Consider the following 131,769-nt stretch of genomic DNA (forward strand, 5'->3'; position numbering starts at 1 on the left):
CCCTGCACTAAACAGAGGTCTTTACTGCAGAATAAAACATGGTTAAATGTAGCAGGCTGGGGTCAAGGTTTCAATCGTGGAGGAGAGGGCTTCAGGAGCTAATGAAAGCGGGATCCTGAGCTCTGACTGCCAGCCACGCTCAGTAATCTATTCAACTCGTGTACAAAATTATTGTGGTGGCTTGCAAAAATTGTCATTCCTCTTTGTAGTCTATTATTGGATAGATAGATGGATAGATGGATAGATGGATGGATAGATGGATGGATGGATGGATGGATGGATAGATGGATGGATAGATAGATGGATAGATGGATAGATGGATGGATGGATGGATGGATGGATGGATAGATGGATAGATAGATAGATAGATAGAAAGATAGATCTCTCTTCCACCACCAATAATGTGTGTGTGTGTGTGTTCACTACTCACTGCTGTGTGTGTGTGCACTTGGGAGGGTTCAATGCAGAGCACAAATTCCTAGTAGGGGACACCATACCTTTCTAAATGAGTAATAATAATAAATAACCAACTGCAACACCAACTTCATATTAGAGAAATTCAAAAAAATATTTAAGAAATTAATTTTGCAAACTGTGTATATAAATAACATATATAAACATGAATTTAAAGTCATTTAAAGTATAAACACATTATTGACTTCTGACTTATGTTTTTATGATGGCAGTTTTAATTTTATTGTATTATCAAAGTCACTGTCCAAAATGGTGTGGTTATATAATTTGATAAACACAAGGCAGAGCGCTTCTCTTTTCTGATTAAAACCGTTGGCAGTATTATTGGATGAGCATTGAGGTCACAATCAGGCCCAAACACAATCTACACAGAAAAGTGTAGATTTCCACCAAATTGGGACAAATGTCTGTCAACCAAAAGTTGTTTTACAAACTTCCAATCCAAAACAAATCCAACAGGTCACCTCCTGAAATCAGAACGGAAATGTGCGAATCTAGCATGATTGTGGTTCAATTAATCTATTGTACTTCTAGGTCAGAATTTGACATGATTGCTTGTGAAAACTTTTTCCTTTTGTTTTCCTCTGTAAGTGACAGCAAAGCTAGGCAACTGATGGATCATTGCTTGATGTGCTGCTCTATCCAAACCCCTTTCAATATGTGATTCTCAAAATAATCTGTGGGCGATTATCTGAAAAACCTTGTGTGTAATATAATGTTGTCATCTGAGGCATAATACACAACAAGCTGTTCTCAGGCCACCATTTCAAATGCACCTACATGGGTACGACGGGAAAAAAGCCAAAGGGCGTGGGACGCTCAGATCCAGTGGATATTTCCTGGCTGTGACAGCGCTAACTCTTTGTTTCGTGTAGTATAAGATGGGTGAGACGAGCTTGGGGAATCTGGGTTGTGCGAAAACTATGTTTTGTTGACCTTCACTGGCCGTCATCAATGAATAGTAAGAAAAAGGGGACGACCGAGATGAGAGAGAGTGTTGTCGGGCATTGTTGGGAGAGTAAACAGTGCCCAGAGCCTGGGAAAGGGCTGGGATTTGTGCCACGGCATTTCTGAGTCATACGGTCAGCTTATCGTGTTTGTTTCGTGTTTCTACCTGATGTGTTTGCATTAGCATTCCTGCACTGAAGCAGCCACAGCTTGCATGTTCCCAGCTCCCATCCGATCGGATCCATCCTGTCCACATTTAATTAAACGCCATATGTTTTCTTGGGTTTCTCCTCGTCTTTTCTGGCGGAGGATGAGAAAAAAAGAGAAAACAAGCTGCTAGATCCATTAGCGGGTCAAGCAACAGTCATTGTTCATTGCTTCCTATATGCTTCTAATTTCAAGTGCTTTGTGGAACAATAGCGTTCGCGGTTCTGTCAGGTGTTTGCGGACGCCACGAAAACCAAAACAAAGCACATGTGGGGCTGGAAACAAAACACGGTTGGACACTTTCTAAACCACAACATCGGGTTTGATCCTGATTTTTGAGTAGAATCAGAACTGACAGATGTCTTAAATGTGCAACACTGTGGTTTGCGAAATATGAAAACACATGTTTGGAAAGTCGAAAGCAGATGATGAGGATTGTATGACGCTGAGCAGATGAGAAAATGGATGAGGTTAAGTGTGGAAGTGGAAATTATAACAAATATTTTGAGTAGTTACACATTTGGAGGCATTTTGAGCTGACACATTGAGTTTTGGTGCTCATGTGGGAAATCCGGGTTCGAATCAGTTGTTCTGAGGAGGCGCTCATACAGTTCAGACAGTTCAGGGATTGCAGTGCATCAGAGATAAAAAACAATATAAATACTGTTCAGTTTCTTGCACAGACCGATCGTACATCAGTGTATAGTCACGAGCCGCAAGGTTTAATTTGGTTTTGTTTGTGTATGTTTTTTTTTTTACATTTTATTGTGTTTTAGCCGTGATTCCCAATTACTTACATCATAAGAGTGATAGACTGCAAAGGTTTGAGTTGAATCTCAGTTTGCATTCTACTGAAGAAACAAAGTCACTACGTCTCGGATGTCCTGGGGGTAAGCAGATAAACATCAAATTTTCATTTTTGGGTGAACTATCCCTTTAATTTTTAGTTTGTGGTGTATGTTTGACATGGCAAATATTTTAATAATTTTCAAATTTGAAATCTTCTTGAGCTGACACATTGTGCTTTTGTGCTAATATGGGGAATGCAGGTTTGAATCGGGCTAACGTTTTTGTTAATATTTAGTTTTCACAATTTTAATACTTTTTGCTAGCATAAAAAAAAAAATGTGTTACTGACCCAGTCAGCTTATTTTTTCATATTCATCTAGGTACAATTCTTGTTTTGTTTGTGGTTTACCTTTGACATGGCAAATATCTGAATATTTTTTTTACATTCGAAGGCATTTTAAATAGACACATTGAGCTTTGGTGCTCATATGGAAAATTCAGGTTCGAATCAGGCTCACATTTCCAGTCATGTTCCCCATCCTGTAATTTTCTATCCTCTCTTTGTTTTCCAATTCAAAAAGCCAAAAATAAAATAAACATTTATGCAAAAAGCATTTATATAAAATACAATGATATACAAAAACATTTATTTTAAATATATTTTAATAAAAAAATAAAGCTTTTAAATGTCATTTATTCATAAGCCCTCAAACTCAACAGGCCAAATCCTTTTCAATTTGCTGAACACCAGCATGTTTGTTTTAAATCATAGCTGAACGAGCTCCACTGACAGGCCGCCCAGTCGCCTCTACCTGACCCCTGCGGGGGGCAATAGCCCTCCGTACACCCACCCCTCGCCGAGCAGAGCAGAACGGAAAACCCGAACCAATGGTGCACAAAAGCCTCATCTCACACCCTCACAATAGCCCGATCCAGCACTCCGCTAATGACTCAGAACTGATAGGAAGCTAGTAGAAGCCTCTTAAGTCTGCTGCATTCACATCAGGGAAACATTAAGACATTCCTTTTTTGTTGCCTCCCAAGGACTTGCGCAGCCCTGGAAGGGCAATTATCACCCTGCCAATATTGTAAATCCATTCTGTCATTTTCAATGATATCTGCTTGTGTCAACTGTAAGGTCTAATAAAAGCTAATTGCACATAACAACCATGGATCAATACATCAGGCAGGGAAGGTGGCAAGACGTGCCCTCTTATGAGGCTTCAGGAGTTGGACGCAACATCCATTTGTGCATTATTTGGTTCCTTGTTAGCACTTCATGTTGATTGTATTGCAAATCTATTAAGGCACATATAAACTGCTTTTGAAAAGAGTTTATAAAATGGATATTTCCAGTACAGGATGTAAGCGAAATTGCAGTGTAAGGAAGCAACTGGCACTTCACGATATCATTTTGGTGTAAGTTAATATATTTCTATACTATAATTATATAATATAAGTTAATATATTTATGAATATTTAATATTAAGTTAATGTATATATTTATTTATTTATTTTTATTAATTAGATTATTTTATTTAAAACCAATCATAAGTTAAGTTCTGTGCTAAATTTTTTATTTTCATTTAACTGACTCTATTGATGTTTTGTTTATGGTTAACCTGTTTTAAAAATATTTTTTGATTAAAAAAATCAAAAATCTTGCGTTGAGTTGGAGTGTGCACAATGAAAGTGAAATGTATTATTTGTCTGAGTATACTGCATACAAAGTCAATGCAAAGACGCAAATTCACGCTGGGCGATGCGATTTGCTACGAACCAGCATTAGTTGCCTCCATCGCGTCTTTCACACAAATTGAAAATAAAGAAAGTTGAAAAAAACTCAAGCAGGAAATTTGCACGATGTAATGTCATGCAAGCCAACCAGCGAAGAGCTTATTCCGGTTGTAGGCCTATCAGAAAATGGAGGAGAGCATGTGTGATGTTTTCATTTGCCTGAGTGATGCAAAAAACATCCCGCGAGTAATCTAGAGCAAGTAAAGCAATTTCAAAAGTGAAGCGACAACTAGCAAAAACAATGCTTCATGCTAATTTTCCATTCGAGTTGAAATTTTTCAGCTTGCGCTGAAGACAGAATTGAGGCATATATTAATATGCTAATTAAATAGTGCCAATTTGTAAATGGTACTCACGGGTTCAATATAGCTACAAGACGTAAATATAGAGCGTTAACATGATATTAGTGTAAAAAATAACTTATGATAAATTACTAATAAATTTAGTAAACTTTATCGCAATGACAGCATAACACTGCAAACTATAGAACAACTGTAAAAATGATTTATTATTAATAATAATACAATCATTTTACTTTAATAAAATTATAAGCTTTATATTTCAGCTTTTAAATTTAAAATAAAAAAAACTGGCCCAATAGACTTCCATTGTATGCGATGAATACCATTTCATTTGGTTAATTTAATTGTATTAGCGACTCCATTCAACGCTGAACACAGTATTTATTATACTGTTATAATTTGGTCATCGCATCACAAAAAAAAGTAATTCCATTTTCTTACATGCTCCAGTCCAGGTTTTGTTTGATCCATTTAAGCCTCCATTTAGCTAAATATCCTCAAAAGTTCCCTAGTTAGTGACAGACCATTGTAGATGCGTCACATTTGTCTAGAGCGAAATAAAATTATGTTTAGTACATAATTGTATATATATATATTACAATACAATCTTGTACCGTATTAGTAAATTAAAACAAAAGTAAGCCGTAATCTCAATCTTGCCATCAAGGAATGATTGGTGTCTAACCTGCTGAAATGTTTGCTGACCTTTTCCTGAGGGACAAGAATTTGTGTAGCACTCAGACCCATTTAGTCATCCTCTTTTTGTCTGCTTCCTCTATCATCAAGGGTTGCTATTGTGTCGGCTCAGGTACCGACTAATGCAGAGCAAATACTTCTACCTAACCATTAACACAGGGCCACTGTTTGAACAGCGCGACAGACTGGAATGGCATTTATGGTGGTGGGCCATTTTGATAGGCAAGAATCTTCATCAATTAGCCCTCTACACTCTTCCCAGGGTAAATTGAGTGTGTGTGTGTGTGTGTGTTAGACAGAAAGAGATACAGTTTGCACTGCGTTTAATGGCACTCTAACTTGAGAGCCGATCATTAACCCATTAGAATAACATGTCTCCGGCTGGGAGGTTTTTTGGGACGGGAGAGTCCTGGGAGATTTGCATCACAGCGCTTACTGTAAACCTCTGAGACGCAGGGGAGATGTTGAGAGACATCATAATGTCTGGTGTTTGTCTCGGGGTAGAACCTTTTGCTCATTACGAGAGGTGTTAACAGCTGTAAGTTATGAATGGAAGTGTTTGTGCACTGCAGGGAAGTACAACATTTTGTTTCCTAATGGTTTCAAAAACAAGTTCAAGGACTATTCCGTGTTCAGGTTGACAACATTTGTGGCATAATGTTGATTACGACAAAAAAAAATAAATAAAATAAAATAAAAAAAATTATTTTATGTCTTGTGGCTACTGAAAAAGTACTTTTAATGTTTACAAAATAGCACTATTCACTTCCATTGTAAAAAGACCTCAAATTTGTAATGTAGATGTATTTAAAAAAAAAAATAATTTTAAATTTTAAAGAAAAATGGTGCAATGCACTCAATGCTATGTTTTACTGATTGATGTATATATCTACATATTAGGATAAACGTTAGCATTTTTTTAACTGTTATATTTGTTGTTAGCATGCTAACAAGCAAAATAATTAATGCGCTATTAAGTCTATTTTCAATTGTGGCTTTATTTCCTGTAATTGTGACTTTATTTCACTTCTATCTTATAAATTCAACAATATTTAATGTAATTGTAAATTTACTGTTACAATCTCATAATTCCTATACAATGTCTTTTGATTGCGACTTTAGCAACTTTATTTATTATAATTGTGACTATATTTCTTGTAATTGTGACATACTACCAATTAAATTAAATTCACTTCCACTCCAAATGTCTCCCTGTAACGTGGATTTTATTAAATGTTTTTTTAAAGAAAAGGAGACACATACAAGAAAGTACACATTTGGGAGTACACAAAAGTGCACTTTTTGAAAAGTACTGCCACAGTGACATTTTTTTTGAGAGTCTAATCACATACATTACCAGCAGATTAAATGATCTCAATCTCTTTTCAAACATAACGTGCTGTGGAATATGTACTTGTAAACAAAAAATAGTAATTTTCCAATTGGCTCTGACATAAACCTCAAATGCTTATTTAATGTAAAGCGTATCATGTTCTCAAGTATTCATTTTGAAGAGGCGCTGCCGCACTATTGACATCATGTCATTAAGGTCCATGAGATTGTATTTGTTTTGGCTCAAGAAGGCAAAGCATTGCATCGAAGATTGCTCTCATTTCTTCCTTCTCTCTACAACCTCATCTTCCTGTTTGGCAGCCGACCCATTCGTCTAGATCTGGAAGGGTTCCTGAATCAAACATGCGTCTTCAATTTGGGCCTGTGAAGAAAACAATCACACTTTCCCCTCCTTTAGATTCAGTTCCTGACAGCAGATTGAGATGTGGTCTCCACGAAGAAGTCTGGGTTTGACGGAAGTTTGGCCTGAGTGTTTCAGGGGTCCTGAATGTTAATTGGGCTTAAAGGGAGATGCTTGGCAGACTCTGGTAAACTGGTCCAAAACATTGTATATTTTAGGCTGGTGGGAACAGATTGAGGTAATGTGAGGTGGACCACCCATGTCCTTTCTTTCCAAGAGAGCTGCACTACCATTAATTAGAGCCATTCTCTGAGGTGGATTCTGTGGCCGGGACACCTGTGAACTCAGAAGTGGGCTTTTTGCACACACAAAACGGCCCCTGATTCATGTTTAGTGCACCAGTGCCCAATAAAAATCACTTCCAGCTCCTGCAGACACCCAGAAATCCTCCACATATGTTTCTCCACATCAGAAAAACTGTGCTGTTGACACGTTATGGAGGCGTGAATATTTTAAAGGGAAAGTTCTCGCAAAAGTGAAAACTTGTTGAAATTTTTACGCACCCTCAGGTCATCCAAGAAGCAGATGAGTTTCTACAGCTGAACAGATTTGGAGAAATTCAGCATTACATCACTTGCTCACAAATGGATGAAGTGAATGGGTGCCGTGAGAATGAGAGTCTGAACAACTGATAAAAACATCACAGTAATCCACGCCACTGCAGTCCATCAGTTAACATCTTGTGAAGTAAAAATCTACATGTTTGTAAAAACAAATCCAGAATTATTCAAAACCGTTGCTTCAGACTAGAATAAAAGTCCTTTATCCATAATACTTCTTTCTCCAGTGAAAAACTTGTATCGTCTGAATCAGGAGAGAAATATGCAAAACAAGTGAAAACAGTCCAAAACAGTTAAAAAGAAATATGTGGTGGACTTTGATGTGAGAGGACAATGGGAGATGGACTTTTTAACTAGGGGAAGTGTTATTATGGATTATGAACTCATATTTTGGACAGTTTAAAGTTTAAAGTAAAAACGTCTTAATAATGGTTTCTTACAAACATGCAGCTTTTCACTTCACAAGACGTTAATTGATTGACTGGAATTGTGTGGATTTCTTGTGTACTATTATGATGTTTTTATCAGCTGTTTAGACTCTCATTCTGACGGCACCCATTCACTGCAGAGGATCCACTGATGAGTGAGTGATGTAATGCTACATTACTGCAAATCTGTTCAAATGAGGAAACAAACTCATCTACATCTTCGATGGCCTGAGGGTGAGAAAATTTCCAGAAAATTAAATTGTTTTCCTTTAATTGTCTTTTGAAATGTATTAGTCTCTGTACTGTGTTGAAATAAATGTTGTTTTTCACAAAATCCAGGTTTCCAGGTCTTCGGTGGTAACACTGATGAAACATGAAATATTTTACTGGAATCCAACTAGATATAAATAGGGCTTCAATCTCTCTCTGCAGTGGTCTGGGGCCTTTACAGGGACTTTGAGGCGTTTTGCCTCATGTGGATACCAATAAATCTGTCACCCGCAGAGATTCGTCTGCCTCCCTCTGTGGGGAACAAATTGTGGCATTCGGGGAGGGCTGAGGGGGAGAAGTGACCTGTCAGAGCGCTTCATTTATCACAGGGACAAAACGCTCCCGATTCTTTCTGCTGACCACCAGGAACCTCCTGCTAAGCACATTCAGGAGATGCATGCTTCTGAATATTTGCACGGAATCAATACACCTATTTGCAAGTGACGTCAAGACCTGAGGGTAGAGGGAAGTAGGGGAATGAGACTATTAAATTTCAGATGTATTTTTCAGATTTAATTAATCATAATGAGAAGTTGGGCTTAATTTTAAAAACCCAACAAATTTATTGTAACGTTAATTACATAACCAGAAGATTTAAAACAAATATTCTTAAATGTGTACAAGTATGTATTTATGATACGATGTGTTCTTTCAGGAAAAACAGCAATGTTAAACTTTTGCTGTTTTGAAACTTAAATAATTAGAACGTATTTATTTTTTAATACTCATTTATTCATTTTGTAATAATGTGTAAAAAAAAAATATAGCACATAAAATCTTAGTTCAAAATAGCTTTTCTTTGGATTGAAGTATGCGAGTGATTAAAAATGTTGCGTGAAATCTTTTTTTTTTATACTGTGCAAAAGGTTGAGGTCTTTTTTTTTTTTATTATTTTAAAAGAAGTCTCTTTCGTTCACCAAGGTTGCATTTGTTAAAAAATACTGTAAAAGTGGAAATATTGTGAAATATTATTATTACAATCTAAGTTAACTGGTTTCTTTTTGAATATATTTAAAAATGTAATTTACTGGTGCATCTCAATAAATTAGAATGTCGAGGAAAAGTTCATTTATTTCAGTAATTCAACTCAAATTGTGAAACTCGTGTATTAAAAGAATTCTATGCACAGAGACTGAAGTAGTGTAGTTTAACTGTTTGGTTCTTTTAATTGTGATGATTTTGGCTCACATTTAACAAAAACATCTCAACAAATTAGAATACTTCATAAGACCAATAAAAAAAAATAGTGAATTGTTGGCATTCTGGAAAGTATGTTCATTTACTGTACATGTACTCAATACTTGGTAGGGGATCCTTTTTCTGTAATTACTGCCTCAATTCAGCGTGGCATGGAGGTGATCAGTTTGTGGCACTGCTGAGGTGGTATGGAAGCCCAGGTTTCTTTTACAGTTGCCCTTGAGCTCATCTGCATTGTTTGGTCTCTTGTTTCTCTTTTTCTTCTTGTTAATAGCCCATAGATTGTCTCTGGGGTTCAGGTCTGGTGAGTTTGCTGGCCAGTCAAGCACACCAACACCATGGTCATTTAACCAACTTTTGGTGCTTTTAGCAGTGTGGGCAGATGCCAAATCCTGCTGGAAGATGAAATCAGCATCTTTAATAAGCTGGTCAGCAGAAGGAAGCATGAAGTGCTCCAAAATTTCTTGGTAAATGGGTGCAGTGAAAAAAACAAAAACAAAAGAAAATAACACAATGGACCAACACCAGCAGATGACATTGCACCCCAAATCATCACAAATGGTGGAAACTTAACACTGGACTTCAAGCAACTTGGGCTTTGAGCTTCTCCAGCCTTCCTCCAGACTCTACTACCTTGGTTTCCAAATGAAATACAAAACTTGCTCTCATCTGAAAAGAGGACTTTGGACCACTGGGCAACAGTCAAATTCTTCTTCTCCTTAACCCAGGTCAGACACCTCTGACATTGTCTTTGGTTCAGAAGTGGCTTAACAAGAGGAATACAACAACTGTAGTCAAATTCCTTGACACGTCTGTATGCCTTGACCCCAGCCTCAGTCCATTCCTTCTGAAGTTCACTCAAATTCTTGAATCGATTTTGCTTGACAATCCTCATAAGGCTGCAGTTCTCTCGGTTGGTTGTGCATCTTTTTCTTCCACACTTTTTCCTTCCACTCAACTTTCTGTTAACATGCTTGGATACAGCACTCTGTGAACAGCCAGCTTCATTGGCAATTAATGTTTGTGGCTTACCCCCCTTGTGAAGGTGGTCAATGATTGTCTTCTGGACAACTGTCAGTTCTTCCCCATGATTGTGTAGCATAGTTAACCAAACTGAGAGACCATTTTGAAGGCTCGGAAAACCTTTACAGGTGTTTTGAGTTGATTAGCTGATTGGCATGTCACCATATTCTGATTTGTTGAGAAAGTGAATTGGTGGGTTTTTGTTAAATGTGAGCCTAAATCATCACAATTAAAAGAACCAAAGACTTAAACTACTTCAGTCTGTGTGCACCGAATTTATTTAATACAAAAGTTTCGCAATTTGAGCTGTATTACTGAAATAAATAGACTTTTCCAGGACATTCCAGTTTACTGAGATGCACCTGTATTCTTGTGATGCAAAGCTGAATTTTCAGCTTCATTACTCCAGTCTTCAGTGTCACAAGATCCTTCAGAAATCATTCTAATATGCTGATTTGCTGTTTTACTTCTAGTATCAATGTTGAAAACAGTTATGCTGCTTAATGTTTTTGTGGAAACATTAATAGAACAAATAGAAATCTTAAATGTCTTAACTGTCAAATCTTATCAATAAAATAAACATAAATACAGTACTGGCTTCAGACTTTTGAATGATTATTGGAAATAAAGTTGCAATTCCGACAAAAAAAAGGAAGTTGCAAATATGTCATAAAGTCAAAAGAAATAACGTTTTACTGAAATGGAAACGTACTAAATAACTTGCTAATTCCGTATTAGCGCGCCAACATTACACATTTTACCCTAGTAATGAATGTAGGTACTTCAGTCAGCAATAACACATCCGTTTTCTCGTCTTTATATGTATAAGGGCTATATTATGAAAAAAGCAGTAATGCAAAGTAATTTATCACTCATATATTTATACAGAATGATTCACTGAAATATGTTGAAACTTGCCAATCGCAAAGACAACCTACTGATATATAGAGCGTAGGAGGTCCCAAAAGCCACACCGCATATTTGTGCGCTATTGACTCGCATTCAAATCAGCCGTTCTGACACATAAGTATTGACCTGTTGGATTGGGTCAACATATTATACCTGATGAAATATTCAATCCCATTATTCACAGTCCTGTCAGACATACCTTATTATACATTCAGCTGAATAACAAAGTGGTAAAATGTGCATCAATGACAAATAAAGACACTAAAACCAGACTAAACAGAAACACGGTCTCATTGGCATGTGTGCTGGCCAGTTGCACTCCTTGCAAGATTTGATTGATTGGTCATCCACCAATGGCAGGCGTATAAACAAAATAAGAAAAAACTTGTTTGTCAGTGGCAGGAATCTAGGAAGATAGATCACGGTAATGGCCAATAATAAATGGATCATGCTTCTATGTTTTTAAAACCCCTGGCAGATGTATTGAATGGGAAACCTTGTGTGGGAGAAAATAGACCTTTATTGATCAGAAACAAGCAGAGCGGGGAAAAAAAGACATGAAAGGAAAGCAATCAGACGAAAGCTGCCAAGGCTTCCTCATGCAAGATGTATGCGGTGACGTCAACAATCTTTTTATCTGATGTAACCATCACATTGATTTAAATTTGATATGAAAAGACCTTACACAATCCACTGACATCAATGTCGGAATAATGCCCATGATTTTAAGCATCAACGTTCTTCTTCAATTCCCAAATAATCCCATTTGCTTTCCCAGAGAAGGGCTGCACGCAAACCCCGACCGATCTCAACCAAACCTTCTGGTTCTGGCCCAAACGAAACATCCAGAACTGGCTCGCGATGGTGTGGTCTCAAAATACTTTGTCTGTGGCCAGACAATTAAGGAGTTAGGTGTGGCAGAAGGGAAGAATGTGGAAATCGGATCTTTGCAGAGAGCACGGCCCCACACCCTGTAGTCTTGGCTTCCTGCGAATGCCACATGCACTTGTACGGACCGTAGTGTAGACACAAGGGTTGTCCTCTATTGTGTTCGGCTCCCTGCTGAGAGATCTAAGGAGACCGGGGCTGGCTCTTCCCCCTCCGTAACCCACGGGACACCAATGGGAACCTATCCATCAAAGCTGGTGACACTGGAAACTTGTTTTGGGAAGAGCTGCTGCTGCTGCTGCTTCTGCTTTCGGTTGCTCGTGTAGTTTGGGATATTGTACGCTGTGGAATGCTGTAATTTGGTTTGTGTGCTAAGTTTGTAAGAATGTAGTAAAACGACGCAGACACGGCCAATAACACTGGGCAAGATTTGGCTCCAAACAGGAAGAGGTACAGCCTGTTCGGCTTTACATGGCCCCCGAGGGTCACACCGATATCCTCCCCTTAAAATCTTTGAGTGCATACGCAAAGCTCCTGTGATCACACGATATGGCAGTGTTACAGATGCTTAGTGCCGAGCTTTAGGGATTTAAAAAAACAGTAAAACAAAGAAGAACGTCACAAATCTGATGTTCAGTTATGAACCTGATATTTCTTTATTTATTTGTAAAAAAAATTCAGTTAAACTTTTCACTCCAATTTTTATGTTGTCAATAATTATATCTAAAATAATTAAAAAATATTATAAATATCAAATGAAAAATGCTAATTCAAAGCATTTTCACTGATGGTCTCAGATTTTTGGACCTCATGGTATGTTTTATAACTGAGAATATCATAATAAAATAAAATATGTAAATAATGCATATATGTATATATATATATGTAAATTGAAAAAATAAATAAAATTTCTATAAATATTAAATTCAAAAAGCATATGCGAAGTGTTTTCTCTGGTGGTGTCAGACTTTTGGACCCCTTGTATTTCTTAAAATAAATAAACAAAAAAATGTATACAGTTCATTATTTAATTAATATACAAGTTTAGATTAATATGTATGTATGCTTATAATATAAATATATACAATGAATAAAATAAAATATTTACAGGATAATATAACATTTAAGAATGTACATATACACTAACACAAAGAAAAAGAGAAAATAAAATAGATTAAATTAATGTAATTTATATATTTAAATAATACATTAAAAAAGCAAATTCAGTGCATGTCTATTAATGATTCAAGATCTTTTGTCCCTTACTGTGTTTTATTTCTTAGAGTAACTAAAATATGTAAAAAATGAATTTTATAATATGAGAAATAAAATATATTAAATTAAATATTAATGTAGGATAATGTATAAGTATTTAAGTTTAAAATTTAAGTTTATATACATATTGCAATGAAAAAAAAATCTTTTAAATGAATATTAAATTGATTTACACGGGTAGTCTCAGATTTTTGGATTCCCTGTATTTTCATTTGAATATGTATGTGGTTATAATATAAATCAAAACATTGAGTAAAATAAATACAAAATGAACAGTAACATTTAAATTACACTTAATAATAACACTTGTGTGTTTTACAAAAAGAAAGAAAGAGAAAATAAAATTAATGTAATAAATATATTTAATTCATGCAATCTAAATATTACATAAAAAAAGCAAATTCACAGGTTTAAGACTTTTGGTCCCTCACTGTCTGTTTAATTCTGAGAATATCACAGATGAAATTCTTTATTGGATCCAAGTAACTTTTTGTGCAGCCAAATCTCACTCGAAATCAGGGCAGAAATTGGGAAAATAGATCTAGTGGGCAGAAATTGAATCATCCTTCAAAGGCTATGATATCATCTGACGTCCAAGAAATAGGCAGCGCAGTAATGGGCCCTTTACCTTGACTCTAGCAGACTCCTGAAGCACAGGTACACCGCTTAAAGTGCTTTCTTTCAGGTTCTCTCAGCCCCATCAAGGCTCTATAGTCTCCGGTCAAACCTCTTTTGATTGATGGGGACTATATAGCAGCATCCTGCTCTGAACCAGAATTTGTCCCCTTTGATCTAATATGCAGAGCTATATTAGAGCTCAAATTGTCTTGACTTCATTACAAAATGTTAAGGAATTATTTTTATTTTATTTGATGAGAATTTGTTTTTAAAGAATGACATATTTTCCTCTTTTGATTTGAATGAGGATTTTTGTTTCCAAAGTCACCTGGCTGCGACACCCTGGTTTTTCCAAGCGAGACAAACCCAGACAGACTATAATGGCCTACGTTAATGGAAACTGGAGCGGAAACTAAGGAGGTGGTGGGCCATGGGATTTCCTGACATGACTGTATCAATACGTTTAACATGTTCCTCTTCCATGTTTTACAATCAGACCGCAGGCCCCCTCTGGCCTGCCAAGCCCTTCCCACATAAAACAAGTCAGCATGTCTGCTCTCTGGAGCTTGGAAAGACATTGAAGAATCTTCTGAGAGTAAGATGCCATCGCAGTCTGGTCTCCCCACTGGACCCCACTGCTCAAACTGTTTGCATGATAACTGCACATTTTCATTCAATATGTATTTGACAGATTGTTTTTAATATTTAAATACAGATTCATTTGAATCAACATTAAAAGTCATATACTTTGTTTTTTGTTGTCATTTCTTACGAATAAATTACTATTATTGTTATTATAATAATAATTATTATTATATTTTTATTTGTAATAATAATAATGTGTAATGGCAAATTGTTTTAAATATAAATGAAAATTTTAACAACATCCACTACGACAACTACAACAATAATAATAATAATAATAATAATAATTTGTAGTAGTACAATAAATGTAAAATATAATAGAAATATATAATAAATAAATAAATAAATAATAAATCATTTATTTTTAAAATGAAGACAAAATAAAGGAATATTACTTAATGTTGATTCTATTATTATTATTATTATTATTATTATTACACTATTTTGTTTTTACATTATATGTAAATTCATTAAAAATAGAATATGTGGAATAATAATAATATAATTAATAATAATAATAGTAATGTGTAATAGCACAGTAATATTAAATATAATATAAATTAAAATATAAACAATTTATCTAAACAAATCAAGACAAATAATAAAGAAATATTACTTTCAATGTTGATATTATTATTATTATTAATAATAAATAAATATTTTTTTGAGAAATAATAAAGAGTTTGTTATTTTAATGTTGATTATTATTATTATTATTATTGTTATTATTATTATTAATAATAATAATACTACTAATAATAATAGTTTTAATATTATTGTTATTATTATATTTCCACTATGTAGATTTTTATGAAGAAGAATGTAATTTTTTTTTTTTTTACAATTAATAAAAAATAAATACAAAATAAATAAATAAAGGGACAATGTACACTCAGCTGGTCATTATATTTAAATATACTTTAAATCAAACAGTGAATCAAGTATACCAAATCCAGACTGCAATTTTTTAATACCGACCTGAACTGCAGAGAAACTTGTAAAATATAAGCCTTTCATTATATATTTGAACTGAAGTGTATTAATGTTGTAAATGAATACATCCTCTTTAAAGTGCCATGATATTTTTATATCACACACCGCTGCATTTCTAACTGCTTCTGTACTGTGATACTAAAATTCAGAGTGAGATTTTTTATTGTCAGCTCAAGTTGAGTTTTACGGGAAAAGGAGTTTGGAGCGAATTTAAACCGGTCTGTTTTCCTCAGGAAATATCTGCAGAGCAAACCAACAAGCCCAACAACTCTGTTCACCAGAGATATTTGAGCTTCCTTAGAGGAGATGTGCACCTTGTAAAAAAGGCTAACGTCGTGCAAACGTTTGAAAGTATATTTCTCCTTCGAAGTCGTTTGAATGCAAATTCTAAATTTAGATAATAACAATGAATCAGATGGATGATCAAGAACCTTCACGGATAATTTGCTTGGGAAAACACTGACACTCACAATAACAAAGGAGTGTATATTTTGCATGGTTTCGTCTATAGTTAGTTTATTACCTTCTCCTTCTGCAAAAATACAGAAGTGGAAATTAATCTGCACTGGTCGTGCTGTGGCTTGGAAAAAAGTGCATATGCCACAGTTTACAGAACCTGCATGGCTCCGCTCCATGCCTCCCCTCGTTTCCAAGAGGCTTCGTAAAAAAAGGCTGATGAGAAAGTCCAGATTCGGGCGTGTTGCCCGCACAGGGATTTGGGGATTACGTCTTGATTACCATGTTTCAAACATCATCTTGCGGTGGAGAGCGACATTAATCAGAAGTGAGGACTAACACGTTTAGAGACAACAAGACCGACGTGGCAGGAGCCGGATTCAAAATAAAGGCTTGAAATGGCAAAGGAGGCCCACATGGACTTATTTAACGTGGAGTGCTGAGGCAGATATTATTGTACGGTATATTTAGGGTATCGTGTTTCCCTCAAGCAAAGTATAAAGTATAGAAGAGTATAGAAATCGTTGCCTCAACAGGTGAAACGGCGGGTAAAAATCAAACGAGGCCAAAGCCGACTGGTTCTTCGTTTCTGTCAGCCGCAGGAAGAGATAGAAAGCCCAGGAACAGGCTTGATCGATGTCGTGGTGCGCAGAGAGGAAGAAACAACATGGACGGGTGCAGAGGGCTCGGCTATTTTTGCACCGTTGTACGGAAATGAGCCATAGTCCAGAGAGAGGAAGCAGATAGGCCAGAAAGTGTCGCGTAGCAACCAGAAGCAGGAAAGAAGCTCGTGTTTGTAGACATCTGTCGGCGTTACACTTGGGCGCAGAGCTCGATCACGACACATGCAAATACAGCGATACAAGTCAAGTTCAGTAACCACTGCTTCAGGAAGGCTATTTGATTCATATATATTTGAATGATGTTTAAATATTAGCGCTGTTAAATGATTAATCGCAATTAATCGCATCCAAAATAAAAGTTTTAATTTACATTATAAATGCGTGTGCACTGTGTAATAAATAAAATACACAGTTTATATTTTGAAAATATTTCCCTATACATTTGTATATAAGGTATTTTAATTGTTAAAAAATTGTATTTACAATTTTTGTATTTGTATTTACAGTATAAATGTAGAAAATATTTACATATATTTACATGTATATATTTATTTTCCTAGAATTTAATTTATATATAAATATATAAACGTTACATATTTTTCTTAAATATATACATGTATATGTGTCTATTTATATATAAATAATAAATATACACAGTACACACACATATATTATGTAAACAAATACTTCTATTTTGGATGCGATTAATCGCGGTTAATAAAATATTATTACATTTAAATAATATCTAGTTGTTATTTAAATGTATATTAACTTAAATTACCAATGTAATTACTTTTTTTATATTTATTTATTTATTAATTGCTAAAAAAAGTATTCCCACAATGTTGAAATTAATGTATTTTTTTTAATACATTTCAATTATAAAATATAACTTGTAATAATAATAATAATTAATCATTTTTATTTATAGTAACATTAACTTTAAAATCAATATCAGATTGTTTATTTAAATCTAGATTGAATTTATAATAATAAAAAAACAAAAACATCTTTAAAAAAGACATAGTGTCACACCTTCAAGAAGGCCATAGAGATCATTTGACCTTTTGACCTTTCTAAAGAACATTATAAGGAATATATGTTATTTATAAAGTAACGTGAACATTTTGAATTTATATTTATAATTAATTTTAATAGTAATAATAATAATAATATTAAACGATCTTTCATGCAAAACAAACATTGAGAATCGCTATACTGTAGTTAAAAACAAAAATCAAAGTCAAGCCACTGATCTCTCATATAAATTTTGGGTACAAGAGAATCACTATGTTCGACGTGCACAGGAGTCATGATTAATATGGCGTCGCCAAAAACTCTCCCTTTCCATAATTGGCTACAAATGATATATATCAGAATCATTTTCTACATAGGTGGCACTTAAATCTGCTTTACAACGATGAAGTAAATCTTTCGGCCTAAAAATACTGCCCTTTTTCATCTCTGCATCACGAAGCCTGTTCCGAGAGCCCCCCGTGTGGTCCCAGCTTAATCGTTTTCAGTTAATATCTCAGCTGGACGGCAGAGAAACCCCTAAACCCACGTCAATAAAGACAGAAAGCCATTGCCTCTGACTGGCCAAGTTTTAGGGTCAGACTTGGGATGGTTTCAACAACAACAGTGGCGCGTTAGTCGTCTTATCGAAAGGCTTTTTGTGAACCCAGAGCCACCTCGAGAGTTCCCCGCGGACTCCTTTATTTTCTGCCTGCAGCGTAAGTGGCGGCTGACCACAGTGTTTTGACGGGGCAGTCGGCTGCCCATCCTGTTCCCACATTTCCTAGACCACGGCGAGGAAGGCGCTTGTTCAACATGTTTCCCGCCTCAATACCTCCCACGTGTCGAGCGCTTTCAACGGCAGATGACATCACATGATTTAAGTGACTTGAGCTGCTGATTGCAAACAGACGCTGAAATGTCTCTTCTAAGGAAAGCCTATCCTCACGGTGGCTTGTAAAGCTATTTTAAATGTATAATAAACAGCTGACTCTATTATAAGTTCTTAGAGTCAAGACGGAAAGAAAACTGATCCTATATGTGTGTGCTTAAAGCTTGTTACTGTTCTCATGTGAAAGACTGATCAGTTTGTGTTAGTCTGAACAATAAAAAGTAAGCTGACTTGGTAATTATTAATCAAATGTAGAACAGGAAATTTTCTGTTACACGGTAATTATTATATTCATTATATTATTATTTCATGCATGTTATTCCAGATAATAATAATAAAAGAAAATGCTTCCAATCTGTATCTCTATATATAGTTAAAATGTTATTACAGTTAGAATAATAATGTGTGTGTTTATGTATCGTTATATAAATTATATTATGTCATAATTCATATAATTATATAAATCATATTTTATTATTAAAATTCTGTATACTATGAATATATGAATATATACTATGGTATTTTTATTATAATCCTATTAATATATAATAATATATATTTATTATAACTATTATACAAAAATATGTGATTTTATATATATATAATTGCTCTCTCCCTGAAGCAACTTTTTTTATAATGATTATAATATACATTATAATTATAGAACATATTTTTATTAATTATAGTTACAATAATAATTATGTGTGTGTGTGTGTGTGTAGATGTAATGTAGATTTACAATAATGTAAATCTATATGTTTATATAAATGATGTAACTATTATTATTATAACTTAAATCGTTTATTTATTGAAATTTACAAATTTGGGCCTCTCCATCTATATAAAAAAGTAGGTATACGATGTTGTATGCAATATTCACTATTTCTCTTCAGTATCCCCTCCAAAGGGCAGAATTAGAGTGGTTTGTCGTGATGAATGAGGGCCGTGTGTAGTGGGGGTTGATTGGATTGTTGCTGTGGAGCTGTAGAGATTAAACAGACACGAGCTGCAGTCCCACAATGAGACCTGACCTTCAGCGCATCATAATACATCTGTCTTGTCGCATCATTCACGATCCAGCTGTGCACTGAGGACTCTCACAGCGCATGCGTGGGCCGCTTCATGCCAACAGGCTCGTTAAGTGCGCTGCAGCTAGGGATAATGCAGCCCAATTGATTTGCTCGTCCATTTCTGCTTTTCTTCTGCGGCTAACATTATATCATTTGATTTCAATAAAGCTATTCATTACACTGACCTCTACGACCCGGTTCAGACAAGTTTGATTTATTTGGAGTGGGGAATCAAATAGTTCATAAATACTTTAGCACATTTACTGTAAGACAAATATGGTTATCGATTAGGCACCATTATTACAGTCCAAACCCCAGATGAGGCTGTTACAAACCGAAGCTGTTGAGGGGAGGGGAGAATATCAACTGAATATGTTGAACAACACGAATGAAGCACATGAGAAAGATAATTAAATAGAAATGAAACAAAGTTTATGTGAATTAACACATGGTTCATGGACTCCCTTATGAAAATAAACTATGGTGTTACTATAATAAAAGTGTGGTAACCATGTTTTTTTGGTCTATTGATTACCATTTTTATAACCACAATTTTATTAGAAATACCAACATTAGTAACCATGTTTTTTGTTTATTTATAGTAAAACCATGGTTAATCTTCCTATGGGCTTTTTGTAAAAATGGCTTAATTTACTTAAGAAAGTAACTTTAAAGGTATTATATTATATATTGTAAACATGGCTCATATCATCCCAGTTTCAGTTGAAATGCTTAATTCATTAATAAATAAATAAATAAATAAATAAATAAGTAAATAAATAAACTATTTTATATATAAGTAACATAACCCTTTTATATTATATCATAATATATTAGCCTATATTGTAAATATTGATCATATCATGCCAGTTGCAACAAAAACAAGTTACAATAAGACATTACAAAACATCCTAATGTGAATCAACACATGCAGACAACGTTCAAGGAATTTTTGCTGAAAAATAGTTTAAATTTTCTTAATGCATTATACTAGGCCTATATTCATTTATATTATTTTGTAAACATGGATCATATCATGCCAGTTTCAGCTGAAATGCTAAATAAATAAATAACCCTAATATTATATTATATTATATTATATTATATTATATTATATTATATTATATTATATTATATTATATTATATTATATTATATTATATTATATTATATTAAATTATATTCGGACTATAAGTCGCACCTGAGTATAAGTCGCATCAGTCAAAAAATACGTCATGATGAGGAAAAAAACATATATAAGTCGCTCTGGACTATAAGTTGCATTTATTTAGAACCAAGAACCAAGAGAAAACATTACCGTCTACAGCCACCAGAGGGTGCTCTATGTTTTCAGAGGTAGACTACAGGAGCACTGAGCAGCATAAGAGTGCCCTCTCGCGGCTCTAGACGGTAATGTTTTCTCTTGGTTCATTTCTCTGGGTTCATGTCAAATTAATTTTGATAAGTCGAACCTTACTATAAGTCGTAGGACCAGCCAAACTATTAAAAAAAGTGCGACTTATAGTCCGGAAAATATGGTATATAGTTATGTCGTGACGACATAGGGGGTCCATGGAAAGTGCCACAACCTGAACCCCGTCACCACACAGTAGCGCTGCAAATGTTGACAAGCAACCGCATGTCAGACAAATGCTATGCAAAGGGGAATCAAGTCTTCTGGAGAAGGGTGTTACAGAGACCATATCCTGCCCATAGGAAGGTATCATGTGGAGACACTGATATGGACTAACCCAGGCTTAGGGCAGTACTACATATGGAATGGGTCTCTCAGGCAGGTCCTACCTAGGAGTAGGGAGGAACTGCTACCAGCAGAGACTGACAGAGTGGTCTGTCAAAGGGAAGACACAGATTCACAGAAAGGGAAGCCTTACCATGGAAGAATACACATATGGGATCACTTTCAGGGAATCAAGACATATGGACACCTAGCCCTCTAAAGGGACTGACCACACAAGCAGGGCAAGCAACTCCACCCAGTCTGACTGCCGGGGGTGCTGGAGGATACTCAAACAGGGTTCGCCAACCGGGGAACTTACTGGATGAGTAAAAGGCACTCGCATCCCCAGGGAATGGCACAGCAAGTGTGACACTGGCCAGCTCTTCCTGCCACTTACCTGTTACCCAACACATGGGAAGAAACTGGTTCAACGTGGAGACTGTAAAATCTTGCAAAGGTGTTCGGTGTCGCCCAGCCCACAGCTCTACAGATGCCTGCCAGAGAGGCGCCGTGCGCCAGCACATAGTAGGAGGCAACACTCCATGTGGAGTGAGCCTTCACCTCCAGGGGGCACGGCTCGCCTTGGCACCAATCCCAGTGGACCAACTTCTGCTTGGAGACAGCCTTCCCTTTCTGATGACCTCCATAGCAGACAAAGAGCTGCCCAGAGCCTCTGAAGCCCCGGGTGCGGTCCATGTATATGTGCTGCAGTGCTTGCAGGTTCACCACCTGACCGCGAAAGGGCGTGGTGGGAAACTTGGGAACATATCCAGACCGGGGTATCAGGACTACATGAGAGTAGGCTGGCCCAAACACAAGGCACTCTTCACTCACCGGAAATGCTTGAAGGTCCCTGACCGTCTTGATGGAAATGAGTGTGGTCAGGAACACTGTCTTAGCAGACAGGAACTTAAGCTCAACTGAATCCAGTGGCTCAAAGGGATCCCTCTGAAGGCCAGCCAGGACAGTAGAGAGATTTCAGGAGGGCACCAGGGGCCTAGGAGGATTGCACCCCTCAAGAACCTGATAATGAGATTGTGCTTTTCCAGGGACCGGCCATCACTGCATCGTGATGTGCTGCTATATCAGCCAAATACACTTTCAAGGTGGAGGGTGTCAGCCTACACTCCAAACTTTCTTGCAGGAAAGAAACTTTGCCGTAAGAACTGTAGAACTGCCATAAGGCAAGATGCACTGCCAACAGATCTAGGCTGCTGATGTGCCAAAGCAGTCAAGGTCCTGTCCAGAGCATAGAGGCTGCCTGCCCGTTGTATGTAGCGCCCCAGCCCATACTGGAGGCATCTGTCGTGACAATGACAGGACACCTTAGGACACTTGTTCTAAGGGCACCTCAGCCCATAGAAATGCAACGTCTGTTCAGAGGCTGAATGAGTGGCGACATTTCGGCATAATGGTCACGCAGAGTGCCATGCCCATCTCTGCACCTCATATGAAACAGTCCCAGCGGCATAACTGCGGCTGCGGATGCCATATGCCCAAGGAGCCTCTAAAAGTGTTTCGGAGATACCACATTCCTGCCTCTGAATGGACTCAGGCAGTTAAGCACTTACTTAGCACTTACACCGAGAAAAGAGATCTTCTGCATGGGGGAGAGTTTGCTCTTTTCCCAGTTGAACCAAAGCCCCAACTGGCTGTCAGTGTACCCACCTGGGGAATGTCAGCGTACCTCCTTGCCCACTCCGCTGTCGAGGGTAGTGAGGATGGAGAAGACAGATGAACAGTTTCCCATGAGGAGATCCGTTCCCCATGAGGAGGGAGAGGTGAGATCACAGCAAAGCCATGCTCATATGCTAGCAATGAATTCATAAGTCATCCATGAACGCAGATTCAGCATGTTGGATGCCCAGACACCGCCGAAGACAATGGTCATGTCCGTCAACAGAGGAAAAGTAATGACTGCAACCAAGAGAAGACGGACGACATCTTTAAAAAAATGCTAACTGACTGTTATTTGCTCTTTTAGAGTAACTGCTCTTTCAGGGGAATCCCTGGTGACAGGTACAACGCTGTTTACACCGTAACACCAACCAAGAACATCTTCTTCCAGTCAGATGAGTAAAGGGTTTTGTGGAGATCAAGCACTATCATCCAGTCAGCACCGAAGCAAAAATCTGAAGAGTGGATGCACCTGTTGCCTATTTATACCAGTATGCACGGGGAGTGGATCAGGTATACAAAATCTACTAACCAAATTTCATTGGCGTTTTCTCCTGAAATCAGAGAGGATTGGGGCTCCCAAGTGAACCCCTACTGTATGTCATCACGACATAACTCACAGTGACTGACAGATAGGGAACCATGGTTGTGCTATGGTAAAAGTGTAGTAACCAATGTCTTTTTGGTGTATTGATTACCATAACCAAAGTTTTATTACAAATATCGTGGTTAAACTATGGTTAGTTTAGCAAAACTATAGTAACTATAGTAACCATGGTTTTTTAAATTATATTTGTAGTAAAACCAGGTTTAATTTTCATAAAAGATGCTAGTTTTAGTTTTAAATGAATAAAGTTACAATAAAACATTACATCTAAATGATCTGAACAGACATGGTCATGTAGGCCTTGGGAACAAATGTCTAAAACTTGTCCTAACTAATGATTTTAATATTAAAAAAAGAAGTTTTCTTGTCTTGCATCTCTACTTCCACACAATGCATCCCTGAAACAAAAGCAGGTTTGGATCCCCATGTCTCGGGCTCGACCCAGGATGGATTTTGGTGAAACAGCAGAAAAGAGTGACCTCATTTTTTGCACTGCTTAGATAGGCAGTCCTCCGGTGACCTAGACAGCCCTCTCAGGTCCTCTCTGGAGAAGTCAGCACTTCAGACGAAAAAAAAAAAGTAATTGTGGAATAACCACCAAAAAAATCTTTTTTTTTCCCATCTTGTGCAGATACCTGAGAAACTTGATATGGTTGAGTGACCAAGTCTCACCAGAACACCAACTTCGAAACTGAAAATTAATGCAAAATTTATCATCTATAACTCCAAGACTTCTCAGGGTGGTCACCATTAACTGGAAGTATTTTCCAACCAGGGTTTATGAGTAAGAGTGGCACCTACCCAGGAAAGTCAAGGCTTCTTAGATGTGGCGAGACAGACAAGCCAAACCTTCTCTCTCTTTGATTCCTGATGCAATGACACTTACCCTTTGTGAGGAAGTTCACTTATGGCTAGCATACTTTTAAAAAGAGTACTCATTATGGAAAAACATACTTTTATACTTACTGTATACTTATACTTATGAAGAATATACTTGTAATGTAATGCTTTTGGAAACAATTGCATGTTAGTTACAATTAAATAAAAAAATACTATAGTTTAAATTGATATAAAATGCAGTTTGTTGAGCGTAAGAGTGTTTATTTATTTATTTATCTATTTATATATATTTACATGTATATATTTACATTTCTTGGAATTTCTATAGGACACTTTTTTAATGGTTTTGGACACCAGCTCATCTCATATATGTGATATCATACAATGAGCACGTTTAAAAGCAGTCATGAAAGTGACTCTCTTTAAATAAATAATATTATGTTAATGAAATAAAATTGTAAGTACACTACGAAAGCGCACTTGTTTTTCACAAGAGCTTCTCAACAAAATCGCAGGGATATTTTCACTTCTTATCTTCCTGCAGGCAGAGGGTTGAGGTTTATGTGTTTCTGTGCAAACGCATTTGTCCTATTCAGGGCCCCCAGAGCAATCAGTCCGTCACTGGGGGCAGGCGCAGGCTAATTTCCCTCCTCCTCCCGAGACGAATGCTTTGGGTAGTAAGGATAATCAATACACTTTCTTGCTCTCTGCAGTCTCCTGCCGTTATTAGCAATTTGTCATTAGGCATCAGCTTTTCTTATCAGACATTAGCATCTTGTTTACAAGGCCCCGTCCACGCCCCGTCAAGATTACCCACGGGCCCCGCTTCAGACACACACGCTCCCCGAGGTGATGAAGAGATACATCTACACCCTGACAGCTTCCACATGCGCACTCTTGACGTGATTTACCCCGAGAAAATTAATGAAGCACTGACAAGAAGAACAACATGACGGCGAGAGAGAAAGAGTTTTCTTGCCCTTGATTTCTCAAGAGTCTCGTACAAATGACACCGTTTCCTAATTAATTAATTGATGGCAGGGGAAAACGGCTGTTTGGAGGCTCTGAAGTCTGAATGCACAGGCAAACTTTTTATTTAAGTCTGGTTTCCTCATTGGCTGAAGAAAGGCAGACCTCTGACATGCACAGCTGTGAAGAAAACCAACTGGATCAAGATTCCTACTCATGCAAGTTTTTCACACTTTAAACAGTGTTACTTGTATCTGGGGTCTAAAATGAATGCTCTCATAGTGACAAATGTGAGCGAAAATTGACTTCGGGGAGTAAATAAAGCCAGTTTCTTGCTCACTTTATTAGGAACTGCAGTATAATACAGGGCTCAAGTTGCTTGAGCTTTGCAGATGTGAGCAATGGGAGCAGAATCAAGTCACTGACATGCAACTGTAACAACTTTTGGCTCAGTTGAAGATAATCTGAAATTAAACATTTTTGGAGATGATGACTTTAAGCAGATATATGAATATATAATATATAAATAAAATAATTGCTATTTTTTAATATTTACACTTTATAAATGTCATTATATACATTTATATAACTAAATATTCAAATATAATATATATATATATTTCATATATATATATATATATATATATATATATATATATATATATAGTTACTCCTACAATACTCTTAAAATAATGCAAAGTGTTTATTCATTTACCAGGCTTGGACGAAAATGTAATTCTGTTCCCTGAAAAATCTAATAATGTAATAAATCAAAAAATTTATGAAATTTAATAATCAAAAAATATTTTACAATTACAAATATTTCCATATAAATTTTGTACATTTAGACATTTTAATATTCTTATTGAAATAACCCTTAAATAATGCCAGTTGTGTAATTAGTACAAGTGACAAAAAGTTAATGTGTTCGAATGTCTGATGAAAAATAATCTAATAATTTATTTGCTGGACAAATCCCATTTCCTTGGCCAATTATATATATTTACATGTACATTTAGTCATTTAGCAGGCGTTTATATATATATATATATATATATATATATATACATATATATATATATTTATATATATATATAGATAGATAGATAGATAGATAGATAGATATAAACATTTATTTTAAAATACTTAAATTAAGGAGCCCCGCACATAACATTAAATTATACACTGCTGCTCATCAGTCTAAGCAGGACTACAGCGGAGGGCAGGAGTGATTTGAGGCACAGTAACTTATCAGGCCTTTCGTTCTTCACTTCATTTAACTGACAGGTAACAGGTGAACGCCTCTCGCTTTGATTTTTCTTTCTGGTCCCGTTGGGGGCATTGTTTGTCAGCAATGAAACAGTCCTAAATGATGTGGCTGCTTTGAATGACAGCTAATTTATCATTTAGCCGTCCTGAGCTAATAATGGCTAATGACGGATGGGCTGTGACTGGAGCTAATCAGTGTTTACTGTTCACAAGTGTGTACGTGAGAGAACAACCCAATTTTGCAGCATATTTTTTTCCTGCCGGACAGTTGTAAAGAAATAAAGGTCGCTCATCCGGAAGCAAACATACGGTCAGTGATAAAACATAAACCCGGGCAACTGAAAAAAGCTCTCTGCCTTTGAAAGAGCCCTTCGATGAAAAAGTGTAATATAAATAAAGCCAGAGCCTTTGAAAAGAGAAGCCTTCCTTCCTGGAGCTGTCATCCGAAGGGAAAAGCGCACTCCAAGCAACTCTTAAATTCCCAAAGAACGTTCTGTCATCAGACTCCCAACTGCTCCCTCCAAACACGCCATGGCCAGCCTCCGTCCCGACCGAAGCCCCCACACGCCTTTCATCTTTCAACCCCCACCCCAAAACATTGCCCATCTTCTGCTGGAATAGGCATAACACACTTATAAGAGCGGAAAGAAATGAATGAATGAGGATTTGATATGTTGATGGATGACAAGTGATTGAAACTGGGATGTTGGATCTAAAGAATGAATGTTTTTGCAAAACAATCATATTTGTGTATATATATATATATATATATATATATATATATATATATATATATATATATATACACACTTTTTTTTTTTTTGGAGACTAGAGGAAAGTTAAGGGCTTAAATGACATCCTTTTGTTTTGCTCTAGTAACACAGGCCACAGTCATTCCAGTTTTTTCTACAAATTGGCCATTTTAGCAGCTGCCTCTTCAGCAGATCTCTGCAGTGCATGGGTCAAGGGAACGGGCCTGTGGTCACACCGGTCAGGCTATGGGTGCGACGGGAGGCCTCAGATTAATGGCCCCTCTCTGGAGGTCTTGCTACTGATTGCCCTGCCCCTTTATAATTCTTTTCATACCCCTCCAAGGCTTTTCAGCAAAGTTCAGCAAAAAACACTTGGTGATGAAGGTTAGCATTCATTTTTTTGAATAAACAATGCATCTTGGATGCTAATGCGAGGGTATGTTTGACTGAATTTTATGTTGACATGATAGTTAGGATGCCAGATAGCTTATTAAAGTCAAAGTGTTGTGTTGTTTGGCAGATAAGTGGATTTACTAGCTATTCAATTATTTGCAATTTTAGTGTCTCTTCAGAGTAAAGCAGGATATTCAATGAGAAATAATGTATTTCATCCTTCAGGAAATGATTGGATGTTTTATACTATATAATATTAAAATTAATATTACACAATAGCCCACACATAGTAAGATTTGATTATTGTAATTGTTTTATTATTGTAATTATTAAATAACAACAATTTATTTTTATTATTTTCATTTTATTTAATAAATAGAATTTTAAATAAAAGAAAAATAATCATTCCTTAAAAATAATTAGTATTATTTTGTTGTGAATTTTTTATTTTAATTAATATTTATAGTAAAAATATGTTTTGCATTGTTTTTACATTTTTTAATTATTATTTTTTATAAATATTATTATCTATCTATTATCTTGTACTTTTTAATTGTCATTTGTTTTTTTATTTTAATTATTCATTATATTTTATTTCTAAATTATCTTTATTTTATTTTTATATTTATTTAATTTAGATTGTTATTTAATTATTTCTTTCATTATTTTAATTATTACTTAAAATAATTAATTATTTTAATACTTTTTTATATCTACTTGTACTTTTTATTATTGTTATTTATTTATTTACTGATTCTTAAATTATTATTTTTGTATATTTATTTAATTAGTAATTATATTATTATATTATATAAAAAATTGTACTTGTATTTTTTATTGTTATTTATGTATTTATATAAAAAAAAGTATAAATCTTTTTTTTTTTTTTTACTATTTTATTATTAATTGTTATTGTTGTTCAGTTTAATTTTGTTTACTCAAAAATATCCCATAATATAAGGAATAACCATAATACATTTTTACATATTAATGTATGATATATATTAATGGTGATTTGTCAAACATCTAAAGCACAATATTCCGCTGGGAGCTACTTTATATTCCATACAAATAACAGCAGCAACTGAGGTGTTTTTATAGCTTCCTGACAGAAACTTTTAAACAGAAATTGTATTGTGTTTGGGGGTGAAAAGTGAGGGAAGCGAGCCGCAATCAAGTGCAAGAGAGTAAAAAAAATATTCGTGAGAAACAGACGTAAATAATTGACAGGAAACAAAGATCAAAGAATCCGAGTGGGTCCGTTTGTTTTCAGTCTCACCCCTCCCTTTTGTCCCGCTCTCTAAAAACACACAAAAACCACTTCTGTGGCCCAAAGCTGGAGGAAGTGTTGAAAATGGTTACGTCCTATCCTGAGGGTCCTGTCCTGCCATCTCTGCATTGTGAGCGAATGTTACGATGGAAAGGAAAGGTGTTGCGCCGTGCGCTGTTTGCCAGGAAGAGGCTTCAGAGGACTGTTGTGAGTTCAGAGAGAAGGACTGTGCCATCTTGTCTGGCAGATAAAAACTTGTTTATGAGATGATTCTTCTGCTGTTGTTGTTAAAGAATTCCAAAGGGATCTAAAGGACACTGTTATATAATTGAAGGCCTATTGAAGAATTTTTTTATTTTTTATCCTTTCCTGTTTTATTATATCGGCAATTCTACAGGATTGGTCCAAAGTCAGAGTTGGAAACATCTCGAGAAATCTCGAGAAAAAAATAAATAAGTATTTTTCCAAATAATTTGTATGTATGGAAATTGTATAATATCAAAAGTACAAATTTAGTAATTTTGCTGTTAATTCTCATATTTTCAGAATGTTTTGGAATATTTGTCCTCTCCCCAGATTTGTCACTACTGAAACACAGTAATAATAATAATTTAATTAGAAGAGTTAAATTGACCTTTAAAATTTTTGCTTACATCTACATTGTGTATGTATATATATATATATATATATATATATATATAAATATATATATATATATATATATACATTCAACCAAAAACTATCAAAACATCTTAGTAGATAATTCAGTATACTTTATTTTTGACAAAACTTCGGTAATATCTTTCAGTGTCAGTGATACTTTGGTAGCAACCACATCTAATTACCAAATTTTAACTTGCATAACATAACACTACTAAAACATACTACTGTAAATAAAAAAAATTTGCTGTACTAAAATCGTGTTTATTTTGCCCAAATATGAGGATTATGTTTTCCCTTTTGTCACTACAGAAACAATGATAACATGTTTCGGTCTTGACTGTTTCGTCAATGACAATTCTATGGGATAACCCCCCCCCCACACACAAAAAACAAAAAAAAACACAAAAATGTCACCACCGAAACTCCACCAAATGTGTCGGTAATGACATTTTTAGATACTTATGAACCTAGATCAAAGATGCTAATCAACACATGGTTAGCTAGCACAGTTCTGAACAGTGGTGTACATATAAAAACTAAATGTTATGGAATAACTCCCAAAAAAAGTGTGCTTAATTGCAGAAAAAAAGGTGTTCGGTAGTGACGTTCCTTAAAGTTGCACACAGATTTTTCAGACTTTTGAACACATTTACCTCAAAATGATGGGACCTATCTACTCACACCTTGTAGATATGAGAGAGAGAGACACACACACACATATTTACTGATCATAGATTTAGGGATGTAGTTAAAATCAGTTTCGGCCAATGGACTAAAACATACAATGTTTCAGTAGTGACGTTAAAATTCGGGACACATTTTTTTACATAAAGTTTCATAATTTACAAAGAAAAATATATATATTTTTAACTTAACTTTTTTTAAGAATCAACAAGATACTTTTAAAAACAACAATGGAAAAAAACATATTTAAATATTATTATAATAAATTGAAATTAAGGGGTTTGGGTTCAGGACAATCACCTCCCAATTGAAAGCACCCAATAAATTATGCTTTTATATATATTAAGCTTACTAATACTTTGAATATTATTGTGGGTTTCAATAGATAATAGAAGTTTTTTTAGTAAACATTCAAGATTTGAATACTTAAATGTGCATTAAATGTGTGTTTTCGTTATGGGACAGAAGTTTGGACTAATTCTGTGCAATGGCCCATATAGGATTCTCTTACTTTCCAGACATAATAAATACCATAATAAATATAATGTTAATTGTATTTAGCATGATTCTTGTTTATGTTTTGTACCAACTCTTTGAAATTCTGTCCTCAGATTATCCGTACAAGCCCTTTAACAAATTAATTTCTATTCTCTAACGGTCATAATCACATTCGGTCCCCTTAAAGCAGAGGTAATGGCTATTAGATGTAAGCATTATGGACACTTCAGAAAGGGAAATATCTGCTTGTTCCACCTCTTCATTTAGAGGAGGGTACCTGGAGTCCTGCCCCATTAGCTCGGCTTCATCATGGCAGTAATGGGCCAGATTGAATTTCTAATGCTTGAGCAGGCTTTCCCACTGATTAAATATATATCCCTTTCTTAATAGGGAAGTCAAAGCTTGGCGCTCTATTCCTCTTTCCATCACAGGAATAACATTTCTGGATGTTTCCCGTCACGGTTACTTTTAATTTATTACATTTCATTGATTTTAATTGGAGATTGCAGCTGTGGCTCAAGTGTCACCATAGATACAGGTCCTTCTCAAAAAATTAGCATATTGTGATAAAGTTCATTATTTTCCATAATGTAATGATAAAAATTAAACTTTCATATATTTTAGATTCATTGCACACCAACTGAAATATTTCAGGTCTTTTATTGTTTTAATATTGATGATTTTGGCATACAGCTCATGAAAACCCAAAATGCCTGTCTCAAAAAATTTGCATATTTCATCCGACCAATAAACGAAAAGTGTTTTTAATACAAAAAAAGTCAACCTTCAAATAATTATGTTCAGTTATGCACTCAATACTTGGTCGGGAATCCTTTTGCAGAAATGACTGCTTCAATGCGGCGTGGCATGGAGGCAATCAGCCTGTGGCACTGCTGAGGTGTTATGGAGGCCCAGGATGCTTCGATAGCGGCCTTAAGCTCATCCAGAGTGTTGGGTCTTGCGTCTCTCAACTTTCTCTTCACAATATCCCACAGATTCTCTATGGGGTTCAGGTCAGGAGAGTTGGCAGGCCAATTGAGCACAGTAATACCATGGTCAGGAAACCATTACCAGTGGTTTTGGCACTGTGAGCAGGTGCCAGGTTGTGCTGAAAAATGAAATCTTCATCTCCATAAAGCTTTTCAGCAGATGGAAGCATGAAGTGCTCCAAAATCTCCTGATAGCTAGCTGCATTGACCCTGCCCTTGATTAAACACAGTGGACCAACACCAGCAGCTGACATGGCACCCCAGACCATCACTGACTGTGGGTACTTGACACTGGACTTCAGGTATTTTGGCATTTCCTTCTCTCCAGTCTTCCTCCAGACTCTGGCACCTTGATTTCTGAATGACATGCAAAATTTGTCCAAAAGTCCAGTGCTGCTTCTCTGTAGCCCAGGTCAGGCGCTTCTGCCGCTGTTTCTGATTCAAAAGTGGCTTGACCTGGGGAATGCGGCACCTGTAGCCCATTTCCTGCACACGCCTGTGCACGGTGGCTCTGGATGTTTCTACTCCAGACTCAGTCCACTGCTTCCGCAGGTCCCCCAAGGGTCTGGAATCGGTCCTTCTCCACAATCTTCCTCAGGGTCCGGTCACCTCTTCTCTTTGTGCAGCGTTTTTTGCCACACTTTTTCCTTCCCACAGACTTCCCAATGAGGTGCCTTGATACAGCACTCTGGGAACAGCCTGTTCGTTCAGAAATTTCTTTCTGTGTCTTACCCTCTCGCTTGAGGGTTTCAATGAGGGCCTTCTGGTCAGCAGTCTTACCCATGAGTTTTTAAAAGCCTCAGGAATCTTTTGCAGGTGTTTAGAGTTAATTAGTTGATTCAGATGATTAGGTTAATAGCTTGTTTAGAGAACCTTTTCATTATATGCTAATTTTTTGAGATAGGAATTTTGGGTTTTCATGAGCTGTATGCTGAAATCATCAGTATTAAAACAATAAAAGAGCTGAAATATTTCCGTTGGTGTGCAATGAATCTAAAATATATGAAAGTTTAATTTTTATCATTACATTATGGAAAATAATGAACTTTATCACAGTATGCTAATTTTTTTAGAAGGACCTGTACTGTATTTAAAAAGTGATTTAAATGAAAAAAAATTATATATTAATATAATGTATAGTTTATAATATATATTTAATTGTAACTATTAAATATGTAAAATATAAGAATAGATAAATATGTTTAAATACCTTTTAAAAGTATAGTGTACACACATAATTTACCTTTTTTATATATATTAAGCAGTATTAAACTATATATTAAACTATATACATATACTATTATATATTTATAATATTATTACAATATATTAGCATCTATTTTATATATTAACTAATTTAAATTAGTGTAAAATATTCATTATTTCTTTTATTTTTATTTATTAACATATCTTTATTGCGAGGATTAATAATTAAATATTTATAACTAAAAATAATTAATTACATAATTCTAAATGTAATATTTAATATTTAATATACATAAAAATGTATTTATAATATATATATATATATATATATATATAGATAGATAGATAGATAGATAGATAGATAGATAGATAGATAGATAGATAGATAGATAGATAGATAGATAGATAGATAGATAGTGATAAGATTAATTTTAAATAATTGCTAAAAGCTGGTCAAAAAATTTTCTTTTTACAGAAAACTAAAATTTCACAGTAATTGACTAATCATATCAGCAGCTCATGTGAAAGTGTGAATGAGTAGTAGTCAGGTGAGATCACTATCATACTAATTAGATTGTAAGAACAGACTGATTGCTATAAAAGGAGGGAAGAAGTGCTTCCAATCATCGTGTTATTGTTCACAGTGGTTACCTCCAAAGAAACACATGCAGTCATCATTGCTTTGCATCAAAATGGCCTCACATGCAAGGAAATTGCTACAAAGAATATTGCACCTAAAAGAACCATTTACCGGATCATCAAGAACTTCAGGGAGAGAGGTTTGACTGTGGTGAAGAAGTCTTCAAGACGTCCCACAGTGTCCAGTAAGCGCCAGGACCGTCTCCTCCTGAGGAGTCAACTACAGAATCGTGTCACAGCAGTGCAGAGCTTGCTCAGGAATACAGTACAGTGAGGCCAAGACTTTTGGACAACAGCCTGGAGTCAAGAAGGACAGCAAATATGCCACTTTTCTCCAAGAAAAACTTCAAGGACAGACTGAAATTTTGCAGGAAGTACAAGGCTTGGACAGCAGAAGACTGGTGCAAAGTGATTTTCTCTGATAAAGCTCCTTTCCAACTGTTGAAAAATGAAAAATGATTGTTCGGATAAGAAAAGGTGAACACTACCATGATGATCCGTGCATTTTCCAGCATGATGGAGCACCATGTCACAAAGCAACAGTGATAAAGAAGTGGCTCGAAGATAATTACATTGAAATTTTTACTCCATGGCCAGGCAACTCCCCGGATCTCAGTCCCATAGAGAACCCGTGGTCAGTCCTCAAAAGGCGAGTAGACAAGCAGAAGCCCACAAATTGTGATAAACTCTGAGAACTAATATGGCAAAAATGGATTGCCATAATTTAGGATTTGACCCAAAAGCTAATATCCAGCATGCCTGAGCGAATTGCAGAGGTTATGAAGAAAAAGAGTCAACACTGTAAATATTGACTCATTATATTTTTTTGCCAATAAAAGCCTTTAAAACTTATGATGCTTATCATTGTTTTTCAGTATACCATAGAAACATGTGGGAAAACAATATACAAATACTGAAGCAGTATAAACACATTTTGTCAGTGCCAAAACTTTTGGCCATGACTGTAACTGACAAGCTACGCAATATCGCGTTCATAATCACAGATCACTTTAGATTGTGAACGTGATATTGCGTAGCTTGTCAGTGATCTACGACTCAGTGTATTAAATGCTTTTCCATCTGAGATGATAGAAAGGCAACTGTAATTTAAATAACCACTCATTGCAACCAAGGTATGCAGAATACGTACAACACGTCGAACCCTGAAGCAGATGGGCTACAGCAGCAGAAGACCACACCAGGAGCCGCTCTTGTCAGCTAAGAACAGGAAACGGAGGCTACAATTCACACAGGCTCACCAAAATTGGATAATAGTAGATTGGGAAAACGTTGCCTGGTCTGATAAATCTCGATTTCTGCTGCGACATTCATATGGTAGGGTCAGAATTTGGCGTAAATAACATGAAAGCATGGCTCCATCCTGCCTTGTCTCAACGGTTCAGGCTGGTGCTGGTAGTGTAATGGTGTGGGGGGTATTAGTACCAATTGAACATAGTTTAAACGCCACAGCCTACCTGAGTATTGTTGTTGACCATGACCATCCCTTTATGACTACAGTGTACCCATCTTCTGATGGCTACTTCCAGCAGGATAATGCACCATGTCACAAAGATCAAATAATCTCAGACTGGTTTCTTGAACATGACAATGAGTTCACTTTACTCAAATGGCCTCCACAGTCACCAGATCTCAATCCAGTAGAGCAGCTTTGGGATGTGCTGGAAAGGGTGATTCACATCATGGATGTGCAGCCGACAAATCTGCAGCAACTGTGTGATCATGTCAATATGCACCAAAATCTCCATGTGAGAATGTGATTATTCACATAATGACATTTGGAGGGATACATCTTTTTACTTTTGTAACAATTTTAATTCAAGTGATTCATACAAGCCAGTCTGATGTCTGCATTACCTAAAAACACAGCAATATCAAAGAAAAATGGTTGTGATTAACTCCTATTGATTGCCAAAGACGTGATGAATTGTGATTGTTCCCTCACTATTGTCTCATATTGCTTATGGTTATCAGTCTATTTAGACAGACCACATTTTCATCTATGCATGTATAAAACAGACCGATGGCACTTGAGATTACTCTAGAAGAATAATTTGACCTCTGAACAATAAATGTGGACCCATTCTAAACCAAAGCCTATTGCATTAATAGTCTTTTCTTATATTCAACAGATTAATTTTCCTAAACAGACAGGTTAGTGGACCTTGATCCCATTGAAAGGATGAAGAGGAACAATTAAGCTATTTCCCCACATGGCTGTTCAGAACATGTTTTCTGATAGCGACGGATGCCGATCAACTCTCCATCGTCCTCTAGGGGTCAATCAATACGAGCTGATCATTGTACTTCATGTCATTTGGAGTGAAGAGCAATCTCAGATTAATTCTTTTGCCATTGAGATGAGATGGAAATATATAAATGTGTAAATGTCCGTCTCATTGAGCCGAGTTCATCTTCTTGGTCTTCACACACATTGCTCTTGAGAAGAGTCTCTGGGATAAAGACGCTTGAATGGATGCTAGTAGATGCATGTGTTTTATTTTGTTCAAAATAGCAATTATTGTGTTTTTTCTGTTATTAACCTGAATTGTAGTATTTAGTATTTTAACATCTGCAACCCATATTTTCCCACTGGCTCATTTACGTCTCATTAATGCTCTCAAAAAGAAACTCAAACTAAAATGTTGAATGAATTAATAATTATTTATTTAGAGGACATTTTGTGAACAATTTCTATAGTAAAAGATGTATATGAATATGGTATTAATTGGAATATATAGATAGATAGATAGATAGATAGATAGATAGATAGATAGATAGATAGATAGATAGATAGATAAATAGAGAGAGAGAGAGAGAGAGAGAGAGAGGGAGAGAGTAATACAACTTGTTTAAATGTTTAATTCATATTTGAAGATAGTTTGCAGTCTAAATTATTTGGACTATCAACATTTATGGAAAATTTGATCTAATTTTTACAAATGTAAAATAAATTTTTAATATACATTTATATTTAGTGATAAAAATCAGCATAATAAAAATATAATAACTACAGTATATATAACTTTTTAACAATAATCTGTTCAAAATGTATATATGGAAAATGTGGTGTCTTCTGACCGGAAATAATTGTTTTACATTTTTTAAATACTTACAGTATAAATATGTTTAAATATCTATGTATCTCTCTCTCTCTCTCTCTCTCTCTCTCGCTATATATATATATATATATATATGTATATATATATATATATATGGTAAAATACTGTGCATAGTACAACTTTGTAATAATCCTCCATTAAAAATGATTTATTTTTTAGCTTGTGTCTAAAGATAATCAGTCAATAAAAACTAAAAGAATAAGATAATGCATGAAATTTCTAAATATTTTTTTTCACGTTCAGGGCCAGGCTTTTATCTGTGGTATTTCAGAAACATGGGCATTCCTCACCGGGAACGTGGCGCATGCTTTGAAATGAATTTTTTTTTTTTTTCAAATAATTTATTAGCTGAAACTCTATGTCTTTCATAGTTTATTCATTCTGCGACCTGAAATTTTTTTTTTTTTTTACCATTTCAAGGCAAATTTATATTTCACAACTTCTTCCTTTTTTAACAAGTAACATGGTCTCATTTATTAGACTAATAACATGCTTTAAAATGAAGCTTTGTGGGTTAATTGGATCTTCCGGAATAGTAGTGTTGATGATTGAAACAGGAAACACTTTCACTAGCTGGATAAGTTCAGAGAATTCGGTTAGTAGTAAGCTGCACCCTTAATTAAGACTCATCAAAGATTCTTGGCCTCTACTGTAAAAAGAGAGGAACAGCCGGCAGAGTCGACTTCCTCTGATGAAAGGGTCAGTGGCACCTGTAAATCTACAGTCTCACGGTGCAGCTGTGAGGACTTCAGCGGCTTAGCACTGAGGGACCCTAAAGAACCTTCCTCCACATCCCCCAAAACAGACACACGCACTGAAGAATGATGGGGGTGGATGAAGAGCAAAATCTCTGGGAATGGCTTCGGAAACGCCCACAGGGTCTGGCAGAAGTGCTCATGTGTTACTGTGAGGGTATGGATGTGGCACCGCAGCCACACATTTACATTAGTGTCTAGCTTCACTCTTGTAATTGAAGGGCAAAAAGTTCCTTAACCAAGAGAACTGAACAAATTTTGGACTGAGCTCAAAACAGGAACTCATAAATATTGTGTCATGTGCCAGCGAATAAGTAACATTGTCCTAAATTGGCTTTGCTTTTGTGATACTGTACGAGAAGGTTAAGGTAATTATTAACATCTTATGTTTGATTGAACCCAAACATTTGATTGATTGTTTGTTTATCAATTTCTTACAATATACACAAAAAGTATTGGGCCAGGAATTTCTTTCTTTCTTTCTTTTTTAAAAGAATGTATTTTGTTATTAGTAAGGATATGTTAAATTGATAAAAAGTGATAGTAAAGGCTTCTACTGTTAAACAGATTCCTGTTTTGAATAAATGCTGTTCTTTTTACCTTTTTATTCGTCAAATATTCTTGAAAATGTATCTCAGTTATAAAAAAAAAAAAAAAAAAATATATATATATATATATATATATATATATATATATATATATATATATAAAATAAGCAGCACCACAGTCTCCAACAATTATATAAATCTGCATATTTTTAATGAATCAATTTCTAAAGGATCAAAGAAATTATCAATAAATAAGGATCAATAAAGACTGGAGTAATGGCTGATGACTAAGGGTACATTTATTTGGTCAAAACTACAGAAAAAACAGCAATATTGTAAAATATTATTTCAATTCTTCTATTGTAATATTTAAAAATGTTATTTATTTATGTGATCAAAGCTGATTTTTCAGCCTCATTACTCCAGTCTTCATTGTCACATGATCATTCAGAAATTATTCTAATATGCTGATTTAATATTTATTTAATATTTTTGTGAAAACCATTTTTCAGGATCCTGTGATGAATACACTGAAAAAAAAATTATGTTGCCACAATTTTCATTTAGTAATAGCTAATTTGAAAAAAAGATTACAAAGAAATGGCAAGGTACACATTGAATTAAACATGACATTTTGAAGTAGAAACACCAAAATAATAAATAATAATAAAATATTGTAAAATTTAACCTAATAATCTTTTTTTTTTTTTTGGTCACACTTTATTTGAAAGCTATTAACAAACCATTAATTATGACTTTTGCCTCCGTAAACTCCTAATTAGCTGCTTAATAGTTAGTAAGATAGTTGTTAAATTACTTTAGGTATTGTGTAGGATTAGAGATGTAGATATGGTCATCCAGAATATGTGCTTTATAAGTACTAATAAACAGTCTATATGTAAGTAATAGGCATGCTAATAAACAACTAGTAAGTTAATAGTGAGAACTGGTCCCTGTACTAAAGTGTCACTTTTTTTTTATTTATAACTTCAGAAAATATTTTTTTACAGTGTAGAAAGTTAAAAAGAATAGAATCTATTTGGGACAAAAATCTTTTGTAACATTAGTACCGTCTTTAATGCGTCTTGTCACTCAATCTGACATTGCTCTCAATGTCCCTATTTGTTACTCTTCTAAGTTTCGATATCACAAGCTCCTGCCTATTGCCTAAAAAGAACATAGCATTGTCTCCTAAAGTTGTCACTTGCGATTATCTTCAGCATTCGTTACTTCGTACGAGCAGGCCGGCCTATTCTCACTGTGGGTCTGGAAACACTACACGCTCAATATAACAATGTCAGGTGTCATGAGCCTGCGGTGAAGCTCTGACAGCAGGCAGCGTGTGTCACTGGAGCCCATTGTTATTTTGGAGGGAGCATGTGTTTGTCTTGTAGTGGCTCAGGTTTCTTGGCTTGTGCCGAGCTCGTCCACCGCACCAGGCCTGAGTCGGCGTGATGGATGGCGACCCCGGCTGCCGGTGTTCACCTCCCGATGACGTTCTCCCAGTACATTCCCCAGGATCTTATTTTCATGCTATCCAAAGAGCAGAGGGTCTTGAGATGTCTTTTTATGGGACACAGTGGCTCCTCTGTTTCAACTCACACCACGTCAGATTTTAGGATAGAGAAGACAATTGAACTGGACAATGTCTCACCTGTCTTGGTTTGTCTCCTTGTTTCCTCAAATATCTGCCGTGGGTCTGTAGTGATGTGACGAGGATATTGATATGAACCTGCAGACAGTGAAAAACATTTTAAACCACCACATTGAATGTTTTATTATATATAAACTTAACATACTACATTACGCATTGTGAAACTGAAATTATCACAGTTGTATTTAATGCTCACTTATATAGCTATTTTTTTCTCCACGTTTTAGCATTCTTTTAAATCTTAATGATTGGAATACGCTTTCTTTTCTGATCAAACTTGGTCAAATTCCCTGAACAAATATCTCTGAATAATGACCATTGTCCTGGGAAGCACTGTTTAGCTGTTCACCCATCTGGTAAATATCATATTTTAATCATATTTTGTCTTGTATAATATGAAAATAATAAATATTTAATTGACATGAATTTATTAATAAGTAGCTGTAGGGATAATACAGTTTTTATATATTTTGATAAGGTATAATATAGGATATTTATTACGCATACTGTATTATCCCTTACAGATGCTCTTACTCATTTAGTTTAAAACTAAAATCAAAGTGTCTAACAGAAGGAAATCTCAGTACCTACGCCTCATTTCATTTAATGATTGTTTTGATGAATGAATATGTATTAACCATCAGTCTGAAGAATATCAATTGGGTTGACACGGCTCCCTTGACAAAAATCTTGCCTTTAAATTAATATTTTCTGATGTACGTTTAATATTTAATTCATGTGACTTAATTCGAACCACAGTGGGGAAAACAACCGAGAAAAAAAGCAGAAACAAAGGATAAAGGAGAAAGAAAACCCACCGCCTCAGCCGAATTCTCGCCTGAGGTCCCGCCACAATTGCCCTGAGGAGAACTTCACCTGCGAGTTTCCCGCGCTTTTCCATTCTCAGCCACGCGCGCATCAGCACTGCCGCGCGCTGCGTTCTTCTGCTCACGAGGGAGGATTCCGGCGCGCTTCTCCCGGCCCTCATTGTGCAGGTGTTAATTGGCCTCCGGAGTTTGCTGTATTGTCAGGGTAAAAGGTGGTATCCTTGATGTATCAGCACACTTGCCACCGGTGACTGATCCTATCAAGTCCAACATGCTTCGTGCATATCGTAGACCTAGGTTTGTCTCATTAAAAAAAAGCAGACTATCGATTAAAAAGAAAAACAGATGAAAGAGAAATGCTCTAACAAAAGCTTTACCTTCTGCTTCAAACAATGTGTGTTTTATACGTCATTAATGTTGAGTACAATCAATTTTATTTTTTATTTTTTTGAGATAGAAACACCATTTTAGTCCTCATACCTTTTCTACAGTAGGCTGTGCTGAAAAATGACCGAATCCGCCATTGTCCTTTGACTCGTACGTTCAAAACAGCACATATTATTTACTCATTTGTTGTTAAAGTAGGCTACAGTTTACCTAAAGAAACACATTTCGTGGCATTCTTTAAACAATACCCTCAGCTAAAGGTACGCCACCATTTTTATTTACCAATGGTTTAATTCTGACGGCTCAACTAGCTTATATGTTAAAGTTCTTGCTTTCATACAGTTTTCTGAATATTGTGTGTCGACATAATTGATTTGTTTAAAAGATTAGGCTATATTTAGCCTATTTATTTATTTATTTATTTAACACACTTCAAAAAATGCTGGGTTATTTCAACCCAACTTTGGGTCAAATATGGATTAACCCAACAGTTAGGTTAAATTTTTACATTCAATTTTTAACCCAAAATTTGGGTAAGTCCAAATTTGACCCAAAGTTGGGTTGAAATAACCCAGAATATTTTAGAGTGCATATGTAGTTATGCAAACTGTATATAGGTCCAGTTTATGTTTAATCAGCATTTCAAAAAACATTTCAGTGAAATTACAAGTGAGGTAGATTACGAACATTTATCGAGAATTAAATAGCTATTTATCTGTGATCAGATTATATATCGCATATAGGCGCATATAAATATGTGATAGATATAGAGGGAGAGAGAACATTTTTAAATATGAAATATTTTATAGACTTAGTTTAAAGAAGGCTGTTTTTTTTGGTGAAATAATACAGTCTGTGCTCCCAACTTAAAATAAAAAACAGGTTGTTTTGAAAGACCTTTTTCCTCTCTCTCTCTCGAGACTTTCTAGAATTTGAGTGATTTCCTACTTTTTATTTTGTGACAGGTTTGTGCTATTGATTGTGCCGGCTGATTGAAACTGTCTTCCTGTAAACATTAATGTGAAAGGATAACAACTCATAACCTTGTGTTAAACGTGTTATCTCTCTTTTTTTTTCTTTAAGTCCTGGATCCACAAGTACAAAATATAGGGAGCCTGGGAATCCATTTCTTCCATAACTTGCAGAAAGTTAACACTCAGACGTATTAATGTTACTATACAACTGCTTTATTTTTTAAAGGGTTTCAACACATCGACTGACAAGCCACAGTAGATGTCTTTGAAAATGATAATGACTACTGCTTGCAAAACATATCAAGTGTTTGCTGAATTTGTTTCCCAGGACGAAAGTCAAATATTAACCACCTCTCCACCTGCACTGTCGGCGGTTTCCAGTATACTGTCAGATATTTCTCATCTGAATTTTACATTTTTCTTTGAGACGGGGGACTTCATTTGGAGCTGCTGTGTTTCATTTTTAATTTCATGCATGCATTTTAGATGCTTCTTCCGTATATGTCTTTGCCCATCAAACGTCTGCGAGTAAACAAGCAGAAGATGATTTTTTAATTAAGAATATACCTGTCTGATAGAAGGAGAATCTAAGAGACGAGTATAGTTCAGCAACAAACAATTCAGGACAAAAAAATTACAAATCATTGCAACACAGAATTCGATCAAACCAAACAATCCTGGTTGCCACATGAGGAGATGTTATTATTTATTCACTATCAGACTTTACATTATTCATTTACCTTTGCAATTCAAGCATTAATAAAGACTAAAAAAATACAGAGCATTGAGCACTGATTCCTTTTCTTCTAATGGACTTGTTTGATTGAGTCATTTAGCTGTAATTAGAGTTCTGACCATTTGCTGTAACAGATCTCAAACTGGAGACTCTGACAGTGCCAGGTGGATGAGTATTGCTCTTTTTTGTTCATCCCTCTGTCATTTATACCTCCTAAATAAGGCTGCGGGTCAAAGGGCGGCTTTAGATGTCCAGACCGGCATGTTGCCACCACTGGAGGTCCATCTTTCTCACTAAACACATCACAGCGAGGGTTAAAACAGGCAGTGAGACGCACAAGAGTATCCAGTGAATTTCAAAGTTCAGAGACTTTGCTGGATGTTACCACATAAAAACATCTTTCTCTCTTGCTCTCTCTTATAAGCTTCATCAATGCATAATTGAAGTTGTAATGGAATATAGAAACTATAGATATAACTGTTTTAGTTAAGGTTCAAGTTGTTAGTGACAATTTACAATTTTTGTACATTACATTTCTAGTAAAATATAAATAAATCTGTAAGTTTTAAAGTTCAATACCACTTTTAAATACAAAGTTATTATTATGTACTTATATTATTCTAATTATAATGATAAAGTTTTAACTAATTTTGACAGATAACATTGTATAAGGTAACATAGTTATAAAAGATACACATCGTCTTGGCAAAGAAATACCTTTTTTGGATAAATACTGCCACCTTGTGGTACACGTGTGTTTTGTATTTAAAAACATGCTTGAATAGTTCTATTATTTTTATTAATTTTTTAAGATACATTTTATTTTATTTTGACGTTATTTTACTGATTTTGTTTTTGTCACTTCGTGATTGCCAGATATTTTCTATTTTTCATGTATTTCTCTCTTTTTTTTTTTTTTTTGCTTTTTTCCCTGATTTTTTAAATCACAGATCTTCTGACCAAATTATTTATTCATTTTTAAAGTAAATATTTTATTCTTTCTTTTTTTCATATTGCTTTTGTCCATGCCTCTTTGTCAGAGATTTTCTAATTGTAAAATGAATTTACAACAAACAAACAAATAAATACAACACAATAAGAAAGATAAAAAAAAAATACAACTCCTTTATGTCTATCTTTAAAAAATTATTTCTCGGTTCATTCTAAAGTTTTTTTTTTAATTGAAATGAATTAATTTCATCACAAAAGTTATGAGCATTAGCTACCGATCTTGACTCTAATACCTATCGCATGAGCCTCTCGTCATCCAAAACATTAAAGACAGACCAAGGAGGACAGAGATCAGAACATGAGTGAAAAGCCTCCATCCTTCAGCCCTGAGTGGTGCAGCAAGGCCATGTAAATCAGCTCTACTGCAGGGAGACTCAGTGTTTGGAACAGGGAGATTGTCCCCTCTGCATCATTAGGTGCTAATAAGACACACACACACACACACACACACACACATTCCTCGGGCCTGTCAAATGAGGAACCTGACATGACTGACCTCGGGATGGGGTCATCTTCAGGTCATCACCCCCTCAACAAACACATCTCAACCCATCCCTACCGCTATGCTGATAAAATCATCAAGACAAACTACTTTTACACCAACCCATGACATCATAATATAAATGACTCCTTATAATTCCTCACTGAATTTTAGAGTCAAATGTTACTTTCTCTTAACATTATTCAGATCTCTCTCTCTAAACAAACACAAACACACACACACACACACACACACACATATATATATATATATATATATATATATATATATATATATATACACACACACACACACAAACACATGTTAAGTAATAAGCAGAGCATTTTTCGGCAGCCAAATCGTGAATTGTATTGTGCAACAATTGTGTAACAACTCTGATACTATTATTACTATAAATGTTTTATCATTCACCAGCCGTTGACGTCACTTACTGACGTCACAGTGTGACCACTAGATGGCAGCGTCTGCTTAGTTTTAATGGTTTGTGCACGTTCAAACGCTATCATAAATTATTTTAGATTTCTTTGAAATGTTCTTAAATATTTTAAACCGTGCATTAGAAATTTGATATAAAGTGGTATTATTAGCATTGTAGAAAATTTATGATTAAACAAATATAGGCTATTACTTAAAAATAGGCTCTTGCTTTTTTAAATACAGTCTACTGAATCTGTTAGATTATAAAATTATTAAATAAATAAATAAATAAAATACATAAATAATAAAAAGTATAGTAATATTCAAAGGTAATCGAAATGGAATGTGGTGTCCAATAGTGGGAAATGTGTTTGTGTGTGTGTATATTTATATAAGGATTGTAGTAAAGATTTGAAAGTTGAAGGTTATATATAACGTTTTTTTTTCACTTCTGCTGTTTATTAGCCTACATTATTGCATTCAAATTATGTTTATATAGCCTAAGTTACATAATTGCTGAAATAAAACATCTCAAATAACTCATATTTAAAACTAAAATGAAATATCCCACTAAACAGCCTAATTAAAATAAATGTAAGACTTTCCGCAGTAGCCTATGTTGGGTTTGTTTTTCTCCCTAAAACTCCTGACAGCTCTTCGCCTTCAGAACACACAGTGCTATTTCAATTCTTTATTTACTCATTTCGCTGTTGGTACATTGTTCACAGGACCCCGATGAACCTTCACACTTTCCAACCCAAATGTTGACACATGCTAATAACACCTGACAAATGTTAATGTTGGCCCAATGTGAACAGGGACTGACTGGTGTCCGCGTAAGCTTTCCCTAATCGCAAGCATAACGTTTTTTCCAAACACGGCCATTTCCGTAAAACCGGCTGATATTTCAGTCAACTTGAATATAATTTACGCGCTGAGATGTGTCACGATTATTTTCAGTTCCCCCAACTCCATAAAGGGAAGCCATTGAGCAGGAGGAACATATAAAAGCGCTGCGGTATTTCTCAAAATAGTGTCATATTTGAGGAAACCGTCGAGTATGTGCACAGCTCCAAATGTCTAACCGCGAATATTGACTCGAGTTAATCCTCTTGTCTGATGCTCAGCTCTCCAGGAGCCTCTTCTTCTCAAACACCTGCAGTCTTCACATTTCCTGTTGCCAGTTTGGAAACCACAGTGACATTTAGAATTCGGAAAAAAATAAAAATAAAAAAACAACAACCCAGAACGGTCTGTCCCAAAATACTGCTGAGGTCTGTAACTTTGAATTGGCGCTTTGAAAACAAGAGCTCAAGAAGCCTCAGGGCTTTAATTATAGATACCCACACAATGAGGAAATGAGGGGCTTCAAAGGAGGTGAGGGTAATACCAAATTCTCATTTCTGTGTTTATTACACAAAAAACAATCATGCTTATGATGGGAACAAGGGCTCGAGGAGAACAAGCAGGAATTGTACAGTAGCTACAGAAGCTCGGAAATGTGTCTAGCGTGCTTTGATTTTGCTTTCATGGGTCATCATCACAGCAAAGAGGTTTTTTTCTTCTTTAACCAATCATAGCCTAAACCCCAAAACGCTTCAACCTTGAGCATTTAATACAGTATTTGGTTTCAAACAAGTAACCAAATGGGTATGAAATACTAATATTATAAGAAAACGTTGTGTGTTTGTTTGGGTGCTGCTCTCAGGCCTGCTGGGCAAAATGGAGGAATTAGGCAACAGTACAATCTCTTTTTATTTTTTTCCCAGTTATATTACAAATAGGCCAATTTTCATTTTATATTGAGAGTGCCTCTAAAACCAGTCCAATTCAATATGGGCCTACTTTAAACAAAAACACAAGGACCTGACATCCACATAAATTAACTAAACAAAAATTACAACATAATGCAAATGATATATTTTTTGTTGTTGTTACCATCTAAGCTTTTGATAAGCCAGCCTATAGCTTATTGTGTTACAAAGGAGTTTAACAAGATGCTCCAGACACTTTTAAAAAGGACTGATTTCTTTTGGGTTTTTTTTTTATCAACAATTTCCTGCAATTAATTCTTATTTATTTATATTTGTGACTATATTTTCTGAAACATTGGAAACCCTTACATCGATTTGCATATTTGCTTACTGCTTTCCTTTCTTGAATTTATGTCATTGATCTTTGCATATATATATATATATACACACACACACACACACATACAGTATGTAAGCTAAATAGATAAATGTCACTAATACAAATATAATTTATCAGTAGTAAACACAAAATTGTGGGAATTTAAAAACATACAATTTCATTGGTAACTCGCCCTGCAGGTCACAGATTTTAGTCCACTCAAATTCTTTCTTTAAGTGTGAAGGCTCCTCCCCTTAACGTCGTACGACCTATCAGCGAGTAGCAAATTATGTTCATGTCAGTACTGGCTATTTAAAATTAAAGTAGACATTATGTTTATATATATATATATATATATATATATATATATATATATATATATATATATATATATATATATATATATATATATAAAGTTTATTACCCAACAAAAGCCTATAATATTACGTTTTTAAATAGTTTACACTTTGTCTGATAAAATTACATCATCTTGTCAACAAGGCCCTCAGGATTACTTTACAAGGATGCTTCGAATTTGTTAATGTAGCCACCAAATATCCTTCCTGTGACAGTTTTTATCAAATAACTCTTAAGAGTAGTCTTATAATCGCCACAGACCAGCGCTCAACGCCACGGTAAGTAAAGTAGCCCAGCGTTAAGAAATCACACACAGCAGGTCTCTGACGGAGCCGTAATCTGATGTTAATTAATCCGGTGGATTGACTGTGGTTTTTAAAAAACTCAACGGCGAGCGGAGGAGACAGTCTCTGTCAGCAATGTCACCGAGGTGCCATGGGGCTCTCACCCACAGTGATACGATAAGCCACTTCAGCTTCTTGACAAACTTAATTTGGATTAATTTTTCATAAACTACCCGCGATGTGACATAATCTTGGATTGGCCTAGAAACGGACAGTAAAACCGTTAGCCTCTAATTAAGATACGGCCTGTAAACGCAGCGCGCTATCCTCCTCGTGATCGGTTTAGTTCAGCTCAAACGAGACGTGTATGTGATCTGCGAGAACTCTTTAATAAGATGTGTGTCTTAAGCCATTTTGTTTGTTTGTTTAGGGTTTCACCGCATATTCACAGTTTCCTTCAGCCGTTTATTACATGATATTGGGTCAATAAGTAAAAATGGTAAACGAAAGTGAATTTTAGACACTTTATATAATCAAATTAAAAGTGTAATTATATATAGGCCTAGGCTACACGCACACACAGTAAAAATTTGTATTTTAAGTTTTGAAAGACCTAAAAATACTATAGTAATTGGTGTATATGAACCATACTATAGTAAAACTAGGCCTAGTTTTTGTTTTAATATAACCGCTATATTACTTTACACCATACTATACTAGGTTTTCTACAGCTATAGGGTAGCTATATATACAATACACTACAGTTTACTGTATTAAAAACTAAAGTATACTACAGTATTTATTACAGTTCATATCAGTTCACTATTGTTAATATGCTGTAGCATTCAATAAAGTGTTGTAAATACTATAATATACAATAATACATTTTACTATAGTATGGTTCAAAAACACTATAGCATTTACTATAAATTACTATTTTTTTCATGTGGGCTGTTGATCGGTTAACGATAAGTTTCCTATAGGCATATGGAAACCTGTAATAGATCTAACATTTCATGTAATTATACAGTAAAATACCGTTAAATGTACCAATTTTGGAAGCAAAAAAGAACAGGTTGTTTTATAATTTACAGTGAAAAACCATAAACTGACATTTCATGATTTCATAGTGTGACACTTCCTGGTATTTCACTTAAATTATTGTTTCTTTTTGTTAAAGTATATGCATATTAGGGTTTTATGGTAAAACTTATGTTGTGATTCGTGTTTTGATTTGTGTATAACACTGCATCTTCTATATATATATATATATATGTCACCATTTGAAAAATTTTGATTCATTTTACATGTTTTAAGAATTATTATTTCCTTTTTCTGTAAAAAAAAAAAAAAAATTAATTATATGGTTGTTACCCATATGAAGAGATTTATATGCATCCAAAAAATAATAATTAAAAATAAAATCCAACCTTCATAGTCTGTGCAAGTACCACAGCACAACACGCTTGCCAACATCTAGACCACATCTCCGGTTAATAAGTTTTAGACTCACAGGATTAGACTGGGTTTGGATAGGTCTTGTCTTTATTTATTATACAAAGGAAACATTCATTGGCCTTAAAGGGCCCTTTGACATGGTGTTCTCAGTCCACTTGCGTCTTTGCCACGAAGAGCCACAAACAAACTCAAGTGAGAAGAGCAAATGAGTGCATCCAGCTCTGTCGGTTAATATTAATCTTCGATGCCACTTTGCGAGAAGGAAATCTGGGACACAGTTGCATTCATTGTTCAGTGAGCTTTCTTTAACAGTCCAACCCACCGACAGCAATGAATGTTGATTGTGACCTTTGTTGTAGTTTTCAAAGTCGAAAGTAGCGTTGGAAGACAAAATCGCCGTGTCTCCAGGAGTCCATGCTGAAATTCGTCTTTGCCGGTGGTGGGGAGAGACAAGGCTCGATAGGGCTCAGCCGCAGGGTACAGTCAACGGTCGATGGTTTTTTTCTATTTAGCTCAAACTCACCGACAGCGTTGAATGTTCACTGAGGCAAATGGTGGCCTGATGGTGAGTCGACTCGACAGTCTGCGCAGAGGTCGGCGTGGAGAAAGGCAAGCAGCGGGCGGGTGCATCCCACCTCTCTATGCTGGAAGAGCATAGCACAGGTCACCTACTCCAAAAATACAACGCAATGAATTGTGCTCTCAAACTTATGTGACCTTTTGATGGTTTGGAAATATTTACAGGCCTTTAAACACAACCTGAATTCAAAATGGACTGTATTTATTTTCCTGTGTGAATGCCCTTTGTGTTATTGTGCATTATTTATTAGCTCCAAAAATATAATATCAAATATCAATTTCATATCCATATTAACATTGAAAATGTATGCCATTTTCATAATCTTCAGTTGATGTATTACAGTTTGCTGAAGCATTTTGCTTTTTTGGTGATGTAACCAATGCCATATGGGCGGGGCAAAAATATTGACCAATAACATTCAACAGTTCATTGATATTAAATCAAGTCCTGCCACACATTACTTCCAGATGAATACAATACAATAAAAATGTTGTTGCTAAATGAATATACAAGTGATTAAAATACAATGAACATACAAAACGTCACTGGTGATTTAAGATTAAGACTGGTTAATCAAACAGCCTTGCCAACAAAAAAATGTGGTATTTAGTATCCACAAGTCTTAGATAGCACATCTGGCCCTAATACAAATGAAAGCAAAACAGACAGACAGACAGACAGAGAAAGCAAGAAAAGGAAACAACAAAGAGAACTGATGTTATTATTCAATAAATAATGAAAAAGATCCATTATAAGAACTATCATCTTAAAAGTCTATTCAAAAGATGAGGGAAAATCAAATACTTTGAAGGTGTGTTCAGTAACTTTTTGGTTTATATTTTGCTGGTTACAATTTCGAACATGACATACTGACATCTAGATGGTGTGGATGCAAAGCATTCAGTTAGATTGTAGAAAGGCAAATTTTCACACTGTGATTAATATATTCAGCAAGCAAAAGTTTACAATATTATGATAATTCAAATGAGTAGTTTTCAGCTCGATAACATCTTAAAATGATGGCCTTCATAAGACGACCCACTCTGTGTAAAATAAAGCATCTTTTATTGGGCTACTGATATGACTTTTAAAATCACTAGTACTATTTATTTTGAAGTATTTCTGTTTGTTTAAATGGTAAAAAGTACTGAAAGCACCTTTAAAGGAATAAAAATGAAACTTCTGTCATCTTTTATTCATCCATATATTCTTCCAAACATTAATTAATTTGTTGGTACCAAAACAGTTACTGGTGGCCTTTGACTTCCACAGTATTTTTTTTCTCCATTCCATGGAAGTCAGTGGAGACTAGAAAACATTTGGTTACCAACAGTCTTTGAAATATCTTCATTTGTGTTCAACAGAAGAAAGAAACTCATACAGGGTTGGAACAACATGAATGATGACAGAAATGTCATTTTAAGGTGAACTATCATCTGAACATTTAAACTCATCTCACCAGTCGCCAGGAGTGATTTGGCATCCCACCTAATCCAGTGTATCTCCTGAAACAACTTTGGAAACTGCAAAGATACATACACACACACACACACACCATACATGCACACAAAAAGAAAGAGATTGAGAGTGATGAAAACAAATCTGTACATTAAACAGATGATAGATGTGAATCGAACAGCTAACCGTACCCCTACCCCCACGCAAATGACACACACACACACACACACTCTTTGCCACACTTTGTCTTGACTGTCGCTCTCATCTCTTCCACACCCTCTCTTTGATCATCGTGATTACAGTAATTGGGTCTGTAAGATCTTCACACAAGAGGCCTCTATCAGGACGAAGGAGGAGGACATGGCACACACACATATGCCACCGCTTCTAATTGCATGCGATGGTGAAACAGAATAACATGGCTTCCTCACATATCAGGCAAACAAAAATATCTGCGCTGATGTACACCAGCCATGCAGCCTTTTAAAGCCGTTGAGGACCAAAAAGTGGTGTGTGTGTGTGTGTTTGGGTGAATGGTTCAACTGAAGCTTACTGACCGACAGGAAGCCCGCAGGCCTGTCAAAAGGATGCATAGTTTTCATACAAAAAAAGCATTGTGGATATATATTCGCATGCGTGGATAGCTTCTCAATAACTTTGAAAACCGTGACCTAATGGACATCTGAAGTCATTACTTTTTTTTTGTCCATTTCCAATGCCATGTGCAACAAAAAAATAGGGAAAATATGGACAATATGAGGAGCCATTTTAAAATCGTCTTTTTTTCCACGTGTAGTGATTGTCGATTAGTTTATTATACAGTATTAGTGTTTTTATTTTCTAATTGTATCTTTATTTTATGCATCCTTCAGCGATGGAAAGAAGCTATATAAATAAAACATTATTTTTAGTCATTTGTTAAGAAATGGTGTGATTAAATGACTTGCGATAAAAGCTGTCTGCTAAAATGTATAATGTTAATTGGGTCAGTTTATTGGTAGTTAAATTAAGTCTAAAATGTCATATCTTTAAGTATTCTTGTGAAGCAAGGTATTAAGAGTGTAATGTAAACCACCATTATATTTCTATGCTAACAGTCCAATGCGGCAGCTGTACTGTAGGAATGGAAGTCCAGTTGTTATGTTAAAACAGCCTTTTTGATCCAATAAAAGCTGACAAAACTATGTTAAGTGGGATAGACAAAACTTCTTATCTTAAAACCAAAACATTTTGCACATATTATAAAGTGGTCATGCGAAAAACACACAAAGAACGTGAAGAAAAGCATTAGAAGAATCATTCTGGATCCTAAATGTTCTCTTGAAGATTTGAAGATATGCTAAATTAGCTTTTTTGATGTGATAAAGCATCACACGATAAAAGCTATCTTCTAAGAGCATTGTTAATTGGAACAGATATATTGTCACTAGTTATCTTAAATCTAAAAGCTACTATAAATCGTAAAAATAAGTAGTCTTGGGGAAAAAAAACACACATAAGAAACCCACAAGAAAAATCATATGGAACCAACATGTTCTCTTGAAGATTATCAGACATGCTACTTAATGCTAACTAACCTGGCAGCCGTTCTGTAGGAATATGCGGTTTCATTTAAACAGCTTTTTTTGGTGCGATAAAGGTATAAAAGCTAGCCTCTTAAAGCTATTTTAATTAATTTGTTAATCTTAATGGACTTGATGCTAGTTATCTTGAATCTAAAAAGTTATTGTAAATCTTAAAAAGTACCAGTCATGTGAAAAGAAAGAAGAAAAAAAAAATCATACTGGGTTGAACATGTTGAAGATTAACAGCTATGCTATTTCTATGCTAACAGTCCAATTCAAGTTTTGTATAAGATTCATGCTTTTTGTTAAACCATTAAGCCCACCAATGCCTCTAACCTGTCCTCTAGCTGTTCTAGCAACCCAGAGTGTTTCTCTAGAGAGCTAAGATTACAAATACAACATTAAGCTAGCAGAGCAGCAGGCACACTAGGGGCATGTTCGGTGTTACTTGCGTTTAAATTTCCCTCAAGTGACATGTGGGAGGTGCTTAGAGAGCAGGAAGCTTAATGACAGTATGAGTAACAGTGGGCTCGTTAGTCTCCCACCTCCTCCACTGTAGACACGATCATTTTTCTGGATTATTTATTGCTGTGCGCTGAAAGAGAACATCCATATGCCGAGGGTTTTTCTCAGAGGCCTGCACCGCGCAGCTTGACAGCCCCTACCGCTGCGATCGTAACATCTCAGATGAGAGATTATATACACACACTTGTGCTTTTTCGGCTATTTTTATTTATACAGTAGGTACTGTGGAGACAGAGCATACCAGTAGCCAGAGTAACCACAAGGGTTAAATAAAACCTAGGTTTAAATGAAAAATAATAATAATTCACAAATTTTTAATGTGAATTAAGACTTTTGGACCCCATTGAATATCCTAAGATGTACAGTGGTATTAATATTTGACTATTTTGGTGGCACAAAGTTTAATAATGGTGCTAAAGATATTTAGCTGTGACTATAAAAGCTGATTATTTAATTTTTGAATTTTTTTTTTAATATAAAATAGTGCCCAACCATGATCATTTCTGTAGTTATTTTGATTTACTACAAATTCTTAAGTAAAACCATTATCATTTTTGTAGTTCCTACAGTTTTTCTACAGAAATCATAGTTAGACCATGATAACTGTAGTGAAACCATGGATATTTTTATGGTTATGATTTACTACAAATTCTGAAGTAAAACCATTATCATTTTTTTTGTAGCTAATATTGTTTTTCTACAAAAATCATAGTTGGACCATGCTAACTGTAGTGAAATCCGGATTATTTTTGTGACTTTACAACAAAAGTCATAGTTCGACCACTGTAGTAAAACCAAGGTTATTTTTGTAAGAGCTCTGATTTCTCTACCAAACGTTACATTCATGTGTCGTTCCAGTTCCTCAATACCAGTGTTCCTGTTGTGACTCCTGCCTTCATTTCTTTTAGCAATCTCTACTTCCCTACTATCACCTACTTGCTATTAACCCATTAGCCTGCGGGCATAAAATAATCGCAGTATAAACCGATGCCCCTTTCAGTCTAAAATTACACTGTTTTCCAACCCCCTCTGATTTCATAACACAAAAGCGAGCCAGCCTGGCGTCTAATTGGACATCATAATTGCAGATGTGAATTAATGGGCCAAACATTGATAGTGTAAGCACATAAAACCCTGATCCCCGACCGGCGGCGTAAATGAAAAACAGATCCAGAATAAAGGAGGTTCTTTCCCATGACATGTTCCACTTCAGCAGGGCTGTTGTTATGAAAAGAAGAAGGATATTTTTCTATTGTGTGGATGGAACGGTCGCCATCGAGTGTTTGGGGCAATGGGCTTCAGGGTAGACCAACACAAACGCACACACACACACACACACACACACACACACGATGCAGTTTCACAAGCACTAGCACCTCATTATCCTGACGGTCTAAACACAAGTGAATGTGATAGCTGGCTGGGAATGTGATGTCGGGGTATTATGTAGACACATGAAACTTAGGAAAATTTCCCCCCAAATATGTTGAGACAATGTTTCTCACAAGCATGCTTCTTCATTTCTCTGACATAATTACAATAAACAGCTTTCGCCCTCCCTCAAAGAGAGTAATTACCTCACAACACGCTGAAAGCTCTTCACATTGTGAGATGCCACAGACAAGACGCTGTCTCCTTCATGTCTGGACCTGAGAGAGAGAGAGAGAGAGAGAGAGAGAGAGAGCAGAAAATGAAACAAAACGGCCAAATTGTGCTCTTTTTATCTTTCAAGATGTATAGAAAAAGAATGAGGTTTCAATAAACTTTGGAGATTTAAGCTCCATATCTGTGGGAAAAGTTTGGAGACGGTGCATTTTGGGGTCATCTTGCTTTCTCTAACAAATCATTTAAGGGCGTGGAGGACGCGAAGGATTTCTCCGAGCACTTTGGAAGGAAGTTGAAAGATTTCTGGACTTCCTTTAGCAAACACTCACAGTGTGTACAAAATCTACACTTGGAGGGGTCAGCGTGAGGGGAGCCCGTGATTCCCGTCTCTTGGCAGGAGTTCTGCTTTACTAAATTCTGTTACATTTTGAGTTCTGCTTAAACAATTTGCCAGTGAGGCAAGAAAAGTAAACTTCACACAAAAAGACATGTTCTCTGAAAATAAGGCGTGATATCTCACACAATTTTGGTTCTCATGTAGACATATTGTTCAGATAATATTATTTGGTAAAAATAAACATTTCAAATATATTTAATGTATAATATAATAAATGTAAGAAATAAATAAATAAAAAGACAAATTTTATGAAAATGAATGAGTACCTAAAAATAAAAGATAAAAATTAGATGAAGGAAAATGAAAAAGACACAAATGAAATTAAAATGAGCAAATAAATGAAAATAAAAGTAAAACATGAGATGAAAATAAACAAATTAATATGTGAATGAAAGAAACCAACAGCAACAACAAAAATTAATGAATAAATAAGATACAAATAAATCAATTAAATGGATTAAGTCAAATTTAAATGAATAAATGAATGAATGAATGAAAAATAAATAGGAAACAAAAACAAGATGAAAATGAATTAATGCATGCAAAAATATACAAATTAAATGAAAATAAATTAGATAAAAATAAAATGAATAAATGTATACATATAAAATAAAAGAAAATGAATGAATTAATGGAGAAACAAATGAAATGAAAATAAATGTATGAATAAATATGATACAAATAAATCAAAAGATATAAGTGAAATTAAAATGAATGAATGAAAATATGAAACAAAATCTACTGTAGATGAAAATGAATGAATGAATAAATGGAAAACATTCATGAAATGAAATTAAGATTAATCAATAAATGAGATAAATAATAAAATAAAATTAATGAAATAAAATGAATAAATAGAAACCATAATTAAATTAAAATGAATGAATGAACGAATGAATGAAGAAACAAAAGAAATTAAAATAGATTAATAATTAAATAAATAATCAAAATGAATGAATAAATTAAAAAAAACTGAGTCAAATAAATGAAATAGTTACAAATGCAATTAAGATGAATAAATACAAAACATAAAAAATGAGATGTAAATTAATAAGTCAAGTAAATAAAATCAAATACTAATTAAAATATATTTTTGCAGTGTAATTTGAGACCATAAATCTTTGGACTAGTGGTCTCCTAATTCACGGATTAATATAAAAGGAAGTTTGAAAAGAACCTCTTACAACGAATCACATGATTCTGATTTGAATGCCTCTCGATAGCAGTGGTAAGTTATATCCGGTTTTATCAGTGTGGTTTCAGAATCATTTGCACGTTCAACCGATTCAACCAAAATTTGCATAAACAATTGCAAGTCAAACGAACTGATTTTCCACATTCAAAATTACAAGCAGCTTTTGAAGAAACTGCAGCTGCATGTTGAAACGTGTGTTGAAACAAAACATTTATAATATAGATCAAATTTCAAAAGACTCATGTTGTCTCACCAATAATCTAAATACTGTGTGTGACTTGCCTTTCTCAGTGTCTCTGGTGGTCAAATGCCTATTTATCTATAAGATAAAGGAAATGCATTGTGCTGAACTGTTTCCTTGTGTGTTTCTTTAACACAGTCTACCTCTGTGTGTAAGATAAAGCTGCTCTGAGCCAAGCGGCTTCACCTGAGTGAGAAACTCACTGTCTCACGCGTCTGTGTGAGCCTGCAAGGACAGATGGCAGTCAACCTTTGATATCTCAAAGGCCAGGTACATTTGAGCACACGGTGACGCCCAATCTCACATGGAGCAGTGACAGAAGATGAAAAGAGAGGAACCAAGGAAACTGACAAACATGTAAAATGCATAAGTCTCTACGGTGCTGTCAGACACAAAGAGCACCTGGGAGACAAGAGCTGAAACTACATCAAATACTGAAGGCAAAAATAGCAATTTAGTTGGAGACAAATTAAAGGCAAAGTTGTAGAAAGGAGGAGTCAGAATGGAGATATTGCATGTTTTCTAAAAGTAAAATTTTTCGTTGTCAAAGTTTGTGTATCCAATCAAACTATGCTGTATTTTGCCATAAGCTCTGTCTACAACAATAAAATCATGTCTTGTTGTTGTGATGTCAAAGGTCATGTATTTTGTTTTTGTATTTTAGCATAACAACTGTAAAATAATATTAAAAAAATATTTAATCAAATTGTCCACCATAAGTTTAGATCAGATCTTTCTCTTTAGAGCTCAAGAAACATAAATGCCAATGTTTCCACTCTGTCTCAGATGTTTCTTCTAAAAATCCTTAGAGGAAATAAAAAACATTCATATATGAGACAATCTGAATGAGCTCTATAACACCAGTTAGTTTGGAAAATTTTAAATGAATAAATTGATTACAAAAGATCTGACTTCTCTGGATCTCTTGAATTTTGACAGCAAACTTTAGTACCTCAGATTTGCCACATTGTTGAGATCTTTTCTGAAACTCCAGAGGAGTCTTTTTGTTTTTAATTTGGCATTAAAATGAAAGACAATGTAAGTCTCCATTGCTGGTACTAATCTCATCACTGTATAGGAGAAACATTTGAGAATCTAATTCTTTCCTATAAACTGCTGGCTCTCCAGACACACTGAAATCCCCAAAAACTATTTTAATAGAGATTTTTTTCACAGTTCACAGATGCCTACAACTCCAACAACCATGTGATGCACTGAATTGCACAATGTTAAATCATCCGGTTTCATTTTCCACGCTTTCTTCTACTTGACAACTTGATGAACATTTTTATTTTGGAAACTTCATGCGGCTCGCAATTTTTGTCTGCCACAAGCTAATATATACACAAGCCAGAAACCTAAACGAGGACCACCCACAAACTGCTCTGAAGTCCTATAGTGCGCATAGGACTTGAAATACATTAAATTTAATAATATCAATGTCTACATGAAACTGAGCCGATTTCTATCTTTTAATTCAACATTTAAAACCTCAAATATCTCCAGAGTGGCATGACTTCTACAGACCAGCCTCCATGCATACTGATTCATTTTTTTAAGACTTCTAGACTTTATTGTGGCGCTAACCAGTCGTAACTTGTCGCCCAAGCTCTGGACCACCCAGATTAGCCGTCTAAACAAGGCTTTAGATGCTTTAATTGTCTCCATCCTCTGGGTGTGTCATCGACTTGAAAGTACACCGTCATAACTGCAGTTACCTCCCTCATTTGCGCTTCAAGTTTTATACAGAGTACAAATTCGTCACAGTAAAAAACCAGCCAATACACACCCAAACCTTGTATCGTAAATAGACAATTCCAGCATTTGCAATGACATTTTCCCAGATAAAATTACTACCATCTTTAGTTTGATCTAAAACATACGTACGGAAATCTGAGAGGCTGGATCAAAACTAAAAAAATATGGTTATACGATTAATGTGTAAACATTTTCAGGCCTAGAAAAAAAAAAAACATCAGCAAGGCAGCAATTGCTATTTGTAAACATTCTTTTGTGTGCCAAGGTCGTGGGTTCAATTCCCAGGGAACACACTGGTAAACATACTGAAAAACAATACACAATGAATTTAAGTCACTTGAAATAAAAGCATCTATGAAATGCACAGGCCTACATGCAAACGTAAACACCTTTGAGGTAGAGAATGTTATGGGTTGTAAGCAGGAGCATCCAGAGGTAAGTTTTTAAGATGAAAGGGTGTCATAAATTCGGAGACGCTGTAATAAAAGACTGTCTCCTAAAACAAGACACTCCGTGGCCCCTGATAGTCTGTAATTTACAATGACAATATCAGGGACAGTCACGAAGCAGGAGGCAAAGTGCAGGGTAGCGGGAGAACATAGGCTTGTTTTTTCCTACTTTAATGATTCATCTTTTGTCTTAGAAGCGTTCGTCTTCCTAGCGTATCCAAACAAACCATTTACCCTCTAAATCTTCAAATGATCCATTAAAACGAGCTCATTTGAGAGCAACAACTATTCGGGCTGCAAAACACGAGACGCATTCTCCCCCTCCTTCCCCTTCATAATATGCAAAGTTTCACCCCGAGGTATTAATCTGTTTCCATTGTAGCTATGCGCAGATGCTATCAAGCTCCATTTGTCATTGACAGCGAGGGTAATGACCCTGAACTCGCGTGAGCAGCTCCTGGGCTGCAAAGACACAAGGTGGTAAGTAACTCAATATATTTTCCCACAGCAGCATTAACGGCTACAAATTTGCTAGGCAAATTGAGTGTGATGAGAACATTTTATAGCGCTTTGGCTCGTGGTTGTACCTACTTTATCTCTTTGAGAACATTTATCTCTCGAAATGCATTATGGGCGAGGAGGGCCTGTTGTAGCATTGCTCGTTTTATCAATTTTGGATTACAATGTTGCTTGTTTGGACTAGACACCTTGACCTAGTGCTTTATTTATGTGGAGAATATCAATATCCAGGTCAAATTTACACAGCTGTTTCTTTGTGTATAAGCGAGGGTATGAAGGTTCATGAAGTTGCTATGGAAAGGACGCAGTTTGAGGAGATTTTCGAGGCCTTTCTATTAACACAGTCATGTGAAGAGTGTTTTGGCCCCTCTCAAACCCTGGGCTCTAAAGAGCTTTCAGTCCATTCAAAGGTTCAGCAAGTTATGAAAGAAGCAAGTCGGGAATGTACTGCACACCATTGTGTCCAAAACAAGACTCCACAGAGCCAAGGATTTCAAGCGGTTCGTGAACCTAGTAGGAATACCGTTCTCAGATTCCATCCAGGTTTCCCTGAAATGCTACGATCATTTCAAACACTACAGTACAAACTACCAAGATAAAGACACACTGTGGTTCGCCAGTGGTTTTTAACCTCCGGTGATAAGTGAAATGGCTGGCTCGGCTTATATTGGCAGGCAAAGAGGAAAGAAAGCCCAGATAATCTCTCTCTGGTCAAGTGCCCGTGGCACTGGCACTGCTCTTGGAGGTAGTAAAGCCATCCAGATTTCATGCCGGTAACTATCGCTCAGGTCCTGCACCCCAGCTACCTAATTAGCACAGGGCCGGGAAACACACTCATTTAGCATGCTGTAAAGTAGCAGGTAAACTATCCTCCCACTTACAAAAATATATACCATTTTTGTAAAACACAGCCTAGTGGTTAGCATGTTTGCTGTGGTGTTTACATTTATGGCTGGTATTATCAAATATGACTTGCAGTGTATTTAAGATATACATTTGGCCATATGACCTTGTCGTTGTTAACAACATGCTAGCCAGTTGAGCTACAGGAACACAGGAAGTGGTGCTAAAGCACGTAACAAGTTTAGATTATAAAAACTTTGTGGGAACATTGTTTTGAAAAAAATTCTAAAACGCTGAAATGCCCAGATTTCTTGTTGTGATAGTAGCATTATTTAAAGGTTACTAAATATTTTCTTTCAACATACTACTAACTTTTTTTAATCAAAATATGACATTATTGGAAGTATTATTTTTAATATTCTAGGATAGTTAAAACGTCCGGTTTTCTGGTCGTGATTAGAACGTTATTTAAATGTTAGAGAAACGTTTTTAAATTTTCATCAAGTACAAATAACATTATTACGATGTTCCAAGAATGTTGATCTCAGAATGTTTTCTCTCAACATTATGGGAATATATATCAAATATGAATAAAGTTCAATAAACATTACTTACTAAGAATTAAAACATAAATGAAAGTTATGAGAATGTTCCCTAGCTAGGAAAGCAGGTGTTTGAGTGTGGTTTGCATTCCTCACTTCTTAAAATCAATTACACTTTAACAGAAAGATGAAGACTGTAGCTTGACGTTGCAAAAAGCACACATAAACCTACGTACACTCTGCCACTTTGTTCAGCTGTCCCTAAAATCCTCTTTGACAGTTCTAAATCCCACCAAGCTTGTGCCAATTACCACTGGATAACGTTAGCTGTCCCTCCGCAGTGTGCTTTTATAAATGCTCTGAGGGCCGTGTCTGTTAACACGCCTTTTAATGCACCGTTAGCTTTGCAAAAAACAGCTAGCATGTTAGCTGCTACCCTCCTGCTGTGTGCGTAGAATAGGGTGAGTGGACCTTGGGGCTTCCCAGCATGGGAGTGGAGACATGAGGGAGAACTCTTTCAAATAAGGGGTAGATTATGCTAGCTGAGAAATATCTAAAATTGCAGAGTTTTAGATTCTCAATTAGTGCTTTCTAATGACAGGCCCCTACCCCCGCGTCCAGTCCCACTTATTTAGAAGGAGCTTTGAGTTGGATTCACATGCTACGCAACAGTAGTCAAAGGCCGGAGGTGCGTTGTTAACCCAGAAGGAGCGGATGAGGCTGAAGTACGAGAGAAAAGGAATCAAACGGCCGAGTGAATCACATCCAGGAAGACAACAGCTGGAGAGGTTGTCGCCAGAAGGAATAAAATTAGCTTTTAAACACTTGTTTAGGCATGTGGGGGTCTACTAAAGGGTGGAGCAAGAAAATAAGGAAATGTAGCAAGTGTCCACTGGAAAAAAGAGACAGCCAGTGTCTTAAACTAGTCTCCCAGCAAAGTCTGCTGAGACTTTTACAAGGGACGAGAGCGAGAGAGGGTGGGTCCAATGGGGGATAGAAAAGAAATTATAGCCTTCCGGCCATTCAGCATTTATATCTGTGTTACCTATAATCCTACAGGGCCAGTCTGTCTGACCACTTGACAGACTAGAGATCATTTACTCAAGCTTTTAGTATGGATAAAGAATGCTCTCAGACTAAGTGGCTAAGAGTTCATCTTGGGAACACTAACTGGCAGCACAATGCAACATTTTTGGCCCTGGAGGAAAGCAAACACTTTAAACGAAACGGCTGATCGGTAACTATGATCTTTTTGGATTTAGGGGCAGCGCTGTAAAAAAAAAAAAACATGCACACAAGCAACATTTAAACAAGTAGTGCACGGAAAAACAAAATTCTGTCAGTATTCACTCACCTTCATGTCATTCCAGAACCATCATGCTCTTATTTTGCTTTTTACATAACGACTGTCTGTAATGCTTCAAAAAAGGACAAAAACACCATAAAAGCATTGTAAAAGTAATTTTGTACACTATATCCAGTTTGGCTTCAACGCCTCCAACCAGCAAAAACATTTTCAGTGAATTTGAATTTCCGAATCATATCACTATATACCACAAGTCACATGGATCGCTTTTATGATGTGTTATGGTATTTTTTTTTGTCCTTTTTGGAGTTCAAAAGACATGTTCACTATAACGATTATTCATAAATTTTTCTTTTGCATTCAGCATAAAAAGCCCACTGTTTTGGAACGACATAAAGAGCAATAAGTTATTTGGTTGAAGGGGAAGATCAACCAAAAATAAAACTTCTGCCATTAAATACGCACCCTCATGTTGTTACAAACCTGTGAGACCTTTGTTCATCTTAAGAACACAAATTAAGATATTTTTGATGAGCTTTCTGACCCAGCATAAACTGAAACACAAATACTGTACCATGTTTAAGATCTAGAAAGGTAGTAAGGACATAATTAAAATAGTCCATGTGACATCAATGGTCAATGAGAATACTTTTTGTCTGCAAAGAAAACAAAATAATATCTTAATTTGTGTATGGACATGAACAAAGGTCTTAAATGTTTGGAACAACATGAGGGTGGTTGATTAATGACAGCATTTTCATTTTTGGGAGAACTAAGCCTTTAAACTGTTCCTTGCTGCAACTACAAATCACTGCATGATCATGTTTAATTGTCACACTTTTAGTCTATCTGAAAACTGACTTTTACATAATGCCAGACATCTTCATCGTCTGCAATGTTTTGGAATAGCTATATTTAAAAATGTAATTCTTGCACTGCATCTCTTAACCCTTAAGATGACATATTGTTCCAGACTCACTCATAATAGCAGTCATAGTGCATTGCGGTGAGATAATTGCAGTGAGTAAAATACAGGGAGTCTCAGATGTCGGTTTAACATGACGAGGTTAGATGAAGGCACAGATAATCAGTCAAGGAACTGACGCCAGAGCGTGCAGGATGAGCCGGAGACAAAACGATGTGTTCTGCACCTGGATCACATGGCAAATTGCCCAACACTCATACACACACGTGCATGCACGTTTGCAGACTCTGCCGAGGAGCAATTTGAGGACACAGAATGTGCATTTCGTTACCTTTATCGGTCATCTTCGGCCCATAGCGCTCTGACTTCCGTGGTTGAGCTCTGCAAAGTCTCCAGAAGAACCAGGCTTTAAAAGACTCCCGGCGCTGCATCTTTTAACAGCTTCCTTCGCTCTAGCGCTGTTTATGGTGGCTGGATAACCTATGAAATACAGAGGGGGGAAGGAAGAACGATAAGGAAATCGTTTCACCAGATGGAACTGTCTAAAGGCAGGCGAAAGCAGAAGGCAGCGCATTTCATTTAAAAAACTCAATTTGACAAGATGAGACGAGGTCGCGGATTCTAATCATTACATTAAAATACTTTTCGTTATCTTTCCTGCAGCACCCGTGAGAAGTACAAAGGGTATTACTGAGAAAAGTCACGACAGTACAACACCTCCCAGTCATTGGGGTCGTGACTGTGTGACTACTAGTTGTGTTTTTGCCCTAAAAGGATGAGCAAGTTTTGACAAATCAAACCTTTGCCCTGATCTGGCCCTGCCCTGCTCTATATTACACTGTGTGAAGAGGTCACTTCAGCACAGGAGGATGACTCTGTAGTGGTAATAGACGCTCATCAAATCACCAGCAGCTGTGCGGCTATTCAACACACTCCCCTTCTCTTTTTTTAGGCCACAGCTGCACAGATAAAGGGATAGGCAAATATTGCACAATGAACGACAAACATAGAGCTTCCACAGTTCTTTTGAGGCTGACTATATGTTTGAACATTCAATGCTTGTCCTCATCTACGTTCGGTCTCAATGGTAGCACGTCCATTTTTAATTGCTATTCCCGCCACCCCCACCCGGCTCTCCGTTCGCCATGCACAGCCCAGAACCCCTGAAAAGCAGTGACAGTGCTTCTTTGTTCACCCCAGACCACTCCTCTCCCTCGGCGCCCCCCATCCACCCTCCGTTCGGTTGACAGGCATGCCTGAACAAGCTCGGCAAAAACCGAGAGAGGGAAAGACAGCGTGAAAAGTGAGATAGAGAGTGGCGGGGAGGGTCTCTCGTTTTCAAGCTCCTACCATTCCTATAGTTCTGTCAACTCAGCAATACCAGAGGGGGCTTCAAAAGGGGGAAGGAGATGAGGCGACCATCAGTGTACAAGCCCTCCAAAAACAGACAAAGATACTGTAGATAGGCAGTAAGTTAGAATCAAGAATTCAGCTATGCATCACTTTCTAGTACCCACCTTCACAAAAACATGTAAGGCGTTGTAAGCTGTGTATTTCCTTTACATATGTGCATAATATCCCATTTACAAGTCAGACATTTAAATAAGATCCTGAACCTGTATAGATGTGTCTTTATTTCCGCGTGGCACAGTTCCCTTCGCCGTTAGATCGTAAGAAACAGTAATTTCCCTGATTTTAATTTAAATAGTTGTTTTATGGTCTGCTTTATTTTAATGACCATGTTTATGGTAGCCATTAAGATGCAAAAAGATTTGGAACGTATTTAAACTAATTAAAAACCAATCTAAAATAAACACACAGGGCATTCTGTTTTTACGTAACAAAAATTCTCATTAGCATATACACAAATTATGTAGTCTATATTTTGGAAACATCAAATTGGTCTGTACAAAATGGACCAGCAGGCCAGAAACATACTCTATGCAAGTATGCATACAACTTGTATTGTATGTTCATGCATTACTTTTTGAGGTAACAAACTTCAATACTAAAGGGGGTGATAGTTACCTAACAGAGTAAGTTCCATTAAAGACAGAGTGAAATGTACGTAATTTTTGATTATCTTTTCTGAGTGAAACGGCTTCTTGAACATAAACAAAATTTAGGATGGGGCTTGATTTTGTCAAATGGTAATTGATATATATATATATATATATATATATATACAGTACAGACCAAGTTTGGAGACATTACTATTTTTAATGTTTTTGAAAGAAGTTTCTTCTGCTCATCAAGCCTGCATTTATTTGATCAAAAATACAGAAAAAAAATGTAATATTGTGATATATTATTACAATTTAAAATAATTGTTTTTAAATGTATTATACTTCTTTCAAAAACATTAAAATAATAATGTGTTCAAACTTTTGGTCTGTACTGTATATATATATACACAGTATATATATATATATATATATATATATATATATATATATAAACACTGAAATTGTCAACGACAAAAAAAGTAAATTTTTATGTCATGATGACTTTAAACCATAACTTTATTCAGGTACTAACTAGACAGCTGTAAACAAATTGACACTGCAAGAGTATGTTGTATTTCATGCTAATGCCCATTATGGCACTACTTGTTGCAATGCTTGGCGAATGCATTTTATGTTTTGTTTCATTTTAATGCCAATGTTTATGGTAGCCCTTTACTTCGGAAAAGATGCAGGCAGATTTTTAACATCTTAAAGACCTTACAACACATTGTGTGCATGAGTGTGCAGAGGAAGACGGTTCATGATAAAGCTCGCTAGAGCACCCCTTGTGGCAATGCTAAGATTACAAAGTCTGTATAGCTCGAAGCATTTGCGTGCACACACTATGTTAGCTTTTACATTAATTGGAACATGTAGCGGGGGTACTTGTAGGTATTTAAATCACAAGCATTGTTCCACAACTCGAGAAATTGTTAAGATCCACTTATAGCCGTGAGTAGAGCTGAGAGAGAAATGTTTGGACTAAAGATGAGCACTCCTCTAGTGGTTGTGCTGATTCCACAATCCTCAGGCAATCCCTGGATAAACCTTGAGTGGAATAATTCAAGATTGTACTTAACATTCTTAGTCTTTGATATAGGAAGGATCTGAAAAGCACGTTTTTAAAAACACTGACATATAATACTGATTTTAAAAACATCTCTCTTTTGTGTTATCTATTTTATCACAACAATACATGTTCTTTTTTCATCTCATAAGCTTAGGGCATGAGGAAATTCAATACAACATATTATAAAATTGCAGTTGAGAAAAGAAGTGAATGACTGTACTAGGAGGAAATGATGAAATATGGTGAAAATGTTGAAATGTTTCAATGACAAGTCAGTTTTGATGACTAGCACCCTAAGTGAGTCTGAAATGCTAACAAAGGCAATGCCACAAGTAAATGGGGGGAGCTTGACAATAGTCTTACGCCAAATTTACTCCAGTACAAATGTTTTTAAAAGGACTGTTTAACTCAAATTAGGAGGTGACCAGGGCAAGACCACAGGGAGTTTGGATGCATTCGTAACAGACCATGAAAACCTCTTGAGATTACTAGTCCCAGTACTCACGTTGACAAAACAGGGAGGCTTCGGCAGTGGTGCTAAACTAATTGAGTGGTCCCTTGGGGGCTTCAAGTTCATTGTCCACCATGTCTCAATTAAACATCCATCAAACTGGCATCTAGTGCCCAAGGAACAACCAACAGACTGAGTCAATGTTCTTGTGAATGGAACATCCTTTTCCTCAGTCAGGGTAGAAAGCGATCAGCACCAAGTCCAATAACAAAATGGACAAACCTAATTGCACACTATGAAACTTCTTCCCCATTTATCCATTGTGAGAGTCCTAAAACTGAAGGTGAAGGATCTCAGCAAGACATCATCCATTTGACTGTGGCACCATACAGATAACACAAAGTAATCTTCTGGTGGTTTATTCATTGTGGAATGGTTGCAAAAAGTGTTGACGCCAATGGCTTGCCAATTTAAGCTTCCTTTCTGCTAGCTGTGGATAAATGCTTTGGATTTGAGAGCCACTAATGCTTGGATGCACTTCTTGTAATAAGTACAATATGGAAGTGCTTTGAAGTTTACTGCTTGCAGGTCTTTATCTCACTTTGCAAACACATGAATAGGGTTCAAAGACATTAAATGAATCAACCGCAACTTGAAAGTTGAACTGGTCCCTAGAATTGGACTGAATGGATCACACAACAGAGTCTCAAGTTTAAATGAGGAACTGCTGAAAAATAAAATGATACTATATCTTTTGCATTGCAGCACAGCTGATGGCAAATAAAGGCTCTCTGGTGCTGTTCTGCTTTGATAGAGCCACAAAACTGGACAAATGCTGAACTTGTAAAAAGTGCGCATTCGACAGCTTTCATGTTGGATTGAGCTTCTGACAATGAGAGTTAATTCCCATCTTCCTTTTTGCACGATCTCCTAACTGGAACAAACACGTCTGCTGAATCTTACATAATATTACTTTCGAGCTGGATCATTTTCTAATCGCTTGGATTGAGAGAGGCTTGAAGAATCAAGCTGCACACAGAGGCGACAGCGAATTAATTCGGCCTATCGGAAAATGCTGTCAGGTTTCACCAGCGAGCCCTCAATGCTTGTCACTTAAGTCTACCTAACCTGAAACGGAGCCAGCAGGAATCCACCAACTCCACAGTTTTGCCTTTCACGGTCCATCGCTGCAATTTTACGGATAGCTCGGTAACAGTTATTTGCTTTCTGCCATCGGAGGGGATCCTGGATGTGTCTACCTACTTCGGACCCAAACTGCAAATCTTTAACAGCCCTCGGTCGTTCTCTCGGTTGGTTATCGATTGCAGAGTGGCTGTACTTTGTCCAGTCCTCGGAGGAAGTGGTGTGAAATTATCTGTATATGAGGAGGCCCATGGAATGAGAGACCCTTTTTTGTTGTCGCTGTTAAAGAAAGATAGTGACTGCAATTGGTATAAAGCTGTTTATTTAAAATGCTGGCTGGCCCACAAGATACAGCATACTTTCAAATGTTTTCATATGTCTGGTTCTCAAATTGGTGAAGGAATTTAAAAAAAAATCAGATCATTATAATTGTGGAAAAGTACCAACCCTGAATTAAGTGATTGATAATGTGAACTGATTGTGCTTATTAAAATCGGTGATATTATACGTCCTTAACTTCTTAGCTTAAGCAAGCAAATTTATTAGCTTAGCATTTTGGTTCATTAGCTAAAGAAGTCATCCAGTTATAGAAATATGAACAAAATGTCCATCTAGCAACATTATTGATGGGTAAAAATGAGAGAATGTCAACATAAAGGTGTAAATAAAGGATGTAAAAATATACTTGATTGTTTTAAGGTAGCTAGCATGTTAGGGGGTCTGCAATTCCAATTTGACTATTTTAAGTGATCTGCCAACTAAAAAAAAAGGTACATTTAAAACTGGTGACCTAGATCTCTAGTTTATGGTAAGTCATATCTCCAGTTGTAGTCATGCTATTTCTTTGGTTCAATTTCAGTCATTTAATCAGTGATTGGTGACTTTTAAAACCATTAAATACATACACACCCTTTACAATGAGCTCAGACTTAAAGAAAAGAATAAAAATCTCTTGTATTTTCCATGTTTTGCTCACACCTAATTATAACAACCAACCTTATCTACATATAACTGATACCACATGCTAAACCAGAAAATTAAAGAAACTATTAGCATGCACACAACTCAAAAACAAATTAAAAACAAATCAGAACCTCCTTTCCACCCCTTTTTTTAAATTCAGCTACTGTGTGGAGGATTACAAAACAAAAACTGCAACTGAGAAGCAAAACTAATCATTAGCATAGCAAATCTCTCCCAGAATTCATCCATGTTGACGGGACAAAAGTCAAAAGTGTTCAACAAGCTCTCTGCATGTACTGGAATGACATTTCTGCGGGTTAGCTCCCAAAACACAGTATGAAATAAGAGCAAGCAGCTGTCTCTTACTGCATCCAGATGGCGGCAGAACGTATGTAAATTGCCTCATTAACCTTACAGCACTTAACTACCGGGCTGCGCTGACGGTTCGGCCCACACGGGCCTTTTATTAAAGAACATTAATAGCATCAGGCAGCAATCACCACTGCCTGAGGTGATTTGCTCTGGGTTTATCAAACACTGTAATAATTATACATGACAACCTCCTGATTAATGCACTCATGAATATTACAACACTGAATTATCTTTACTTGTGCCTTCCATGAACTTCAAGGCTGTTTTAACAAAGACTACAAGAAAAGTAGGTTCTTCCGCCCACCCTCGCAACCCTTTTGGTCTCAGCCACACCTCGTGCAAACAAGAAATAAAAAGGCATCACGCAACATTACCCCCAGCCCTCTGGAGTGTGTGTGTTGTGAAAACCGTGGAGAACCGACCTGCACCTGGAGCACAGAGGGGCACAGCACAGGTCAAAGGTCAAGCCCCCAAGGGCCACTGACTGAACAAGCCTCCACTCCCTCTCGCTCTGAAAAGACCAGACAACCCCTGTGGTTGCAGCTCACGACATGGGTCTTTTGGTCGCTTTTTTTTGCTCCTTCCATCGCTGTCTTTCTCCTTTGGAGAGGCGCGTTAATCCATAATCACTCAAACGACCAGGAGTTCAATTATGCACCAGTTTCTCCATTTTCTCTTGACACATAAAGATCTAAAAACAATTAACCTCTACCCGGCGATGCATTTTCACACTGAGGGCTAGAGGAATAAGTCAAGAACCCTCCATTCAAATTCCACCCCATAATTCAGCAAGTTTAAATATTATTACATATTTTCCCTTAATGCTTTGCTACATAGTTTAAGCTTAATGGACATAATGGATAGTATTTCTATACATACTGGATTGAAAACTGCTACATAAGATGTATATAAAAATATGATTTTTTTGGAGGGATATGTGTAGGTGTAATCTGAATTTCTTAATAAACCCATTTTACTGATGCTGTTTGACATGTCATGATGGTGCAATCTTTAAATTGAGATAGATCACCCAAAAATGAACCTTCAGTGTGAATAGATACAATTACATTTTTTTTTTGGAACAAATCATTTTGGAGAAAATTATTCCTTTATACACCTTAGTCACTGACAGGGACATGTCCACAGCAATATTCAGTTTACTGAAAAAAAAAAAAAAAAAAAAAAAACATTACAAATCAATCAGTTCCTCTTTATTTTCTCTCTTTTTTTAAGCAAGCAACTGTTTGATTACAAACAAAAACTGCAATTGAAAATCTAAACTGCTCATTAAAATAGCGAATCACAATTCAACTTGGTTGATTGTACTAAAGTCAAAAGCGGTTTCATTTTTTTTTTCGTAGCGTGAAGAACCTTTTAATATCTAAAGAAAATTCTGTGGAATGGAAAGATTCTTAATGGAACCGTATATGCATAAATAATAAAATAATTTTCAATGATTAAAAATACATCTACTAAAAACATACTTGATATCTATATCCACAGTGTGCGTTTCTATACGATATTCCTCTTGGCAGCCCAAAAACGTTCACTCAAAACGGAGTCAATGGGTGTGACACTGGGGAGAACACACGCCCATGGCCTCTCGCCCAAGCCGCGCAGTTCTCCACGTGAGGCTGTCTGATTGTATTGAGCCCTTTAGCCTTCAATAAACACTCTTCCTCTGTCAGAGAGTCTCAGTGGCCTCCTATTCATGCGCAGGTAGAATGCCTAAAGAACGCGTGAGAGGAGAGAAAAAAACAGCTTGTTGCTTCTATTGAACCTTTTATTACACCCCTTCAAAGGCTCATGGCAGAGGAGGAGAGCGAGAAAGAAAGGATCTGCCATCTACTTAGTGCTATTGTACTCCCAACATGTCGGCTCTGAGCTGTGTGAGAATACACAAGCAGGCTACATCCAAAATATTGCACGTCGAGCAAATCAAAGGGCACCAGCTAGAGACAAAATGGCGATTTTTTTATGACACTCATTCTGCCGAAACAGACATCAATGTATTTCAAATGTAAGAGAGGTTTGGGTCTGGTAAGGGTAACTATAATTTATAGAATAATACTAAAATGAATGAAGATTGTTATTTTTTGGTTGTTTTTGTTTTTTTGCACTTACACTTTTAATTGCCATATTGAATCCTACACTGAAATCAAACAAACATTAATATAAATTGTGCTTTTTGTCCCTTTTTTGTCCCAACTTTAATAGTCTTCAACACACAATTCCTCTAAAATTATAATACACTGTTCAGGATACTGTACAGAAAAAAGGGTGTTTTATCAACCCACGATTGCATCCTTTCAGCTTTCCTCATCACACAATCATTCTTGCATTATTACGCCACACTGTATGTAATTTCACATGCGGTAAACCTAATCTTTCACAGACAAAGCACTTAAACAAGCGGAGAATCCAACGCGCTGTTCTAATCCACAGATTAAAGAAAACCAACAGTATCTGGATCCTAATAAGCCAGACTTGCTCTTTACGAAAGCAAAACACACACTGTATTCTGACAGGTCTTGTATGGCAAAAAAAGAGAGACTTGATATGCAATTTTGAACAGCATGGTTGAATACAGATTCCCACTTACACACACACAAGGAGACATTGTTGTTCATGCTTCTCCTTGCATGTGTGCCAGACTTCTTTCTCCGTGGTCCATACATTGCAGACGAGTTGGCCCCTCATATACTGCATACTGGCCCCCAACATTGAGCGCTGGCTCCTTGATTGTGCAGGGCAAGAGATGCAAGTGGGGAAAAAACAGAAGAAGAGACAAAAGTAGTGAAAAAAAAAATTTGTGCGAAAACAACTGGCAGGCATCCAGACTCATGGGGACTGCGTTGATCATTATGTCTAGCCTTCAGGTGTCTGAGCCGGCTGCGTTTTGGGGGGAGGTGTGGTTACCAAAGAAGCAGACAAAGAGAAACTCGTTCACCGGGATCAAGAAAGCAAGGGAGGGAGAGAGGGTAGAGAGAGAGAGCGAGGGGGGGGAAATATGAGAAAATGCTATAAAAATTTGATTAGCCGATCCTCCACTGAAGTGACTTTCTGTGTTCTCCTGCCTTTTTTTTTTCAAAGCATCGCCCCAGAGAACAGGACAGACTGATTTTTTTTTTTTTTTTTTTTTTACAGGTCCTAATTAAAAACATCTGAAGACCCTCAGACATCAAACAGTCTTGCAAGGTCTCATTGCAATGCACTGCGATCTAAATAAGCCTTTTTTTTTCTAAACTCAGGTTTCCCAGCTCTCAAGATGTTGAATTAATATTAATACAAGCATTATTTATATTTATGAGACGCATTGCATGCATGCATATGGAAGCCTGCATACGATTAATGATGAAAAACAAACACACAACTGTTTGACACAGGTCCCCGGCTGTCACAACTTTACAGCACGCGACACATTCTACACAAAACCAGACACATGGCATCAGATTTTCACATGGGATGACAACAGCCTACATCTCCTTATAGGATATTAAAAAAAAATCTAGATTATTTTGGAAATATAACATTTTATGAAATAACACAATTCTTGAACGGGTCAGAAGGTTTAAGCTGGACTAGATCAGGTCGAAAACGTTTCTAACATAAAAGATGTAAGCTATTTCACAAAAAAAAAAAAGACAAGTCATCAACTAAAATTAACTTAAGAATACACAAAATCGATAGTAACCTTCTATAAAATAGTCAAATAATCTATAAAAGTTTATATATATATATATATATATATATATATATATATATATATAATTAGCTTTAAACGTTTGTTATTGGAGAATACCTCTGTAAAGATCAAAACAAAATCTGACTAAAAACTCTGTTATTCAAAAACTACGATAAACATCTAACACGACTTGCAAAGTGTTTTTCGAATAATAATAATAATAATAAAGTAATATCGATACCAACCATTCATTCTGCTCGAGACGCCGGGTTCCTCTTGCATTCGCGGGAAACTCCGAGCGCTTACAGTAAAAAAACAGACACACACACACACACACACACAAAAACTGCTGCTTGCTCTTGCGTGTGCCGCGTTACCTTTGCGTTTAACTTCTGCTGCTTTTGCGCATCTCGCTTCCTGCTCAGTGGAAAGAGACCGGAGCCGCCGCGTCGCGTCATCAGAAGCGCAGCGCTCCTATTGGCTGAACGCGTGCACATTGATAACGCCGCTCTTTGTTCCATTGGGCGCGAGGGGAGGGACAGACGCTCCTCCTCGCTGATTTCGGAGCGCGAGAATGTGTGAGAAGAAAACCGAGGAATGTCTTGTTCCTGACGTGATGTATGAGGTCAAAACGTCTTCAAAGCTGCTGGAACAAACATTGCGCCAGTAAGAATCAGCATAGGTAGATTCATTCATCGATTACTTTTTGATAATCTTTTACATTAGTGATAGCAATCATGCTGGTTTAATGCATTTTAAATATAGCACCACACATACTTGATATTCAAATAAAGTAGTTGGTATTCAAATATGTTAAGCAATTAAATTTTAACGTATCATATATGTGATAGATTTTTAGACTAAATTAATAGAAATAGCTAAATCATATAAACGAAATACTCTGTAGGCTATAGTTGTTGATGTTTGCTTGGACATTTGTATTGGTAAATACTTCTAATTATCTAATGAAGGACGTTCCTTTTATTTTTTTAAGTTCAATTTTAAATATAATAAAGGAAACTAGGTGTTGCTACTAGAATTGTACTGTAATAAAACTAAAGCTTAAAAATATAACAACTCTTCACATAATGTATATCAGTTATACAAAATATGTTATTTCATATAGTAAGACAACTTAATGAAATGCTGTTAACCAAATAGTGTCATATTCATATAGACAATAGAATATCCAATAAATTATGCTATGTTTGCAATAGAATATCATTTTTAATATTACTCTGTGTGCCACTTTCTTTTAAAAATGTTAAATTAATGTAATCAAAATGACATAAGGACAGTTAAAGGCTATATAAAATTATGAGAAAGAGTCAAAATCACATTTTAATGTACTCAGTTGTTAATATTTGAGATTTCATTCACCTGTAAGGAAATGTTTAAATGATTGCAATAAAAACCTTAATAAAAAAGGAAAAGAAAGAAAGGAAGAAAGGAAAACGTAAATCACTGTATGGTCATTTCTTTGCAACACCTCCTGAATGGCTAATTTTCGTTTTATTTCATTATTTATGTATTTATTTATGGATCAAAAATGCATCAGATGGCTATAATATCTTGCTTTAAATGCAATTGAAATAATAATCACTGTTCCTTCATTCTCAAGACTGACACATTATTTATAAGATACCTATTTGTGCATTTCAGCACCTGAGAGCCACTTTCATTCACATATATCCTTCCCTCCCCGAGGTATTTTAATTGAATAAATGCCCCACATGCCATTAAACATAGTACTGCCCAAAAAATCAACGGGATCCTTCATAAAGCCATCTTGTTTACTCAGTTACACCCTATTTTCCACAAAATGGGTGCTAATCACTGGCGTTCCACCATAGCAGACACTTTTCTTTGGATTTTGATCGATTCAGTTCACACTTCGATTCGGAGACACTGAATTGTGCTTAAATGCTCATGCGAGAGGAATATTCCAGTCTCTTTTTCCCCCGAAAACCAAAGGCCCAAGGTATGCTGGGGAATATTAGAGCGTGTGTAATGCGGGTGAACATCCTCCCTGCATGAATGCAGCATTAAATCAATATTCTGCAAAGCTTCCCCTCGTTGAGTTATTCACTTGACTGCTGTCATGATCCGCCGCGTGGGCTGTGCAGTTGTTTTCAGATTTTTTGTGACACCCCTTCTCTCTCTCTTCCTCATCTGAATGGCCCACCACCACCTTCATGCTTTGATAATTCTGCAAGAGGGATAAAAAAATGTGTCTGATGACATATTCTTGTCTTTCATTATGTGTGACAGCCAAAAAAAAAAAAAAAAGCCAATCCAACAGCTGATTAGCGTACATTAGCTTTGACAGGCATTTGAATCGAGCTGCACCTGCTGCTGGAAGACTGCTCACCAGCGTCTTTTTTTCTTTCACTCTCAGAATTACGTGTGTCTCATGTTGGTTGGTTAGTTTTGGTAGCCGTTGTAGCATGTGGTGTCAAAAGCATTCCTGCTATGGAGGTGTTTACTGCAACTTAGCTTTGAATTGCATTTCCTTTCAAGATTTAAGACTCTTTGACATTGCAACAGTGTATAAACTATTAAACAGATCATATACTGTAAAGGTTGCAGGCAAACTCCAAAATTAACTCTTTGTCATGGCTGCTAATGAACAGACAACATTTTCCAAGAGTTTTGTCTGTTTGTTCCAGGGATGTGTGCGTGTATAAATTATAAATATCGATTTATTTATCACACACACCCTTTTTTACATTTTATTTATGTGCCTATAATGGAATTATTACGCTATATTTTTCCTCTAGCATATTAGAGAATAATATATCTTATGGTGCATGATCTTGCTTCTAATATTTTCATTTTTGTGTCTTATGCAAAGAATATATGTGAGTTCTAGAAAAAAAAAAGATGTTCCCATGGAAAAAAGTACATTTTAAAAAAGGGGAAGTATATATAAAACCAAGTATATTTCAATATCTAAAGCTATTGCATCTGGACCTCTGTAGTAGCATGATTCTTCAAAGTCAGTTTGAAACCCTTTGGATTCTAAAATAGATTTGTAATCTGTAAACGAGAGTGTTGATGATTTTGCTAAATGAGTAAATCAGAAATATTATTGTGACTCAGTTATATAAGATGTGAGAAGAGCTGTTGACTGTGGCATTTCTCTAGTAATGCCACATTTAACATAGCCGCCTGATGAGAGTTCGCTGTATTTCCAGTTGATAATCATGGATCATGTCAAAGTACAGGTTTGTTCAGTTTTATTAAGGAAATATTTAACCATTAATCTCCGGTCAGAAGCAAAGTCATTCTCAGAATGCCTTCTTGCTTTCATTTTTATTTACCTAATAAGGGCTTGTCAGTTATGTGTCACAATTTCCTGCTGCAGGTGTGTGTGTGTGTGTGTGTGTGTATGCATTTAAAGGGGGCAACAAATCAACAAACCAAATTCAAAATAAAGAGGATAAATCAGCAGCAAAGTGTTCAGCTCATCACAAATGACCAAAATCTTATCTTTGTTCCACACCTAAATTTAGACTGACATTTTGCAATGCTTAGCATAAATTGTAGAGAGCAAAGAGGATTCAGAGAACCGTTAATGCATGATGATTTAGGTCTAATTTTAGCCTTAGCTCTGATGCAAGGACGTAAAACAGCCTTGCCCACGTAGGCTTTAAAATTTTTTTTAGACTTCTTTTTTTTGAAAGCACAATAATAATTGCCTGCTTTCCACATTGTGTGATTACCAAAAATCTACATATTTATGAATATTAATGTTTAATCAGTTCAAAGGCGAGTGTGTGTAAAGTATCTGCATTGGAATTACATGTATGAATTGCTTTACTCTATTCCTTCATTTATCACACAGCAGCATAGACGGCATACCATATGTATCCAGAAGTCTACAAATACACTAAAACTTAGTGTAATAGCTATAAACAGCAGTCTTTTTTCCCTTTTCAAATAAACCTAATTTCTGTTCATGGAAACATGGAAAAAAAAAAATGTGTGCACTTAAAATCTCAGCTGTAATTCTAAGTACTTTATGCACATGTACATTTTCGTACATTTGCATGTACAAAACCAACATACTGTCAGCATATAAAACAAACTTCAGAGACAAAAATATTTATGAATCCTCTGAAGACAGAAGCAAATGATCAAGAAACTCTGGCTGAGACATACCTTTTTATCTGCTAATTTCTTAATAAGTAAAATCCAGGTGGGGTTAATCAAAGTAAATTCATTTGTGCTGTTCATATGTCAAACATATGTCATATGTCATATAGTCAAACGCACATAAAGGTTTTTATACATAAAACATTTCGACATATTAGAAACCGTCTCTCCATGTTGATATTGATGTATCAGTCTATCCGTATGGCAAAATTATGTGGTAGAACCACACTTTCCACTCCAACACCTACGAATACGGATGCAATCACGTTTAAGAGTCAAAATTATGAGTCAAAATCAGAACATCCCTAGCAAACCTCAAGATTCGAGAACGTGTCGCCCAAAAAAACCCTTGCAAATTTGTGCTACTTTGGCAGTTTCATTTGAAATCGGAGATTAGGAAAGAAAAATGGCACTGTTTCCATGCACGCTTATCTGCTTTAATCCAGTTCTGACTGTTCCATGTTCCCTACATCTACTCCACGGAGGTTTGCTATTCTGTCAGCTTTTCCATCCATCTGTTGCGAAGACCTCGCTATTGCCTCCACGAAGCCATAGATTGGCTATTTAATGCTTACCTCCTCTGTCTTATGACACTGCAGCCACAGGTTTCATCCCAAACATACATTCACACATACGCACACAAAGCCCTGAGGGAAGTGTGTGGCATCTGCCCCGGCCTCCGTGCCAAAACAAGGGCAAAGAAAAACCCTACTGCTCAGAGCGACAGCCTGCCAGTCGAGCACACTGAGGACCCTGACAGGCATCATGGTTCAGCTGAGAGATGCTGATAATATCCACCCGGGTTCACCTTCAAAAATGCTATTTCTCCAGAAAAACGGCCTGGGACCTAGAACAGCCTGGCGTGTGAGTGCAATATGCCTTGAGACCGAGCATTATCTGTTGCTGAAGGAGGCCTAACCTCATTACGCTGCACTCGCCGTATGAGATGTCTGAGGAGTTAATGGAGGTTATTAGATTCGACCCCTTGATTTGGGTCTCAGGCAGCCACTGTAATTATTTCGGTGGGACTGATGGATGACGAAAGTGGAGCTGAAGGTTTCGCTTGTCATTTTGGTCAGTCAGGTTTCATAAAGACGGCAAATGATGATTCACACGTGGGAACCGAAAATCATAATCGCAGGGTGTCGAGGTGCAAGGTGTTCCCAATTTCAGGGCCAACTGAAAAAAAACCCCAAGACAGAGCACATGCAACTCTGCAATGTCTCAGGCAGTTCACCAGATTTTCAATTTTCCAACAATTCATACAAAAACTTTAACAGAAGCTTCCAACACAGGAACTGTTTCACAGAACCAGGTTGGTTTGCTTCGTAGAAGTTTGGTGTCAAACATGCAACAATGCAATATCAGGTAGGTTTGTTGATGGGAAAGCAGGATTGAGTGGAAAATCTAGACAATTTAGGTCCACCTTTGAATTAAAGACTTATGCAGTACATTTCATTGCCATTTTATTGCATTTGACACTGTGTTGTGAAGAAGATCTCCAAGAAGGTCATGAGCTGGAGCTAGTTGCTTAGGACCATCACCTGACCAGCTTAAATAAGCTCATAACCAACTTATAACTGGCTCAGGACCAGCTTAAACCAGCTCATGACAAACTACAGACCATCTTAAAGAAGCTGCCATGCTTCAAAACACACCTAACCAGCATGTGCAGTTTTTTCAACAGGGCAGTGCAAACTGATGCCATAAGTGGGCTAACTGTTACATAATTTAGCATTAATAAGGGAAAGATTTATACTTGTGTTGAAATATGATAAAAACGGCCAACACTTGGTGTAAATTGGCAGTTTACAGCAGCTTTCGAACATACAATCATTTGAGACAGTATTCAAGAGACCCTTTAAATTCTTGAAAACCAGTCGAAGATTGAGTTCCTGTGCAGAACATCTGATGGTTTTCTTCGCTCGCTTGCTACATATTTGAATTAATTTAAGGTAACTTTGTTCATACCCTATATATATATATATATATATATATATATATATATATATATATATATATTTACAGAACTTTTGGTGGTCTTATTTGATCTCTTAAAAGGTTAGTTCGCCCAATTTGCAAAATTATGTCATTAATAACTTACCCTCATGTTGTTCCAAACCAGTAAGACCTCCGTTTATCTTCGGGACACAGTTTAAGATATTTTTGATTTAGTCCGAGAGCTCTCAGTCCCTCCATTGAAGCTGTGTGTACGGTATACTGTCCATGTCCAGAAAGGTAAGAAAAACATCTTCAAAGTAGTCCATGTGACATCAGAGGGTCAGTCATTTTGGTCCAAAAATAGCAAAAACTACAACTTTATTCAGCATTGTCTTCTCTTCCGTGTCTGTTGTGTGAGAGAGTTCAAAACAAAGCAGTTTGTGATATCCGGTTCGCGAACGAATCACTCGATGTAACCGGATCTTTTTGAACCAGTTCACCAAATCGAACTGAATCGTTTGAAACGGTTCGCGTCTCCAATATGCATTAATCCACAAATGACTTAAGCTGTTAACTTTTTTAATCTTTTAATCATTTTTAAACTCCCTCTGAGTTAAAACAAACCAATATCCCGGCGTAATTCATTTACTCAAACAGTAAACTGACTGAACTGCTGTGAAGAGAGAATTGAAGATGAATACCGAGCCGAGCCAGATAATGAACAAAAGATTGACTCGAAAATGTACATTTCTATTCCACTTATGTTTCCCACAGTACTGCAGCCTTTATTAAATGAATATTATGTTATCACAAATTGTTAAATATATTACCTTTTGCTGAATAAATGCTTTGAAATGGGAATGTTTAAGCATCGATTGCGGGTGATGACCACTTAGCGCCACCCTCACCTGAGACAGGCAGCAGAGATCTCTTACTTTATGAAGTTTTACATTGGTTAACCTTTTTTTTTATTATTAATCAGTGCAAATTATTTGCCCTTCTCGTCTTCTGCATCTTCAGAAAGATATGGAAATTATGTTCACTAACCTTTCACATGGTTCATACTTAACTCACATGTCATAATTAATATCATGACACAATCATGCCTAACTCGCATGCGCTCTTTATTTAAGCAGCAATTAACTTGTATTTTAATCAAATAAAAAGTTTCTAATCTTTGATATTCATTGAAATTATGTTTTCTTGCAGTTAAAATAAATAAACAGTTCACTTTTGATCAGTTAAATGTCAATTTTCAAGTTATGAGCGCTGTACGGAATATCATTATAAGCCTGTACGGAACACCGTTAACCCCTATCATCTTCCGTACACTGGCGGAGGTGGTACTTTTCCCCAGTTTTCCCAAAAACTGTTGGTCCTAAAGACATCAATCAAAGTGTAGACTATATAATAGGTATTCCCCCGGAGTATGAGTGCACAAGCATGCTTGTCTGTCTTTCAACACCGTGAACCAGTGGTCACTGGCATGCGGTGAATAGCGAAAAGTGTACAGAACATGGTTAGTCAAAGTCAAAGTCACCTTTATTTATATAGCGCTTTAAACAAAATACATTGCGTCAAAGCAACTGAACAACATTCATTAGGAAAACAGTCAATAATGCAAAAATGATTGTTAAAGGCAGTTCATCATTGGATTCAGTTATGTCATCTCTGTTCAGTTAAATAGTGTTTGTGCATTTATTTGCAATCAAATCAACGATATCGCTGTAGATGAAGTGTCCCCAACTAAGCAAGCCAGAGGCGACAGCGGCAAGGAACCGAAACTCCATCGGTGACAGAATGGAGAAAAAAAACTTGGGAGAAACCAGGCTCAGTTGGGGGGCCAGTTCTCCTCTGACCAGACAAAACAAGTAGTTCAATTCCAGGCTGCAGCAAAGTCAGATTGTGCAGAAGAATCATCTGATTCCTGTGGTCCTGTCCTGGTGCTCCTCTGAGACAAGGTCTTTACAGGGGATCTGGGGCTCTAGTTGTCCTGGTCTCCGCTGTCTTTCAGGGATGTAGAGGTCCTTTCTAGGTGCTGATCCAGCATCTGGTCTGGATACGTACTGGATCCGGGTGACTGCAGTGACCCTCTGATCTGGACACAGACTGGCTCTGGTGGCCACGGTGACCTCGGAACAAGAGAGAAACAGACAAATATTAGCGTAGATGCCATTCTTCAAATGATGTAGCAAGTACATAGGGTGTTATGGGAAGTGTTTCCGGTTCCGGTTTACCTAATTAATGCAGCCTAAAAATCCTTTAACGGATTTTGTTAATAAAAGCATATTAGTATGTTATGTGTATGCCAGGTTAAAGAGATGGGTCTTTAATCTAGATTTAAACTGCAAGAGTGTGTCTGCCTCCCGAACAATGTTCAAATAGGAAAAGGATCTGCCGCCCGCAGTTGATTTTGATATTCTAGGTATTATCAAATTGCCTGAGTTTTGAGAACGTAGCGGATGTAGAGGATTATAATGTAAAAGGAGCTCATTCAAATACTAAGGTGCTAAACCATTCAGGGCTTTATAAGCAATAAGCAATATTTTAAAATCTATACGATGTTTGATAGGGAGCCAGTGCAGTGTTGACAGGACCGGGCTAATATGGTCATACTTCCTGGTTCTAGTAAGAACTCTTGCTGCTGCATTTTGGACTAGCTGTAGTTTGTTTACTAAGCGTGCAAAACAACCACCCAATAAAGCATTACAATAATCTAACCTTGAGGTCATAAATGCATGGATTAACATTTCTGCATTTGACATTGAGAGCATAGGCTGTAATTTAGATATATTTTTGAGATGGCAAAATGCAGTTTTACAAATGCTAGAAACGTGGCTTTCTAAGGAAAGATTGCGATCAAATAGCACACCTAGGTTCCTAACTGATGACGAAGAATTGACAGAGCAACCATCAAGTCTTAGACAGTGTTCTAGGTTATTACAAGCAGAGTTTTTAGGTCCTATAATTAACACCTCTGTTTTTTCAGAATTTAGCAGTAAGAAATTACTCGTCATCCAGTTTTTTATATCGACTATGCAATCCATTAGTTTTTCAAATTGGTGTGTTTCACCGGGTATCATCAGCATAACAGTGAAAGCTAACACCATGTTTCCTGATGATATCTCCCAAGGGTAACATATAAAGCGTGAAGAGTAGCGGCCCTAGTACTGAGCCTTGAGGTACTCCATACTGCACTTGTGATCGATAGGATACAGCTTCATTCACTGCTACGAACTGATGGCGGTCATATAAGTACGATTTAAACCATGCTAATGCACTTCCACTGATGCCAACAAAGTGTTCAAGTCTATGCAAAAGAATGTTGTGGTCAATTGTGTCAAACGCAGCACTAAGATCCAATAAAACTAATAGAGAGATACACCCACGATCTGATGATAAGAGCAGATCATTTGTAACTCTAAGGAGAGCAGTCTCAGTATTATGATACGGTCTAAATCCTGACTGGAAATCCTCACATATACCATTTTTCTCTAAGAAGGAATATAATTGTGAGGATACCACCTTTTCTAGTATCTTGGACAGAAAAGGGAGATTCGAGATTGGTCTATAATTAACTAGTTCTTTGGGGTCAAGTTGTGGTTTTTTGATGAGAGGCTTAATAACAGCCAGTTTGAAGGTTTTGGGGACATATCCTAATGACAATGAGGAATTAATAATAGTCAGAAGAGGATCTATGACTTCTGGAAGCACCTCTTTTAGGAGCTTAGATGGTATAGGGTCTAACATACATGTTGTTGGTTTAGATGATTTAACAAGTTTATACAATTCTTCCTCTCCTATAATAGAAAATGAGTGTAACTGTTCCTCAGGGGGTCTATAGTGCACTGTCTGATTCGATACTGTAGCTGACGGCTGAATGGTTGCAATTTTATCTCTAATAGTATCAATTTAGAAGTAAAGTAGTTCATAAAGTCATTACTGCTGTGGTGTTGGGAAATGTCAACACTTGTTGAGGCTTTATTTTTCGTTAATTTAGCCACTGTATTGAATAAATACCTGGGGTTATGTTTGTTTTCTTCTAAAAGAGAAGAAAAGTAATTGTCTCTAGCAGTTTTTAATGCTTTTCTGTAGGATATGTTACTTTCCCGCCAAGCAATACAAAATACCTCTAGTTTTGTTTTCCTCCAGCTGCGCTCCATTTTTCGGGCTGTTCTTTTTAGGGTGCGAGTATGCTCATTATACCATGGTGTCAAACTGTTTTCCTTAACCTTCCTTAAGCGTAAAGGAGCAACTTTATTTAAAGTGCTAGAAAAGAGAGAGACCATAGTTTCTGTTACATCATCAAGTTGTTCTGAGGTTTTGGATATGCTAAGGAATTTGGTTACATCAGGAAGATAACTTAAAAAGCAGTCTTTTGTGGTAGAAGTGATGGTTCTTCCATACTTGTAACAAGAAGTAGAATTTACAATTTTGGCTATATGAAGTTTGCACAGAACTAAATAATGATCTGAGATATCATCACTTGGCTGAATAATTTCAACACCATCAACATCAATTCCATGTGACAGTATTAAATCTAGAGTATGATTTAGACAATGAGTAGGTCCTGAAACGTGTTGTCTAACACCAATAGAGTTCGGAATGTCTATAAATGCTGATCCCAATGCATCTTTTTCACTATCAACATGGATATTAAAATCACCAACTATTAAGACTTTATCTGCAGCCAGAACTAACTCGGATGTAAAATCACCAAACTCTTTAATAAAGTCTGTATGGTACCCTGGTGGCCTGTATACAGTAGCCAGTACAAACATAACAGGGGATTTATCATTAACATTTGTTTCTCTGGATAATGTTATATGAAGCACCATTACTTCAAACGAGTTATACTTGAAGCCTGCCCTCTGAGAAATCCTGAAAACGTTGTTATAAATTGAAGCAACACCTCCACCTTTGCCTTTTATACGCGGCTCATGTTTATAACAGTAATCTTGGGGGGTGGACTCATTTAAAATAATGTAATCATCAGGTTTTAGCCAGGTTTCTGTCAAACATAGTACATCTATATTATTATCAGTGATCATATTATTTACAAAAAGTGTTTTCGTAGAAAGGAATCTGATATTCAATAAGCCAAGCTTTATCATTTGTTTATCCATATTGCTTCTGTTTTTTATTTGTTGAACCTCAATTCAATTGTTAATCTTAACTTGGTTTGGACGTTTTTTGTTTTTTCTAGTTCGGGGAACAGACACAGTCTCTATAGTGTGATATCTAGGTGGAAAAGTCTCTATGTGCTGAGAATTAACTGACCTCTGTGACGGGAGGCAGCTAGCAGACGGTCGGTTTAGCCAGTCTGTCTGCTTCCTGACCTGGGCCCCAGTTAGTCAAGTATAAACACTAAGACTATTTGCCATATTTCTAGAGAGAAGAGTGGCGCCACCCCAGTAGGAATGAAGACCATCTCTTTTAAACAGGTCAGGTCTGCCCCAAAAGCTCGTCCAATTGTCTATGAAACCTATGTTATTCTGTGGGCACCACTTAGACATCCAGCCATTGATTGATGACAATCTGCTATGCATCTCATCACCACGGTAAGCAGGGAGGGGACCAGAGCATATTACAGTGTCTGACATCATGCTTGCAAGTTCACACACCTCTTTAATGTTATTAGAGTAACTATGGTTAGTGTACGTTACTACATAATTTAATTTGGTTTAATCTGGTCACATATTCATGTACCATCTATATTGGCAATTTGCAATGACTTTGGGCATACAATCATATTTTTGAATCAATATTCAGGTGACCCTTTAAAACCATGCAAAACCAGTTGCAAGTTTGGGTTGTTTTGCAGAACATATAGTGGTACCCTGTTTACAATGGCTTCAAACATATTTTTAAGATACTTTAAATCTTGCAAAACCAGTTGTTAGACCAGTCGTTAGAGTTTTCGATTACCTCATTTAATCTCTTGATGGCTCACTGAGAAGCTCTGAAGATTTCCAGAAAGGTTAGGCCTAATACAAAGAGATGTTGCAACTTGCTATATTACTAAAAATATTTAATTGATGTCTGGTTACTGGTCTGAATATAATGGTGACTGCAACAACCTTTAACAGGCGCATACAGTCTTATTTAAGAGGTTAATCAAGAGAATGTTGGGTTGCTCTGCAGAACTTTTGGTGGAGTCTTTCTGTCTCTGCCTTTCGGTGAAGCCTTGAAGATTTCCAAGAAGGTTAAATCTGTAATATTCATACAGTCAGAGGACAGGTACGGTTGAATGGGATAAACCCTAAAAAGCACTTACATCAATAATAGAAAGGTGTTCACGGGCTTATTTATGTCACACTGAGCTGTGCTTGAGTGAAATGAGTGCAAGAAGGTGTCACATTTCAGTTCTCAGTCTTTAAGCACCTCAAAGCTGACCTACTTGAGGCAAAGCTTCAGGCTGACTTTTTGACTTACTGTAATAAATTGTTTTTATTAATGATTGCATCATCTTAAAACTAAGCTCTGGGTTGACCATGCACACTTAAATTTGCAATTACACTTTAAGCTGCAAACTGTTGTCTCAAAGGGGCCATAGTAAACCTGGGAACATGGCATGTGCTCTGCAGAGAGGATCCAGAGTAGATCCAGGTCAGCTGCGAGGTCTCAGCTGTAGTAATAGGCTTCACCTGTCATCGGCATGAGGCCCTCCTGCCTAGCACATGCACGCCCCTCACCCACCAGCCCCAGTAGATATCAACTTAACCAGCCAACTCATGCGTATCCTGCTTCTAAAAACAGTCAGTCTGTCAGCTTCTGTTACACCCCTCTATTTCTCACTCTCTCGCTCTCCCCCCTCTTTCCTGCTATCGTTTGAGTCGCATCTCCCAATCAGCTGTATATCGCACATCTGAAGCCCTGGAGGTGTAAATTAAAGAGAGTGATGCATCCTGGGTGGCTGCATTTAAAAAATGTCTTCAGTGAACTGAGTGAATGCTTTAAGAGTGTATTCTCCCATGAAACAATGTATCTGGTGAATGTAATGCATGCAAACATTTCAACTTACAATTTTACATTTGAATTTGATACATTTCCATTTTAAGAGATAAATTTCAAATTTCTGTTATTTTCTTAAGGGTGTACTTTCCCAGTGGACAAAGTCTCTGACGGACATAATGCATGCAAACCTTTTAAAATCAGATTCTTCTTTTTTTCATTTGATACAATTTTATAGAGTTAAAAAATTTTTTTTTAATTCAAACAGTTTGAGTGCACCAATGGAGGATGTCTCTGATGGATATAAAGCATTGCAACTTTCAAAACTGGAATATATATTTAAATTCCAAAACTGAAAATGTAATTTTCAAATTTAAAGTTTTAAAATGGAAATTCACATTTAAAATTAAAATTCCAATTTTGAATGTAAAGGTATGTAATTTCTGCTATACTATTGCAAAAGTAATGATTGTTTTCAAACAGGTTTCTCAAACCTCCTGTTATTGGTCTGCAAACAAAAAGCCACACCCCAAACTCATGCCATTGGATGAGTCACTGTTGCTATGCTATTTTGAAAACACCTTTGTATTTACATTTTGAGGCAGAATCCACCTACAAATGGCTAACTTAGTTGTCTCTTAATATTAAGCTTGGATAGAGTATTACATGAAAAAAAAAAAAAAACTTCAGCTTTAAATTTTACATTCCACATTTCAGATCCTTTAATTCCATGTCAATGCTTTTTGCATACATGTTTGTACCTAATAGGATATATACACAGAGTATTTAGATTAGCTATGCACTCACACGGTCCTGTGCATCTGAATTAAACCTCATTTCGCTAGTGTCAGTATGCACATTTAGCCACTTCAAGCTCTACTCTCATAATTGATCTGTCAAAATTCTTTGTCTTAAATTTCTGAAGTCTCCGCTTCAGTGCTTTGAACTTTTGTGGATATTTAGGCAGCACAGAACAAGACAAAAATGCTAACGACAAAAATCCACGTTAGGCTGTCTGACCAAGTTTAATCGCACTCCAGAGCTGAATGTGATAGAAAAGCAGCTCAGTTGACTCAAAAAGCTGAGAGGAACTTTGGGAGTGTAAGGATAAAGGGATACATCACCCTGCAGTCATTCCCATTTTTGCACCGAAACAGCTACGCTGCTGCATTTCTAGTCTGTACACTGCTCAATAATTCAACTGTTTGTACATGTGAAGTGATGGGGGTCTCATTCTGGGGCCCTAAACTAATGTATAATTAAATGGCAAGCCACATGAAAGTGCATATGAAATCAAGTCAGGATCTCCTTATAGATTCAGCCTGCCAGAGCCATAATGGCACCACCTGGAATGTTTAGAGTGCTTGATTTATTTTATCTAGATTCTTTCAGTTTTGCAAGTAAAATTGTTTGAAGATGCTTACCAGGTCCTTTGATTCCTTTTATTCTTGAAGTTTGTTTACTGCGTTGACGTATTTCCTATTTAAACTTGCAAGAGGTGAGACATATCAAGAGTTGTCTTTTTTGCTAGCATTAGCAAATAGCAAATAGGCTTTGTCTCATTTCGAAGGCTGCATCCTTCGGAGGTCGCATTTTCAGCCATGTGCACCATTCAGAAAAGTAACATTACATGCCAGATAAATTAATAGTACATTTTATAATTGTTAATTTTTTGAAACAACACAACACCTATGATGTATGCGACCAAAAAATGCAACCACCAGATGGCGCAGCCTTCGAAATGAGAATACTTTAGGTTGATTTCAAACTAGCATACTAGCATACTACACTTACCATTCCTACCATATATACAAAAATATGGTAGTGTGCTATTTGCTAACGTAAGTGAGCAGTGGACGATATAGAGTGCATTAGTGCACACTTTTTTAGCATTCTTAGTTCTGAAAGTAAGTCTTCGTCAAAGAGATATAAGTCATGAACCAAATCAGCCAGCTAAGAGGCGAATCACATTACGAACTTTGATCTGAAGCAAAAAAGTATTTGAAAACTAAAAAAGACAAGACTGGGTATTTAACGCTTTATTGACGGAAAAACTACAATCCCATGAAGCATTGCGAATGCCAATCAAATTAAAAACAACAGAGTAGTTTGAGAGCATAGGGAGATTGACTTAATTTGAAGTGTTTCATGGGAATGGGTGGAGCTAAAGAGTCATTTTGGCATAATTTGCTTGTTTCTGATTAGTGAAGATTTCTTTGCAGAATTATGGGTAATGTAGTTTTCACCAGGAATATCACTATTTCTTGAATTGTTTTTTAAGTTATGTGGATTGATGACTGATTAACAACCTTGTAGCTCACAATTGGTCTGTCTTTAGTGTTTTATGTTCTTGTTAAAAATTAGTCTGCATTATGAGAAAATTAATTGGATTATTACTTCTAGAGCACAACTGTTGCACTCTATTGGGGGAGGCACATTTTAAATCTAGAGAGCATTTGATTGGACAAAAGATTTACAGTATACACGCCCCAGACTGCTATCTGAGTCATTCGAATATTTCGGATTATTTCCCCATCTTTTTTGTCAACTTTTAGGAGTACATTAGCATATTAACAGCCCCAAAGCTAACAGAAGTGCACTAACAGCCACACATGACTAATTTAGATTTAGACTCTAAGCATTCAGAAAGTTATGCACTTTTTTGTGGCACTGAATGAAACGAAATCCTTCTGTCACAATAACTAACATTTGCAAAATACATCTCTCCTTGGTTTCAAATCCAGCCCGATGTTCCCTCTGTTTTAGATGTACGGAAAAAGCATGACAGATGCAGGTTAGCTAGCGCTGCTCAGATCTTTGCATCTGTCCTACACCGAGCTCTAATATCTCCACCTTGCAGGCAGCAACAGGGGCGGCTTAGAGCTGTGTGCTCTTCTCTGAGCTGACTGTGAAGTTAAGACTGTAGTGTCAGTCCTTCTTTTCTGTCTTTCCCCCTCCCCTAAGAACGAGTGTGTGGAGTTGGTAAGTGAACGCATTATGCCGGGAGCTGGGAGAGCCAGATAAGAACCTCAAAGCTGATCTATACATCCGAGAGTGAGCAGGCAATCCAGAGAATAGGAACTTGAATCCTATGGATTTCACAACACGGATTTTCACGAGGAGTGTGTAACGAGCTACTGAGTAGTCCTATTAGCATAATGTTAATGGTGAAAGTAGAGGAGTAGATGAATAGCAGAGCATTACTCTGGTTCAATCTCTTTTCAGAAGGAGCCAGATGCCTCTTTCGCATCAGATGGTTGTAAAAGTAATGGCTCATTTCACATATTCATTCCCCAAAAATTGAATCGACTTGCATTCTGACTGCAAAAACACTTAATTTCAGTCAATCGGTAATAAACAGCATGAGTTTTAATTGATTTCACCACAAGCTGAGAGCCGTTCAAAATAGTGCTCATACAGATAGTCTACGTCTCAACAATTGTTTTGCAATTACTTCCCATGTACGAAGCGCTATTTGACTCACATCCATGTTGTCATTTTCTTTTGCCATTTTGCATCTCATGCCCCCCTCTGTGCAAACAAAAAGTTCTGGTGTGAAACGATGACAGTCTAAGAAATATGAGGAAACAATGATAGTTGTCATTTCCTGTCATGATGTCATCATATAAATGAACACTGTTCTTTTAGTCACACACACACACACACACACAGTGTGTGTAATAATTCTGTGTTTAGTAATAAATTAACTATAAATCATATAATTTATTATTTTTATTATATTAATATAATTCTATTCAATAACATGTTATTATGAATAATACTTTTTTTTACTAAATATAATTTAATTATCAGTCAGAAATCTCTTTCATATCTGAGCCCCCTTTTTTTTGAAAATTCCTTCAATATATATATATTATTATTATTTTTTAAGCTACAATAGGCACCAAATGTATTGCCAAAACCTACAAATGTGTAAACTTTTTTTGCAGATCAATGGAATAAATGCAATATTGAGCAAATGACACCTGCAGCTTAAGTGGTTTGGTGAAGCATTATTCGATCTGACAGTGTTTAACGAATTCAGAAAAATGAATAAAGATGTCGATTTTGGACAGAATACAAGTAAATGCGCTTTTAATGACCTGACCATCAAAGACTCTCTTTCATGAATTTTCATTGCGTCTCCACCAAAAGGTGAATACATTAAGTGGCTGATCAAAAATAAAAACAAAAAGAGCCCAGCTTCCCTCATACTGTATAATTAATCACACAGTACAAGTAATTTAATGATGGAACTCATTTGCTTCAGATCCACATTAATATTGACGAAAGATCACAAATCCCAACCCTAAGCAACTGAACGACAGGCTCCCGTGACAGGACATGACAGCGTACCCTGGATACAGTCAGTGCTGGTTTTGGGGTTTGGGTTAGGGAGGGATCGAGGTACACACACACACACACACACACACACACACACACACACACACACACACACACACACACACACACACAGACACACACACACACACACACACACACACACACACAGACACACAGACACACACACACACACACACACACACACACACACACACAGACACAGACACACACACATACACACACACACACACACAGACACACACACACACACACACACACACACACACAGACACACACACACACACACACACACACAGACACACAGACACACACACACACACACACACACACACACACACACACACACACACACACACACACACACAGACACAGACACACACACATACACACACACACACACACACACACAGACACACACAGACACACACACACACACACACACACACACACACACACACACACAGACACAGCTTCCTTGAAGAATGGAAGCACTGTGTCACGGCCTCCGGTTTGCTAACCAGGGCTGGGTCTTTGACAGGGAAGGGCTCTGGGCGCCTGCATTTAAAATATATGAAAGTAAACAGGAGGGCAAAAATAGAATCTGTGGTCTTTAGGAAACACCACAGAAAGAAAGTAGAGAAAGAGAGGAGGCAATAAAGGGAAGTTGAGAAATTCAGAGTAATGTGGTATTTCAGTCTCATGCGCCCTGGAGAAATTGAAATCACATGTGCTGCAGAAAGTTGAAAAAGCTTGCTTCCGCATTAAAAACAAAACAAGACTGGAATGACCGGAATGCTATATTTACCAAAAAGCATTTAGAACCCGAGTAACATATTTTATACATACATTCATTGTCAGATTCACTTGAACATCACTTAAACTGGACATATTAACATTATGCATCATGCTTGACATTGAGTACTGTAAAATGCTTTTTGGTAAATATAGCATTCCGGTCATTCCAGTCTTGTTTTGTTTTTAATGCGGAAGCAAGCTTTTTCCTGTTATAGTTCAAAACATAATACTTAGCTAACAGAGAACGTTACCAAAATGTTCTTGCAAGGTTCTCTCAAAGTTACGAACAACATTGTTTCAGTAACATTAATAGAATTTCTAAACATCTTTAATAATGTTCTCAAAATTTTTGCACAAAATACTTACTGTTCTAATAGTACAGCCACAGCATGTAAACAATATGTGTTTGTTAACATGCTATTATTATAAAAAAAATGTTTTCTGTGTAAAAATATATTTGTTTAGTTTGCTGCCATGACAACATGAAGCCTAAAACTTAAAAAAACTACTGCGAAAGTGTCTTTAAAGGTCATGCAACGCACAAGTTTCAGCGTAAGCATTAATGCAATTGCTTTTGTAAAGAAGCTTCACATTTCTGTATTTAAATCCTCGGCCCTATTGACTTCTATTGTAAGTGGCTTTTTGTTGTTTGTTCATTTATAGCAGTCAACGATATGCCATAAATTATGCCAATTGAGCTTAACTTGTACTTAACATGGAGCATGTATTTATTTTAAATAATCCTTATAATGCTTATACAAACGTCTTGAGTAAGAAAGAGAATTTAGATTCTGTTGAAAAATATCACTGTTTCATTCTTGCTTTGTGTACACTGTCAGACTAAGATGGTGAATCATTAATTACAGTAAAGTGGAACTTAGTCATCTTTCCAAACATGCTTACTCAGAAATGCATGATGAAGAAATGCGTGCTTTGCGTAGCAATGAAAGTATAGGCTAGTGGCTGTAAATCACTGAGATAACTGCAGGGCGTTCATGGGTAAACGCTTCTGGGCTTCTTTTTCTCTATGAAACATAAACACAGTTCTCTTTAACATTGGCGCTCGATTCCATTAGATGTTTAAGAAGACAACCACATGATTTTCAAGTCCTCATCACGGTTTGTCACCTGTCTGCTATTATTGGAACTCTACAAACTCCCAAACACGTTCTAGCACATAAAGCGTAAGCCTACCTAGCATAAACGCTGGCAGCGATTTTTACCCAGCACGATGCTATCAGTCCTGGCAGCTGCATTGTGCTTACAGGCGCCATCCGAAACACGAAGGCTGGGGGGAGGCAGAGCACGCAGAGAGGATGTGGAAGTGGTTAAAACCGTTGAGGCCGTGGTTGAGAAGGTAGTGTCATGCGGCTACTGCTGGGAAACATTCGTTAACTGGGTGCAGAATTCACTATTTCGTTCATAACAAAACAGAGGTACAGACCATTCTTTTCGCTGGCCGCTTGTGTGAAACACAGGACGTTCGGTTTGAAAAGTTCAAGTATGTGTCTTGCTTTACAAATTGTTGCCTGGAATGACACATCACACTCAGAAAGACACAGGCACAGGCAAGCTTAATTCTCTAACAAATTAAACTGACGCTGTATACCAACAGCGTACTAAATGAAAACTAAATAAATACATTAATCCAAAGTGCTCATTAAAAGGAGATGGTTATTCTCATGAAGTCATTCATTTTTATTTTCTGGTCATTCTATTTGAGAGTTTTTAAATTATGACATATTATTTTAAAGGGTTGAATAAGGTCAGGAAGGTCAAGACCTCAGGTCAAAATTTTCAGAGGGGGGTATTATAGGCATTTGATGTGGTTAAAGCTCTTATTAAGCCTAACTAAATATTATATGTGTTACTTTATGTTTATCTGCTATTCATGTTATTATGAGAGTTTCAACCCTATTACCTCAATTTGAGACAGATTCGGTTTAAAACTGTGATTTTGTCATTTTGTAGCAATACATTTTTAATAAAACATGCCATAACAGTAACAGGGTTAAACATTACAGGGTTAAACAACCAGAACAGTAACAAGATTACAAGTAACAGGGTTGCAGATTTAGCCTAAAAAGTAAGCCAGTTTGGCATTCAATGTTGGTTAAATGCTAAAATTATAATTAGTGTAAATGAAAGAAAAAAGTTTTGCCAAAATCCCCACTTTAAGAGGAGGATACAGTCATTTGATGCGTTTAAAACTTTAGTAAATGTGTTGTTTTATTTGTATTGCAATTATTTTACATGAGCTTCTGCAACCCTGCTACCACACTTTGAAAAAATATATTAAAACTCTATTAAAACTCATTTTGTAACAATAAACAATAAATTAACATAAATGTATTTATATATTTAAAATAGAACATGACAGAACAGTAACAGGGTTTCCAAGTTAGCCTAAACTAAGTGAGTTTGGGATCCAATATTGCTCTGCAGTAACTGATACAATTATAATTCCAATACATTAGAATTCCAAGATTAGAAAATTTTTGTTTTATAAATTCATTTTAAATAAATCTGAAAACTGTGTTGTAGTGATTTTGTAATTTTGTATTAATAAACATTAAATGATCATCAGATTACAAACAAATTATGTTTATTTAAACAAAAAGGTCAGAACAGTAAAAGGGGTGGACAGAAACAGAGATGTGCATCTAAACAAGTATAAAAAGTATGTAAGTTTGGGATCCAATGTTAGTGTGTACAAATTGGTACAAATATAATTCCTAAAAATGAAAGAAAAATAATTGTAAAATGATTACCACATTAAGAAGGGGTTACAAGCATCTAATGTTTTAAAAACATACTTTTCAAGCTAGGCTAATTTTATGTTAGATAACAGTTTGATATCTATTAGTTTTAACAACATAAACATGATAATTGTGTCTCTAATTCTTTTAAAGAAATAATCAGACACCAAAGCATACCATTTGTTGTGGAAAGTACCAAAAAGAAGGAAGTGCCCCGATAATAAATTGATTCATAAATTACACCAAAGATTACCATAAAGCATAAAGTACAGTAGGTGCAAGCTCTTGCAGTTTATTTAAAGATAATTTCACACCTCCACCTTCCTGGTTGCCTCAGGGTTAGTCATATCAAGGAAGGGAAGGTGCTAGCTTGTCTGAGGCGTTGGATAAGCTTATTTGAAGACCATCACAGGCTCACGAATAAAAGTAGGATGACTGCCGAAAGGAGACGATTAAAAGAGAACCGTAAAAATACTTCTCTAAACCTGATCTCGACAGGGGGCTATCAGAGAACTCTTAATCCAAAGCTCAGATTGATCCATGACTCCCTCACAGGTTTCGATTTTGCGGGAAGCCATTCAAGTGAGAAGGATCATACAGTATAATTAGACCCACGTCCCTCCGTATTCAAAACCTCCTTAGGCCTCTCGTTTTAATCTTAAAGATTTGAGGGTAATTGGCCTTTCTGATGTATGTTAATCCAGAAACACAGTTCTTAATGTTGCAATGTCTGATTGATGGATAAGAATTCACCTCCTCAACATTTTCTTTCGTGCAAATCGTTTTTGCATCCACAGTTTTTTGACGTTCCATTGCAGTCGATTTAAGAGGTCAAATGTGTCATTTCTGTAATAATGAATGTTTTTAAACAGGTAACCATGAAGTCTGTCCACCATTGGATGCAAATTGGCGCCTTATATAACTAATTTAATTTCATGCATGACAAAATTACCCAGACTGAAATTATTTCAGAAATAACTGACCATTAATCTGACAAAACCGAACCTGTCTTCTTGAATATGACTTTATTTACTGTGGAACCAGCATTATCTTTCTCTGGGGCAGAGGATGTCACATGAATTCAGGGAGGCTTGTTTGACTCATGTGTACAAACTTCCCCTCTTGCTCCTGGGGCTGAGCGATGCATCAGCGGCCACGCATGGCCTACATGCTCACTCAAGCACACTGCAGTGTGGCTCCAACCTTGCCTTCTCTGCAACTGTCCTCTAGTATATGTATTTTGCTTGCAAGGTGCACAACCTACGAATTTCTTGCCTTTTGTAACGTGACACGGTCAGAGTAGTTTCTTGCAGAAATTTTCTGAAGTGGAGTGTTCTTAAATGAAAACGGTATTTATAAATTAGTCACACTCTTGCTTTAGTCATAGTAAATTATGCAGAATATACTGTACACTCTATACACACTTTGAGAGCCTAACAGCAAATGGCAAACACAGTTCTCAGTAAAACTAAATATTGTTTTGGCAATAGAAAACGTTTTATCTAATAATAGATTTTTATTGATTTATACATTTTTTCTTCATAAAATTGGTATGGTTTTATGTAAAAGTACATTATATAAAAATAATTAAATTCAATTAACAAAATGATTAATGAAACCAAACAAATAATGAAACAAAATAAACTATTATTTTTATAGTATTATTATACAATTTTGTTAATTAATAAAAGTAAACAATTATAATAAAAAATTCTATATTTTTATTTAAATAAATAAACCAACATACTGAATGTCTGTAATTATTCATTACAACGACTGGGATCCATTTGCAGCATTATTAGAAAACATGGTAGTAGAAGCAGTGGTCAATGCACAGGAAAGTCAGTAGAGCAGGGCAGACAGAATCATAAACAGTCACCAGGCATAAGGTCAGGGCAGGCAGCAATCAAACAATGATAATCCAATACGAGGTAAACAGTCCAAAGGACAGGCAGCAAAAGATTGGTAATAAATGCAGGCAGGGTAATAACAATAGGCAGTCCAAAAATACAAGAAACAAATGCTCAGAAATGTTCACCAAGGTAAAACAAGACTTTTCAAAGAGCCTGAGTGTGGGCCTGCTATAAATAGCTGAGTTAATGAGGTCCAGGTGTCAGAGGTGATCAGTGCCAGGGCTTGTAGTGGGAAATGTAGTGCGGGGAGAATTATCAAAACTCTGGTGATGGAGCCCTCTGATGGCCCGAAGAGGGAGTTATGGAAATGCTCTCTGTGACAGAGCCCCCTCACTGCGAGTAGCTCTGGAAGTGAGAAAGTGGTCGATGTTGAGGTTTCCCACGGGGTCTAGGGGCTGATCTTATCCGGATGGTCGTGGTGGAATTCCTCCACAAGACTGGGGTCCAGAATGCCATCTGAATTGACCCAAGACCTTTCCTCTGGACCGTAACCCTCCCAATCGACCAAATATTGGAGAATTCTTCCCAGGCGCCTGGAGTAAAGCAGCTCTCTAACCTGATAGGCCTTCTCGCCTTCCACCAAGGTGTGCAAGGGACCCTGGGCCTGTGGCACCTCCTCTCCTAACTCACTGGGACCAACAGCAGGCTTCAGCAGGGATACATGAAAAGCAGAAGACACACGGTAATGGTTAGGCAATGCCAATTCAAATGATACAGGAGTTATTTGTTTAATTATTTTAAATGGGCCCATGTACCTGGGACTGAGCTTGTGACATGACAGGCAGAGATGGAGGTCACGGGTGGACAGCCATACCCACTGGCCAGGGGTGTATTCTGGGCTGGAACCGCAAAGCTGGTCGGCCTGGTCCTTCAGTTGTCTGACTGCACGCTGAAGATGACTGCAGTAGGAATGGAGAAATCTGGTGAGTTCCTGGTTGAGTCGTTCGACTTACCTATTGGATTCTGGATGGTAGCCAGTCAAGCTCACGTTTACCCCTAACGCCTTGAAGAATGCTGACCATAACCTAGAGGTGAATTGAGGACCCTGGTCAGAAACTATATCCTCAGGTAAACCACAGAAGCAGAAAACTAGTTCACACAGATTCTCAGCTGTTTCTAGTGCAGTGTGAAGCTTAGGTAGGTGAATGAGGCGACAGGCCTTGGAGAAATGGTCTATAACCGTGAGGATGGTGGTATGGCCATTGGAGTGGGGCAGGTTGGTGATGAAGTCCACGGCGATGTGTGACCATGGGTATTGAGGAATGGGCAGAGGTTGAAGCAGCCCTGCTGGTAGCTGATGTGTAGGTTTTTGTGTTGCAATTGTTGTACTGATGTTTTAGATTAGTGGTGTCCTTCCTAAGAGATGGCCACCAGAATCGGTTCTGGAGAAGCTGAATGGTGGCGTTGATTCCTGGATGGCCTGAACTGAGTGAAGTGTGTACCTGTGATATTGTTCTCTCTTGAAGACTACCAGGAATGAATAGCTTGTCCTGAGGTCATTCTGGCGTCACCCCCAGCTCCTCTTAGGCCAGTTCAATTTTCGGTGATAATGTCCCTTTGTCTGCCTTGGGTTGAGTCACTTGGTCTTCAGGTACTCTAGATTTCGGTGATCGGTGTATGGGTGTTTAGCTCCCTCCAACATGTGACGCCATTCCTCAATTGCCACCTTTATGGCCAAAAGCTCTCGATCTCCAAAATCATAATATCTCTCCACAGAGTTCAATTTATGTGAGTCGAAGGTGCAGGGGTACATTTTAGCTGGAGAGCCCTGACGTTGAGACAGTACGGCTCCTATCCCGATGTTGGAGGCATCATTTTCAACTAAATTTCAAACGATGGGAAAGGTGAGCCACCATTACTCCACAATGCCGTCATCCACTCTAAAGCCCTTCCCCTGAGTAATGAACAAAGGAAATTCTCCCCTCCTCAGTGGTGTACAGGTCTGGTTGTTGATTGACAAACATGGTGCACTGAGCTGGATCTTCATCATATTTCTCTGGAAATGCTTAACGGGGACTTACACTGGATGTGGGTGCTGCTGCTACCATGACAGGGATGTTTATATGAGGATTGGAAGGCTCGGGTGAGGAGACACGCAGCGTCCTGACTAATTTCTCCGTAAGATTGGTGAGTTTCTGCAGCGGGTGTTGGTGAGCGGTTAGCTGTGGTTGCCTGAGCTGACAGTTGCGATGAGATATAGTAAATCTCTGCTGGATCGTGTAGGGGCGAAGTCTTCTGTAATGATTCATCACAATGACTGGGATCCATTTGCAGCTTTATTAGAAAACGTGGTCATACAAGCAGTGGTCAATGCACAGATAAGGCAGTAGAGCAGGGCAGACAGAATCATAAACAGTTACCAGGCATAAGGTCGGGGCAGGCGGCAATTAAACAACAACGATAATCTAATATGAGGTAAACAGCCCAAGCGGCAGGCAGCAAAAATCGGTAACAAAGGCAGGCAGGGTAATAACAATAGGCAGCCAAAAAAATGCTCAGAAATGTTCACCAAGGAAAAACAAGATTTCGCAAAGAGCGTGAGCATAGGCCTGCTATAAATAGCTGAGTTAATGAGGTTCAGGGTTTCCAAGCTGATCAGTGCCAGGTACGGGGCTTAAGGGAAATGTAGTGTGGGGAGAATTATCAAACTCTGGTGATGGAGCCCTCTGATGGGCCGAAGAGTATGGCGTTATTTTTGTGCCACAATCCTGAGTGAGTAATTGTACGTTTTGAGCACAGATAACTATATTTTGCAAGCACATTACATTATATTTTGAACAGAAATTAACAATCGCAAAAAAAAAAAATTTGCTTGAGCAAAGAAAAAAATGATTCCGTGCTCAATAAATGTATTTGCTTGTTTGCTATTATCCATATTAACGTGCAGTAATAACTCCTCTCACGCAGTTTACTCAGGTGCTCTCTCACAAACTTATTCTCTGCGCTCCTGTCAAGTCCCTCTCTCTCGCTCAACTCTTGACACACGCTCGCTCAATTTCCAACAGCGTTACAAGTGTGCCACAAAATCAACCAATCAGAAAATTTAAGGTCAATTTTGATTGGCTGTTGGTCTCCAATCAAATCGCTAGTAGAACCAAAGCCCGTCTGGTCCGTGTACATTTTCATCATTTTATTTCCTATTTAGAATTCAATAACGAATTTTAAAAAAAAGCTCTTTAAATTCTTTGCATTTGATTTATCAACACCTAGTACATCTTAAAATATACAGCTCATGAAAAATAAAAGTTCCAGATGGACAAACATTAAATGCATAAACCAGTGTGAATAAACTATATCTTAAAATAAATTTGGAGGTAGGTTGAAAAAGCCATATTGGGAAGTTTTAAAAAGTTGTACAGCTTGAAGTGTAAAGTTTATTCTTGGAAGTTTATTGCTCAGGTAACAAAAGTCACTGGGATTTTTTGGGAAGTTAAGTCTGACCAGTTATACAGCAACGCGAGTCAGATGAGTCTGAAGATCTGAGCTGAATTTGGTGAAACATTAAAGTTCTAGTCGGTGTCAATTACTCTTATAATAAATAATAATAATAATGTTTAAATATATGTTGGCTTTCTCAAGCCCTCAAAGAATACTAAGAAGAGAAACAAATCATTAAATTTAGTATGTAATAAAAATAATATTACTAATTTATTTCATAAATTTAACTATATTAATTTTCACAATTATTTATTAATGTCACACACACATACATAGTGCCATTAGACTTAAAAGACGAAAGTAATAAATGTTACAGACATATTATCATGGAACTGTTCCGTCTATTATTGATTTTGATTTCCACTTCACTTTTATCCAAGGAGACAGAACTATTTGCACTGTATTTACAGTGGGACAATATTCATACAATACTTTAACCTAGAAATAATTTAAAGGGGTCACTTGCAAGTCACAGCAGCACAAATTATGTGCCCAGCCACATCTGTTTCAAATATTATGCTAATTAACAGTGAGTGATGGTTTCAGACATTACAGTGCCGCACTCGCACTGACTCTTATTCTGCCAAAAGAATGAAAAGACGTGCTGAAGGTGGAGCGATTTGACAAATCAGATGAAAGCAGCATTTCAGCGCCACCCACAAGTGCGCTTGATATATTGAAACCGATTTGTAAACCCCAAAAGACAAAAAGAGATATAGAGCCAAAAACTAATTTTCCGTTTGTTAAACTAAACGGAAAAACGAATAAACGATCCATTTTTCCATTTCTCGTTATTGAATTCTAAATAGGAAATGATAGGGCTTTGGTTCTACTAGCGATTTGATTGGAGACCAACAGCCAATCACAACTGTCCTTTAATTTTCCGATTGGTTGATTTTGTGGCACACTTGTAACGCGTTTGTAAATTGAGCTAGCTTGTGTCAAGAGTTGAGCGCGCACAGTATTAAGAGGTTGAGAGAGAGAGAGAGGGACTTGACAGGAGCGCAGAGAAAAAGTTTGTGACAGAGCACCTGAGTAAACTGTGTGAGAGGAGTTATTACTGCACGTTAATATGGATAATAGCAAACAAGCAAATACATTTATTGAGCATGGAATCGTTTTTTCTTTGCTCAAGCAAATTTTTTTTTGCGATTGTTAATTTCTGTTCAAAATATAATGTAATGTGCTTGCAAAATATAGTTCTCTGTGCTCAAAACATACAATTACTCACTCAGGATTGTGGCACAAAAATAACGCCATAGAAGAGGGAGTTACGGAAATGCTCTCTGTGACAGTGACTGTCTAAAGCAATGTTAATGCATTTTAATTTCAATGGGAATCTAATGTGGTTTTTATAAACATTTTGAGTTTATTGGATTATTTATTATTTTTACATAATTACAAAAAAGGTATTTTATTTTATTAATTAACTGAATAAATACTGAAACTGATTTTTTTTATTATATGTTATATGTATTATATGTATATTTATTAATTACACAAGAGTGGTGTTCCAGCGAATGACGTAGGCTGAGCATGAGCTCCGGTGACTATTTTGTATGCTAGTCTCATGTGAACCAAATTTAGTTTACAGCAAAGAAAAAAACAGTCTACTCTAGGCTTATATTGAGATCCTCCAACATTTTTCTTTCCAAATCAATTTGTCACTGGTGTTTTGTTTTCTCCTCTGCACTTCTGCATTCGTCACTTCTCACCATAGCTTGCACTAAGTCATCTGCTGGAACGCCAATCTTTCGGGAACGCATATATGACTGTTAGAGGAAGCTAAAGATTACCGTTTATAAAATTTTAAATCTGGATATTTATCTTGCACAAACACATCGATTCGCTTCAAAAGGCCTTTATTAAACCCTGTAGACATGAGGAGCACTTTTAAATTATGGATGGATGCACTTTTTTGGCTTTAAAATCTCAACCCCCATTCACTGCCATTATAAAGCTGGGAAGAGCCAGGACATTTTGTAAATAAATCTGATTGGATGGTTTGATGGCTGGATGGTTTGATGGTGAGTAAATCAAGGTGATAGTTTTTTTTCTTAGTGTTATTATCTATAGTAACAATAACCAGGTATTTTGAGTGTAAACTATAGGCCAATAGTTACCTTTATAAATGTTTGCAAGTGAGCGTATTGGCCGGTACACAGTGTCTTGTACAGTATACAACAATGGTTGAAGGACTCGGAATGAATCATATTTGCTCTTTAAATAACATTGCCATAATTCTGTGTCTGGGAGGCATGACATAACACATCGAATCAACTCGCTGTTGTCCTTGCCTTGGGTAGGAGATCTTTCTATTCTAACCACAGGTCTGAGTGACAGCTTAGCCTGCGGCAGAGCTTCGTTTTCTACCTGACTCATGTATACTAGAAAACTACCTGGTTTAGCCAAAGGCTCAGTTATCTTAGCTTAACATACATCCACTGGCTTTGCTAGCATGTGTAGTTTTCTTCAAATGTGTTCTGTATGTGTTCTGATAAAACTTTACCAAACAAGTTAACAGTTCAAGACTCCAATTTAGTAACAAGGGGTGAATATATTCATACTAGCATGCTAATCTTAGCCTACTATTTATGTTAAAGTATGTGTAATGGTAACAAAGGGTACAAAAGCTAAAAAGTACATAATTTTACCTATTAACCCCCTTATGGTTTATGTTAGTATTTTAAAAGTGCATATGAGTAGCCTACCATTTAGCTTTTGTACCTTATAAGTTACTGCACAGTGACTTTCTTCTGATAATTCCCTCTTGAATTATTTGATATTATGTTACAACGACCACAATAGCACATTTGTACTGTTTCATATCATATGCTATTTATTTTAAATTAGTAAGAAGTATAGTCTTAAACATGCAGAATGCTAGTATTTAACTCTAAGCAATGTTTTTTTTTCATTTGATTAATATTCATTGGTTGTGTTGTTCATTTAATTATTTAACTGTATTTAGTTTCATATCTCTCACTGTTTTCCTCCTAGTTTCTGTGAATCTGTTTCTTGAAGAAAAACACAGAGGCTTACTGAAACTGAAAGTCTGTACCACAAAATAAACAAGACTTCTTGCACGATATCTAGACCGACTGATTAAATCACATGCCCTGGTCATAACAAGCTTTAATGATATTTAGACAATAATTACAGCTAACTAACCAGTTTATGGATCAAAAGTTGGCTGCTGGCAATTATTCTGATGGATTGCAAGAATAATTTCATTGTATTTGTTAATTAAAATGATCTGTAATGCAGTGAAATAATTGGGAATCCATGCCTGCAACGGAGTAGTTCACTTATTAAAATGATTAATGCAGCTTAAAAACCAAACATTTCTTGATTTTACACAGTAAAGTTAAAAAGTACTTCCTTTAATCTAATCCAGACATTGTCTTAGTAGTGAAGACCACAGTAGCTTTACTCATTCTGTTCTCTCAGTACAAACTCAGACCAGTGGGCTGAGGAGGATATCAGTGCCATCTCCCACTTTACACCAACAATTCAATGCAGTGTAAAAGGTCCTATAGACAGTCAATGGCAGACTTATAATCAGAGCGATCGGATGATCCAACTATGGTTATACTCTGCCAGCTGCCAGAGTGTGAACAGAAATCTCTCTGTGCTGAAGCTGAATATTTGGCTTCACCGGCAAAGCACATTGTGGCCCCAAGACAGTGTGATGAGTGTTCAGCATGTGCTAAATGTGCCAGTATTTATTGCATATCTTTATAAGCTCAAGTAAATACACACATAATATATAAATATATATATAGACTGGAGCAAGGAGTGGATTTTTTAAAAGTCAGCTCGTCGAGGTTTTCACTCGCTCAACCACCGCTCCATCAAGAGTACAATTCATGCCAATGCCCCGTAATATATCTGCATATTTAGCAATAATTCACATATTAAACATATGAAGCTATAGCTTGATGCAGATATATCTCTCAAATCAGAAGGTAATAATGACTGCAATAGCGAGTGGGATGTTACAGGCTAGTTCTCAAGAGCCGTGTTTCCACTGTCGGGCCAGTGCGAGCCAGGGCTTAAAACGGACGGGGCGGGGCGGGGCGGGGCTAATAGCCTCGGGCCAGTAGCACCGAGGCCAGAATAGCGCAGCGTTTCCACTGTCAGGCCTGAAGCTCCGCGTCACTAAAACACGCCCTTTACATGTCCCTCAGGAATAATGTCACGCAACCTCATAATTTCACCAACAAATAGAAGTTATCAAATAAGTCACTGGAACTAGCGCGACCATGATAAAAGTGGCCGTTTGTTTGCATGCTTTGTTAAATATTTAAATTCAAAAGCATTGATGTTTTACTATAGAATAAGTGATACATTGATCATAATGAATTAATTTATCAGGACTCAAAATTAGTCACACAGAAATAAATGTATTTCTATTTTATTTATTTATTTTTAACGCTTAAGCATTATGAAAATAGCCTGCTTATTCAGTCGAGTCTGTTTCGGTTTATTTGTAGCCACAGCCTATAAGTCACATTTAGAATGAATGATAATATCTCTATTTTTATAAAAGCTCCCGAACAAAAACCATTATTATATTTTTTTGATAGGCTACGTGGAGCCAAACTCTTGAGATGAGACTTATGACAGATAAACTAAATGAATACACGATTGTGATAGAGAAAAAGAAGCTGTTGTCTGATTTCTCCAAGTGGTTGAATTTACCATGTTTACAATGGTAAAGTTAATGTTTAGCGTGCACAGTATTTTACATCGCTTATAAATATTTCTGCCTTGTATGGTGATCATAATCCACATCGGATCAAGTTATTTCAAACACTTGCTGCTGACTAAGAGTGAGTTTTGAGCTCAACTTATTCTAAAAAGTCTTTAATGCTGGTGTTAAAACCAGACGGGGAGAAACTCCGCCTTTGTTCATGACCACTCCTCTAGCCCCAGCTGGCCCGCTTTGGCCCAAGGTTTTCGTCGGGCCAAAAAACCCTGACCGTTGACCACAAGGAAGCCCCGATGAGGCACGATAAAGCACCGGAAGTGAGAGTGGAAACGCGACTGGTCCTGGCACGCACTAGCATGCCCGCTTTTAGCCTGACAGTGGAAATGCGGCTAAGGAGTTTGTCGTTTCCTTTTACTGAGTATTTTCGGGTTAAAGCTTGATTTAAACAGGTACAGCACATTCACACGCAATCGGTTTCGCAATAATGCATTCAAACAAATGTATTCTTGCAGTGCGTCTTCATCTGTATCTGATTTTGAATGAACAGAAATCTGTAAGAAATACATCGATCTGTAGATAAAATAACTGATGAAAATGTACAGTTTTTCTTTTTTGGGAGCGGAGTGATTATTAAATGCTCAGAGAGGAAATTGTTGCTCACATACTCTGGTTGAGACAAGGCAGGATAGATCTATGCTTTCATGTTCTTTACACCAAATTCTGACCCTACCATCTGAATGTCGCAGCAGAAATCGAGATTCATCAGACCAGGAAACGTTTTTCTAATCTTCTATTGTCCAGTTTTGGTGAGCCTGTGTGAATTGTAGCCTCCGTTTCCTGTTCTTAGATGACAAGAGCGGCACCTGGTGTGGTCTTCTGCTGCTGTAGCCCATCTGCTTCAGGGTTTGACGTGTTGTGTGTTCAGAGATGGTATTCTGCATACTTTGATTGAAACGAGTGGTTATTTGAGTAACTGTTGTCTTTCTATCATCTCTAACCAGTCTGCCCATTCTCTTCTGACCTCTGACATCAACAAGGCATTCTCTTTAAACCCTAGAGATGGTTGTGTGGGAAAAAAAACAGTAGATCAGCAGTTTTTGAAATACCCAGACCAGCCCGTCTGGCACCAACAACCATTCCACATTCAAAGTCACTTAAATCCTCTTTCTTCCCCATTCTGATGCACGGTTTGAACTTCAGCAAGTTGTCTTCACCACATCTAGATGCGAAAATGCGTTGCTGCCATGTGATTGGCTGATTAGCAATTTGTGTTACCAAGCAATTGAACAGAGTATCTAATAAATTTGCGGGTAAGTGTGTGTGTGTGTATATTATATATTATAAGCCAACTAAAACCTCTCAGATTCAGGGTTTTATGAGCTTATATATGGTGGCATCCTGAAAAGCTGAACACTCACTGTTCCCAGCAGCCCTCAGATGTACTGCACATATCTCACTCTGGGTCACTGCCTCTCATGGCTGCATGCTTTCATGCGCTTGCTCAGGGGCCAATGGACCCAGTCGTCCTGAAACTTACTTCCTGTTCTGTGTGCTCTCAGGCCTCTGGGCGCTCATACCACCCACCATGGAAGGGGTTTGTCAGGAGGAGATATGTGTTTAGATATATTTTTTAAATTAAAAAAAACTAAGGCAGGAACATTTTTTAAAATGATATAGGATGGATGTATAAATGTATATAAAAAATAATATGATAATATAATAGAAAATGAACAGTAACATTAAGAGAACTCACAAAAGTTATCTAGTCTTTGAAAAAGTCCTCAAATTGTTTGTATAAAAAGTTACAGTACATCGTTTATGGATTTTTTTTTCCTGAAATGTTTTAGTCGGATGTTCATCTAATTAAACACTAACTACTTTTTACAGAACATTCACAGAACATTCAAAAGTAACATTCCAATAATGTTTGCAAAATGATAAAACAGAATATTCCCGTAATCTGTAACATTTGACTAACCAAAAACAAAAAAGAAAAAAGAAAAAGAAAAAGAAAATATTTACAGAAGTTTTATTTAAAATCAAAACAAATCAGGTATTCTGCACTAATGTTATGCTGATTATATAATCCACTGTGAGTCAATGCACAATATGTTTTAATATGTATTAATAAATGTGCTCTTGTGTTAGGTATTCATGGAGTTTCTGAAATAGATGAGTTGGATGTTCTTCTAATGTTCTTTAAGCTTTTCTACTTGTTTCTGAACATTCAGAGAACATTAAATTGTAATGCTTCCTTAATGTTTGCATAAAGTAATGAAAGAGAACATTCCCTTAATGTTTTCTGTAATATTTGCAAAACCAAATTTCCTTTTTTTTTTTTTTTTTACTTTCAGAGAACATTTAGAGATAGCTGTTTACCATAATGGGAAAGTTAGCAAAACAGATTTTTGTTAGCTGGAAGGGAGATGTAAAAGTCAGAGACAACATGGAAACCTGAGCATTAAAATAATACTCAGATTTGTAATTTAAAAAAAATATATTTAAATATGTTTTATGATGAAATGTCCTAAACCTTGAAGATCCTGCACTATTTCGCTCTACTTAAATACTCCTTTTTTTCCCTTATAATATATTGCGGATTTCATAATCCACAGTTAGTCACTGGATAATATTTATATTTATTAATAAATGTACTCTAGGGTTAGGTCTGCAGCACACAAGGGTCCCCTATTAGACTTCAGCTGATGTTCTGTATGATCTTCTATATATACCAGGTCAAATTATGCATGTGCATTTTACATGTTTACCACAGAAAATGTATGGAATGTATTTATAGCCTTTATGGAAAAGCTTTTGGATTTGAACTCCGTTCCCCCACATGCTCGTAATTTTTTAATGCGAGAATAAATCCTTTTCACCCAGCAGGACTTTCAAAAAATGCTTGCTCAAATGATCTTTACCGACACTAAAAGGGTCTCCAAATGGGCATTTGGGGGAACAGTAACGTCAGAAACAGCTTTTCTCTCATCCCACAGAACAAGAGTGGCAGAGTCTGTTTCATTTTTTAGATTTTAAGACTTCTTTCGTTTCTTTATGTGGTCTGAAGACACGGTCACCGACAGCCATAATTATTCAAAGCCTTTGACAAAGAGCCATGTGTAAATTTAAATTAATAGTTATTTTGTCATCATTTACTCATCTGCACATTATTTGTCTATACAGCTAAAGTCAATAGAGTTCAAAACAAGAACGTTCATTACAAGAACAGTTGAAACAATTCTTCAAAACATCTTTTGTGCTCCAAAAGAAAGTAAGTCATATAGCTTTGGGACGACACAGAGCGAGTAAATTTTGACAATTGTGAAATGCCACTAAAAATCGTAAAATGATGGTAAATCTGGCCACAACCTTTTTCAAGTTTAATCATAAGTCGAAATAAACAAATTACCTAGAAAAGTATTAACACCTCTCTCCCCTACAAGTCACATGATTTGAGCAATCACTAACATCCATAACATTAATGTAGATAAGTTACGCCCCTAACACTTAGGGTTAAGGCTTGTTCACACTTAGAACAAAAACTATAATAATAACTTAGTGTCCACATCAACGGATGATACAACCAGTTTTTGTTTGAAAATTCTGGGGTTGCGTTTCAGTGGAAACAGTGCAAAACTGAGACTTTTTAAAACGATCTTATTTTATTGTTCATCGTTTTGAAAGTGATTCCTGCTGCAGCTAACAAGGAACATTCTCACTTTTTTTCCAGCTTTTTTAAAAAAAAAAAATTACTTTTACATTCTCAGAATGTTTCATGAATGCATTTTTCTATCACAGTGTGCAACTTTTCCATCATTTGTAAACATTTGCGCTAGAGGGAAGTTAATGACTATTGCTCTTGCGTCTTTTGTAGCATCTCACACAAGAGCGCACTGTTTTTAAGAATCTCAACTTCAGCATGCAGCACGGCTTATCGATGTTCCAAAACAGCGGAACAATCAGAAGACCCTGGAGGCGGGGCGAGCGTTGCAAGCTTTTGTTTATGCTAGCAAGTTGGCATGGCACCTGTTTTACTTGACAGAGAATTGTGTTTTAAGACACAAAGACACGTTCTGTGTGAACGATACTTGCGATATCGCTCCTATGCGTTGCTGGCGTTATAGTTTTAGTTGTATAAACTCTGCTATTCTTTTAAATTTAAAAAGCATCATATCTTTTTCACTATAAATATCGATGTTGATGTGAACTGGCCTTTAGTGGGTAATATCTCTAACCCTAAGCACAGAATGAGCATCACTTGACATGCTAAATCGCTAATACTTTATGTCATACAGATCTTTAAAAAGGTTTCAATTGCTCTTTCCGTGAGTAACCAAGCACCATGCCAGCTTCCCATCCCAGCCTTCGGCACCAGGCTGGGCTCATCCCAGCATTGATTAAAGGTTTGCAGCCCGAGGGGCTCTTTGAATAGACAACTTCCTGTAGTTTAAGGCCAGTGATTAACCAGCCAACCCCCTTATTCCCACCAGACCCTGTGCCTTTGTGAGCAGTATGCCTCGCCTCCTCTTACTTAGAACGTGGAGAGAAAGAGCGAGTGAGAGGGTTTGACAGCCAACTCAAACACACAAGGCCAATAATGGACCTTCTATTGTTAGCTGCTTCATTGTTGCCTAAAAGGGCTAATATTGCTACGACCGGTCGCTATAAAACTCCAGAGCAACAAGCCCTTTGCTACAGGGAGTTGTTCTATCATTATGATGTGTCGGAGGCCCCTCACCCATAATTAGAGGCTATTTTCATATAGAGACCTCTTTAGCATGACAATTGGTCAGCCATTGTCAGAACGTGGAAGGTACAGAGCCAGAAAGATGAATTGCAAACAGATTGATGGTTAACATTTTTATTTATTTATTTATTTTTTTCAGCTGTTGAGCGCAAGATAAATATGTCAGAACTTCCTAGTCTGCAGCAGTATTAGCTAAAACTGATCATAGATATTTTGGCTCTTAAATAAAAAAAATAATACTACATACATACATACATACAAACACTCACACACACAGTGATGTGTGATGTCAACGATTAATCGTAATAAAAGTTTTTGTTTGCATAATATATGTGTGTCCTGTGTATATTTATTTGTGACCCTGGAGCATAAAACCAGTCTTAAGTCTCTGGGGTATATTTGTAGCAATAGTAAAAAAAAAAATCATTGTATATCGTTTATGCCAAAAATCATTATGATATTAAGTAAAGATCATGTTCCATAAAGATATTTTGTAAATTTCGTATCATAAATATATCAAAACATAATTTTTGATTAATAATATGGACAACATTTGGACAACTTCAAAGGCGATTTTCTCAGTATTTTGATTTTTTTCCACCCTCAGATTCCAGATTTTCAAATAGTGGTATCTCTGCCAAATATCATCCGATGCTAATAAATCATACATCAATGGAAGGCGTATTTATTCAGCTTTCAAATCTCAATTTTGAAAAATGTACTCCTAAGACTGGTTTTGTGGTTCAAGGTCACATTTATTATGCATATATAAATACACACACATACAGTATACATATTGAAAATAAGTTTTTACATGTCTATATTTCTATTCATATAATATAAATATAAATGGAAAAAAAATCGCTTCAAAACTATTGTTTTGTGAATGCATTGTTTCACATTTTTTTTCCATTAGCTATTAAATAAATAAACAAAGAAACTGTATATTTAGCTACTCTTTATGCCTTTTTATTTTTGTGTGAATGCAACAATAAAATAAAATAAAACAAGTCCTGAAAATGTTTTGGTGGGGGTTGAATGTGAGGAGAATCTTTTTGAGAACTTAGTTTGTTTTCTTGTTTACGGTTTTGTGTATGTGTGTAGGTGTTGAGATCCTCATTTAGAAACAGGTGTCTAAAACAAAAACAAAAAAAAAAACTTTCCACTGCTCAGTTTACATTTTAACCAGCATCAAAAATACTGTAAGTGACGGAAATTTTTCTGATGTTTTTCACACTCCTCCACAAGCAGCAAATGTTTCATATCTAGCTGCCATTGTCAACTAAATAAATAAATAAATAAACCCATTGGAATAAATAACCAATGTAAATAAACCAAATATAAAATTATATTTACTCATATATGTATGTGTGTGTGTGTATGTATTAATCTATTTGGGATTTAGGTAATTTGAGCAACATTTGGCCTTTTTTTTTAAGTCAACATGTTTATTACATTCTTAATCTAAATTAAATGTAAAAGACGTGAGAGACCAAGACATTTCCTCATATAGGCAGACTTGCTCTTCTCACATGTGTAAATAACTGTGGCCCCCTCGGGCTGAACAGTATTGATCTTCCTTTGCTTACTCACGGCCACCATTGGCCCCTGTGGTGAATGAAAATGACACAGAGACCTCAAGCCGCCACCTGCTCAACACCTCGCTTTGTCTCAGCCTGGTGACATCATCTGACCCTGGGAACATGGGGCCCCTTTTGTGTGACCTTCGATTTGACTGAGCACCCTTTCCTGTGGTAGGTGCCTTCAAGCGACAATAACTGGAGCAAAGTGTGTATCAGCGTATGAAGTCTTCAAACAGGTAAGACACATGTTTGAGTCACTGTATAAAAACAAAAACAATCTGTAATATATTCAGATGGGATGGAGGGGGGGCACTTTCAGAATGCAAATGTTTTTATATAAATATAATACATTTACAATTTATACTAATTTATGCTATATAAATTGTACAAATGTGTTAAAAAATTACGCTTATTAAAAATTAATAAATACCTGATAATTGATCATTTTTACATGTAATAATATATAGTTTTATATAAATATTATATATTTACAATTTATGCTAATTTATGCTTTAAAAAATCGATGTTGTTCGATAATCGATAATGTTATATATATATAATTATACTTATTATAAATTAATAATCACCTATTTTTTATTGAATAATATGTATATTATTCTACTTAGTTTTCACAATTTATATGAATTCATGTTTTATATTATTTATACACACACACACACAAAACTGTGATTTTATATTTTATATATATATATATATTTTATTCCTATATTTTTTATCATTTTTATGAAATTTGTATATTTAATTATTTATTTAAAAATGCTCATTTATAATTAAGAATTATGTAAATAATTAATAAAAAAATATTATAATTAACAAAGTATTTTATGCCACAAAATGGTATAATTCTTTATTTCTGATAATTTTTGTAAAGGCAGCCAAATATTGATCATATTATTTTGTCAAGAACAAAAAAGGACTAAAGTAGAACACATATTTTTGCGCTGCAGCTTGGCTCACAGATGTGTGCGTGTGAGTTTGCGTGTGTTGTTTTTGGGAGTGTGTCTGCAGGGCAGCTGCGTCTGAACTGCCCCCCTTCTTACAGGATGTGACATGGCTGTCGGAGTGTGTGCTCATCACTCATATGCTGCACAGAACATGCTTAAAACACACACGCAGCCGGCTTTAATTATTACATAAAACGTTGAATACTGCCTATATAAAAAAAGCATGAGGACAATAAAAATATGAAAGGCCTCTCTGAAATCGCTGTAGATTTGCTTAAGCATAAACAACTCTGCTTTTATTTGAGTGAAAAACAACAGCAATGCTAATGCTAATGCTAATTTTGTCACCTAATTCCAACATCTGCTTCCAAACTGACCCCGAGCAAGTACACCACTTGGCCTGATCAAATTCAGGGAGTAATTATATCCTAATATCCACATTTCCTTTGTTTGGTTCATGAAGGAGAAAGGAACAGATAGCAGAGGTCCCTGATGCCAGAGCTCTCATTGTGCCCAGGGTTAAATATAACTGAGTGGAACCTCTAAAGCAAATCGGATCTGAAAGGCAGGCAAAGTCGAGAGTACGCAGCTGTCGGCAGAAACATGTATTTTTTAAAGGCTGCCCCTAATGATTCGAGACAGTTGGCAATTACGTAAGGCACACTTTTAAGGCCAGGTCAGCCGTCCCTGAAGCTCACTGGCATGTAATGTGTGTTTGAGGAAGCTGGCCTCTAACCAACATGAGAACGACAACATACACCCAGGGGGGAAAGAGAGGAAGAAAAGAGGGAACACAAGTGATAGACGAGCCGATGAGGGTGACTGACAGAAGACTGTGAAGTGCACATTTGCTTAGAGTGAAACACACACACAGAAACGCAAATGAACTCTGTATTTTAGCCTCCAAATAACTGAAAAAAAATAAACTGTGTAAAAAGAAAAACTGCATAATTGTAACTTACTTAAAAAATATTTCAAATGGACATAAATCTGGCTACATTTTATTACATTGGTTGTCGTATTTGTCGCAGCAGTTCTGGAGAGTGGCACCTACGTACAATAAACCTAACCGATAGTATTACCAATAGCAAATGTAACAAATGAGAAACAATCACTGACACAATCACACCATTTTAGATTGCTTTTGCAAGTCTTTGAGCTCTTTTATTGTGAATTGTGTTTCAATGGACTAGTGTCTGATATTCATCATTACATATGCAATGTTGTACCGGTTTTTACTACATAAAAAAAGTTGTATAAATGGAACTGTAAACATCAAAATGTATTATTTTACAATTTATACACAGTTAAAAGTATTTTCAGGACATAATATAGTATTGTGCAAGTAACCATGGGGAAATACATTTTTATTAATCAATATCGAATCTTCCTGGAAATATATAGTTTGTGTCAAAAAGGAAACCTCCCTTGCATTTGAAGCATTTTTAAACTAAGTAACTTTCTGTTTGTTAACGTCATGAATCTGCATGGCTCTAACCCGATCTCATGAAAGTGCGTATAAAAATTACGCCAAATCAAAATGAAAACTCATGGTATAGACATGCAAAAATGTACTTTGGCCTTACGCAATAGGTAGGTTTAGGGTTGCAGGGTAGATACATATCATATGTACACAAAACCGTATCATATTCACTCCAACAAATTTCGTATCATATGCACGCAAAACTGCATATTATATGCACGCCAAACAGATGCCTATCGCTCGCATGACCATCTTGAATCCACTGCAAAGTCTGCACAGAGAATTCTTTTTGCACAACAGATTCCTGATTGTGTAGATTCTTATTGAAATGCCTGGATTTGCCACAATAAAATCAAACAATGTTAAATGTGATCGCACATTACTAATATTGAAATGTAATCCTGACTAGCATTATATTTAGCAGTTTAAAGCTGATGTAAACTAAAATGTTACAAAAAACCTTTTTGATATGTCTCACCTCCAGGAAATATGACTACACGGAAACAAAAACAGTTCTTGTAAGGTCATCTATGAGATTTAAAGTCTATATAGACTACCTAAAATCTCATAAACATATCTTCACCAGATACGACATCAGTGTTCTGACTTAACATATAAACTGAAAGACAATCAAGTGCCATCAGAAACACTCTTTTTCAATATTTTCTTATAAAGACGTCAAAAATCATTCATTTTGAACTTCAAGGGTGAATGAAGCTTATTGGAAAAATGTTGAAATAATTAAACGTCATATATTTGCAAGCTGTGCATTAGCAGTACTCCAATGTACAATCAACCATCCAGCCAACAAACAAAAATAATGATATAACTGGATTGTTTTTATGACTCAAACGTACCGTAACAAGAATGATGATGATTTATGTAATAAGCTGTATCATAATGAGCAATCAAAGATGCAAAATCAGGTCAGGATCGGAAACTTTCAAATTAACGAGATTCGATACCTTGCATTTAATTGGGACCCAAGTATCTTTCCATTTCTTGCACAGGTGAACAGAATAACTAGGTGCATTTTTGCAATAAAATAAATATCTTTTTTACATAAGATCTGCACAGGCATAATTTTAAGCAGAAATCCTGCCCAGCTGAGCCTCCACCAGTAGAATAAAATCATTACAGCGCATTTAGACCAGCCATAGATTTGCCTATATTATTTCAAGACGACGCCATATTTCCTTATTCACTACTGTGATGTGCCAATGATATATCCCCAGCCATAAATAATAATCCATATTTGAAATGTTAATGAGCCCCGGGAAGAAAAGCCTTGGGCGATTTAGCCCCAACAATGGGAAAATATGGCATTCAGGCTCTACAATGGCTCAAATGTAGCCCTTATTTGCATTTCTGTTGACAAATTATTGCTAATATGGAAATATTTCTCCGGAAACAGCCGGCGCAGTTTGTCTCCCTCTCTGCTTCAAATCATTTGTAAATTTCGAGTGGATTACCTCCTTTTGCTGTGGCATAAAAAACCCTCAGATATCATAAAGTGGTGAAAGGGTTGTCAAACTGGTTTCTAATCTACGAGGGGGATTTAAATAAGTCTTGAATCACGTTTCAGCCTCAGCCTTCAGCCTTACCCCTGCCGCAGCCCTCCCCCGCTCCGCTTTTCAAGACGATCGCTTCTTCTGGAGCTTTCGCTAAGTGAGATTAATTCCTGAATCATAAATAACTTGGAACAAGTCTCCGGAGAGCCCTGTAGCTATGGCACATCAGAGACACGTATGCTGTACACGGGGTCACGTAGTTTTATATCTAGTGTCAATTTGTAATGCTTTCTTTGTTTTAATAGACTGGGAAGCCGTTAATAATACCGTAATATGACTGACGACGTAACAAGATGTTTGAAAGCTCAGTCACTCTCTGAGGGTCAGCAAAACGTCTTTAGTTGTTGGCTATTAAATGCATATTTCAAACCAAAGCTGTACCTGACAAGGCACAATTATTGAGTGGTTGATCACTGCGAGTTGAGTTTGGAGGTTGAGCATGTTCCTCTGGGGTTCCTCATGGTCCAGGAGACGCTTAGGAATCTTCTCATTACTGACCAGTTTTAGAAGTTTGCTAGAATTAAGAGAGGGAGATAAACGCTGCTGTTAGAGGTGTGGGAACTCAGCAGCGATATGTTTACTTACGCTGCTATTCTAAAGAAATGTACCATAGCTTCCAGAGAGCGCTACATGAAGAATTTAGCATTAAAATAAGATAAAACCGCTCTGAAACACCTACTGGGCTATTTTACTTTGACAGCATGAATTTCTTATCACTAAGAAAATACATTTTTACAAAATAGGTACAAGTTTTACCAAATAAGAAGTTCAGCACTTCCTGCTTTTAATATCTGAACAATTACTTCAACAGGACACAGCTGACCACTTAAGCCCCTTTCACAATGAGATTCTGGTCCCAGCAATTTTTCCTGGATCGTTAGATTTTGGTTCATTCGCACCACCAGTGATTTCCCAGAATCTGTGCATGCGTTCACACACAACCTGTAAAGGTCCCGTAATGATACGTGACATCAGTATGTGATGTGTAATGTACGAGTCGAAAACGTTAACGTTCACTTAAGCTGATGTATTTGCATTCACACAGAAAGCAATCCGCCAGTTTTCTGGAACCAACGTGCAGTGTGAAAGGGGCTTTAGAAAGACCTGTGAGGCAACTGTCCCAATACTTATGTTCACATTAGATAGTGGGATGAACTCTGAAAGTGCTGTCCTTCTTATTTGGTAAAACGTGTATGTGTTGAAACAGCTTATTTAAAGTTTAATTTAATAGGTATTTAATAGCAGCTACAATTTTACCATTTTAAACTGTTTATAAAAATCCATCCACCTTTTGCAAAATCACAACCTAACATTAATGAACGCTGAGTCAACACTGCGAATAACCGGAAAACAACCAACTAAAATAAAAATTAAAATATTTGTTTTCCTGGTGTGATACTGTAATAGTATAAGCAGTTTTCTTTTGGCTGCCATTTGTGGCCATCATTTCCACAAAATCTGATTAGAAATGCAAGTATGTACACATCAGAACACATGAATTGAATTACAGAACCTCAGAAACACACACTGCATCCAGAGCATTAGCAGCAGAGTTGACCTAAACCTGCTTGACCTCTGCTGGACGACATGCTGTTTATTTGAATTAGTTTGATATTCTTTTTCAGCATCAGGGCCTGCTGCGTCTTGTGTTTACTCCTGAGAGAGGGCTCAAAATAAACAAGTATAAACTTGCTAATACTCATCCCTGCAGAATTATGAACAGTTAGTCACTGTGGTCTTAAAGGGACAGTACACCCAAAAATGAAAATTATTTTTTTTATTGCTCACCCTCATGTCTTTCTAAACACATATGACTTTGTTTCTGCAGTGAAATGCAAAAGGAGTTATTTTGTAAAGCTTCCTTACTTTTTTCTCTATACAATGAAAGTGAAAGGTGACTGGAAAGACCACAGAGGTATGAAAAAAAAACATGATATGAATGCTTTTGCAAATCCTCTAGATTCATATTATGGTTTGTCTAAAATGCTGAAAACTGCCAGTAATGTTGCAGTAACGTTTGATGTCAATTTTGGCCAGCCCTATTGATTTTAAAGTATGGAAAAGAGCACCCAGGACATTCCACACAATAACTCTTTTTTTTGTGTTTACACACACACACACACACACACACACACACACACACAAATACGTTTAGAACAACATTGAGAGTTTGCAAAAAATTCATTTTTATCTGAACTATTCACTGAGATAATTAAAAAATGTTTGTAATCGAGTATGACTAGGAAAATGTTCTGTTCAATATGAAGAAGACATCACTATTAGGTTGCCATTTTCTCGTTTACTGATCAAGCGCAGCCAGAATATATTAAAGGCAACTCATAGCTCTTCATTTTTAGAAGCTCCATCAACTATTTAAACACAGAAATAGCTGATATAGCTGGTTAAGTTTTTGAAGGCTACTTGAATCTCGTACATATTAATGCACTCCATGAGAATGAGCCAGGAGGCACTTCATGGCTATCACCACAGAGGCTTGTTCAAAAGTTGCTTTGGATTTGTCAATGCCTGTGAATAATTATTTGTCCAAAAGACGAACTTAAATGTGGCTTTGAGTGCCAGATGTGGTAAACAGAGCTGAAGGCTCTGACAAGCCTGACAGCGACTTTGACGTTAATCTGACTGCTGTGTAACGGTTGCATCGTCGTGTTTGTATTCATGCATAATTGCCTAATTAGTTTTAATGTAATATAACTATAATTACTTGTCATTACATTCGTCCCCAGACCACTAATTTTCTGTAAAATAATTAATTTTCTGTTTTATAAAGGCATTCACCCATAATTCTAGGTGAATGAGAGGAAACAGGGAAAAGGTAGATTAAACATGGGTTTGTGCTCGGAGGGTGTTAAACAGCTGTGTTTACATTGACCAGTGCTGGGAGTATTAGGTAGCACTGCAGAGACATGCCAACATTTTTGACCAGTCGCTAATCATCTGCTCCCGGTATTTTATGTTTCACTTGAGTCCATTAATCAAACTCTCAACCTGTTTTTGTTTGAATTGTAATTCATTTGCTTTTCAAAGACTATTGAATTAACCTTTTTAAATGCACAATGCTAACCACTGCTGCTTAACACATTCTTGACTGAACCTGCACGCATTTTCATTACTAAAGAATTGAAGGACATTGTTCAGACGATAGACTATAAAAGCTTTTTCTGCCATTGGATAATAATAATAACAGAAAAAGGAGAAATGCAAAATTGTGACTTTTAATCTCATAATTTTGATTTCTGAGAAGATATGTGAGGTATAAACACAGTTCTCAGAAGAAATTTTCAAAAAACAACGGTTGCAAGATGTAAACTCAGAATTTTGAGAAAAAGATCAGACTTGCGAGATATGAACTCAGGCCTGTTTACAGTAGAGCGTTTTTATTTTAAGATGGCATTTTAGAACAAAAACGATCCGCGTTTATACTGGCATTTCAGCTGCGTTTCAGAATGATACATAATTGAAAACGCATGTCACATGACCATTCATGCACACTGGGCATGTGCGTAAAAGTTTAAATAAGAAGTCGGTTGCTATTCACTGGTAAGGTTCAACAATGAGCATGATGGCAAGGAAAAGCAAGGAATTCTTAGTGTGGACAAATAATGAGGTGAAATTGTTACTCAAAGTAACTAATGATTATAAGGCAGTCGAAAATGTAGATTGGGAGTCATGCCTAAACAAATACAGCAACATACTCGACAGAGACATGATACGGTTACACAGAGATCACGTGGTCAGCCACGCCATCATCAAAAGTCTCTGTTTTAGTCCTTTTAAACTGAAACGCAACCCTGGAGTTTTCAAACTAAAAAGGGGTCAGCAGCGTTTTAGATAAAGTCTCAGTTTTCGAACGTGGAAAATGCTGGAGTAGTGTAAACCATAGGGGTAACAGAAGCAAAAGTTATGCGTTTTAAAACTAAAATGCACTAGTGTAAATGGGGCCTCAGAATTCTGAAAACAAAACATCAGAATTTCGAGATTTTTGACATTTCGAAATTTGGAATAGCGAGAATCGGAATTCTGAGTTCACAATTCTGACTTTTTTTTACACTCATTTATAAAAAAAAGGCAGAATTGCAACAAAAAAGTCAGTATTATAGGAAAAAAAAGGGACAAAAACGTATTTAGAAGCCTTGAAAAACACTTATTTAAACAAAATAACATCTCTGATTTCTATTTATAAAAGCCTAGCCGTCATATCCTCAATTTGGTCAAGGGGGCACAAATTACATGAGAGCGGGTCATTTCATTTGGGAATTGAAATAATATTAATGACTGTAATTATGATCACAATCACAACAGTGCGTGTGTGGCAACCTGCATACCTTCATCTCAATTTTTTTTTCAAAATCAGCATCAGTTTCCCAATTTATGAACCGCTCTAATGACTTATTGCAATGGCCTTTTTCATTATGTTAAAAATGTACTTCATTCGGTTGAATTGCAGGCGCTGAGCACAAGAGTAATTTAATGTAATTTATTGGACGTTTCCCAGGACACACATTATTGGCTCTTTATTCAAAATACAATGCATCCAGGTAAATGGAACAAAACTCTTACTGTGAGCCATCAGCAATTAGTTCATCTCATTCATACTGTACTGCATCTACGACTGGAAAATGTTAATGCAATATTTACACAGCCACCGCGAGCCCAGATTTTATCAGCTTGTGGTATACAGAATATACAGTATACTGGGAGTCAATGCAAACGCTAATGGATTTTAATTCCCCTCATGAAAAGTGCCATTATGAAATGGTGCTTATTTAGCTACAAAACTATCTACCATGTCTAAAAGAAACATATGGCCAAGAATGTCAGCTGGATGATTCAGTTCACATGCTCTTGTTACAGGTCACTGCTCATTGAGCATGTAGATTACGTGCTCTTTCAAATGTGTAGGCATGCGGCGCATATGAATGCATTTCTGTGAAATCTGGGTCAGTTCCTATAGCTAAAAGATCTACATAGTAATGAACTTTGCTACTAAATAAGTATTATGCTTTGGATGGTTCTCTTTTTGGTTCCAATAAGCTATTCTGATTAAATTGCCTAATAGATGATAAAACCAAAGGCATTTACTGTGAAATAAAGGCAAGAAAACATCTTTCTATTGAGCCATCCTCGTGCTGTACTTAACATCTCAACATCTACAGCATGACTGTGGTAGGCAGATTTACCGTCCTTACAAATTTTGAGTTGTTTTTTAAGGATTCATTTTAAAAAGATCCATGAACTCATAAAGCAGTTACTATTTGAATAATTCTCTGAACAAACTAACTGAATTCGTCAATCTTGTTTTTGAATCAGTAAGTGGCGACATATAACACGGATTCATCCAGGAATAAAACAACTACTCATTTTTTTCTACTTTGTCTTCCTTTCGAACTTCAGAGAGACGAAAATAGAATGTATAAAACACAGAATGCAACAAATGAATCAAAATCAAATCGAAAGCTTCAGAACTGAATCAGAGTTCAATCAGGACAATGCCGATCAATATCCAGTTATATTTACAATGACGTTCAATTAAAAATTTGTATGCAATGTATGTTTATCATCATCAGTAAGGCCAGAAATGTGTGTTATCAAAGTAAACAGATTAATTTAAATGCACACTGACTGTTAAAAAATAGTAGCTGCTCTCGAACAGTAGTCATATCACTCCTCTCTCTCTCTCTCTCTCTCTCTCTCTCTCTTCATGTCTGTGCTTGAGAGGGAATGATCGTATGTGACGTTATGAGAATATCTGCTACAATATCCTAAACATGTCTCAGGCTGCAGCAGTGATCACAGTATATCTCCTCACTCATTTAATCTTTATTACATATGTGTCACACTTTGATCAATTCAAACCCGTTTTGTTCAGTATGTGACCTTGACTAAATCTGACACTATTCAGAAAGGTAAAAATGAGACTTGGGTCCATTTGTTCAGAAATAATGATGCATGAACAAGAATATTGTAGAACAAGAGAAGGATAGGTTCACAGGTATAGGCCTGACAGTGACTTCAGTAGCAGACCGGCTCTGAAAGGCCCATCTGCCTGGGAGGTTTTTGCATGGCGTGCCGCCATCTTGCCTCGCCTGACCCCCTCTAAGTACAGCCTTTGAGGTTTCTCTGGGGTTTAAAAATACTCTCCGCCAAATTCTTCTTTCTCACTGGCTTCAGATGGCAGGCGAATCTGAGCACTGAGCTTTCCACATAAACATTGACATTTTTTTTTTCTCTTCCTACTTTTTCCCCTCACGATTTGGAACAAGAGAGTTCCAAAAATACCAGGTGTGAACAGAGAACACCAGTGTGCTCACCTCCGTCTGGAGCGCGTGTCTTTCCTGACACACTCTCTGACGCTTTATTATTCACAAAACCTATGAATGCATTATACAATACACTTGACATTCACTAAAACCTATATGTAGAAAGCATCATGTTTTCATTTATTGATTAAGTAAACACTAAAGTCATTCTCTGAAAGGGGGGCCATTATTTTGTTGCTTTGAAATGTTATGAATAAAGAAAATGCACCTACAATGTTTATATCATAGCCTACTTTTCTAATGTAGAATACACACTAAACTTTTTTTCTTTTTACAGAAATGCAACCTCAGAATTTTTCTAAACTCATATCTACCATATTTCTTCCATCTAGTCACAAACAACATAATAGATTGAATAAAACAATGCACTGTATCACTTACAGTATATGCAGGTGATTCTGCCATTTCAAAATAAAGTTGTTGCTTTACTTCATTATTTAGGCTTATGTTTCTAGCATTAGTGTTAGCAACACTATGACTTTTCTGTGAATAGTGCAAAACACTGGTAAAACCTATCATGACCTATCACCTAGCATGATAAACCAACATATTAGGAACTTACCAAGTTTTAAACATGGCTCCTCTGAAGACTTGCTTGATGCAACGTCCTCTTGAACAGGTATTATGATGATTTAAAGTGACATTGTTTTAAATGAAATAAGTGTTCTGACTCACAGGGAGGTATGATTATTCTGTTTTAATCCTAGATGTTTTTAAGATAAATTTGAAGATTTAAACATTTTATGTATTATTAATACATTTATTAATATTTCAAATATATATGTATTTTTTATGCATTTCAAAATGCATGCATGTACTCCTGTACAACTATGTATTAAAAATATGTATAGTTTAAAAAAATAATATATCTAAAAATCAATACATTATTATTACAATAGATTTTAAAATAACAATTAAAAAAAAACAATTAATAAAAAAATGAAAAAAAAAAACTGACTTTTTGGACACAAATAGTACTCCTTTCGTGAAATAAAAATAAAATAAAACAAAACACTTTATCATTTTAGGTGCTGTGTCTGTCTGACTTTTATTAAATTGAATAAAAAATAAAATTGTATTTAAAATGTATTGTTAGCTAACCTAAAAGTGTATTCATATTATCTAAATGTGGTAAAAATATGGTAAAACTGTTTGTCTCTGACATATTATGCAATGTGGAAGAATCAACATGGCTACATTGAACAGACAGATCAGGTCAAATCATTTCTTAACATAATTACACATTTTCAGATTTTAGAGTGCAATTTAGATGATTGGAAATACGTTATAAACAAAAAAGCACATTTCATGAGAAACGATAGGATTCATGATATTATGAGAGAAATACATAATATTCCTTTAGCAAAAGTGTTAATATTAGATTATGAAGAATTTATGAGCGCTTGATTCACAATATTTGTGCTAATTATTCAAAGAAACCATGTTTATTCATATGTTACTGACAGTGTTGGGGAGTAACTAGTTACATGTAACGGCGTTACGTAATTTAATTACAAAATTAATGTAACTGTAATTAGTTACAGTTACTAAGAAAAAATGAGTAATTAAATTACAGTTACTTATGAAATTTTTAACGATTACAAAGGGGATTACATTTGAATATTTACACACATCCACATACAGATTTAACTGATATCTTTCCCAAATTGCACTGAATATTCTGAGACATACGCCCTAATAATTTCCGGGATGCAGAAATACAGTCTGGTTCGTAGAATCCAGTCATAAAAACGAAATGCCTAACGCGGACGGAATATGCCACATTTTGGATCACTAAATCAAAAGTAGGTCAGTACACTTGAATCAAAACATGACATGGACTAGTGTCTGTGAATATTAAGCCCCAAAAATGCAATATATGTCTCCTGCACGTTCTGCGTGTCTGTGGAAGTCAGGCGCGGACTGGACACCGGGAGAACCGGGACAATTCCCGGTGGCCTGGCAGCCGATTTTGCCCCACTATTTAATATCATTAAAGTATAATTGCCTGCCGAATGTACTAAAGCGATCATTTGCGAATCCGCCATTTGATAATTAAATCTCTAATAAATCATGAAGTGTTAGTCATGACTCGCGCGCTCTCCGCGCCTCCGCCAAACGGTTTGGATCAGACTCCGAGTAATCAATGCGAGAGAGAGAGAGAGAGAGAGAGAGAGAGAGAGAGAGAGAGAGAGAGAGAGAGAGAGAGAGAGAGAGAGAGAGAGTGGACTTTGGAAGCGCACAGCTGGAGCAGAGAAGCAGAACTACTGTTCAGGGTTTCAGGTCAGTTTCATCTGTAAAGATGCTTTTTTTGTCTTTGTTTTTTTTATTTATTTAATCAAGCAGCAGCACGTTGCTCATCAGTCATCACTCAAAATACTATATAAAGGACATCATTATTATCAGTTGTAATGTTACAGTAGTAATTTAGCTGAAAAACAATCAGATTTTTTTATAGGTTTAGGGGGAGTTACGGACAGACAACAACACAACCCTTACGAAAATTAACGTTTTAATATATTACTATAAATCCAGAGAAAATAGTTACTATTGTTTAACTGTGGTAACCAAAAATTAAAAATGATTTTACAAATTGAGTTATTTAAAAATAAATACAAATCCATTTGCAAAAAACAAAACAAAACAAGGTTATTGTATATAGGCTAAAAAAAGCATGGTCAATTTTTGTAAGGGAAAAACATGACTCGTGTAGGCCTACAGTATTAGGATTTTTTATAAAGATATTGTAGTATTGTAGAGTATTGTATTGTAAAGTATAGTTTTGTTCAATCTTGAGTATTAAAGTCATGAGAGAGATGGATAACAGGGCAAAATAAAGAGACTGAAGAGAAAAAAGGAAGTGAAGGTGCAGTTCAGGAGAGAACTTTTAATTATTTTGCATGTCCCCAAATTAAAGATTTAAACCTTTTTTTATGTCAGGTCCATACAAAAAATAGTTTTGACCGTGAATTTGTTTGTATGAGTTTGAATTTTCCAGTCTGAATTTTTTTCCCAGTCCGCCCCTCCTGTAAATTAATGGCAAAGACATGGTTTCATTTACTACACATACAGTAGGCCTACTGAAGCTCGCAGTGTTTTCAACCTCTGCCGCCTCAATATAGGAGTACACAAGCACATAAACATAATTTCTAGAACTGTTATGTGTCACTTCATGTGCAATTTACCTATTTTGAGAAAACTATCATCATATACAGAGACAGCAGTTTCAAAAAAACACCAATGTTTCAAGAGTTTATTTCGCAGAATACATCACATGCTTATTAGATAACTGTATTTAAGTTGATGTATATGCTTTTATTTATTATTCTTTAATTTTCACAAATTTAGAAAAGTAATCAAAAAGTACTCAAAAGTAATTAGTTACATTACTTTAATAAAGTAATTGAAAAAGTTACACTACTATTACATTTTAAACAGGGTAACTTGTAATCTGTAACCTATTACATTTACAAAGTAACCTTCCCAACACTGGTTACTGATGAATTTAGTAATATATTTTCTCAACTTGTCAACTTGCACACTGTACATACACAAACACTTCAGTTAAATCATTTGTTACTGCCTTGTTTCTGCCTGCAGCATTACAGTTTTTTCTGTGTATCATTTCGCCTGTAAAGACGCACATTCTTGACTTAGCTTACAATTAGCTTCATTTGAGCTCCCAAAATGGGGCTCATCTCAACAGAGGGGGTAGCGCTATCCCCAGCAGCAATAATAGAAATGGCTAAAGCAGCATGCAGTATCGAAGTGCAGCTGTCCCGTCTAATGAGATTTTAAAGTGCTCCCATAATGCCTCATAAATGGCCCCTACATGGGGAATTATATGCTGGAAACGGGGAATCTGATTGGTGTTCCAGGGGGCGGGGGCGTCTGTCGTCCCGGCTCTGTGTTATCGCGCAACAATGAGCCATGCAATAGAGCGTCACAGTTATTTGGGACAGTGTCCCTGCCAGGCACACCCATTCACTACACATACAATCATGAATTAGTCCAGCACATGTATCATTTACTGCCGCCGTGTCCTGGGAGCCACACTCAATTCAAAAGAGCTTGTATACAGACTGGAAGGGCCATAACATAACAAAAATGATTACACTATTGTGTAACACACATCTTAAGATTATGCATGACCATCTTATGACCATCTTAACATTGATATTAATATTAATGATAATTATTGTTGTTAATATTGTAAACAATTATTGTAATTAATTATTGAATTAATGAGTTTAATTTGTTATTTGATTTTATGTTTGTTCACTTACACCTTTACAGAACAATTATGTTATGTGTGAGTATTATCTTGTTATTTATTTATTTGTTTTTATTCAATATTATTTTAATATCACTATAACATAAATACTTTTTTAAAAAGATTCTATGATGTATCTATTATGTAAAAGCAAATAAATCCAAATATTCTAGAAAATTATTTAAGGAAAAGTAATTTACATATATGCAAAAATGAATGGTTGTGGTAAATAATGGAAAAATATATAACCACATAAAGTTATGGTATTTCCATGTAATTGTGTCCAACAAACAAAACAAAACAAAACAAAACAAAACAAAACAAAACAAAACAAAACAAAACAAAACAAAACAAAACCATGGTTTATCAAGTTAGCACATATGACACTGTATCATGTTTATGTGGGCTATGTACTATAAAACATATTAATATAGCACTTTTATACATAGAGATATTTGCCATATTCATGTACATTGATACTAATAATAATGAAAATTATTGTTGTTATTATTATTGTAAACAATTATTGTAATTAATTATTGAATTAATTAGTTTAATTTGTTATTTGATGTTGTGTATGTTCATTTACACCTACACAGAATAATTACGTTATGTGTGAGTATTTTCTTGTTGTTTATTTATTTATTTATTTAAAAAGGCATTTTTACCATGATACTTTTATAAATACTGTAGCACTGAATGGTTGCCATATTAATGTACCATGATATTTGCACGTTACTCCTAAAACAAATGTGCAAAAAAACATGTGCAAATGTTGCAAGTTACAAATACATAATAAATATTAGATTTAGCTTTTTTTTTAGAAAATGTGTGGGATGCATTTGCAAGTTCGTAATAAACTAATACAACATTAAATTGCACAAAACGGACACAGCTATCAGAAAGAAGTTTAAAACTTCATCTTGGATTCACACATCATACCAACCATGACCCTAAGAGACAAAAACACCACCCAGTGTGTTTAAGTGTGTGTTTGTGTGTGAATTCCTCATTGTTCCAGGCCTGTACCACTCAAGACTCATACAGACTGAGAGAGAGACAAAACATGACTGTATGAGGACATTGGACACTGTGTGGGTTGTGTCCGGGTTCAGCACATCTTTTGTATGAGATATGTAGCCTCTTTGTGTGCTGAGAGACCTTGTTTGCATTAGAATACTCAGTCTGGGGCTGGGCCGTCTCGGGCGGTCACGTGCACACCGCACTCAGAAACCCCAAAACATACTCACAGCGAGCTCCATCACGCTGTCTCTCAGTGGAAACAGAGTTACGCTGGTTTCTCGGGTCACTTCATTCATCGAATGTAAAATGAGGTGTAAGTGCAGATCCTCAAACCCAGAGCTGCTCATCATCTCCACAGTCAGATGCCGTTATTGATGTTATGGGCCTCCAGCTGTGGAGCTGAGGGTCACCTGAGGCCTGGCCGTCTGAATCAGTCTCAGTGTCTCGCCAGAAACCGAAGCGGGACGACTCTGTGGGAGCCACATGTGTGTCGAGACATTTATAGTCATAGATCCATCATTGAACGAATCTTTGATATTTCCAAAGAATATAATGCATGTCCCAGGCTAGTTTAAGTGATTTTTTTTTTGGAATAAAACACATAAAATGTCTGACTGTCTAAAAGATATTGTGTAGCACTTGCGCTAAAGAAAATAAATAAATACATATAATATAATAAAAAGGAGTCTGGTTGTAGCTCGTTATTGTAGATCTCTGCCAATAGCATGAGTTTTGGGGTGGGATTATCATTTTAATTTCCAACCAGTAGCGCATGTGGATATTTCGGAAAACAGAAATCTTAGTTTGAAAACAAATATCTACGGAAGTTTTAAGCATCCATGCATTATAATTTTTTTCCTTCTTGTTTCATTATAAAGACTTAATTTTCTCGTTATCTCGACATAACGACTTAATTTTCTCGTTATCTCGACATAACGAAAGTTATAACGACTTCATTTTCTCGTTATCTCGATATAACGAAAGTTGTTTTCTTGTTATAACGACTTAATTTTCTCGTTATCTCGACATAACAAAAGTTGTTTTCTCGTTATAGATTGTAGATCTCTTCCAAAAGCATGAGTTTTGGGGTGGGACTACAATTTTTATTTCCAACCAGTAGCGCATGCGGGTATTTTGGGAAACAGAAATCTTTGTTTGAAAACAAATATCTACGGAAGTTCTAAGTGGCCATGCATTATAATTTTTTTCCTTTCTGTTTTCTCGTTCTTTTTTTGCTTTCAATCAAAACTTTTGTTTCTAAAGTGAATGCGATCTGTTTGTTTTCATCAGAGGTGGGTAGAGTACCCAAAAACTGTACTCAAGTAAAAGTAAAAGTACTTCTAGAAATATTTACTCAAGTAAAAGTAAAAGTACTAGTCTTGAATAGTTACTTGAGTAAGAGTAAAAGAGTATCGGATAAAAAATCTACTCAAGTAGTTAGTTACTAGTTACTTTGGGTCATATATACTGAGCCTATTTTTATTTAGATATATAGATAAAATGTATGTAATGTATGTGTGTGTGTATAAATGTATATATTTCATCAGCCTTTACTCTAATTTATAATTTTATCTTCCTCAAACAGATGCAAAAGCCTTTTAAGTGCCATCTGAAATTTTCTTATGAGCTTTTTTTTTTCAAGCTCGTATTTAAGTTCAGTAATTTAAATGATAATTAATAGGTAATTTTCTTTGCCAGTAATGTGAAATAAGTGAACATAAACATATAAGCTTGATAAAAATGATCATTATTGAAGGAAATTTCAGATGGCACTTAGAGGGTTTTTCATCTGAACTCTTCATATTTAGAATAACCTAAATAACTGCATCAAACAGAGGGGCGTGTTTTACTAATAATTTGTTTATTTTTGCACAAGGCACTACATCGTTTTAATTATTTTGGTGTTATCAGAATACATAACACTTTAAAATTAAACTTACCAAAATAATTTAGTAAAAATTCAATAAAAGCCAATGTCATGTATGTATTTGTGGTGGTATGGAATACTATTTTATAAAGGTTTCGAGGAAATAAAAAAAGTTAAATTACTTAAATAGTTAATTTATAAATATTGTTATTTTTAAAGTTTAATGTTAACTTATTTCTACTCAGTTTTATTTATTAATGAACCAGATGCAGTTACTCAGATTTACTACATTTTTTAGAGTGTATCCTCCATCTGTTTGCATCTGTAGATTTCTTCTAAATTCACCAATTTAGATTTCAAAATTTCAGGGGGAAAGACTCTTGATGTAAGTCAATAACTGGGGACGTTCTGTATGCAAATTAGGCGACAACTAGTTAAAATGCGCACATTTGCATCTAATTGACAGGGAAATGAAGGTAAATAGGGTAAACAAAATAACTAAAGCATATCATCTGGTGGTGATATATGCTTATTTTATTAACTTATTTTATTACATGGCTTGGTTGAATTCCAATGTAGAAGCGTTGCTATGGACTCACAGGATTCTAACCGTAGAGACGGAGCGGACTATTTTCTTTAGCGGAAGCAATACAATCGGGTTTAACAATCGGGGGAGAGGGAGAGGGAGCGCTTCAGAACTCCTGACCTGATATTTATATACTATATTTCAATAAATATATTTGTTTGACAGGGAAGCTGTGTGCAAACAGAAATATATATTATTTTTCAAAAAATAAAAAAAAGCATCCCAGAAAAAAGGGCACTTTCTCTCCAGGAATAAAAAGGGCAGGTGCTCAAGCCCCCTTTGTGTGCACGTGCCTGGCCCAAGTTATTACCTGTTAAACAGTAGACAGCACACGCGGTGTTCATCTAATAAGGATCTCCATCGCTAGCAAATAATAGCCTTTGCAAATCTGCTTTCAATTCAATGCAGTTCCAGCCACGTTTTCAACGCTGCTGATGTTAAACGTTACAACTCCGAGTGAACCACTTCAGACGCTCAGCGCGTGCGGCAGGGAACTGAACGACTCATTCAAACTAATTCATGAACCAATTCACTCGTTTGCCAATTGGTTTGATCAAGCCTTTGAACAGAATTGACTCAAAAGAATGAATCATTCGCGAATGGGCATCGCTCTTTGCCCAGAGAAAAGTAGACGGCGCGTTTGGAATAAACTGAAGCAGTTATAACATTTATTGCATTAAGATAAAGTAACGAGAGGAGCGTTGCCCACAGTAACGAAGTAAAAGTACAGATTTTCCCCCCAAAATTTACTCAAGTAAGAGTATAAAGTACCCATCTTTAAATATACTCCGAAAAGTATTCGTTACCCCCAAAAATTACTCAAGTAAATGTAACGAAGTAAATGTAACTCGTTACTACCCACCTCTGGTTTTCATCCAACACAAAACAAAACAAACTGCTGAACAATTTAAAAACCTATCCTAAAACAAACACAGGAACAATAAATAAATGGAATTCAAAAAAGCATAATTCATATAATAATTACAAAGCAATGTTTCTTATGCCAAAGTCAAAATCTCAGTGTATAACCTATGGAGCCAAAAGAGTCTCAATAAAGATAAATGCACACACTACATTCACATATGCACACATAGGATTCATACATGCACACACATAATTCATAAATACACACACAGGATACACAACTGCGCACAAAATTCACAAATGCACACACAAAATTTAAAAAGCACAGAAGATTCACAAATGCATACAAAATTCACAAATGCACACAAAATTCAGAAATACACACACAATTCAGAAATGCAAACAACATTTACAAATGCACTCAAGATTCACAAATGCACAGGACAAGATTCAGAAATGTATTTCTGATGCACACACACATATATCTTGATTTACAAACTGCTTGCGGTGTGTGAACTTCACTGCATTTTTGTGTGAATTTTGAGACTCCCCTGACTTGGTTCGACACACAAATGCCTTTTTTTAAACAGGGAATGATCTGCAACTAATCAGATATCTCCCTTCTTTAAGCCAATCACAAGAACCCACTCCACGTGGGGGATTGTTTAATTATAAGCCAATCAGCGAACAACTCACTTTCCTCACGCAGCAAACGACTCACTTTCCTCAGCGAACGATTCACTTTCCTCACGCAGCGAACGACTCACTTTCCTCAGCGAACGACTCACTTACCTCACGCAGCCGGCGACCCACTTTGCGCAGCCGGACACCCACTTTGCGCAGCAGGAGACTCACTTTCCGCAGCCGGAGAGTCACTTTCCTCTCGCAGCGAACGACTCACTTTCCTCACACAGCGAACGATTCACTTTCCTCACGAGTCATGCAGCGAACGACTCACTTTCCTCCGCAGCGAACGACTAATTTTCCTCATGCAGCGAACGATTCACTTTCCTCACGAGTCACGCAGCGAACGACTCACTTTCCTCATGCAGAAAGCAACTCATTTTCCTCAGCGAACGATTCACTTTCCTCACGCAGCGATCAACTCACTTTCTTAAGCGAACGATTCACTTTCCTCACGCAGCCGGCGACCCACTTTGCGCAGCCGGACACCCACTTTGCGCAGCAGGAGACTCACTTTCCGCAGCCGGAGAGTCACTTTCCTCTCGCGGCGAACTTTTTTTCTGCAGTCACTGGGCTATATGTATTGAGAAATTTTTTAATTTATATTTTGTAAAAAATAATAAAAAATAAACCTGAATTGTAATCTAAACATCTGTATTTTCATACAATTTCATAAATAAGTAGGCTATAATATGCCGCACCACAGGCATATCGCACGCGTTCATGTGATTGGCTTATAAGTAAACAATCCCCCACGTGGAGTGCGTTCTTGTGATTGGCTAAAAGAAGGGAGATATCTGATTGGTTGCAGATCATTCCCTGTTTAAATAAAGGCATTTGTGTGTCGAGCCAAGTCAGGGGAGTCTCAAAATTCACACACAAATGCAGTGAAGTTCACACACCGCAAGCAGTTTGTAAATCAAGATATATGTGTGTGTGCATCAGAAATACATTTCTGAATCTTGTCCTGTGCATTTGTGAATCTTGAGTGCATTTGTAAATGTTGTTTGCATTTCTGAATTGTGTGTGTATTTTTGAATTTTGTGTGCATTTGTGAATTTTGTATGCATTTGTGAATCTTCTGTGCTTTTTAAATTTTGTGTGTGCATTTGTAAATTTTGTGCGCATTTGTGTATCCTGTGTGTGTATTTATGAATCCTGTGTGTGCATATGTGAATGTAGTGTGTTCATTTATCTTTATTGAGACTCTTTTGGCTCCATAATAACCTACTGTATAAATCATACAGATATTGTACATATAAACCATGAACATGTCCTTTTCATTGCAACTGGAATAAAAAATGTTGTGATAATGCAACATTAGTATGAGCTACATTAATTAAACAACAACAACAAATCTTAATTTTATTGTTTAAATATATTAAAATCATGTAGAATTGATAAAAGGCTGAAAGTAATAGCAAATAATTATAATAATCATATTTTCTTTTATAATTAACAAACAAACAAATGAGCAAAAAACTAAATCTAGTCAATTTGTATAAATAAAATCAAAGGGAGCTTTCTGTCAATAGCATGAGTTTGGGGGTGGGGCTAATTATTATTTTCTTTGACCAATTGCAGATTGGGTAATGTTTGGGAAAAGTTCAAACAAATTAGTGTCATAAAAACAAGATATGTTTTTCTTTACACTTTTTTTGATTATCAGTCAGAAATTTTGTTTCTGAAGTGCATATTTGTTTCATTCACCTACAGACTAACAAAACAAAAGAAAACAAACTGAAAGAAAGAAAAAACAGCCCATCCAAAACAAACAAAAATAAAACTGTTTAGCAAGTACCAAAAAAAAGAAACATAAATGTTATAATGACTTTGAGATTATAGACCAAAAACAAAATCGCCTTATGTACTGCCCTGTATAAAAATGTACCAAAATGTGTAAATTTTAAAGAAAACTATTTTGTTACAAATGTAGTTTTTTGTTTTT

At 36.2% G+C, this 131,769-nt stretch overlaps 1 long non-coding RNA gene across 4 annotated transcripts; it reads right to left on the bottom strand.

The window, feature by feature from the left end:
* Positions 1 to 49,262: 49,262 nt before the first annotated feature.
* On the bottom strand, positions 49,263 to 73,204 carry LOC132159144 (uncharacterized). 4 transcript variants are annotated; one of them, XR_009437796.1, is made up of 5 exons: positions 73,046 to 73,204; positions 63,443 to 63,591; positions 54,909 to 54,980; positions 51,243 to 51,306; positions 49,263 to 49,847 (listed from the first exon to the last, which is right to left on the bottom strand). It is a non-coding gene; the product is annotated as an uncharacterized LOC132159144 (long non-coding RNA). The 4 variants fall into 4 exon arrangements; XR_009437795.1 differs by having other exon boundaries at positions 49,263 to 49,871; XR_009437794.1 differs by lacking the exon at positions 49,263 to 49,847 and adding an exon at positions 50,085 to 50,418.
* Between the last annotated feature and the right edge of the window lie 58,565 nt (positions 73,205 to 131,769).

The sequence above is a fragment of the Carassius carassius genome, chromosome 16 (assembly GCF_963082965.1).
Source record: "Carassius carassius chromosome 16, fCarCar2.1, whole genome shotgun sequence".
NCBI lineage: Eukaryota > Metazoa > Chordata > Actinopteri > Cypriniformes > Cyprinidae > Carassius > Carassius carassius.